Source organism: Hyperoodon ampullatus (genome assembly GCF_949752795.1).
Source record: "Hyperoodon ampullatus genome assembly, chromosome: 3".
NCBI lineage: Eukaryota > Metazoa > Chordata > Mammalia > Artiodactyla > Ziphiidae > Hyperoodon > Hyperoodon ampullatus.
The window spans coordinates 144,570,169-144,714,347 of record NC_136916.1 but is presented as its reverse complement, the minus strand read 5'-3'; positions in this window follow the sequence as shown (position 1 = coordinate 144,714,347).

Below are 144,179 nucleotides of genomic sequence, written 5' to 3'. Positions count from 1 at the left end.
GGAGATGATAAAAGTCTTTATAAGGTCTGGTCCTAGATTTTCAGGGAGACTGGCATGTAAAAGACTTCATAATTTATTTGCTTATATCCACCTTTTTTTTTTCCCCAGGAAGAATTTAAGACTAATCTAAGGCAGATAAGATCAGCAACTGTAAAGAACTAATTATGTGCAAACCTCTGTACTAGTTATGGGAAGGGGTAAGATGAGGCATGAGACATAGTGACTGCTATGTGGAAAGGTAGGAGCAGGGATAAAAAGTTAATGAATAATAAAAGATTAACTATTAGAACATAGTTTTGGAGTTTGACTGCCTGGGTCAAAATCCTGGCTCTGCAGTTGTTTAGCTGGGCAACCTTGGGCAGGTTGTGAGAGGTTTCAGTGTCTGATCTATAAAAGGGAGAAATAATAGTACCTGCCTCCTAGGTTTGTTGTGAGTTTTAAATAGGTTAATATATGTAAAGCACTATATAGAGACAGGCATTAGTAAGCACTATACGTGTTCACTACTATTATAATGGAAAGTGGTAAACGAGTGGCGAGTGGCTTAGTCAGCAATCTCTGCAGGAGTTAGCGGTAAATCCTTCTGGGAAACAGTGTTATAAATAAAGAAGTCGTGTTGAGAAGAAAAGAACATAGATGGGTGAACTGGGGAGGCTTACTGGTGGTGACTCTTGTAAGCTCAGTCTTTGAAAAGAAGTAGGATTTTTATGAGAGAAGAGGCAGGCAGAATGGCCTGAATAATAGGGGATGGAAATGATGGGATGGGGCCTGTTACAGGGGCAGGAAGAGAGGCTGGTCTGTCTGGGGCCGTGTGAGCTTAGAGAAGTAGTTGAAGCCCTATGTTGGGATGCTCATGGGGGCCTTGACTACCATGCTGAGGAGTCAGAACTTGACTGAAGACTTGGAAGCCACGGAGGGGGTTTGAATGGGGGAGTGTGGCACATTAGGAAACTTAATCTGTGAAGGATGCTTCAAGGCCAGGAGACTGATTATGCGTCGCAGGGGAGGAAAATAATTTTCCCTCTTACCTTCTGAGTTCTTAGCTGAGATCTCTTTAGTAAAAGACAGATTAACAAGAGAAAACAAATGGAAATTTATTAACATGTAGCCCTCATGTATACATGGGAGCTACCCAGGGAAGAATGAGTAACTCTCTGAGGTGGCTTAGAATTCAGGGTTAAATACCATCCTAACAGAGAAAGAGGAGGGGTACATAGGCCCCTTAAGGGGAGAGTAAATGGTTTTTAGGAAAGATGAATGGACTTTAGAAGAACAGAGGGGAGGTGTGATAGTTTGTGACAATGTATGTCTGAGTGTGGTGTCGACTTCTAGGCTTCTCTCCTGTGATAAGAGTCAATCTTGCCTGGTTGATGAAACTTCTGGGGAGGGGATTTATGACAAGTGAGATCCTTTTGGAGGATCTGACTTCGGGCAGATAAGGGAGTTCAGAGGAAGCCTCTCCCTGCATTTGCTGTTTTTCAAATGCCTACAGTTCAAAATAATTAATTTACCAAAGTAGCCTATTTTGGGGTGGCATGTTCTGCTACCTTCAGGGTCAAGTCAGTGTAGAATCAGAACTTCAATGATGAGAATCTGGACAAGGGGAAGGCAGATGGAAGGATGCTGAAATGGACCTGAGGAAGACTTGATGACATTGAGTGCTGGGGCCGAGGCAGAGGGTGGGGGAGAGCCCGCTGTTGAGGCTGGAGACATTGGGATAGTTGAGGTACCAAGTGAGCTTAGGAGGAGGCTGGGGATACTGCAGATAATATTCTAGACCTACTGAGTTTGCGGTGATAGGCATAAATGAACACTCCTAATGTCTGAGGCAGTTTCCATTAAGGGGCTCAGATAAGTGGCCCTGGCAGTTCTAGGGTAGAGGGTCTCCTTGAACACGAAGTACATCTCTAGACAGATATCCAAATGATTTCCTCAACTTTACATTTTTATATATGTAATGTCATTACAAGACTAGTGATTTCACTGCTTTTAGGATGAATCAGGGTAGCATTTGTCTGCGCTCCTCAAGAAGCACTTGAGCAATATAAAGTTTTCATCATTATCAGCATTAAGTATGGCCCATCCATCCTGGCTAATTCACATTCAGCCTTTTGTGCTGACTTTCTGCCTGAGGACCCCGATGCTTCTTCCAATTTAGCATTAACACTAATAATGGGTGCTAGAGCAAAAAGTCAGATCAGCGGGCAGAGTCAGATCTGCTCCTTACAGAGTTTCCAGTTTCCCCAAATGCAAATGTCTTCGGGGCAGGGGGCTGGGGGGGCGACTTTTGTCCTTCAGGTGAAATCGGGTAAGTGATGAGAACTCCTTTTCTCGAGTGAAAGGCTGATGCCATTAGAAATGGTTTGCTCTTTGCAACCTCATTTAGCAGCACACTAAGAAGTGGTTCATTAAGCTGTAAGCAGCTGTGTAGTGGCACCAGAGGCTTCTTAGGGCACTGGGCTGAGATGGTGGCTTCACTGTTTAACTTCTGCATCTGGGACCATTTAGAGCTCTGTAGAAAGAACAGTGAGTGCGGTGAAATTGAACACGGCCAGATTTGCCCTAACAGTGAATTAAGGCTATAGGCTCTGAGATCCAGAAATAGTAACAGCATCATACATAAAACAAGATGGGGTAAATTTTGCAAAGGAGCATTTGTTTTCCCATTTCAAGTGGTCAGGTGTCATAGGGATAGGAAGTAAAGTAGAAATAAAAATTGTAATCTATACCTCGGCCCAGATGCCAAATTGTGGTGAGGTGCATTTCAGTATGTCTTAGGCTTTTACCTAAACATTTTCTTTCTATGTGGCATTGTGGACGGGTTCAAAATTATCTTAAGGGTATGGGATTTCTCTGGTGTGTAATCTGTTCACTTGGTTCTCCTTCCACTTGTGAGTCAGCAATGCCCCCAGTGGTAGTGAGCACAGGTAGCCCAATATGCTTTGAGTCAGACTTTCCATTTTTATCACTTTTGCTTGTTTTATAGTTTAATTTTAGGCCTGACTTATTTTTTCCTCTCCTACTGCTATATTAATAAAATTCACAATGCCTTGAATGTAGCAAAGAGTCAACTGTTCATTGAATGACTTGTTTCATAATTGTAGTAGGCAGTGAAGTGCTCAGAATGTTGCCGGCTTTGGCAATTCTATTTTGCAAGCAGTGTAGGCATAAGAGTAAGGCACATTTGGGTTCTCTAAGTCACCAGAGGCAAGTTGCTTAAACTATCTGTATCCCAGTTTCCTCATCTGCTAAAGGGGAGTGTATGATCTTCACAGAATCATTGTGAAGAATGAACAGAAAACATATAAAAAGTACCTAGCAGGATACCTAGCATATTAATACGCCTTTAGAAAGTATTTGCCAAGGAAATGAATAACTCCAAGGCAAGATTTCAGAAGACATAGACAGTCTTCCAAATACAGCAAAGTTTCAGAAGTGTCATGCTGATGACATACCCAGTGTGGCGCTAGCTATGTATTATAATCCTTTCTTTCAGTATACATTTTTTTAACTGCCAGATTTAAGGTGAAAGGGAACTTGGATATCTAAAATGTTGTGAAATTTTTCTAAAGGTGAATTGAAAGGGATTTTCTCTCTGCTTTTAATAATGTAAAGCAAGAGCAAAAAAGGACTCTATAAGGTACATTCCAACTTGCCATGAGAACTTAAGATTGCTTAAAATGATGAATAAACAAAAAATAAACAGTGTGAAGTGAGCTCTATGAAAACTTCAGTGTCTCAAAAGAGTATTTGGAGAGAATATTATGATATCATGACCTGAAGATTGGACCGCTGCCCCGCTGGGAGCCACCAGGGGTATTCATGTTCTCATGGACTTCCTGTACCGTTTGTGGACACCTCTAACTATCATGAAGAAAGATAGTGTAATGAACCTATTTTCACTTTAGGGCTTAATTAATTTTTCTTCACAATGTAGTGAAGTAAAATTATTTCTGGGAAAGAAGTGGAACTTTGTTGAGAGTACTGTTAGATAATTTGGACTTTTATATCCATTAGCCATAACTCAAGAATTCAGAGAAGAGAGACAGGCTTAGAGTTAATGAACAAACCACTCAAGAAATGAAGTAAAAGTGGAAAGCCACAGATTCATTTTTTATCACATGTTCTCTAAACTTAATGTTGGCTGTGGAAATTGATCACATGGTCCTCCAGGAGACTGACTAGATTGCCTTCAGAGCCACTAGGTGCATCCAAATTGCTCTAACCTAACCCCCTTCCCATTTTTTTTAAAGCCTTGGCTTACTTCTCAGTCACATTGAGGATTTTTTTTTTTTGGACCCTAAGTCTTAATTTAATTAGTATTGCCTCTCAAAGGGAGAAATTTACCACTTCATAACATTAAACATATACACCAAAGCTGCCTTGCGAGGTAACTGTCTTAAGCTTTTAGGAGGAACGAGCCTTATTTTAGCAGTAACCTGGGGTGTCTGTTTTGTAGCTGCAATTCAGAACTCCTGGACAGGGTTATAAGGCTGTATCCAACTTACTTATAACCTTACTCAAATATGACAGTGGTGAACTCCTGAAGATGGCAGCAGCACTTTAAATTTCACCAGCCCAGGAAGGGCCTATGGTTAACACAACCAGAGATCAAATGACGCTGGCAATCTCCTTACTGTTTTCCCTGTGCCCCCAACATTTCCAGCCACTATTTCAGATTTCCACTTTACCTCTTTGAGCCCTACACAGAGTAGAGTATAGAAAGAAGGAAGTGAAGCCCCCAAAATGTCTGTCTAATCCTCTTTATCAAAGAAGAAAGGAATTTTTAAACCTTTCAACACCACCAGCCCCTCCATTTCCCTCCTAAATGTGGATTTTCTCTCTACTTGAGGGTGAAACTGAAGGAATAGAAAAGGAGATTGTAGATTATACACTGATTTTTAAAACATTACCCTTCACTAGCTAGTTATACTGCTAAGCAAAGAATGAGCAAATTATCCCTTCTCTATTGCCAGAAATGCCCTTTAAAGAAAATTAATGTTTCTTCTGTAATTGCTGAGAACTATAAATTACAATGCCTGTACATAAGAGATCTCCATAAATATAAATCTGAGTCTTTCACATTTGATCTGAAAAGCTATATTATTTATATAATTTTCTATGTGGAACTGAAGATCTAAAACAAATTTTCTATGCTGATTATTACATTTATGTTTATAATTATTTTAACTTAGATTTTTAAATTGAAGAGGCAATACAAGCTTATATAAAAAGTCGAACAATTCAGAAATATATATGGAGAAAGTTAATAATCTGCTCTGCCCATCCTACTTCCTGAGGTAACTGTCAAATATGCTCAGAAAAATAGCCCCCAAAGTGGGATTGTACTGTACACATTATTGAAACTTTCTCTGGATCAAAAGATTTAGATCGAAGTCTTTAAAAATAGCTTCATGGGCTTCCCTGGTGGCTCAGTGGTTGAGAGTCCGCCTGCCAATGCAGGGGACACGGGTTCGTGCCCCGGTCCGGGAAGATCCCACATGCCACGGAGCGGCTGGGCCCGTGAGCCATGGCCGCTGAGCCTGCGCGTCCAGAGCCTGTGCTCCGCAACGGGAGAGGCCACAACAGTGAGAGGCCTGCTTACCACAAAAAAAATAAATAAATAAAATAAAATAGCTGCATAATGTTTCATAGTATGGATGTAACGTAATTTATTCATCCATAGCTCCTGTGATAGACATTTGTACTATTTCCAGTTTTGTGATCACCACAGACACTGGTGCAATTTCATGTACAGCCTTATGGACTTATGCTTTTATTTCTGTAGGCCACAGTCCTCAAAGTAGAATGTTACTTAGAGGGTTTTGTGTACTACAGGTTTTAGTGAATACTGCCAGATTGCCTTCTAAACAGGGTGTAACAGTATTTGAGTGTTCCTTTGCTTGCATCCTTACCAGCACTTGATGTTACCAATATTTAAAAATTTTTTGCCAATCTGTTGGATAGAAAATGGTATCTTATTTGAATTTACATTTCCTTGGCAAGACTGCATAGTATAGTGTGTAAAAGCGTGGACCCACAGCCCACCTGGCTGGCTGTGCTGCTTACTAGCTGTGTGACCCTAGCAAGTTACATAGCTTCTCTGTGACTCAGTTTCATTTTTCCCATTGAAAATGGGAAAAATCATAGTATCTGCAAAATAATATTATTATTAGGATTAATTATGTTACTGTTTGTAAAGGTTTAGAATGGTGCCTAAACACTGCTTAGAGCAGTGCCTGATGTAATATGCACTATATGAGTTAAATAAATGCATTCCAGTGATACTGAACATCCTTTTATATATTTATTAACCATTTGCATTTCTTCTGCTAAATATGAATGCCCAAGCGTTTAATGCTTAGTGTAAAAAAGTGGATGGATTTTTTTTTTTCACTTTTGAAATCAGATCACTCCCAAGGAAAAGCACAGTAATCCCCGACCCCACTACTCCACTGGTTGAAAATGCCAGACGTGGAGAAGAATTTTGCTGAAATGTTTGAATGAGAAGAAAAATAGAAACGTTTAAAAAAAAGACAAAGACTTTTCCAAATAAAATAACATTCCAGGATTAATTCCTGCTAATACAGATGGGACCTCAGTTTACTTGGATAGAGATGTAAATCCATTAGGGAGGGAGGGAGGGGGGAGAGAGAGAGGGAGAGAGAGAGGGAGAGGGAGAGAGAGAGAGAAAGGCAGCTGAATAATTGCCAAGGGTATAATTTTACAAATGAGAAATCATCATTTGATATCTTGGATTTCAGAATAGCTCATCCTTTCTTGTTGAGATCACTAACCACATACCTCTCTTCTCAATTGGTTATTTTTCACTTGGATTTGTCCTCTACAGGGAATCTTGTATTATTTATCAGTCATATAAATCTAAAAACACCCAGCATCAGGCTTGCTTAGATGCCAGAGACAACCATTTCTTGTGTTTTTCCTCTCAGCTTCTATCAACAACATGCTCTTTTTATGTTTTCTCTACATCTTCAGAGCAACAGAAGGATGCTCTTTCATCAGGGGTTGGTTTTAGTCTGTTTCAGTTAAATTCAAATTTGAGCAGTTTTATTCCATTTCAGATTTATGAGGGGGGTGGGTAAAGGGAGGGAGGAAAGGGGATGGGAAGAAGCAGTAAGAAGGGGAGTGGGAAGGGGAGATTTTTCTGAACCACGTTCCTTGGCAGTTGTGCAGTCTTCTTAGGCAATATCAAACTGACTTTTTAAAAATTTTTATTTATTTATTTATTTTTGCTGTGTTGGGTCTTCGTTTCTGTGCGAGGGCTTTCTCTAGTTGTGGCGAGCGGGGGCCACTCTTCATCGCGGTGCGCGGGCCTCTCACTATCGCAGTCTCTCTTGTTGCGGAGCACAGGCTCCAGACGCGCAGGCTCAGTAGTTGTGGCTCACGGGCCCAGTTGCTCCGCGGCAATGTGGGATCTTCCCAGACCAGGGCTCGAACCCGTGTCCCCTGCATTGGCAGGCAGATTCTCAACCACTGCGCCACCAGGGAAGCCCTCAAACAGACTTTTATTGAACCTTAGAAATAACGGCAGGCAATGAGAATGTTGATGGAAATGCATTCCCTTCATAATCTCAATTTCAAATGTTTTGATATCCTACCACCATCTACTATCTGTCAGGCTCATTCCCTCCAGTAGTTGGACTCCAATAGCTCTTCTGCCTCACCTCCAGTCCTTCGACTCTGTCCCCTTTGCACTGATCATTATCTCCCCTCAAGTCTTTACTGCCCCCCTCCAAATTTCCTTGCATGTATCTTCAATTCCCTTGCCCCCTTATTTCTCCATTGCTCTACTCTGAATTAATTACCACAGCCTCACGTGGATCGTGTAGCCAACCAGTCTTGCAGCATTTCCCTAGTCAATTCCCTCCATCCCTGCTAGAACATCACCTCATACCTTCTCTCCTCCAGCCTCCAATGTCCCTCCCTACTCCTCGTTCTCAGCTCATGACCTAAGTTCTTATTTCAGTGAGAGGATACATGCACTCAGAAGAGAAATTCCACATGTTCTCACCACCCAAACTCATAACCTAGCTGCATCTGTACCCACAAACCTGCTCTTGCTGTTGCTGCAGTGGGTGAGCTATTCCTGCACCTATATAGGGCAGTCCTTCCACTTTCGGGCTAGATTCTGCACATCCCCCAACCCTGCTTACTCAAGGACATTTCTGCAATTTTACACTCCCTCCTGCATGATCCTCCTCCTTAGTCGATCATCTCCATGCATGCTGCAATAACTCACCTTTTAAAAAAATTTCTGTATTGGTGTTAACTATAAGCTAGATAAACAAATTTCTGTACAGTCATTTTAATACGGGAAAATATTATGTGAAAAAGTACAAAACATGAAGCTGCCTCCTCTCCCTGAGTGAAGCGTAAAACATTTTTTCAAAGCTCAAAATTAGTGACACAATAAGTAGACAATCTATAAAATATGCTAAAGCAAACCTTAATTGTTATATTTAAAGCTGGGTAGACTCCAGTATTAAACAGAAACAGGCATTATTACCAGGTTTCTGTGGAAGAATTAAATAAAATCCACAATGATGGGCCATAAACTTCTAGTAAGCTTAGGAAATCATATAACTTTGATACAGATAATGTTAGAATAAGTTTAGAAGTGGTATAGCTTAGACTCTCCCACTCCCAAGAAAGTACCAGAAAGATAATATGCACATTCTTAAATGTGAAGAAATGTGAACATATTTGTTTCTCTAAATTCGTTAATTGTATTGCTTAGCACTGTTAAGATTCATCACCTGTGAGGATACAGAGGGAAGGTGTATGGTGCCAGATTGCTGTCAGCCAAGTCACTGGACGCATTGGTGCCTCTCATCTGTGGTCCCATGAGCCATGGAGACACCTGGCTGCCTTGTAAATGGCTGCCAGCCCCCCAGATGACTGTCTCCTATTGGACCGCGAATCTCCCCCAGCTGCACCCTTCATCTGAGTCACATCCTCTGTTCCAGCACCTGAATGCTGCAAGGACATGCCTGAGATCTTGTGCTGCCTCTTCAAAGCCCTAAGCATCTGAGCAGTAGAAATATATGTATTTTCAGTTCCATAATGCCTGTTTCTATTCAGAAACAAGATCTCTGCTGAAAAGATGACAAACCATTGTTTCAGATCTCTCTGATTTTCCTGCAGTCAGAGGTAGTAGCACCCTAGATACTCAGCCACACAGCGTCCACCCAAACCTGAAACTCCTAGGGCTAGGGATTTATATGCAGAAGCACTTCTCACCCCAGTGACAGTGGTACATTCTGGGGATTAAGTTAAACTTGCTGTTACACTGTGCACATTTTAGACACTCCTGGTCTGGGACCCACTGTGGTTCTTCCACTCCAACCTGGCTGCCAAAGCTCTGAGTTTGTGTACAGGAGAGTACCAGCTTCTCTGTGTCAAGTGCATGGCCACTGTGGGGTCAGGATGCCAATTCAGTCCCCTGTTCTGGCTGCTGGCCACTATTTCATCTTATAAAAACACTTCCTTTGACCACAAATCACACTCCAGCTACTGCCCACTTATATATTCCCCATTATAGTAAAACTCAAAAGGTATTGCCTACGTTCTTGTTCTCTTTTCCCATTTTTTTTCTTCAATTCACTCCAGTCAGATTTTCTTCCCCCTGTACCATTAGTTGCAACTGACACAGTCGATCACTCCTTCCTTCGTAGAACTCTTTCTTTACTGGGTTTCCTTCTAGACTCTTCGCTGGCTCCCCTCCCCTTTCTCATCTGTTTACATTGCAATGCCTCAGGGCTCAGTCCTTGGGCCATTCTCTTTCCTCTGTCCACATTAACTCCCTATGTGATCTCAGCCAACCTTACCCACAGGGCTGACATAAAATACTGGATTCCCAGTTAAATTTGAATTTCAGATAGTCCACCAATAATTTTCTAGTCCTGTGCTTTTATTTTCTAAATCTGGCAACCTTGCCCATCCAGTCCTTTCCCTGATGACTCCTAAATTTCTACCTCCAGCCTAAATCGCTCTCCTGAATATTTTACAGATGGGAGAAAAACCTTGCATATTTTATAGCCTCAGCATCTCCACTTGGATTTCTAACAGGAGCTCAAACTTGTCATGTCCATAACAAATGTTGATTCTCTTTCCTCTCACCACTTTTATTCCTCCTGTAGGCTTCCCCCCTCTTGAGTAATGGCATCACCATTCTCCCAGTTGACCCCTCTTTCTCACCTGCTGCACACCTAGTCCATTAGCACCCCCCAGAGATGGAATCGTCACAATAAAATCAGAATTCTCACTTCCACCACCTCCACTGCTACCATGCTAATCTCAGCCATCATCATCTCTCATTTGGACTGTTGCAGCAGCCTCCAAATTGTTCTCTCTGCTTCTACCTGTGCTCCTCTCTCCCCCACTCCCTGCATATATTCCACAGAGGAATCTTTTAAAAATATAAATCAGACCACGTCACTCCTCTGCACTAAAACCTATAAATCTTCTCTTATCACTCTGAATAGAATGCAAAATCCTTACCATGAGTTTCAAGACTGCACACCCCCTGTCCCTCTGCCATCTCCCTGACCTCATGGGTCATCCCTGTCCCCTTGCTGTCACTGCTCCAGGCACAGTGACCTCTTGACTCTTTCTAGAACATGCCAAACACCCTCTAGCTTCCAGGATTTCATACCGTTCCTTCTCCCCACATATTTGTCCCCACATATTTGAGTGACTTGCTGCCTTGCTCTCTTTAAGCCTCAGCTGCAGTCTTGCCTAATGAGAAAGGCATAATAACCACCCTGCATAACACCCCCTCACTCCATCATACTCTGCTCCCTAAGCCTGCTTGATTTTCCTTCCTATTACTTAGCGTCCCCCCCCCTGCATGTTTATTTCTTGTCTATTTCCACCAGCTCCTACAACAAGAATGTGAACTTGATGAGAGCAGGGCCTTGGTTTTGTCAATCCTGGATATCTGGGGCCAAGAATAGTGCCTGTGGTCATAATTGCCATCAATATTTGTTGAACAAATGACTGAGCCAATTAATAAATGGAAGAGAAGAGATTTATTACGGAGGTTGTGATGAAAGAAATTACTATCTTTCCTTTTGTTCTGTATCTTAATTCAGTTTATAACCTAGCAGTCTCTCTTTTTGTTGGCCTACCTTTTCAGTTCTGTAAAATGTTTGTGTGGGGATAGCTGTTCTCCTCCCCTAATAATCAGTAAAAAACCTTCCATTATTTACAAGGATTCAAAAAGAAAGGAGGAATGCATCTTTCACTAAACTAATTTAGAGGATCAAGGAGGGGGAAACATCAAACCAAAGGTAAGTAAAACAGTTAGAGTATTTGCCCTTGTAGCCTTTTCAGAAAGTATACATGCCCCTTGGAATGATACATTGTCTTAGAATACAAGCATTACTTAGAGTTTACAAAGAGCTTCTGTTTCAAATCATCATCTCCATTTCACAAGTGGGAAACTGAATCTCAGAGAGTTTACAAGGTAAAGTAGAGGTGGAACTACTCCTGGAACCTGGTTATCAGCTTCTGCTCAGCCCAATCAGACAAGAGGTAAGGCTTGGAAACTGTTGTTAGAATCACCTGAGTTGACTGTGAGTCAGGAAAAATGTCTTTCCTATAAAAATTATGGACAGAGCATGCAAAAGTGACACTATCTGAAGTAAAATTGAGAATTTTCATAAAAAGATTGAAAGAACAAATTCAAAGATACTTTTATTTTGGCTGTCATTTTTCTTATCTGCATCTGTTAGATTAGAGTTTTATACATTTTTTCCACTGTTCAAGAGTGAACTGTTTTATGCATTTCTCAATCTTTGGTGGCTTTTGAGACTTTGGAAGCCTGAGATCCAGAATATGTTTGTCTTAGTCTGTTTGGGCTGCTATAACAAAAATAGACTAAATGGTTTAAAAACAACAGACATTTATTTCTGACACTTCTGGAAGCTGGGAAGTCCAAGATCAAGGCACCAATAGATTTGATGTCTGGTGAGGGGCTGGCTTCTTGGTGCTATATCCTCACATGGCAGAAGGGGCAGAGACTCTCTCTGGGGCCTCTTTTATAAGGGCACCAATCCCATTTGTGAGGGCTCCACACTCATGGCTTAATCATCTCCCAAAGGTCCCCCCTACAAACACCTTTACACTGGTGATTAGATTTCAACCCATGAATTTTGGTGGATACAGACATTCGGCCTATAGCAATGCTTACATTATTCTTTAAAGACATAATTGCCATAAAGTCACAAAATTAAAAGAAAATTATAATGAAGTACCTTGTGGATCCTGGAGGATCCTAAGATCTTATTTTCAAAAATACTTATTTACTATTTCCTTCTCATGGTAGAACATAATACATTCTTTATTATAGGATAGGTTGCTTTACAGCCTGTTATTCAATTTTTTATAAGTGGAAAATGACCAGCACTTTGCATGTTGGTATCCACACTCCAATCTTTGCTGTTAGAAAAAAAAATTCATTCCAAAGTCAGTTTTCAAACTGGACCTGCCATGTTTACCATTCCTGGTCACTATCTTCCTCTGGCTCCTTCTCAGGAAACAGCACAAGTAGCAAATGTGATATGAGCACCCTCAGAAACTGGCTGGTCAGAAATGAAAGGTGAAATGAGAATCTAGCTCGTCCCAGCTCATTTCTCCACTGGCCTCTGGTTCTCCTTCCTCTTGCATGGTTTTAAATTTCTACCTGCAGGAAATGTTGGGGAGAAGTGGGCCTATTTAGGGCTTTTCAGAGAGGGTAAAAAAGCCTTAATAGGGATAGTTGAGATCCAGCCTCTAAGTAAGCAACAGGGGTTTGGCTAGAGGAGAACTGAATGGATGTTTCTGCCAAGGAGAAGGAGAGGGGCAGAATGTTTATGCAGATCATATGATGAATGATGCTGAAAGGAAAGCGCTTCTTGGCAATGACCTGTTACAGTTCTAAGGTATTTACCCTCTGGAGTATTCAGACCGGAGACAGACAAGAAACCTTGCTTTAGTTCTCTTACTAATATTAGCAATCTTATTCCTTCATTGCCCCCCAAAATTTTACTTGAATCTGTACCCATTCTAGAGACATTTGTGAGTAGTGGTGGCCAGAAGAATAGGTTAGGAGGTATATGAGTGACAGCTGGATGAATAGAGTCCGGGGTTGCTTGCACCAGAGAGCTTGGTGGCTGTGGTCCCATCTGCAGCATGTAAGGAGGGCCAGGGAGTGTCAGGGGCCAAAAGTTGTTCAGAGAGCTGCCTGCCTGTCCAGAGAGAGGCAGTGTATTTTTCAGAAATAGGACATCAACAAGGTTGTTCAACATTTGCCCTTAATGATGAAAAATATCTTGGACTTGTAGAATGGTTACTATATTCTAGGTTCTACTCCACACACTTTACATGTATTCACTCATTCAATCCTTATGACAGCCTACGGGGGAAGCAATTTTCTCATGCCCAATTTACAGAGGAGGAAGCTGAGACACAGAGAGGTTCAGTAACTTGCCCAAGGTCAAGTAGCGAGAAACTGGCAAAGCTGAGATTTGGACCCAGGCAGTCTGACTCCAGTGTCTGTGGCCCTTTCACAACATGACACAGCCTTACTATCCATGTCTCAGCAGTGGCTGGATGATCAGACAGTTATCCAGTTATTCAGGGTCAATGACCTGAGATAGATAATTAGGATTGGTGGTAGAGTGGGGGTGGTGTGTAGGTGGGGAAGCAGCAGCATAAGTTAAGAAAATAAATACTTGGAGGTAATGATGGGAATGGATGTTGTACCAGAAAAGAGGGCATTTGAATGGGATGGTGGTGCTTTTTTGCATGATGTTTATAGGCTATCTGTACAGATATTCATGGGACTAGCACAAAGAAAGAAACCGGAGTTAGCTATTTGCAGCTTATTGTCTAATTTTCTTTAGGCCCAAAGTACACAAGTTAGTGCTTGTTTTCATGGTTGCTGCAGAATTTCAGATAGGAAAGCTTTAATGGGTTACAGTCTGAGTTCAAAATGTTCACATTTTGTACCTGGCTAAAATCACTGCAAGTTATTGGATGTTCTGATTCTGAAAAAGAGCCAGCTGTTTTCAGTGTCCTTTGCTTCCAAAAAAAACAAGTTAGTCCCAGGTTATTTCCAGCTACATTTTATGACATTCTGAGTCTTTCTGCCATTTGGGAAGTTCCAAGGTCAAAGACTAGATAAATGATTGAGATCCTGTCACTCCAGCAAAATATCTATGTTATATGGTCAACTTATCTGCAATCAGAAGCTTAGATTTCCAGGCCAGGCCACCAGCCCTGTTGTACCACCAGAACTTTTCAAAACCAGTTTAAGATTAGTCAAGGCTGATTGTCTACGTCATTGAAACTAAGGACCAGAAATGACACTTGGTACTTCTCTGTGGAAATGACAACTGTCTCCTCCTCATCATCATTCCATTCACCATCATCAACACCAACAAACATTTGTATTGTGTTTTACAGTTGACAAATCATGGTATGTGATGCTGAGTTTGCTTTTCTTTTTCTTTACTGTTTCTGCTTTCCATTGAAAGCTAATACTAAATCATTGAATGTTGAAATTGCTCTTTTGTCTTTTAAAATTGTGACAAGGACATACACAGTTACCAACTCTTACTTATCTAAACTAATTGAACAATGGTTAAAATATGTCAGCAATAATTAGGTCAATTGATTTGGACAATTAAGATACAAATATGGCTTTTGAATAGTAAAATAAAACCAGGCTTTGTGAGACTGATGGAAGGATAATTCCAAGTATGTAGGCTTTTTATATTAATGTTATTTCATAACAGAAATTCATCTTAGACGTGTCTAGAGCTGATTGTAATAGTGAATAAAGACAAAGATACTAGGAATTGAGTAATAAACTGCTACGGATTTGGTCTGAAAATTTTTCTAAAAGAAACAACCTAAACGATTAACAACCGGGTTTGGGAGTATGACGGTTATCTACCTTATTTTTAGTTCTTGTTTCAAAGATATGTACTCAAATATTGTTTCTTGATTTAAGATTCTGCTCAAAACTTGGCCTCCATGTGACTCTTGCAAACTGGCATTCTCTGACCTGACCTCTAAAAGAAGGTTACTGCTCAGGGCCAGCTGATAGGAATGCTTATAAAGAACAGCCAAAAGTGCAGTGCTGTGTAAATGCTAAACACCAACGAGAATGATACAGAATGGGAGGAAAGGTTTGCTGTTCCCTTTGCTGAACTAGGCTGTGTACAGTTTGACCTCCAGGAAAGTCACTTTGTTTGTGGGTGTGTGAGCAAGTGAGCCAGACATTTGAACTATCAGAGAATATAGATTTAATCATTTTCAGGTTGCATTTTAACTTTTATATCAACAACTTTAAGAGTTTTTAGGTATCAAGTCAGTAACATTTAAATTTGTCAAATGAAGGCATTTTTGTGCACCAACTTTTTTTAAGAAAGGAATTTATTCATTGGCTGCATCGGGTCTTAGTTGTGGCACACGGGATCTTTGTTGAGGCATGAGGGATCTTTTCGTTTCGGCCGTGGTCTGCGCAGGTTTCTCTCTAATTGTGGTGCATGGAGTTTTCTCCCTCTAGTTATGGTGCATGGGGCTCCAGGGCACGTGGGCTCTCTTGTTGAGGGGCACGGGCGTGGTGTGTGGGCTTAGTTGCCCCGTGGCATGTAGGATCTTAGTTTCCTGGCCAGGGATCGAACCCACGTCCCCTGCATTGGAAGGCGGATTCTTTACCACTGGACCACCAGAGAAGTCCCTCTGCACCAGCTTTTTTCTCCTTTATCTGAGCTTGGATATATACAAAGATGGGAGCACAGAGTTTTTCTCGTTGTTAACCAACTTTAAAGGCAACTTCAGTTAAATAGGCTGTAGCTGAGTGCTCCCAGCCCCGTCAGCCTCTCTCTGCTTGAGCGCAGGCAAGAGTAATTCACTCTCTGTGGGAAACAGAAAGGACATGTACTATTTTCCTAAGAAACATAAGTAAAAGCTGTGTGTCTGACAGGCAGTGACATCCTCCACCCCACTCTCAGTGGCTGCTCTGTAGCAAGTCTGTTGAGAGCATTTCCCACAGTTGTCACTGAAGTGTGGGGATTTATTTCCCGGAAGGACTACTCCCTGGAACAGTCTTCCTGTTGAGACTGCCCTCCCAGTAAGACTTCATCCTGATTTTGCATTTAGCTGTTACTTCCTGGAAGAGGGTCAGAGACCATAAGGAAGAGAAGTCTACTTGTAGCCATACGCCAAATATTGTAGGAAATGTGGATCCAGTTTCCTCTTGAAAAGACCTCATTTGAGAGAACTCAGTTCTCACTTGAAAACTTAATTGGACTGGATGATTTTTGTTCCCTTCAAATTCTGCAACATTTGGTTTTCTTCTATGAAAACTACAGGAAGCTATACTGTAGAGAAGCATCCCATTTCTCAAATGCTTTTAAAGTTAAGACAAGATTTGTCTGGCAAAGACATCACAGTGTTTGGCAATGTCCAAAACTGACTCCTATTTTTCTGTCCTTATTGGAAAATACATCTGGGCTCATAACCTTTAATCCATAACCTTGAATCATCAACCATTGTCTCACCAAGATCTTTTAGGGAGAAACATTTCATCCATTGTTGTTTTTCACTTGGTCTTGGGCTTAGAGATCATGTGGAGAAAGTCATGAACTTTAATTGCAGTATCAAGTCTATTATGAATCTGTACCCAACCCAATCCTTCATAGCATGCATTCTGCTTCTCAAGAAAATGTGGTGGGGGGAATCCCCTGGTGGTCCAGCTGTTAAGACTCCACCCTCCCAATGCAGGGGGCCCGGGTTCGATGCCTGGTCAGGGAACTAGATCCCACATGCTGCAACTAAGAGCCTGCATGCTGCGACTAAAAGATCCTGCATGCCGCAATGAAGATCCCACGTGCCGCAACTAAGACCCGGCGCAGCTGAATAAAAAAATAAATAAATATTTTTAAAAGTGTGGTGGGAAGTTTGTCTGCCAATCATGGCTTTGTCCTTCATCACAGATAGATGTAGACTCTGGCATTTCCTTTCTGCCTATCTGTCTACCATCTGTGACCATGGCAAACCCCCTCAGTTTTCATCTAGAATTCAAAAGTAGCTAAAACAAAGTGCAACTTCTCTTCTTCCAATTCTTGGAGTACCTTCTAGAGACAAGGGGCTGTTTTGGATGCAGAGCTCACCACTCTCCTGCAGCTTGGTGGAGAAAGCAAGAGAACGTGTAAATACTATGCATGTACTTGCTCCTGAGGGCCTTTGTTTCCTTTCTCTCATTTGTATCTCAGTGGGAATGTGAGCCCACAGGATAGAGATCGGATCTAACTGTACACTGTGTGATATCATTGCTGGCATTCAGTGTGTTACCTTTTACAAATAGTAAGAACTATAAACCTATTTTTGGTGCTAGCGAGAGCCTTCCTAGGAAAGGAAAGAAGGAGGTAGAGATTTTCTTAAGAATTTCAAAAGGCCATGAAGCTCTCAGAGACCTTGATTTTCCTGGTATTTATCTTTTTCCCCCCTCCGCGTTTTGAGTATCGTTGATTTACACCAATAAGCAGAAGTGAAGACTGTCTCTACCTGTGCAGATTCTCCTGGGTCTGGAGAGAGGACATGGTTTCTAATACAGACTGCATGGAATTCCAGCTTTGCTGAATAGTTCTTTGATGAGTCCTTTGATCTTGCTCAATTTTTAGGCATCTGTTTCCAGACACCTGACAATAAGCACACTCAGCAGAAACAGCCTTCAGACTTCATTTCCCTCCTACCCAGGGAAGCCATCCGCCATGCCCTTTCATCTCTTTCACGAAAGCCAAATTGTGTCTCTGACTTGAACTTGCTGAATTGATATTAGAGCTCTAAACTTCCTCATTCGTTGCCTTTTTTCTCAAATGCAACAGCTGTTGCTGGACTTTTGATGAAATTGATGAAAAGAGACTCAAATTCAATAACTCCTTAGAGGGCTGTGGTGCCTGGGGAGGTGTAAAAGGGGAGGAGTAGGCAAGGTTTCGAACAAAGCCTGGCTCTTATTTCCACCCACTTCTGCATTTTTCCTAGGTTAACAAATCCCAATGCTGAGCACAGCTGAAACACAGAGGGTGATGTGCACAACTAGGACACAGGACTGCCAGGCTGTGGATGGTGTGACTAGGATTAATAGCAGGAAAAGAGAAGCAACTAACTCTGGGTAGTCAGGAAATATATGCTTATCCCAAGGTTCAGAAATTGAGTATATGTACATGAAGAGCCTTTCTGGGTTAAATTTAAAAGGAAATGGAGCAGACTTAGGTATTTTAGCATATAGTTATAAACCTCTTACTCAAAATGGTCTTTTTTAAACATCTTACTCATGCTGCTAAGTCGTAGGACTTTATGCTGATGGGAGAGTTTAATTAAAAGGATATTTCCTGGAAAAAGAACATACCAGATCATTGTCAAATAGGTTTTTAAAACAAAACATTGGGGAAATTTTTGATGTTGGTGTTAGAAGAAAGGTAATATTTTAGCAGCCCAGAGCATTGGATGACTATCTAAATGATACAGAGAGTTCATCTAAAGGTATGATGAGAAAGGAGAGATCAGTGGAAAGGGTTGGTCAGGGAAGGCTTTGTGTGATAGGTAATGATAATAGCCATCAGGTGCTACGGTGGGCATTTCTTTCTTTATAAACTATTTCATGGACTTCTTGAAAGAGAGGATTTTACAGATTGTGAAACAGAGCCTTAGCGAGGTAATTTGTCTAAAGCTTTCCAGTTCATCAGTGGTAGACTTAGGGTTTGAACTGGGGCAATTGGATCCTTTCCTCTATGCCACACTGTCTTCACTTGGGCTGGACATGATTTAGTTACAAGGTAGAGCAGCTTAGAATGAAGGTTAGACCTCGAGGAGCGGAGTGGCCAAGGAGAGAGAAAGATGAGTGAACACAGTGCCTTGTCTTGCCCTTCACCCTGCAGTGATGGAGAACCAAGGGGAGGACAGCCTGACGATGAGTGTCCAGCCTAGATTCATCAACCCAAGTCCTCTGACACCAAATAAAACGCTCTTTCCACTACGTTTTAGCAATAAAATATTTTATTCCATAGTAGGAATAAAAGATAATGTTTTAAAGTGCAAAAGCATAACATGTTGTAAATGAGTTTGCAAATATAAAAAAAAACATGGGGGACAAGAGTTTGAAAGTCAAGGACACTAATCTAAGTTCTTGAAGAATGATAGGGAGAAACTGAAGACAATAGCATCTATTCCCTGGCTTTACCCCAGGGTGGTGGTGGTGGTGGTGTGTGTGTCTGTGTCTGTTAGTGTGTATTGGGGCACAACTGGGGGCTCCCAGAGATAATTCCTGCCCTGTTTGACTCGAGTCTACCTGCTCTCCAGGGGCAGAACTAATTGTTTCAGCTTTCTCTATCTTGTCATTGGCAAGACTTAGTATTATTTTCCGTTACCCAACTCCTAAACAGCTCACATCTCTCTCTCTCTCTCTCTCTCTGTCTCTCTCTCTGTCTCTCTCTCTGTCTCTGTCTCTCTCTGTCTCTCTGTCTCTGTCTCTCTCTGTCTCTCTCTCTCTGTCTGTCTCTCTCTCTCTCTCGGCTAACCCAGGTTCTATATGGACCCAACTGTAGCAAGACATATTTAAGATGATTCTGGCTGGGGTGAAATTTGGTCACACTGTCCAGGCTTTCTGTCCACCAGTTCTGCTCTGAATATCCGATTCCCGAGTTCCTCCTATGCCCCAGCACTTACTTGCATGCGTGGATTTTATTTCAACTTGGCATAGCCTCTGGTTCCCAGGAACTTTCCAGGTATAGTCCCTGGAAAGGCACACAATCCGCCCTCTTTGTTCTGTTGTAGAACTGCTGGTCTGGGACCCTGCAGTGGATGTCCACTGTTTCTGCCAGCCCTTCCTTCCCTCCTGGTGGTAAAACCACCCTTCCCACACTGCAAGCAACTCTTGATGAGATGTCCGCCTGAAGCATGTCCTTTCTTAGTGTGTGCACGTGCGCTTGTCAGAATCTGATGATTCTGCAGATGTTTGGATGAAAATAATTATGACAGGGAAAGGTGTTTCACTTTTCCAAGTACAAGAAATGTGAGAAATTCTGGAATTCTGTCATGGTCCAGAGAAGACAGAATGGAGTGAAGCTATCTATGCCTATAGCAACAGAAAGAGATGATATCTTGGGAGCAATGGGAAAGATGCCCTAAGGAATGTTTGCGTTAAAATTGTTTATATAACCTAGAAGCTGATGAATACTTTAAATACATTATTACTGTAATCTTTTAAGACCTAGCACACACACACACACACACACACACACACACACACCCCACATGAAAAGCCAGCCCAATCAGATACTCTCTTCTGGAATTTAAATCTTAAACAGATTGACCGAAGGATGGATTGTTTTTGGAAGAGTGACCTGAAGTGACTGTCCAATAGTCCTGCTATTGAGATTGTCTAAGCTGCCCTTATTTTGGACTGCTCTAAAATCTAAGGTTTAGCTTTCCTTTAATTTTTGTGAACTGCCCCATGTACTTCCCAAGGTTTCTTTTTAATTTGTTGTTCAAATTAGCTAGAGTCAGTTCCTGTTGTTTGCAACCAAAAAAACTTAATCAATACAGATCCTTACTTATTTGAAATCACAACTGCCAAGGGCAGCGTGACGGTCAGTAAGATGACAAAGCCCTTTCTGCGTGGGTCCTAAGATTGCTCACAGAGTGTAGGGATGAAACTGTTCTCTCTGTGCTCACTTAAACCTGACCGGGCAGCATTTCCTATGCTCTGCCATGCTGGTTACTTTGACCCGGCTTGGTCTTCTTTGGACATTTCCATTCCCAGGAAGCTGCTTCTGTTCTACCACCTGTTTTATTTTTATTTTTTTTTTGATTTTTTCTTATTTTTATTTATTTATTTTTTTATTAGTTTCTGCTTTATAACAAAGTGAATCAGTCATACATATACATCTGTTTCCACATCCCTTCCCTCTTGCGTCTCCCTCCCTCCCACCCTCCCTCTACCAACTGTTTTAGTAGTAAGCAGTTTATGCTTTCTGTCTCTGGTAGTTTCTCTAAAAGTCTTCTAGTTTCTCTATAAACTCCATGGCAGGGCTTCCCTGGAGGTACAGTGGTTAAGGATCCACCTGCCAATGCAGGGGACGCGGGTTCACGCCCTGGTCCGGGAAGATCCCACATGCTGTGGAGCAACTCAGCCCGTGAGCCACAGCTACTGAGCCCGTGCACCACAACTTCTGAAGCCTGTGCACCTAGAGCCCGTGCTCCGCAACAAAGAGAAGCCACCTCAATGAGACGCCTGTGCACTGCAATGAAGGGTAGCCCCTGCTCGCCGCAACTAGAGAAAGCCCGCACGCAGCAACAAAGACCCAAAGCAGCCAAAAATAAATAAATTAAAATAAATAAATTAAAAAAAAACAAAAAAACTCCGTGGCATGTCCAAGTGGGGTTTCCATTCTCCTTTCTTGGAGATTCGCTGTTTCAGGAACTCCTCCCTCCCGGGTCCATAGCCTACTGCCAGTAGAGTAGTAACAAAGGAGTGACTCTGGGATTGAGACAGACGTGGGTTAGCATCTCACTCTCACTACTTATGGGTGACTTTACCTAATCTCTCTGAGCCTGTTTTTACAGAAATAAATGCTGTTCATGGTTGCAGAACTTCAGACTGCTCTTAGTGACTCAGTAGTGGTGTGTATTGAAGACAACGGTTTCTGGGCAAAAGAGTGTGGATAACTCAGTGCAAAACCACTAGTCTCTTGGGAGAAATGACTCTGCATGGGCTCTAGAGATGATAAATTTACTGGTGTCATCTTTAATATGAAATGTTACAAATAAAAGACACACAGAAAAGTTCAGTCAATTGATCAAGGACATTCAGCTAATTAGTTACAAAACCATATCTGAGATCCACCCCTCCTAATCTCTTTGAAAAGCACTATTGATGCTAAAAGTTGCCCTGAATGCTTTGTCTGCATAGTTGTTTTTTTATTTTAGGGTACGCGGGCCTCTCACTGCTGTGGCTTCTCCTGTTGCGGAGCACAGGCTCTGGACATGCAGGCTCAGTGGCCATGGCTCATGGGCCCAGCCGCTCCGCGGCATGTGGGATCTTCCCGGACTGGGGCACGAACCCGTGTCCCCTGCATCGGTAGGCGGACTTTCAACCAATGCGCCACCAGGGAAGCCCTGCATAGTTTTTTTGATATATTAACTCTAATGCTGAGTTCTGTTACTGGAGAGATTCTTCTACCTGTGATGGGAGTGACGGTAGTGGTCTGCATCTAGAGAGGGAGTGAGCTTTTCCTAACATAAGACATAGGATGGGTCCCTTTTGGTTTAGTTTATTGAATCAGGAAAGCACAAACTCTCTGCAGCTCAGAATCTGAGCATTCTCCAGTGACTTTTCAAGGAAGCCCTGGTATTAGGCCTTCCATATCCAGCCAGCAGGGATAGCTCATAGGATTGGCCTGTGTCTAAGCAGGGAATGGACACCAGTAAGGGTGATCTGGTCACCATGGCCCTGAAAACCGGATTTAGCAGTGAGGTGGACATAGCCCCAGTGAGCCAGTCTTCTTATCACTTACCAGTCCAGGCAGGCTTCCCTGGGCAGGGGGAGGACTGCTGAGTTACATCAGACATAAATGAATCAATGCAAACCAATTCCTTCACAAAAGAAAACCTAATTAGTCACACTGCTACCCATATCAACTGTGTGTCTCTCTCTGAGCAGCTGACATATTCCAATTCCTGCAGACAACTGCATTCTAACGCTCTTTAATGGAAAATACATATCTCTTTTGTTATTACCAAGTTTAAATCTTGCCAAATTTGTTTTCTAAAACATAACCAATAATGGAAACTTAACTATGGTCTTAGAAGGCTTTTCGCAGTTTAGAGAAGAGTCAGGCTTTACGCTAGGAAGTAGAATGAGTTCATAGAGGATGATGATCTAATCAGAGCTTGGTCCATACTTGGCTACCTTTGCAAGAGGGAGATGGAGAGCTGGGGGATGAAAGCGAGGGGTGTGACCCCATGGCACCTGCTGGAAGGTGTTGCAACCCACTGTAGCCTCTGGGAAGAACATGCACTTCCCACAGCCCTTTCCTACTAATAGATGCTTTCTATCACTGCAGGAACCCCCAAGAAGTCAAAGGCCACCTGCTAAGGGAAACTCAATTTTTCATTCATTCATCAGTTATCACTCTTCTCAATGACCCTGGCAACCAGAGACAACTGTCTTCTAGAGCCAATGGAGAGCATTCTTTACTACACCGGCAACTTCAGATGCTGTGAGTGTGAATTAACTATCGAAGGTGGTACCATAGATGGTTGAGCATGTGGGCTTACAGTCAAATTCCTGGGTTCAAATCCTGACTCTGCCACTTACTAGCTGTTTGACTTTGGACAAGCTGACTTTATTTCTCCAAGGTCACATTTCTTCACCTGCAAAAATTGGGCTGATACTGTATTTTCTTAGAGCTAGGATGCTAATGTTACTTTTTATACAACTAATGAAGAAAAATGACTGCCAATCAAACTATGACACAACATTGATTGTAAAATTCACCTATTTTAGAGATGTTAAAATGTTTTTTAATAAAAGGATATTACAATTGAGGAGGTAGGCTAGCACCTACCTCATGGTATTCATGTGAGGACTAAGATAATTCATACAAATTCTTAGCACTCTGTCAGTCACAGAGTAAGCCCTAATAAGTGATTACTACTATTTTACTACCAGAAGGTGGTAGTTTGGGTAATTTCAGCAAATCATTTAACTCTCTGTGCTTTATTCTCTTCATCTTTAAAATGAATGGGCAGCCATATGGTCCTGCCACCCAGAATTGGGAAGAAAAACTAATTAAAAAAACATTTTTAGGTCCTTAGCAGTTCTAACTGTGAAACACTATCAACTCCTTCTGCTGCTCATCTTCTGTGCTTAAAAACTAATAAGGAAATATACTCTGTGTATTTTTATGTATGTATTAATTTAGCTGGAATTCCAAGGCCAATTTAAATTTTCAACTTGGAGTATTTATATTTCTATTGTAATTGTTGAAACTTATAATTTTTTATTTATCCTCCTCAATATAACTCTGATTTTTCATGAATGGTTTTGTTTTTTACTGAGAAGGGAAAGTTACCCTAATATAGTATCTCCATTGTTGGCCAAGCCTAAAGAAATAATATCTGATTGCAAAATTTTGCATATCTGTGAACTCCCACAAATTTTGGAGTACTGGTATTAATAAAAATTATCTCAGTTATAGTAGTTGGGTAAGAAAGGAAAATACATTCCCGAGTATTTCAAGTTATAACTAAGTACAAGGGAGATTCAAATACTAGTCCCATAGGGCCTTACTCTTAGATCCCACTTTGAGTAGCAAGGAGCTAGACCAATAAAGGCAGCTGTTGTGTAAGAGAAGTTCAATTTAACTGAACTCTCAGTTATTAAACCTTTAGTATGATGCAGGCATGGTGTTAGGTGATAGAGATGCAAAGGAATTTAAAACAAAATTCTTGCCCTACTAGAATTTACAGTCTGATAAGAAATGCTAACACAGTGTGATAAATACTACAAAAGTGACATGGGAGTATCAAGGAAGCAGAGACTGGATCTGCCTGGGTAAGCAAAAGAAGGCTTTAAGGATTGTATAGGAGTTTACAAAATGGAGAGTTTGGGAAAGAGTATTGCCTACAAAGAGAATAGTGTTTGCAAAAGCATGGGTATAAAGAAACATGGGTTTCATGTAGCTTAGCATGACTACTGTGCAATGTACAGTGTGTGTGTGTGTGTGTGTGTGTGTGTGTTTATGTTTATGTGTATGGGGTGGGGTCCCTTGTGGTAATGAGAGACTTGCAAACAAAGTTGAGATAAGATTGTGAAGGACCTTAAGTTGCTACATTAAGGAGTTTGGACATTATCCCAAAGGCAAAAGATTTAGATTCGAGAAGTGTATGGTGGTAGATTCAATGGAACATAATGACAAATTGGCTATAGGCTGCTGAGCATTACAGAGGAACTAGGAATGATTTCAGGTGTCTAACATGGGCTCCTAGGTGACTGGAGGGGGCAGCATTCACCGATAAGGAACATAGGGAGGGCAGCTACAATGAGAAAAGCACATAATTGAGACTCAGAAGACCTGGAATTTGGTCTGAGTTTTTGAAAAACTACCTTGAAAATAATTAGATCAGGTTATTGTTATATAAATACTAAACACCTTTGGGCCTCATTTTCCTCATGTTTACGGAAGTAAGATGGAGAAGAAATATACCAAGATGACTTAGGAGTCAGGGTGCATGAATTCACTTCCTAATTCTGACAATTACTAGCTGCGCGATTTTTGGCTGGCTACTTAACCTAAGTCTCTTCATTTGGAAAATGAGGATAATAATAACACCAGAAAGTTGTTATAAGTTATGTATCTGGCACATAGTAAGCCCTCAATATATGTTTGTTCTTACTATTTTTATTATTATCTCTATTATAAAAGGATATATTTGTCCTTTAATTTGAGACAGCACAGCATAGTGGTAAAGAGAATGAACTTGACACCAGAGTGTATGAAATTTAGGCTGCATTTGCCACTCGCTGCTATGTGATCTTGGGCAAGTTAGAAAACTTTCTGAGCCTCACTTCACTTATCTATAAAATAAGGATAATGAGGGAATCTACCTCATAGGGTTGTTGTGAGGATTAAATGAAATGATACATGTGAAGTGCTCTGATGAGTGCCTGGCACAAAGTGCTTATGTGTTTGTTGTTATTATTGTTGTAATTATTATTCTACTAATTTTAATTTTGAGATTGTAAATTGTTTGGGAGTAAGTGTATTCCGTAGAAAATTAGTTACTTTTCCACGTCAGTGACTTTGTTCAGCCAACAGAGCAGGCTCTGAAGAGATAGTCCTGTATTTAGTCAGGTGACACGTGGCGTGGCCTGCAGGCCGGTGAAGCTGAGGACGGTGGAGGCCCTCTGAAACAGCTCCTCTAAATTAAATGGGATGACTTTCTCCTCCAGATTCTGTGTGGGAGGCTTATATATTTGGTTTGGTAATGAGTTTGCTTTCTGAGCCAAAGAAGAGGAGAGAATAAAAGGAGAAAGAAGGCGTGAGAGGCAGTCATAGAAACCTGGAGGCTCAGATCCTCCAAAATGGAAAAGGAGCCTGCATTTCTGCAGAAACAAGAGAGAAACAAACAACAATCTCGAAGCTCATTATGATTTAACTTTGAGGTAGCACCAAATGACAGCGATGTGACTACTGAAGCCTGTTTGAACTATAAGCAGGACAAAGGGGGAAATGGAGTGTATTAGCAGGAGCGTAAAAGATCACCTCCTCGCTTACAGGCTGTGCACACATTAGTGCACGGATGTGATGTTAAGGGCTATTAAATCTCTCTAAGGTGGCCATTTCCCTTTCTATGGCAAATGACTGAAAAATCTTTGTTGTGTATTTACTTGAACAAAATTCTTAGAATCTTTTAAGACACTTGCCTTCTGTTGTGAGAAGAATGCAAACTCGTGACTGACGGGGTCAACAAGCAGGAAGCAGTGATGAACCCTGAGGGCACGTAGCCTTGCATTGCTCAAAAGAGTAAAGTATGAATTCATTTAATTTTTTTTCCTGTAAAGAAGTGTTTCTCTTTGTGTTCGAGTTTTGTAGAAGATTGAAAAAATAGAAGAATCTGAGTGCCCCATATCCCCACTGATGGACAGTGTCAGTTCCTCTGCTTCTCCACTTGTCTGTTATTACCACAATTATCACTAGGATCATCTTTCTTTGACTTTTCTCATCTGAGAAGAGCAAATTATCCTCAGCATCATACTGTGAGACAGAAGTCTGAATGGAGGTGCAGTGGTTGGGAGTCTACCTGCCAATGCAGGGGCCACGGGATTGAGCCTTGGTCTGGGAAGATCCCACATGCCGTGGAGTGGCTAAGCCCGGGCACCACAACTACTGAGCCTGCACTCTAGAGCCCGTGAGCCACATCTACTGAGCCCATGTGCTGCAACTACTGAAGCCTGTGTGCCTAGAGCCCGTGCTCCGCAACGAGAGAAGCCACCGCAATGAGAAGCCTGCGCACCGCAACAAGGAGTAGCCCCTGCTTGCCGCAGTTAGAGAAAGCCCGTGCGCAGCAAAGAAGACCCAATACAGCCAAAAAATGAATAAAATAAAATAAATAAGTTAAAAAAAAAGTCTGAATGGAATAGCTAGACATTAGTGTTTGTCTACATTAATGGCATAAATTGGGAACTTTGATCTTGGGTATTAGAAGAAGTCAGTGTCCATAACTGTCTAAGGTAAACTTTTTAATTTTTTGCCAGTGTTTTGGCCATTTAATTTCTATTTAATTTTACATAAAACAAGGACTTAAAAATAAGTATCACATCTAAGCGATATGGAATCAAAATTAAGCTTGACTTCTGTATTGTAGAGGTGCAGTTTACGTAGAAAGCAAATACCTTTCAAGCATTAACAGGACATTTGAAGGAATTATCTGTAAATACATAGTTTTTCAGCTGTAAACAGTAAAGTATAAAGGAGGGCCAAAGGAAATTTATGGGAAAATTCAGGTTCAGATATTGCTTGCTTTACCATTCTTCTTTTTTAAAAAATTTAGATACAATTGACATATAACATTATATTAGTTTCAGCTGTACAACCTAATGATTCAATTATTTGTATATACTGTGAAAGGGTCACTACAATGAGTCTAGTTAACATCCATCGCCACACATAGTTACAACACTTTTTTTCTTGTGATGAAAACTGTTAAGATTTACTCGCTTAGCAATTTCAAATATATAATACAGTATTATTTACTATAGCCCCCATGCTGTACATTACATCCCCATGACATTGATTTTATAGCTGGAAGTTTGTACTTTTTAACCCCCTTCACTCATTTTGCATCCCCAAGCCCCCACCTCTGGTAACCACCAATCTCTTCTCTGTATCCATGTGCTTGATTTCGTGTTTGCTTGTTTTGTTTTTAGATTCCACTTATAAGTGAGATCATGTGGTGTCTTTCTCTGTCTGACTTATTTCACTTAGCATAAGGCTCTGAAGGTCCATGCATGTTGTTGCAAATGGCAAGCTTTCCTTCTTTTTATGGCTGAGTAATATTCCATTGTATATATATACTACATCTTCTTTATCTGATCATCTATTGATGGACACTTAGGTTGTTTCCATAACTTGGCTATTTTAAATAATGTTGTAATGAACATGAGGGTGCATATATATTTTCCAGTTAGTGTTTTCATTTTTTTTTCAGATAAATACCCAGAAGTGGAATTGCTGAATCATATGGTAGTTATATTTTTAATTTTTTGAGTAACCTCTATATGTTTTCCACAGTAGCTGTACCAATTTACATTCCCAGCAACGGTCTACAAGGGTTCCCTCTTCTCCACATCCTCGCCAACACTTTAACTTAAATACTTTAATATACATCATCCGAAGAGGAGTTTTGCAGAATTTCAATATATCTGAAGAATTTTTTAAAAATGTAAGTCAGCTGAATTGACTCATTAAAATGCACTTCAAAATGATATCAAGGGGCAACTGCACAACTGCAAAGCAGAGATGCAGGTCTGTAAATGTCATTAATTCAGTCACATTTGTTGAATTCAAATGAGGGTATATAGCCCCCTGTATAGAAAAATGCAAAAGAAAGAAGATACTCATTTTTTTTGCTTGAGGTGCTTACTCTGGCTTTTGGTATCACAACTTTTTATGTACAATAAAGTAGAAGGTGTTATGAGTCAGGTGACCAGGGCCAATGCCCCTTGCTGCCTCTTTATGACCTTGGGCAAGTCTCTTAAAGCCCTGTAGGCTGAAGTTTCTTCATGTGAAAAATGAACAGTTTAGAAAATATATTTTCTAATATCTTTTTCAGCTTAAAAGTGTATGGTTTCAAGTGAATGAAAATTAACATGGTGTGAACAAACTGCTTCGTTCACTTATTCACTGAGAGCATCCTAGGAGCTAAGTACTCTAATGGGGCCGTGGATATAAAAGACAGGAACATTTGGTCCTGCTTTCAAGAGGCTCACAAAGCAAGAGCAAGACTGACCAGCTAGAACTTCAAATGAACTGTACTCAGTGTGCCCCAAATCACTGGGAGTTCAGAGGAGGGCAGGTTTATCTCTGGGGTTAGGTGGGGCAACCATCCAGGCTGTGGCGGTAAGATGTGTGATAGACCCCAAAACATAAGTGGAAGTTTGGCAGGTAGAAAAGAAGGGAGGATGCCTCTGGCAAACAGAGTAGCATTGACAAGACATACACCCTGGGACTTCCCTGGTGGCACAGTGGTTAAGAGCCCACCTGCCAATGCAGGGGACACAGGTTCAAGACCTGGTCCGGGAAGATCCCACATGCCGCGGAACAACTAAGCCCGTTAGCCACGACTACTGAGCTGATGTGCCACAACTACTGAAGCCCACGTGCCTAAAGTCCGTGCTCTGCAACAAGAGAAGCCACCGCGATGAGAAGCCCACGCACCACAACGATGCTCCCTGCAACTAGAGAAAAGCCTGCGCATAGCAGCAAAGACCCAACGCAGCCAAAAAAAAAAAAAAAAAAAAAAAAAAAAAAAAAAAAAAACAAACCAAAGACATACACTCTGTGCTTGAAGGGTTAGCGAAAAGTAATAGAGACAGAAGAATTGTTTGAGACTTGATTGTGAAGAGCTTTAAAAGTCATGCTAAGAACTTTTGACTTTATCCCAAAGGCATTGGGGAACCATGAAATTAGGAGACATGATCAAATTTCTTTCAGAAAGTTCACTCAGGTGGCACTTGTGGAGTCTGGATAGAGGGAAGATGGAAGGGAAGCTCTTTGGAGACTATTTGGATGGTCCATGGGAACAATGATGACAGGCTTACCTGGGGCTCTGACAGTGGGAACAGGCAGGAAGGGACACATTTGAGAGATGGCTCAGAAATAGAATCAACAGCATCTATTTATTCCTTCACTCAACAAATTTATTCAGTCTGTGCTATGTGTCAGCCAGTATGAACCATGAAGAGAATATAAGTACTTGATGCTGACAGGGGAGTGGTCAGATTAGGGCAGAGGGAGGTGGTACTAGTTTGGATGGGCTTCCTGGAGGAATGCAGTCTGACCTAACTTTCCAAAAAAGGAAAAGGGACATGAATTCATAGAAAGAGGCAGGGGAACATTTTATTGCCCAATTAAGGGCTTGTAAGAATGCAAGAATGAGGAGATGACCAGCAGGTATGCTTGACTAGCAAAGGGAGTCTTTTTTAACCTGGAAAAAATGGAGAGATGGGTGGCATTTGGGAGAGAAGACTGAGAGCAGAAACATCGAAATTTGATGTAGTGACCATGGGGTACCCCTGTAGGTTTTTAGAACCCACAGGGAACTACTGTGGGTTTTTAGGAGGAGAGGAGCTGTGTGGTAGAGTAGAAAAAAATGATGGAATTAATGCTTGTAGATCTGGATTATGCTACTAACTAGCTGGGTCATCATTCAAATCATTTAATGTCTCCAAAGCTCATGTTTGTATAGTTAGGATGGGAGCAAAAAGGCATTTAGATGGAAATCCAGCTAAGACACAACTACAGTAGTCAATTCAGAAATGCATGTGGGGCTTCCCTGGTGGCGCAGTGGTTGAGAGTCCGCCTGCTGATGCAGGGGACATGGGTTCGTGCCCTGGTCCGGGAAGATCCCACATGCCACAGAGCGGCTGGGCCTGTGAGCCATGGCCGCTGAGCCTGTGCGTCTGTAGCCTGTGCTCCGCAACGGGAGAGGCCACAACAGTGAGAGGCCTGCGTACTGCAAAAAAAATAAAAATAAAAAAAAATAATGCATGTGAAGTACAAACCATGGACCAGACACTATATAGACACTGGGGAACAGGAAGAATAAGAAATGGCAGGGAAATGGACTTTCCAGCCTGCTGGGCACCTGGAAGTAAGAATATTGTCCAGGAAAAGCCTGGATACTTGCCTTTATTTTCTTCCCTCCCATTTCACCCCATTTCTACCTCTGGATATGGCCTTGCTGATGCTGGGTTTGACTCAAGAAACAAAAGGATGATGGTATCTGGAAATATTTCCTATCGAAGGTATGAATTATTTGCATACATTCTTGAATAGTGATGCAAGTCCCAGGTATAAAAAGATTAGACTTGGGCTGCATCATGACCCCCAGCCCCTCAGGTGCTTTGGGCACCAAGGGAAGCTGCTAAAAACAGCTTCATCTGCTTCTGCTCTGGGTGGCTGCCCTACCACTTCTGGCGTTCTTGGCCAAAGAAATGAGGCACGTAACCTTACAGATTAAGCAAAAGTGGTTTCTCCCTGCCAGTTTAAACCTACCTGTATGCCTCATCAGTCTTTGGCTTTCAATGGGATTACAGTCTAATAGGAAGATAGACATATAAACAAATATATCACAGTGCAACAAGTGGTTCTTTTTCTATAGACTGGCAGTGTGGTGCTGGGGAACTGAAATGGAACAATTTGCTGAATTTGGCTTTGCCAACAGATGAACTTCTTTCTGTTTCCTCTTAAAACATCATGCTGAGTCCTGACAAGTGGAGGTGCCCTGGTTGCCTAGGAGGGAATATTCTCCCAGGGGCTGGGCAGGGACTTGAGACAAGGGAAATGTGGTTCTTCTTGTCCCCTGAAAAAGTAACACTGGATTTTCCGGCCTAGAGGTACATTGCCTAATCTGCCTGGGTGCTTCTCATCTTTCTGTGTCCTGGCCCTTCTTGGGCTGCTTGTCTGAGGGAAGCTGATTGATGAAAATAACCTTTCTTTGTCTTCTGTAGACACTCACCCAAAAATCAGGCACCAAACTGGAGAGGCTCTGCCATTATTTAGAAATGAAAATTAAGGCAAGTCATTTATCCTTTTGGGTGTAATTTGTTCATCAGTTAAAAAGAGACTCTGTCCTTCCTACTCAAAACGCTAATACGAGGATGAATACAATTTGGGAAGATATTTTTGCAACATAGAGGATCACTAAATACAATGCACCATTTAATTATCAATCCTCTCCATAGCTTTTTCTAGCCTCCAGCATCTACTAGCCATTTTTAGTTTCATCAGCTGCCTTAAAGCATTCTCCTTAAATTCTTTCAATTTCAGTCAAACTCCTGGTGGGCAAGCATAATTCACATTCTTGCTGAGGGACACCTGAAGTCAGCTTTCACCCCCTAACCAGGTATCCAAAGCCAGATTTATATTCCTTTTAAAACAAGGGAAATGAAATTCTCAATAGAAAGGTTGTCTGGCAACCGGATAAAAGAAGAAATTTCTTTCAGGCTTTCCAAGAAGACAGAATGGGAATCTTGAAATATAAATTACTTTTTATTGGTGTCTTGAAAAGGTATTATTCTCAACCATCTGCCTCTTACCCCTGTTACTGAATATGGCCTATGCAAGCAATTAAACCATTGTGTGTCTTTAAATTGAATGAAAGTAGAGATATTTTAGGAGATGGAAGAAACCTTAGAGATTTCCTGGTTTATCCATTTATTTCTTGAAGTAGGGAAGTGGAATTTAGAACAGGTCAAAGATTTCCCTTTGATCTCTAGCTTTTCAGTGCTGAGCCAGGATCAAACCCAGGATTTCTAACTCCCAGTTCAGGGTCGTCACCACTGGGCTAAAGATAAGATACGAACATGAATAACTACAGTGGAGGCAGAGAATGGTATTCTAAGTCTCACACTAGGCCTCAATGTCCAACGTGATGGTAAGTGTGGTAGAAGCAGTCAAAGGCCCTAGGCCAAGGGGACATCATTTCTGCCCACACTGCCAAAGGGCATTTGGGTTGGAGAGCATAAATGACCCTTCAGATGTCTACCTTGGAGGTAAAATATCTGCTGTATTAAATTCCAACTGCGCCTGTTTCACAGAGGAAGGACAATTGGTTGGTGTCATTTCTTCTAGCTCAGAATTGATCCTGTTATTCTGATCTTTCTTCTCCGGTTGAGGCCCTCCTTCATGGTCTCCCCAGTGGAAAGCTTGGTGGCTTTCCTGGAATGTCAGGTTATGGAGAATAAGAGTACCTAGGAGGGGGGAGAACATACTTCTGGTCAAATTCCATGACAGTGAACTCCCCATGCCTGGGCCAACTCCCTTGGTGTTAATACAAGTCAACCCCACTTGAGTTACGTAGGCCAATACCTGGGGCTTAGAAATATTTGTTTCACATGATCTCACTGTGATGGAACATTCCTCCCTCCCTGTATCTTTCTCATAGAAATGAATTTCTGATAGTCCAGAGGGAGTCGAGTCTACCTGGGGTCATGGCCTGCCCCTGCCTCTACCTCTGTCTCTCTGTTCCAGGCCTGGGTGACACAGCACAGGGCTCTTGGTCCTTTGCAGTACACGATGCACCATGTAGTAACTTATCTTGCTGCTTCCCAGGGCCTCTCTGGTAAACTTGGTGGCCAGTGGGGACTTCCCTGGAGCCTTGAGGGTTGTGCCTCTGCAGTGGATTTTCAGGGAGTTAGTTATAGTTATACAACTGCCAGGTGGAGGATGGGCAGTGACTCCCCGGCTGGGGGAATTGAAGTGTTAAGAAGTGCTATGTATGAGGGATTCTGGGCACACAGAACCATAGAGTCCTAAAGCTGGAAGGGGGCTAGGATTACCTGTGTCACAGGAGATGGCTTTGCTGTGAGACACTTCAGGGTCTGGCTGCAGCACAGGGTCAATGGAGAAGTTCGCAGAGGAAAACACATTTGTTCATGGAGACCTAGCAATTAGGAACTGGGCAAGAAGGCAGGGGAAGAGAGGGAGTTCCCTGCAGCCCTGAGATGAAGTGGCTTGGCTAAGGACACATGGGTAGTTCTCTTTCCTGTGTCACCCATCAGGTGGACCTGCTTTCTAGCGGAGCTGATTTGAGGAGGTGAGGAGAACCAATCTTCATTAAATGAGTCGGAGTGAAGCCAGATGTTGGCAGCTGGAGTTGGGCTATGTGACTGCTGCCACCTGGTGCTGCTAATTTGTTCCTGAGTTGACCATCTGATCTTCTGCCCACAAAATGAAGCAGTGAAACACTCTTCCTGCCAACATAGTAAGTGAAAGTGTTCTCCTCCCACTGTTCCATCGTGAAAGTAGCATATCTGGTGTCTGTAGGTGTTTGAAGGAGCCAACTATTCATGTCATCTGCTGCCTGGATCCTGGACCAGTTAAAGACTAGGCACAGGAGTCCAAAAGGGCTCAAAGCACCTGCCTTATTCCAATCCAAGGAGAACAGTCTTCCCCATCTGAATTGAACTTAGGACCCCTTCACCAGCAGGGTGGCTAGATTCCACAGGAGTAAAATGTAGACTTTTAAGGCATGGAAAAGTCTGGAGTGTGGAGACTACCTGAGGCCTGTGGCAGGCTGGATCCAAAAGAGAGCCAATGACAGCTACTCACATGCTTAGGACACCTCCCTCTATTGGAAGATGGGACTTAAAGGGAATGGAGAAGCTGGCGGGGAGAGGGCACAAATTCTTATTCTAAGATCTGGTTCAGGACTAGGAGGAGAAGATGGCTCCTCTACATCCATTTTGTTTCTTTCTCAGTGAAACCTACTTCTCTCTGTACCTTCAATCACTGTTCTCACCGACTGTCCTGGAGCTTATCTTCAGCTTAGCTTGTGTTTCCCCAGACCACACAGTACTGAACACAGAGTAGGTTTCTCAGCAAATCCATGTTAAGACCTGGGTTTACATCTTGGTGAAATAGGAACAATCCAATTCAGCAGGTGATTGTCCTAGGTTGGGTCTTCCCTGAGACAAGGATTTGGGTGCCTGGAGTTTATTTGGAAATTGATTCCAGGAAACACCAGTAGAGGAAGGGGAAAGTGAGACAGGGAGGGGAGGCAGCCAGTAAAGGGGTGTTATCAAGTGTCCACTTGGGCAACTAGAGTTTATGCCCCTGGGGAACTCTACAGCCAGTGTACAAAAGATGCCTGGAGTTCTCCCAGTTAGAGTGAGGGAGCTGGGCGTTTATTTACCACATTCCATTGGTCATCCTTTGAGGCTGTCTTTCTAGCACTACATGTAGCATGCACATGATACACAATTTGTGCTTTTTGGAGAAAACCCATCTAGCAGATAGGTGTGAGCCTCTCACCAACTGTCGGTGGTTTGTCTCTGTGTTTTTTGTTGCCTTTGTCACAAGAGGCTGTCTAAGCTCCACTCTTGGCTGGAATGTACTGCGGCAGCCTCCAACAGTTCAATCACTTGTTGTGCTGACAACGCTTCCTCCAAGAACTGTCAACCTCTGACACATACGAGGAAATGACAGTCTTGTACAAAGCTCCATAACCAACTCCCTAACTGGATGAGGTCTCATAGAAACTGTCAAGACAGAATGGAAGGTATTACAGTCCTTGAGAAGCTCCACAAAATGACTGCTGCTGCCGAATTGCTGCCTTCATTTCAGACATTGACTAGTTGAGAGTGAATTGGCTTCTGACAAGTTTCTTCCTCTCTGAGTTTGGGATGCATCCTGCCTGCTTTCTACTTGACCATTCAACGTGTTGGCGTGGGCACCTGGACTGCCCCTTGGAGCTGGTGCCTGGAACCCACCTGCTAGGATGAACAGGAAAGTGAATCATGAGAAGAGTCCTAGGAAGGCTGCATGTCAAATGGATGCTTCACACAAGCTTCCTGGTTTCTATCCTACTCCCTGCTCTTAGGCATCTCTGTTGTGCATAGACACCCTGGGCGGCCCCCTTTGCTGGTCTTAGGTATCTCCTCTGGCACCTCTTCAGTGCAAGACTCAGCACATGGTAACTTATTGTGCTGCCTCCTAGGACTGATTCTCTGGTGAACTCGGTGGCCAGTGGGGTCTTCCTTGGGAACCTTGAGGGTCATACCCCTGTAGAGGTGAGGCAGTGGGTTTTCAGAGGACTATTTGCAAATTCTGCTAAACTTAGAGACAATCTAGTGTGAGATGTATTCTAGGCTACAGGTCAAACATTTTCAAGAACAGAACCTTACATTAGTTTTCCTGTTTTTTAATGCAAGTGAAATAGTTTTGGAGATTCAAATTTCAGCCTACATAATTCAGGTGTGCAAAATTAGAAATTTTTTTCTCTTTAACTGAACTTAACACTTGTTGTGGGTTGAATTTTGTCCTTCCAAAAAGATATGTTGGAGTTCTAATCCCCCAGTACCTCAGAATATGACCTTATTTGAAGACAGGGTCTTTACAGAGGGAATCAAGTTGAAATGAGGTCATTAGGATGAGTCCTAATCCAATATGATCCATGTCCTTACCTCAAGGGGAAAATTGGACACTGACAAGCACTCAGGGAAAACACCACATGCCAAAGAAGGCAGAGATCAAAGTGGTGCTTCTAAAGCTAAGGAACGCTAAAGTTTACCAGGAAACCAGCAGAAGCTAGGGCAGAGGCATGGAACAGTTTCTCTCTTGGCATTCAGAAGGAAGCTACCATGTTGATACCTTGATCCTGGACTTCTTGTCTCCAGAATTAAGAGAATTGTGAGAGAATACATTTCTGCTGTTTAAGCCGCCCAGTTTGTTGTGCTTTGTTATGGCAGACCCAGCAAACCAATACGACACTCAAATCTTTTTCAATGATGGTGATAAACTTGATCTTGCCAATTCAAAGCAAATTTGGGAGTCTTCAGGTGAATTCAGTCTCTTTTGAATAAATACTCAAGCAATTCCTATTTTCCTCTTCTTCTCTTCCCTCCTTCCTTTCTCACCAGGCTGCGGCCCTACAGGGAGGTATCTGTCCTCTGGATTCTGCTGACATGTCTCTTTTTTTCTTTGTTACATTGGCTCTAAATGCTCCGTGTCTGTTACTGATGTATCCACTCTGCATGCTGCCCCTGTATCAGGTCACTGGATCCAACCAGTTTATTCAACTTCAACACCCTCATCTTAACTGTGAGGTTTAGACAGGGCCACCAGCTCATTCTCAGCCTCATCTGCACTGTCTTGAGCCAAGTAGGGACAGGATGGGCTCAGCCGGGGGCAGGGGAACCTTTCAGATGTTGTCCTGAACCTGTCTCTGGGGCCACAGGCTACCAGGACAGGAAATGGTGGTCCCAGGACATACCTCTGCCATCCCAGACCTATCCTACCACCACTTTGCCTCTCCTCTGTCCACCCATGTGTCAAGGGACCTTCTGTGAGGCTGAGATGTGTGATCTCAGTGGTATCATTGCTGTAATAACTGGAAACATTCTGAAATCCCATCAGTGGGAGAAGGATTAAATAAGTGAAGAGTATTCATATTGTGGAATACTGTGCAGCTGTTAAAAAGTGTGAGGGATCTCTCTTTATCCTGACATGGAAAGACCTCCAAGACATATTATGTTCTAGAACAATATGATGGTATGGCTCCATTTTTTTTTTTTTTTTTTTTTTTTTTTTTGCGGTACACGGGCCTCTCACTGTTGTGGCCTTTCCCATTGCGGAACACAGGCTCCGGACGCGCAGGCTCAGTGGCCATGGCTCACGGGCCCAGCCGCTCTGCGGCATGTGGGATCTTCCCGGACCGGGGCACGAACCCGTGTCCCCTGCATCGGCAGGCGGACCCTCAACCACTGCGCCACCAGGGAAGCCCATGGCTCCATTTTTGTGAAAACAAATCTATATACATGAATATGGATGCAAAGGCATAGAAAATCCTGGATGGACACATATCTAAGTGTTAAGAGCATTACCCAGAGGAGACATATGAATTAGGAGAGGGGAGCAGGTATGTGAAAGGGTATGTTCACTTTTTCCTCAGAGTCTGTTTGTATGATATGAAATATTAACAGAACAGTAGTAATGAATTATGAAATTTTGACAAGTAAAAAAAATTAGCCAAACCCCTCCAAAATACCATAAACCGTACTGAGAATGGTCTACCTGTCCTTTTCTTGATAATTAAACTGTTCACTCTTTCTTCAGTCTGAAAAGGCTCAGGCATACTTGTTGGCTTAACTGAACCTCTCTTTCACTCAGATGTTGTTAGCACAAAACTTCAATGAATAAATGAAGGACCAGAGAATACAGCTCCAAATTGCCCTCTAGACCACAGCCTGTGTTCTCACAGAGGCCTTTGGCAATCCAAAAGGAATAAAGTTGAATCAAGTAACAAGGGGAAATCAATATCTTATTCATGTTAGACCTGCCCTTATGCTCTCCATTATGTGACTTGCCACACTGAGAATCGATCTGTTTCTGTTCATGTGGAACACAGGAGCTCTAAAATTTTCATTTATATATATTAATTTTTAAGAAGAGAACTTCACTTCATGGTGCTATTTCCTTTCCTTGTAAAACTGGTGGGTTAATAGCAGAATTAAAAACAGAGCTCCTCATGTTTGACTCAGCTCCAGTCCTGCCTGCATACTAAGTAAACATTCTCAGAGGAGTGGTTCTTGGGTCAGGACAAGGATAATAATGATCATTAATAACCATCACTCATTACATGGTTCATCTTCCCTTGAGCTCTTCTAACCTACTGTTTATAAATGCTCTTTAATGTGCCAAGTGCCCTGGTCCCCCCGAGGCAGACACAGACTTGGAGGGAGGGTGATTGCTGCTGTCGTGATGAATCCTGGCCTGTGCACACGGCATTCCCAGATCACTTCTCCCGCCTTTGGGGCAGAGGGTTAATGGTCACTGTCCAAGACCGCTTGGGACAGGCAGTGGTGGAATCTAATTACTGGTTCTTGTGGGTGGACCCATGTGTGTGTCTTGATGAACAGGATGAGCTGAAGTAATCTCCAAATCTGCATGCTAACTACATTCTGGAAGTTATTGTTATTTTGAAGGCCCTAAGGAAATTATATCTTTATTGTGAGTCTAAACGGTCCTCTATTAACTCTCGCTGTTGCCTTACCTGATTCTTATTGCTCTGCAACCTTGATCCAGCAGCAACTAAATTACCTCCTCACTTTGTCCAAGAGAACCTAGATTATTTCTGTCTGTGGAACCACTGTCCCCAGTGTAGATCCCTGTCCTCATGTGTACCCTGCGTCCCCTCCTCATCAGCCCTCTCCCCAACTGGTAGATCCTATATGGGCACAAGTACATAATTCTCTCTTTCCAAACAAATTGGATGAGATTTTGTTTTCTGCTTTTTGAAGACGTGACTGGACACTTTAAATAAAGGTTCTTGCACCTTTATTTTCTCCTTTTTGAGTAGGTGACTGAGTCGTCAGAAGTCAGAAAGAATAAGGGTTCATGGTGAAACTTATATTTATGGTTGGAACTTGAAACAGTATTTGCAAGCTATTGTTAATATTTTTTTTTCTGGTTTGTATGTGTGTGTTACAGTAATATATATTTCCATTTATTTTGCCAGTGGGTAAATTCTATACTCCCTTGAACCCCTGGAAAACATTTCTCTGTTAACACACAGGTGACTATTCTGCACACATACACATCCCCTTGCCATGAATCTTTTTTTTTTTCACATCTTTATTGGAGTATAATTGCTTTACAGTGTTGTGTTAGTTGCTGCTGGATAACAAAGTGAATCAGCTATATGTATACATGTATCCCCATATCTCCTCCCTCTTGCGTCTCCCTCCCACCCTCCCTATCCCACCCCTTTAGGTGGACACAAAGCACCAAGCTGATCTCCCTGTGCTATGTGGCTGCTTCCCACTAGCTATCTATTTTACATTTGGTAGTGTATATATGTCCATGACACTCTCTCACTTTGTCCCAGCTTACCCTTCCCCCTCCCTGTGTCCTCAAGTCCATTCTCTACGTCTGCATCTTTATTCCTGTCCTGCCCTACGTTCTTCAGAACCATTTTTTTTTTTTAGATTCCATATATATGTGTTAACATACAGTATTTGTTTTTCTCTTCCTGACTTACTTCACTCTGTATGACAGTCTCTAGGTCCATTCATCTGTCGATGGACACTTAGGTTGCTTCCATGTCCTGGCTATTGTAAATAGAGTTGCAATGAACATTGTGGTACATGACTCTTTTTGAATTATGCTTTTCTCCGGGTATATGCCCAGTAGTAGGATTGCTGGGTCGTATAGTAGTTCTATTTTTAGTGTTTTTAAGGAACCTCATACTGTTCTCCATAGTGGCTGTATCAATTTACATTCCCACCAACAGTGCAAGAGGGTTCCCTTTTCTCCACACCCTCTCCAGCATTTATTGTTTGTAGATATTTTGATGGTGGCCATTCTGACAGGTGTGAGGTGATACCTCATTGTAGTTTTGATTTGCATTTCTCTAATGATTAGTGATGTTGAGCATCCTTTCATGTGTTTCTTGGCAATCTGTATATCTTCTTTAGAGAAATGTCTATTTAGGTCTTCTGCCCATTTTTGGATTGGGTTGTTTGTTTTTTTGATATTGAGCTGCATGAGCTGTTTCTATATTTTGGAGATTAATCCTTTGTCAGTTGCTTCGTTTGTAACTATTTTCTCCCATTCTGAGGATTGTCTTTTCGTCTTGCTTATTGTTCCCTTTGCTGTGCAAAAGCTTTTAAGTTTTATTAGGTCCCATTTGTTTATTTTTGTTTTTATTTCCATTTATCTAGGAGGTGAGTCAAAAAGGATCTTGTTGTGATTTATGTCATAGAGTGTTCTGCCTATGTTTTCCTCTAAGAGTTTTATAGTGTCTGGCCTTACATTTAGGTCTTTAATCCATTTTAAGCTTATTTTTGTGTATAGTGTTAGGGAGTACTCTAATTTAATTCTTTCACATGTACCTGTCCAGTTTTCCCAGCACCACTTACTGAAGAGACTGTCTTTTCTCCATCGTGTATTCTTGCCTCCTTTATCAAAGATAAGGTGACCATATGTATGTGGGTTTATCTCTGGGCTTTCTATCCTGTTCCATTGATGTATATTTCTGTTTTTGTGCCAGTACCATACTGTCTTGATTACTGTAGCTTTGTAGTATAGTCTGAAGTCAGTGAGCCTGATTCCTCCAGCTCCATTTTTCGTTCTCAAGATTGCTTTGGTTATTCGGGGTCTTTTGTGTTTCCATACAAATTGTGAAGTTTTTTGTTCTAGTTCTGTGAAAAATGCCATGGTAGTTTGATAGGGATTGCATTGAATCTGTAGATAGCTTTGGGTAGTATAGTCATTTTCACAATGTTGATTCTTCCAATCCAAGAACATGGTATATCTCTCCATCTGTTTGTATCATCTTTAATTTCTTTCATCAGCGTCTTATACTTTTCTGCATACAGGTCTTTTGTCTCCTTAGCTAGGTTTATTCCTAGGTATTTTATTCTTTTTGTTGCAATGATAAATGGGAGTGTTTCCTTAATTTCTCCTTCAGATTTTTCATCATTAATGTATAGGAATGAAAGAGATTTCTGTGCATTAATTTTGTATCCTGCTACTTTGCCAGATTCACTGATTAGCTCTAGTAGTTTTCTGGTAGCATCTTTAGGATTCTCTATGTATAATATCATGTCATCTGCAAACAGTGACAGTTTTACTTCTTCTTTTCTGATTTGGATTCCTTTTATTTCTTTTTCTTCTCTGATTGCTGTGGCTAAAATTTCCAAAACTATGTTGAATAAGAGTGGTGAGAGTGGGCAACCTTGTCTTTTTCCTGATCTTAGTGGAAATGGTTTCAATTTTTCACCATTGAGAATGATGTTGGCTGTGGGTTTGCCATATATGGCCTTTATTATGTTGAGGTAAGTTCCCTCTATGCCTGCTTTCTGGAGGGTTTTATCATAAATGGGTGTTGAATTTTGTTGAAAGTGTTTTCTGCATCTATTGAGATGATCATATGGTTTTTATCCTTCAGTTTGTTAATATGGTGTATCACATTGATTGCTTTGCATATATTGAAGAATCCTTGCATTCCTGGGATAAACCCCACTTGATCATGGTGTATGATCCTTTTAATGTGCTGTTGGATTCTGTTTGCTAGTATTTTGTTGAGGATTTTTGCATCTATGTTCATCAGTGATATTGGCCTGTAGTTTTCCTATTTTGTGACATCTTTGTCTGGTTTTGGTATCAGGGTGATGGTGGCCTTGTAGAATGAGTTTGGGAGTGTTCCTCCTTCTGCTATATTTTGGAAGAGTTTGAGAAGGATAGGTGTTAGCTCTTCTCTAAATGTTTGATAGAATTCGCCTGTGAAGCCATCTGGTCCTGGGCCTTTTGTTTGTTGGAAGATTTTTAGTCATAGTTTCAATTTCATTACTTGTAATTGGTCTGTTTATATTTTCTGTTTCTCCCTGGTTCAGTCTCGGAAGGTTGTGCTTTTCTAAGAGATTGTCAATCTCTTCCAGGTTGTCCATTTTATTGGCATAGAGTTGCTTATAGTAATCTCTCATGATCCTTTGTATTTCTGCAGTGTCAGTTGTTACTTCTTTTTCATGTCTAATTCTGTTGATTTGAGTGTTCTCCCTTTTTTTCTTGATGAATCTGGCTAATGGTTTATCAATTTTGTTTATCTTCTCAAAGAACCAGCTTTTAGTTTTATTTATCCTTGTTATCATTTCCTTCATTTCTTGTTAATTTATTTCTGACCTGATCTTTATTATTTCTTTCCTTCTGGTAACTTTGGGTTTTTTATGTTCTTCTTTCTCTAATTGCTTTAGGTGTAAGGTTAGGTTGTTTATTTGAGTTGTTTCTTGTTTCTTGAGGTAGGATTGTATTGCTATAAACTTCCCTCTTAGAACTGCTTTTGCTGCCTCCCATAGCTTTTGGGTCATTGTGTTTTCATTGTCGTTTGTTTCTAGGTATTTTTTGATTTCCTCTTTGATTTCTTCAGTGATCTCTTGGTTATTTAGTAGTGTATTTTTAGCCTCCATGTGTTTGTATTTTTTTTTTTTTTTTTTTTTTGCGGTACGTGGGCCTCTCACAGTTGTGGCCCCTTCCGCTGCGGAGCACAGGTTCCGGACGCGCAAGCTCAGCGGCCATGGCTCACGGGCCCAGCCACTCCGCGGCACGTGGGATCCTCCCGGACCGGGGCACGAACCCGTGTCCCCTGCATCGGCAGGCAGACTCTCAACCACTGCGCCACCAGGGAAGCCCGTGTTTGTATTTTTTACAGATTTCTTCCTGTAATTGATATCTAGTCTCATAGCATTATGGTCAGAAAAGATACTTGATACGATTTCAATTTTCTTAAATTTACCAAGGCTTGATTTGTGACCCAGGATATAATCTGTCCTGGAGATTGTTCCATGAACACCTGAGAAGAAAGTATATTCTGTTGGTTTTGGATGGAATGTCCTATAAATAGCAATTAAGTTCATCTTGTTTAATGTATCATTTAAAGCTTGTGTTTCCTTATTTATTTTCATTTTGGATGATCTGTCCACTGGTGAAAGTGGGGTGTTAAAGTCCCCTACTGTTATTGTGTTACTGTTGATTTCCCCTTTTATGGCTGTTAACATTTGCCTTATGTATTGAGGTGCTCCTATGTTGGGTGCATAAATATTTACAATTGTTATATCTTCTTCTTGGATCATTATGTAGTGTCCTTCTTTGTGTCTTGTAATAGTCTTTATTTTAAAGTCTATTTTGTCTGACATGTGAATTGCTACTCCAGCTTTCTTTGGATTTCCATTTGCATGGAACATCTTTTTCCATCCCCTCACTTTCAGTCTGTATGTGGCCCTAGGTCTGAAGTGGGTCTCTTGTAGACAGCATATGTACTGGTCTTGTTTTTGTATCCATTCAGCCAGTCTGTGTCTTTTGGTTGGAGCATTTAATCCATTTACATTAAGGTAGTTATCGATATGTGTGTTCCTATTACCATTTTCTTAATTGTTTTGGGTTTGTTATTGTAGGTCTTTTCCTTCTCTTGTGTTTCCTGCCTAGAGAAGTTCCTTTAGCATTTGTTGTAAAGCTGCTTTGGTGGTGCTGAATTCTTTTAGTTTTTGCTTGTCTGTAAAGGTTTTAATTTCTCCGTGGAATCTGAATGAGATCCTTGCTGGGTAGATTAATCTTGGTTGTAGGTTTTTCCCTTTCATCACTTTAAATATGTCCTGCCACTCCCTTCTGGCTTGTGGAGTTTCTGCAGAAATATCAACTGTTAACCGTATGGGATTCCCTTTTATGTTATTTGTTGATTTTCTGTTGCTGCTTTTAATATTTTTTCTTTGTATTTAATTTTTGATAGTTTCATTAATATGTGTCTTGGCATGTTTCTCCTTGGATTTATCCTGTATGGGACTCTCTGCGCTTCCTGGACTTGATTTACTATTTCCTTTCCCGTATTAAGGAAGTTTTCAACTATAATCTCTTCAAATATTTTCTCAGACCCTTTCTTTTTCTCCTCTTCTGGGACCCCTATAATTTGAATGTTGGTGTGTTTAATGTTGTCCCAGAGGTCTCTGAGAATGTACTCAGTTCTTTCATTCTTTATTCTTTATTCTGCTCTGTGGTAGTTACTTCCACTATTTTATCTTCCAGGTTACTTATCTGTTCTTCTGCCTTAGTTATCCTGCTATTGATTCCTTCTAGAGAATTTTTAATTTCATATATGGTGTTGTTCATCATTGTTTGTTTGCTCTTTAGTTCTTCTAGGTCCTTGTTAAACGTTTCTTGTATTTTCTCCATTCTATTTCCAAGATTTTGGGTCATCTTTGCTATCATTACTCTGAATTCTTTTTCAGGTAGACTGCCTACTTCCTCTTCATTTGTTTGGTCTCGTGGGTTTTTACCTTGCTCCTTCATCTGCTGTGTATTTCTCTGTCTTCTCATTTTGCTTAACTTACTGTGTTTGGGGTCTCTTTTTCACAGGCTGCAGGTTCGTAGTTCCCTTTGTTTTTGGTGTCTGCCCCCATTGGTAAGATTGGTTCAGTGGGTTGTGTAGGCTTCCTGGTGGAGGGGACTGGTGCCTGTGTTCTGGTGGATTAGGCTGGATCTTGTCTTTCTGGTGGGCAGGACTGCGTCCGGTGGTGTGTTTTGGCGTGTCTGTGACCTTATTATGATTTTAGGCAACGTCTGTGCTAATGGGTGGGGTTGTGTTCCTGTCTTGCTAGTTGTTTGGCATGGGGTGTCCAGCACTGTAGCTTGCTGGTTGTTGAGTGGAGCTGGGTCTTAACGTTGAGATGGAGATCTCTGGGAGAGCTTTTGACGTTTGATATTACGTGGGGCCAGCATGAATCTTTTGGGTAGACATTTTTGTTTTTCTATAAAGGCAGGAGCTAAAGCATAAAATTGTGTCACCTGAGAAGTGATTAGGGAATTTTTCTTCTTAAACCAAGTGAATGCCCAGCTAGATCAGCTTCCTAAAGTGAAGTGAGAGCTGCTCAAGCTGTACCTGGGAATATTAATAAAAGGAAGAGATGCCTCTGCCCACAGCTTGTCATTTCAGTGTCCCCCAGCCCTGCAGGCAGCAGACTGGAAGCGTCGGAGATCCTTAAACCTCCGATTTAGGAGGTTGAAGTCTGCCATCTAGTGGCTACTCAGTAGAATTAACCAACATTTTGTTAAGTTTAAACATGGCAACAGTTGGAATATACCAGAGGTGTTACTAGCATGTACTCACAAGTGCCATCTGAATTTGGGCTGTGGTTATTCTGTAATAATACCAAGAACTCTAAAGCTTGAAAAGGACTGCCAGCGCATCTTTGTCTTTAGGAAGCAGACGAGAAGGTGGATGCTGGAGAGGGAGGTATACTGTGCTGTCAGGTTCCTCCCCTAGAATCTGTAATGCTGAAGAGTGGGACCATCTGGAATGCCAGTGACTGCAGCCGCCTCCAGTTCTAGACAAATGGGTAATTTCTTAAAGCGCCCTTCTGATGAGCAGACAAACTTCAGGCTTGTTAGCTAAAGTGTCATTTGTGGGTGCACCTGGAAAGATCATAGCAGGTGATGCAGTAGAGCACCCAGTTCACGAGGTTGATCTGTGTATTGGCTCAACACATGAAAAGTCATGATGCCTGCTGGTGGCTGGCGGATTTCCCTTCAACCTGGACAATGGGGATGAAAAAAAAAGGAGAGCATCTTTAATCGTTCCCTGTGGCTTATGGTTTTAAGGGTTAAAGAACACCTGAAAGGGTTTGCTTAAAAAAAAAAAAAAACCTATTGGTTGGATTTCAGTGATTTTTATCACAATCTGCTCCTGCTTTCTGCAGGTTGTAGGAGTTGGAAAATGATAGGGGAAGATTGTTGCTATAATATATGCAATCTATCAGAAGGTCAGAGCATGGAAAAAAAACGGGGAAATTGGGCTTACTGAGATCCCAAGTTCACATAAGAAGTAAGAGCAAGGTTGAGGAGATGAGTAACTTGTACATGAGCTGCATAATTCTTTTCAGTTTTCTCATCTGTGAGTTGGAAATGAAGGAATGATCAAATTTGCCAACTGATTGTCTTCCCATGATGTTAAGGTGGTGGGACAACCTCTAAGGGTGTTAGAGTAGCACTTAAATATATACTCTATTTAAAGCGGTGCGCTGACAGATGACATATCAGGGCTTTTCCTTTTTTTTTTTTTTTTAAATAGTGCCACCTGATTCAAATTGGGAACAGAAAACCACCTTGAAGTAAATGTTCCTTGTTCTACAAAGGATGCTTGAGTAGGTTCCCTTGGTTATGTAAATGTCAGACAAGTAGGCCTCCGGTCCCAGGAGAAGGGAGTAACAAGACATCCAGTGCTTTGAATGGTTTAGAAAAGTTTGCCTCACATCTGGTGGGAGGAATCGTTGGCGCAGAACAGCAGCAGGAGGACTGTGTGCTACGTGCAGTTGTGTGGTCAAGTCAGATGAAAATTAATTAAATACTCTTTGGATTTAGTTGCCCACTCCCTGTTTTCAAAATGCTCGTCTTACCTTGACTTTTGTGCCCAGACTCTCCTGCTTCTTTCGCCTGCTTCACTGGCTGCTTTTTCCTTCCCTCCCTTGTAAGATCATGCTCCTCCACCATCTGCTGGTCTTCCTCAAGGGCTTGGTCCTGCTAAAGCATTTTCAAAAAGGTAAAATCAAGTCTCACATAAATGGGAAAGGAGCACATCAAAGATTTTATGTAACCCATTAATGAATGAAGAAACCAGGAAGGGCTTCCCTGGTGGCTCAGTGGTTGAGAGTCCGCCTGCCGATGCAGGGTACACGGGTTTGTGCCCCGGTCCGGGAAGATCCCAGGAGCGGCTGGGCCCGTGAGCCATGGCCGCTGAGGCTGCGTGTCCGGAGCCTGTGCTCCGCAAAGGGAGAGGCCACAACAGTGAGAGGTCCGCGTACCGCAGAAAAAAAAAAAAAAAAAGAAACCAGGAAGGTATTAAAATCAGGTTCACGGAGAATTTGAAAAACAGACATATATACTCAGGAATGCTGAAATGAATTTGCTAATAGATGCAAAATGGTTAATATAGAGCAGTAAAACGTAATTCTTGGGGGCATCTTTTCTACAGGGTAAAAATCAATTGTATCTCTATTGGGACAACATTTATTCACCATGCTATGGACAACAATCATTTGCATTACTATCAGTTTTCTACAAATTAACCTCTATCCCTAGGAAGTTGTAAAATAGCCTGGCCAATAGGAAGACAATCAAAAGTGCACAGCTCTACAGAATCAGATAATCCCCAGAGGGTCCACTGGACAATGCCCAGAGCTCAGTAGTCTCTGTGGCCCATTTTTGAGGTTTTGATGATTTTCCCCAACGCTCCTGAGCTCTCTAATCATTCTGTGTTCTTTCTGGGCAATCTTACCTAAGCCCTGGCTTCAGTCGCCTCCAACAACAGCTGACTTTCAAGTTTATATCTTTGGTCTAGTGCCCTCAGGTCCAAACCCGTGCATCCGTTTGCTTACCTGACACCTCCCCTTAGATGTTTTTGAGAAGGTAACTTCCCAAAGTTATTTAGCTTGTTAGAAGAGGAGCTGAGGTTTGAACTTGGGACTATTCGATTTCAGAACTGGAGCTAGAAGCCTGCAACATTAACAGGCGGTGGTTTTGAAGTGCCCAAAGGTAAGGGGCTGGAACCTAGGCAGTTGACCCCTTCTCCTTCTGTCCTATAGTGGTGGTGCTTCAGGGTGGGGGGGGCCTTCCCAGGGCCTGAGAGTGGGCTCTTGTCTAACACTCAGAAATGAATGGTCCAAGGAGACACGTACAGACAGAGCAAAAGACCTTATTGTAAAAGGGCGCTGGAGGGGAGAGCAGAGGCGTGAGGGAACCCCGGAGAATTGCTCTGCCTCCTGGCTCGCAGCCTCAGGTTTTATGGTGGTGGGGTTAGCCTTCCGGGTTGTCTCTGGTCCATCATCTTGCTCGTGCCCATGTTTGGTCTCGCCAGGGCCCTTCTTGGTGGCACGCGCAACTCTCAGTCAAGATGGTTTCCAGCGCGAGCGTTTCTGGGAGGTTGGCAGGACATATCAAGGGCTGGCGTCTCCTGCTTCCTTTTGGCCCCTCCCGAATTCTTCTGGTTGGTTTTGGCGGCAGCTGTCAGTCCCTTGTTCCTTATTGGGACCTCCTATTGTGAGGTAACTCAAGCAAGCGGCTCTTCTCTTGCCTGGCCAAGGCGGGCAGTTTCGGTCAACAGTTTCCTACCAGTGAGGGGTGTCCTCTGAGGAGGAGAAAGCTGGAGACATGGACCTCGCTGATTTCTCTGGCTGAGCTTCAGATAAGAGACCGTGCTGCTGGCTGTCCCTGGTGAGTGTTGCCACTCCCTGGTGAAGAGGCAGGAGTAGGCGATACCTTTTTTCTATGGTTCAGTTTTCAGAGGCTGGTGTTCTGGTGTGGCGCCCTTGATCTAGCTACCTGTTACTTTTTCTTGCGTGAGAAAGAGGCCTCCAGCCTGGGAGGAGGGTAGGAATAAAGGGTGTGCGCGTGCGCGTGTGTGGTGTTGGGGTTCCTGTGGATGTTTCCCAGGTGTTCTGAGGGTGTTCCGCATCTTCTACCCTCACCCCGCTGACCTTGGTTTCTGCTGCCCTCTCCCTTTAACTCTTCCCTCCTTCAGTGTCCACACTTCCCTTCAGGAAGAATGAAGTCTCAAGCCCCATCGAGCCCTAACTGGTCTCACAAGGTTAGTAGCAAATTTTGACCCAAGTAGGTGCTCATTTCTTCCTGTGTGGTCTTTTCCTTCTCTTTCTGCCTTCTCAGCCCCAAACCCAGAGACTGTTCAATCGGTGGCTGATCAGATGAAAACAACTGACACAGAGGTGAGGATAGCCAGTAGCCATGGCCCTCGTTCAGTACCTGTGGAAAAAGTGAATTTCTTCCTGGTAGAAAGTATGTGGGAGCTATTCTTAAGCCTGCTTTCAGACACATCTAACTACTTGCTGGCTCTTCATTCTTTTCTCTGCCAGGGAGTCATCATGTACACAGTCCCTCCCTTACTGGCAAAGACCATCTCAGTGGGGATTTTATTTACTTTATCAGGAGGGCGAGAGGAGGATGGGTCAGGTTGCCTGGCCTTGATGTTGACACAGAAACCAGGGAAAATGCATTGTGCTAAACTTGGTGTTCCCTAAATTGTAAACATTCTTAACACAGCATTCTGGAAAATAAGTTCTAGTGAAAAGAGAACTGTAAACTGGGGAACTGAGGGACTGAACTGGAAGGGACGCTCATTTTCCCCAGTTGCTCAAGTTACGGACGAACCATGTCACAGGTCACAGAAACGGACTCTGCCACAGTCTCATCGAGGTACCCGTGTGGTCGGCAGCACTGTGAACCGACCGCAAGTCCCAGCACAGGTCCATTGAGGGCAGTGGGGCGGGGGTGGGAGGGCCAGCTTTGTCCAGGTAACTCCTCTTCCCAGACCTTGGGCCTGCCCAGGGCTGTGCCCCCTCCCACTTTGCTGGGTGACTCCTAGCTGGGGCTGGCTCTCAGGCCCCAAGTACACTTTCAGCCTGCTCTTTCTGAGAACACTCCTAGTCTTATGAGATAAAGGCTTTTCTGCAGCCAGAGAATCCTACACACACCTCCTTTGAACTCCTGCCACTCTGAAAAGCCAAAAACATCTGCCCACAACACATCGTTTTGGAAGTCTCTTTTCCCTTTCTTTTCCATCAGAACTGTCTTAAACCACTTTCTACCTTAGATGAAATTGCTATCTGGTGCAGTACTTCAAGTGTGAATGCCTTAGAAGCCACCTTTAATTCTTTTGAGTTAAAAAAAAGAATACTCTTTTTTTAGGGCCTTTCTCTAGGAATGAGGTGATTTCCTCCCCTACCAACTGTTTCCATACCTTTTCAGCAGGTTCACCTTCTTTTGGTTATACTTGGTGAAAAGGAGCCTTTTAAAAAATATTATTAAATCGAGGTGTAATTCATATATAATTCATGCTTTTCAAGTTGTACCATTTAGTGGTTTTCAGTATATTTCAAAGTTGTGCAACCATCACTGCAGTCTAATTCCAGAACATTTTCATCATTCTAAAAAGAAACCTCATACCCATCAGAGGCCTCTCTTCATTATTCCCTCCCCCCAGCTCCTGGCAACCACATTCTACTTTCTGTTTCTGTGGGTTTGCCTATTCTGGACATTTCATATAAACGGAATCACACAATATGTGGCCTTTTGTGTCTGGCTTCTTTAATATTTTTAAGGTTCATCCATATTGTAACATGTATCAGTATTTTATTCTTTCTCATTGATGAATAATATTCCATTGTTTGGATATACCACATTTTGCTTATCCACTCATTAGCTGATGAGCATCTGAGTTGTTTCTGCTTTTTGGCCAAAAGCAATAATGCTGTGAACATTCGTGTACACATTTTTGTGTGGATGTATGTTTTCAGTTCTCTCGGATATCTATCCAGGAGTGAAATTCCAAGATCATATTGTACTTTGTGTTTAACTTTTTGAGGAACTGTCATACTGTTTTCCAAAGGGGCTGCATAATTTTATATTCCCACCAGCAATATGGGAGTTTCAACTTCTCTACATCCTCCCTAGCACTTGTTCATCTTTTGGATTATAGCTATCCTAGTAGATGAGAATTATATCATCATGGTTTTGATTTTCATTCCCCTAATGACTGATGATATTGGGCATCTTTTCATGTGCGTGTCGGTCATTTTTATATCTTCTTTGGAGAAATAGCAAAATGATTTGACCATTTTTCAATTGGGTTGGATTTTTGTTGCTGAGTTATGAGTTCTTTATTCTCTATACAAGTCCCTTGTCAGATACCTGATTTGCAAAATTCTTCTCCCATTCTGTGGGCTTGTCTTTCACTTTCTTGATACTGTCATTTGAAACATGAAAGTTTTAAATTTTCATGAAATCCAGTTTATCTATTTTTCCTTTTGTTGCTTGTTCTTTGGGTGTCATGTCTAAGAAACCATTGCCTTACCCCAAATCACGAATATTTATGTGTATGTTTTCTTCAAAGAGCTTTATAGTTTTGGCTATTAAATGTAGGTCTTTATACCATTTTGATTTAACTTTTGTGTATGGTGTGAGATAGGATCCAAATTCATTCTGTTGCATGTCCTAGTACCATTTGTTGAAAAGATTATTCTTCTCCACTGAATTCTCTCCCCTTATTGAAAATCAATTGACTGTAGGCATATGAGATTATTTCTGGCCTCTTAACTCTATTCTCTTGCTCTATATGTCTATCCTTATGTCAGTAGCACACTGTCTCTATTACTGAAGCTTTGTAGTAAGTTTTGAAATCAGGAATTACTAGTCCCCTCCAACTTCGTTCTTTTTTAAAATCGTTTTGGCTATTGTGGGTCCCTGTCATTTCTATGTGAATTTTAGGATCAGCTTGTCAATTTCTGTGAACAAGGCAGGAATTTCTATAGTGATTACATTGAATCTGTAGATCAGTTTGGGAGAAATTGTCATCTTAATAATAATGTCTTCCCATCCATGCACATAGGATGTCTTTCCATTTAAGTCTTCTTTAATTTTTTTCAGTGATGATGTGTTTATATACAATGTAATGTGTATATAGGTCTTGCACTTTTTTGTTAAATTTATTCCCAAGTATTTTATTTCTTTTGATGTTATCGTAAATGGAACTGTTTCCTTGATTTCATTTTTGGATTGTTCATTGCTACTGCATAGAAATGCAATTGATTTTTATATATTGATCTTATATTTTGCAACCTTGTAGAATTTTTTTTATTAGTTCTGATAGTTTTATTGTGGATTCCTTAGGATTTTCTATGTTTCGGAGCATGTTGTCTGTGAATAGAGAGAGATTTACTTCTTCCTTTCCGATCTTGATTATGCCTTTTATTAGGAGGCTGTTTTTATAAACAGTCTTGCTCCTACTATCCTCCCCTCCCCAGTCACTGCTCCTGTCTCCTCTGGAGCTGTAGACCTCTCTCAGGATCACATAACACAGCAAACAACTTTAAACTTGGTATCAGGCATCACTGTCCTAAAGACCATTGACCATCTCCCTATGGGGGATTTCTCCCTGGCCAGTTTTCTCTTCTGATGGCCCCAATGCCTGGGCCTCTTCTTGAGCCTCTTTCTGTCTTCTGGTTGCCTTCATACCTCTTCCATTTTCAGTCAAGTCCCTTATCTTCTCTCTCTTGGGTGCCCTCAAAATTTTCTTCATCTTACTACGCAGAGCAGTTCAACTCTCATTGTCTCACACACTCCTATCCATTTACACTCAGGTGCCTACAGTAACAGCAAAACATTTTTTAAATGAACCAAAACCAGGCCCCAAATAAAAACACCCCATTAAGATGCATCAGAGTATTTTTCTAAACTAAAGAATTGTGTCTCTGCAGAGGAATTTTGCTTCTCCCATAGAAATCAGAAGTAGCTACCATCAGTTTTGCTAATGGATAGTAGTCCTCCCCCTCCCACTACAGAGAAGTTAAAACCAGCTTTTTCTTTTTTGAGAGGCTCTAGTTTGATAAAAGAACCATTTTCTGGGAAATCAGAATATACTCAGATCGCCAGGTCTTACACTGGGAGTCTGAAGGTGTCAGTGCTCAAGCGAAGCAGGATGATGCTGGCAAGTGATGTGAATCTGCAGGGTGTAGAACAAAGAAAGTGCCTGCCACCCAGTTCTACAGGATCAAGTCATTAGCCACTGTAGTCGCTGACCTTCAGTACACCCTGAAAGGAATTCAGGACAAAAACAGGATGAAGCATTCCATGTTTTGGGTATATGAGCTCCTAGCTAGTTAAGATGCATATCTAAGGAAGAATTTCAATGACCCCAGATTCTTGCATCTTCCCATATATAGATAAGCACTAAAATCATGAACTTGAAATATCTGGGGTTTTTTTGTGATTAACAGTAATCTTTTACCAGGATGTATCCTTGAATACATGTAATTCCCAGCCAGAAAAACTCATATAATGAGTAGACAGTTTAAATTTATTTTATTTATTTGGCTGTGTTGGGTCTTTGTTTCTGTGCGAGGGCTTTCTCTAGTTGCGGTGAGCGGGGGCCACTCTTCATCGCACTGCGCGGGCCTCTCACTGTCACGGCCTCTCCTGTTGCGGAGCACGGGCTCCAGACGCGCAGGCTCAGTAGTTGTGGCTCACAGGCCCAGTCGCTCTGCGGCATGTGGGATCTTCCCAGACCAGGGCTCGAACCCGTGTCCCCTGCATTGGCAGGCAGATTCTCAACCACTGCGCCACCAGGGAAGCCCCAGAAAAACTCATATACATCCTGGCTTCTCCCCTAACCCTTTGGAGCAGGTCCTCAGAGCTATCTGAGAGGCTGTCTCCTGGGCTATAGTCCTCAGTAAGGTCCTCAAATAAAACTGAAAGTCACAGCTCTCACGTTGTGCATTTTTTCTTTCGGTCAACAACGGCATACCTCAGATCCTCTGCATGTTATGTGATGGGGAATTCAGGGGTGTCCCATGTGGGGTGTCTCCTCTCGGGAACAGGGCAGAGGAAACAAAAGTTAATACTGACGAAGTAGTTAGGAGTTTGGACTCTGGAGCCAAACTGCCTGGGTTCAAATCCCAGCTCTGCTACTTAATAAATGTGTGACCTTGGGCAAATTACTAAACCTTTGCTATAATTCTACCTCACATGAAGTTCTCTTATTCATACCTAAATTTTTTTATCTGTAAAATGAAGATAATAATAGCACCTTCCTCACAGGATTGTTATGAGGATTAAATGAGTTAATATATGTTAAGCTCTCAACACAGTTCTTGGCATGTAACTAAGAAAGTGTTAAAACAAACAACAGTTGCAAGAACAATAATACCCTGATGTGTATGAGGCCTTCTCTGCCAGATTGTGAGTTTCTAGGTAGGGAGAGACTGTGTCTTATGGAACTTTGCATCTAGCATCAGTGCCTGGCACATAACAAAGACCTTCATCAAATGTCTATTCTTGATGGAATGGATGAAATTTTTAGATCCACTCAGAGAGCGATTCCTTATTAGGCTACAGATCAAAAGTAGACATTATCAAGCGCCTTTGTGAGCATGCTTGGGGGAAGTGTTCTCAAAGCTGCCAGGGAGTGTGTGGATGAAATGTTACAGAGATTTAAATTTCAGAAGTTAAAGAAGATGCTGTAATTTAGAAAGAATTGTCCAGAGAGAAGAAAAGAAAAACATTAAGCAATGTAAGAATAAAGGTCTTTATTTCAGAGGAAGGAGAGTCTGTAATAGTAAGATGAAAAAATCCCACTAGAATAGGGATTGGCAAACTTTTTCTGTAAAGGGCCAGATAGCAAATATTTTAGGCTTTGTGGGCCATGCAGTCTCTGTTGTCACTACTCACCTCTGCTGTTGTAGAGTGAAGCAGGTAAAGACAACATGTAGACCAGTGGGCCTGGCTGTATTCCTATAAAGCTTTATTTACAAAAATAAGAGGTGGGCTGGATTGGTCTTTGGGCTGTAGTTTGTTGACCTCTGCGCTAGAACAATGTTGGGAATGAATAAAGGAGTATCAGTGGGACTGTGACAGCTGGAGAAGCAGCTTGCACAGAATCCTTTTTGAGAGAAGAAGATGGCCACTGCGGTATCCTGGGGAATCCTTCTGCCATATGTGTAGCTACAGGGAGCACTTAATACGACCGCTTCAGTCTTAAATGTGGTAAATATGGAGAAGAGTAGACAAAAAACATGCAATACCATAACTTTTTTTTTTGAAGTGAAAGGACACTTCAGTTGGATTGAAACCCATTTATATTAAAAATAGAGAGAACAGATAATCCAAAACAGAGACTCCATAACTTATTTCTATTTATCTCCAGAATGGATTTTATATCTATGTTAAGGAAGAGACTTATGACCTGGGAATTCACGGAATTTTAAGAACAATAATGAAGCCAAACTTGAAAATGTCTCCAGACTGCCACTTCACATGCCCCTCTGCCCCCCACATCCCCCCACCCCGGCTTCCTTCTCCATGCTGTAGGGATGCTTTAACCTCTCCTCAGGCAGGATGGGACTCACTCAAGATGAGAGTGGTTCATTGGACAGCCGAGAAGTACAGCCTCTCCTGGACCACATGTCCATTCAAGAACTCATAATCTATAAACCAATCTGGAAACCATTTTCTTATTCCTGAACAAGGTTTTCTTTCTATGTGACTCCCCCCCTGGCAAAGAATGGAGGAAGAGGGAATGGACTGTTTTACAGAGGCAAACTATTACTTCCTCACAATTCCATTCTATAGAATGTCCCTACGGCACCTTGAATAAAGAAGCTGAGGATATTTGGTTTTAGCTCTAATAATCAGTTCTGGAATACTAATTTCCTAACCATTGGAGTCTCCATGTGGTTGCTAAGTTTGCTGCATCACAGAAGAAATATACCTTCAGCCTGTTGTATAATTATCTCAGGAATTATAAAGGCAATAAATGCATGATTGCTTTTTTAAATTAATGCATTAGAGCAGAGATGCATAATTGGTACTTTAATGATCTAGTGGCAGCAAATTAGATAATAATGTGATTACAAAATGACAATTACTTTTGGCAATTAATTGGCATCACCTTTTAGTAACCCTTTTCACTACATTGCTTGGGACTCTCATTCCAATGAGAAATAGGATTGTTCTAAGCCTGAATGGGAGCTATGGGGAAGAGTTAAGTTAATTACTTAACAAAACAAGTGCTTGATCTTTATATTCTTGATCAATGGGTCTTTGGGGTTTAATAACAACAACAACACACTATACCTTTTCCCCTGAATAATACCCAAATGATGTATAAACTTTTCGTAATGTAATTACTGCCCATAAATCACTTCATTTCTGAAATATGGTGGCTTCTGATGGGATGAGATTGCCTTTTTCACAATCTCATTAGTTTAAGAAGGAAAGAAAAAAAATCTTGCCTCTAATAGGGAGGCAGGTAAAAATGGAAGGTGATTTCATTACATGTTACATGCAAACTGGCTGAGAAAGAAACAAAAATGTCTTATATCTTTCCGAGAAAAAAAAAAAAGACATAATGTTGCAAAACACTTCTCCATACACAATTAAATTTAATCCTCATAGCTGTGTTTTGGTAGTAGTGGATTTATAAGAATTGTTCTAGAAAAAGTCCCCAAATGTAAATGAAGTGGTTTATATCAACCAGGTGAAATTTCTGTAGCCTTTCTATACTTGATGGGGCATTTGACCTGTGTTTAATAGATTAAAAAATTTTAATATGCAATATACCAAAAAATATTTTTACAGTGTTTTGATTAAATAGTTACAATTATTGACAGTTAAACTTATTTTGAAATTGGTAATTTCAACATTACACTATCTGTTGATAACTCGAAGCTATATATTATGTCTCTATTGAATTTCACTACGTGCCTCCTGTTCTCTCCCAAAACTGAAAAATGAGATTAAGCATCTCTCAATAATGAGAGCAAGACACTGTATTGACGGATTTCTAACTGCTCAGCTCTATCTTTGATGTGTTTTTTTTTGTATACAACTCAGAGTCTCTAAAAAGTTCTTTCTGCATTTTAATATCTAGCACCAGACACTGTATTATAAGGCAACTGAGAACACTGGCAGAGCGAGAGCTGAAATTGAGGCCACCCCACAGGGCCTTCAGATCTTTATTTGAAAAGGCCATTTTACAGGGCTAGAGAGATGGTGCAAACCTGGGGACACTCATATCTGGAATTCCAGTCCCAAATACCCAGAGTCAATGCATAAAATCAGTCCTTTGTGTTTTCAAGTTCTTGGATGCAGGGTGAATATTTACGACTCCGGAGACATACACAGCACTCATTTATTCATGTTTTTGTATATCCGACAATTATTTATTAAATACCTATTATGTTCCAGGCAGTGTGTTAGCTACTGGGCATACAGAAGTGAACAAAGCAGCTATGGTCTTGACTTTCATAGGGAACACAGCAGAAAGGAGAAGACAATCCCATTATTGTTCTGATTATAAGTGAACTTTAAGCCAGATGGAACTGGTTGGTTTCTCTCTTTCTTCTCTTTCTTTTATGTCTTCCCTTCCCCTCCATTTTATTTCCATCTCAGCCTCCTCCTCCCTTCCTTTCTGTCTCTTACCCATGGGGTTCTGAAATTTATTCTCAATGTAATACAGATTTGATGTCATTTGGTTTCTTAGATAATGTTAATTTGGGGATGTGAGATAACAAAGTCATGGGGACCAGCTATATTTTATATCTAATTCACATTCCTTTTTTGAGGGGTTTTAGGTTTTCTGGCAGTATTGAACATCCCCAGGAGGAATGTTAGTATTTAAGAATACCTTTGCTAGTTCCCATTCTCCTTTCCTTCATTTATTTTTGACAAAGGAGGAATAGAAAGAACGGCCAATATCTATTCCACTGAATAACTACCATTTTTTGAACTCCTACTGTGTGCCATGTACTTTCTGTATGAGACAACATTGTTATCCTTTTTCTATAGATGAAGAAATTGAAGCTGAGGAAGGTTTGGTAACTTGCCTAGGGACATACAATTTGCATGTGAAGGAGCTGGAGTTTGAACTTATCACCATGAGAATATAAAGCCCTTGTTACCCTCACCAGTTGCTGTGGCTTCTAGAGCCCTTAAGTGACCTTAAATCTGCAGCTTGATGATTTGGACTCTTCTTGTTTCCTTCGAGTAAGGATACAAATGGTAGATGCCTTTCCTTTTCCCCTATGAGACTGAGTTAACTACCTTTGTGGAACATATGATCAACCTGATGATTTTGATTTTGGCTTAATCCTAGAAAGAACTGGTTCCAGTCATGGTACAAATTCTGGCCATGTCTTTCAACCTATGAAGAAAAATGAAAATTTTATTTCCTCTCTTTCTGGGATACTGAGGGAGTTGACCCCATCATTAAAGTGTGTTAGGAACACGGGGTCTCTATAGATTCTATTTTCACATAACATTAGCTGCCACCTTTTGCAGGTAGAAAAAAATGAGGTACTAAGGCATAACCAAATTAATTTTACATCACTCTGGAGTTAGTGATTAGTTACGCGATTATAAAGATTGTATTCCTGGGGTTATCACATAAAGATGAAAATATTTTTTAACAGAAAGATGGTGTTGGTTGCACTGATGTCTTTTGAAGTTTTACCATCATATAGCATTTCTTAGAAGGTAGTCATAGGGCATTTGTAAATAAATATCACTGGCTGCACATATTTTATTTTAGGAACATTATTCGCTTACCATGAAAATGAAGGCTTTGAAGTCTGCTCAGCTATAAAACTGTATTTGTGGCTGAATAAAAGCTTTTAACTCTTGATATGTTGCCTTTGGTTGCTTTTATGCCTGTTTGCAATAACTTCCCGTAAGATCCATGCAAAGCAAGCCCTAGTGCCAGTAGATAAGGTTTTTTAGAAGTTAGAATTAATTTCAGAGGTCTAAGTGAGACACAGTGTTCATTTGCTTCAAGGTTTGTCTGGAAGCTCAAGGTTATATGCCTGAAACTGCTTACAGTCAGTTATTAACAATGGTGGCTCAAACTCTGCATGCTGGAAGGAATTTCCTGAAAAAGCTACACACACTTTTAATATACTTGGAATATAAGAAGAATTCATTCATTCACTTATTCATTCATTCATTTTCAACAATGAGTCATCGAATGCTTATTATGCACTAGGCACTAGGATAGAGATGAAACAGAAGAGAACAAAACAGTCATGATTCTTGCCTTTGTGGTTTATAGTATAGTGAAGAAGATAGAAATTTAGGAAGTAAAAGAATAATATAGACTTGCGAATTATGATAAGAATTCTGAAGGGAAAGTATAGGGTTCTAAGACAGGAAACCATAGGGTGGTCAGGTTGCCCAGTGAGAAGTGAGGAAGCAAACACTGCAAGTAGGGGGAGCAATGCTGAAGCGGAGACTAGCTTGGCAAATGCAAAGAACTGAAAGAGGCCAGCGTGACACAGTGGGTGAGGGGGACAGTGATGCTAGGATGAGGCACGGAGGCATGCAGACCTTGGTAAGGATTTTGGATTTTTTTCCCAACAACCTTAGGGAGTTGTTAAACAGGCAGTGATGTAATCTGATTGGTGCTTTAAGAATATCACTCTGTTTGCTATGTGGATTTGGATAATGGTTTGGAGGGGGCAAGAATAAAAACAGGGAGACCAGTTGTAAGTCTATGGTGGTAATCCCAGTGAGAGATGGTAGTAGCCCAGAGTGGTAATGAAGGAGATGGAAAACAGTGGTAATGAAAGAGATGGAAAACTCTGGAAATATTTGGAAGTAGAATCAATAGACTGATAAGGGATTGGGTATGAGGCTGGTAGGAGACAGAGAGACTGAACCCTAAATAATAACTTTCAGATATTTGGCTTTAGCAACTGGTTGGATGGAGATGTCATTTTACTGAGATGGAGAAGATTTGAAGAAGAGTGGCTCTGGAGCAGATGATTAAGGACCTAAGTGTTATTTTAGGTTTTTGTAGATACTCTTTATCAGATGAAGGATGTTCATTTCTTTTACTAGTTTGCTACCAGTTTTTTAATCATGTGTATTGAATTTTATGAACTGCTTTTTTCTGCATCTACTGAGATGGTCACAGGATTCATCTCCTTTATTTTATTAATGGAGCAGATTGCATTGAATGATTTTTGAATGTTAAACCAACTTTGCAGTTCTTGCATTTCCAGCTTGGTTGTGATGTATTGATATAATATTTTTCACACATTGCCATATTTGATTTGCTAGACTTTGTCTAGATTTAAAAAAAAAAAAAAATCAATGTCATAAGTGAGCTGGGCCTCTAATGTTCCTTTCTTGAAATGGCTTTGGCCAGTTGTTGCATCATGATTATTCTGGCCTTAAAAAAATGAACTAAGGGCTTCCCTGGTGGCGCAGTGGTTGAGAGTCCGCCTGCCGATGCAGAGGACACGGGTTCGTGCCCCGGCCTGGGAGGATCCCACATGCCGCGGAGCTGCTGGGCCCGTGAGCCATGGCCGCTGAGCCTGCGCGTCCGCAACGGGAGAGGCCACAACAGTGAGAGGCCCACATACCGCAAAAAAAAAAAAAAAAAAAAAAAAAAAAATGAACTAAATTTATGGGTAAGTCTGGCTGAAGGTTGACTCTTAGAGGAAAACATAGGCAGAACACTCTGACATAAATTGCAGCAAGATCTTTTTCCACCCACCTCCCAGAGTAATGAGAATAAAAACAGAAATAAACAAATGGGATCTGATGAAACTTAAAAGCTTTTGCAAAGCAAAGGAAACCATAAACAAGAAGAAAAGACAACCCTCAGAATGGGAGAAAATGTTTGCAAACAAAGCAACTGACAAAGGATTAATCTCCAAAATATACAAACAGCTCATGCAGCTCAATATCAAAAAAACAAACAACCCCATCACAAAATGGGTAGAAGACCTAAATAGACATTTCTCCAAAGAAGACATACAGATGGCCAACCAGCACATGAAAAATGCTCAACATCACTAATCATTAGAGAAATGCAAATCAAAACTACAATGAGGTATCACCTCACATGGGTCAGAATGGCCATGATAAAAACAATCTACAGGGGCTTCCCTGGTGGCGCAGTGGTTGAGAGTCAGCCTGCCGATGCAGGGGACATGGGTTTGTGCCCCAGTCCGGGAGGATCTGACATGCCGCGGAGCGGCTGGGCCCATGGGCCGTGGCTGCTGAGCCTGCACGTCCGGAGCCTGTGCTCCGCAACGGGAGAGGCCACAACAGTGAGAGGTCTGCGTACAGCAAAAAAAAAAACAAAAAAAAAACTACAAACAATAAATGCTGGAGAGGGTGTAGAGAAAAGGGAACCCTCATGTATTGTTCGTGGGAGTGTAAATTGATACAACCACTATGGAGAACAGTATGGAGATTCCTTAAAAACTAAAAATAGAACTACCATATGACCCAGCAAACCCACTCCTAGGCATATACCCAGAGAAAATCATAATTCAAAAAGACACATGCACCCCAATGTTCATTGCAGCATTATATACAATAGCCAGGACACAGAAGCAACCTAAATGTCCATCAACAGAGGAATGGATAAAGAAGATGTGGTACATATATACAATGGAATATTACTCAGCCATAAAAAAGAATGAAATTGGGTCATTTGTGGAGACATGGATGGACCTAGAGACTGTCATACAGAGTGAAGTAAGTCAGAAAGAGAAAAACAAATATTGTATATTAATGCATATATGTGGAATATGAAAAAATTTGATATAGACAATCTTATTTACAAAGTAGAAATAGCGACGCAGATGTAGAGAACAAACGTGTGGATACCAAGGGGGAAAGGGGGAGGGTGGGAAGAATTGGGAGATATGGATTGACATATATACACTATTGATACTATGTATGAAATAGATAACTAACAAGAACCTACTGCATAGCCCAGGGAACTCTACTCAGTGCTCTGTGGTGACCTAAATGAGAAGGAAATCCAAAAAAGGGGATATATGTATATGTATAGCTGATTTACTTTGCTGTACAGTATAAACTAACACAATATTGTAAAGCAACTATACTCTAATAAAATTTTTAAAAAGTGAACTGAAGAGTGATCTTTTCTTTTCTCTTTTCTGGAAGAATATGTGGAAAAATTGGCATTGTTTCTTCTTGACATATATTGTAGAATTCACAGCAAAGCCATCTAGGCCTATAGGTTTCTCTGGGCAGGTTTTTAAGCAGTGAATTACTTTTTAAATTACTTTTGGTTTTGCTAAGTTGTGTGTGTGTTTTATGGAATATACCATCTAATTCATCTAAATTTTCAAATATTGGCATGTAGTTAAAAAAATATCTTATTATTATTCTTTCATTGTTTGTAGGATATGCAGTGGTATCCCCTTTTCATTCCTGACATGAATTATTTGTGCCTTTATTTATTTATTTATTTATTTATATTAGTTTCTGCTTTATAACAAAGTGAATCAGTCATACATATACATCTGTTCCCACATCCCTTCCCTCATGCATCTCCCTCTCTTCCACCCTCCCCATCCCACCCCTCCAGGCAGTCACAAAGCACCGAGCTGATCTCCCTGTGCTCTGCGGCTGCTTCCCACTATCTATCTACCTTACGTTTGGTAGTGTATATATGTCCATGCCTCTCTTTCGCTTTGTCACAGCTTACCCTTCCCCCTCCCCATATCCTCAAGTCCATTCTCAAGTAGGTCTGTATTTGTGCCTTTTTTTGAAGGAGTATTACCTTATTAGTTTTTTCAGCAAAACTACTGTTTTCTTGGATCATCTCCTCTACTATTCTATTTTCTTTTTCATTAATGTATGTTCTTATCTTTATCATTTTCTTCTTTCTCATTTCTTTGGGCTGAATTTTCTGCTCTTTTTCTAGCTTTTTGACGTGGATACTTAGTGCACTGATGTTCAGGCTTTCTTCTTTTCTGTTGTATGTCTGTAGGGCTATAAATTTTCATGTAAGTGTGATTTGAATATGTATTTTAAAAGAAATCTTTGGGTTAATATTTGTTATATAATTTCCTTTGTGATTTCTTCTTTTGCCCATAGGCATTTAGAAATTTACTTCTTAATTTCCAAATTGAGGGATTTCCTACTTAATTCCACTGAAACCAAAGAACATATTCTGATATGATTTTGATTTTGAAATATATTGAGACTTACTTTATGGCTCTGAATATGGCAATTTTGGCAAATGTTCTGTGTGTCCTTAAACAGAATGTATATTCTGTAGTCATTAGGTACACTGTTCTATAAGTATGTCCACCAGGAAAAGTTTGATTGTATTGTTTAGATCTTTGGTGTTCCTACTGAATTTTTTGACTGCTTGCTCTACCTATGAGATAGGTGTGTTAAACTCTTCCAGTGTAATTGTGGATTTGCAGACTTCTCTTTCTGTATTTTTTAATATGTTTTGAAGCTATGTTCCAAGGAACAAGCAAATGTAGGACTGTTGTATCTTCCTGGTGTATTGACCTCTTTATTATTATGCAATGTTCTTCTTTAGCTCTAATAATGTTTCTTGTTCTAAAGTCTTAGTTATCCAATAACAGTATAGCTATTGTAGTTTCTTTTGGTTAGTATTTTCATGGTATACCATTTTTATCCTCATGCTTTCGACCTGTCTATATTATATTTAAATGTGTATCCTTAAGCAGTGTGTGTGTGTATGTATGTACATATATATATTTAAATACATCCTGATAATCTTCCTCTTTTAATTGAAGTATTTAGTTCATTTACATTGAAAGTAATCACTGACATATTTGGGCCTAAATCTACCATCTTAGTATTTGCTTTTTATTTGTTTCACCTATTTTATATATTTTTTTATCTTTCCTTTGTATTTAGATTATTTTCTATTATCCCAAGCTAAACATTAATTTACTATTCTCTTGGTTATCCTAGAGATTATATTATATATCCTTGACTTATCAAAGCCTAATATAATGAATACTTTTTCCTAATACCAAATACAATTAACCCTTGAACAACACAGGAGTTAGCAGCAAACAATTCAAGTATAACTTATAGTCAGCCCTCCATATGTGTAGTTCCACATCTGTGGATTCAACCAACTGCTGATCATGTAGTATTGTTGTACGTATTTACTGAAAAAAGTCTGCATATTAGTGGGCCCTCCAGTTCAAACCCACATTGTGCAATGCTCAAAAGTAATGCAACGATCTTAGACTAGTTCTACTCAAAGTGTGGTTCTTAAATCAGCAGTGGTCTGTGATCTGCGATGGTTGATTTTGTATGTCAACCTGGAGAGGTCTCTGCACCTAGATATTTGGTCAAACACCAGTCTAGCTGTTACTGTAAAGGTATTTTAAAGATAAATTTACATTTCAATCAGTAGACTTTAAGTATAGCAGATTATCTTCCACAGTGTGGGTGGGCCTTGTCCAATCAGTTGAAGGCCTGAAGAGAAAAGACTGAGGTTCCCTGAGGAAGAGGGGATTCTGCCTCCAGACTGCCTTCTGACTCATGCTGCAGCATCAGCTCTTCCCTGTGTCTCCTGCCTGCTGGCCTGCCCTGCAGATTTCAGACTTGCCAGCCCCCATACTTGCATGTCCCAATTCCTTAAAATCTCTCTCTTTCTCTCTCTCTCTCCATCTTATTGGTTCTGTGTCTCTAGAGAACTCCTGAATAATGCAGGGTCCCACATCAAGCCCCAAAGCTTGGGAACTTTAAGAGGGTTCCCTTCCTTGGCAGGCCCCAAACTGTCATTTTTGTCCCCTTGCCTTATCAGTTTGTTGAATACTTTGCTCAGTTTCTCTGCCTCTCAGCCATCTCTATGTAATTGGAAGATCTCCCCAGGGAAAAAGTAGTCCCCAAAGCTAGGCTCATTTCTCTGGGTTTCTTTCTTTTGTTGGATCTTGGCCTCATGATTATTCACTGCTGTGTTATTGATAGTTCTCTGAGGCCCTCAAACATATATAGAACTGTTTTCCCTGGCTTTTGTAGCTGTTCTCAGTGAAAGAGTTGGTCTGATTTATCTAGTCCCCCATTACCAGAAGTGATTCTCCTGGAATAGGTGGCTGTCTGTCCTTCTTGATCAAAATCCGTGAGGGAAGTCTCAGATATTTTTGGGGGGTCAAGACTTCAGTTTTGCTTTTGTTAAATTTGAGGAGCTTTTGAGACATCTCAGGTGAGATAACGGAAAAGTGATTGGATAAACAAATCTAGACCTCAGGAAGAAGAATCTCCATGGAGAAATTTTTTTGGCACACCAGTATACAGATAACACTTAGAAAGATAAAATGAATGAGATCACCTAGGAGAAAGTCTAGATAGAGAAAAGAATAGGGTCTGGGAATGTGCTTTTAGGAACTCCAGCATTTGAAAGTTAGTTGGAGGAGGAGGTATGAGTGAAATACTGGGAAAAAGTTGTCAAAGGGGTAGAAAAATACCTGTGAGAGTATAATGTCATAGATGCAGAGAAAAAGGAGAATTTAAAGAAGTAGAGTATGATCAAATATGATTTATCTGATGAAACGTCTGACAAAATAAGACCTAAAAAGTTTCTGGGCATTTGAGCCTCACAAATATACCAGAGACATTTGATGGATGGCCGTACTTGGGAAGAAGAGTGGGCGGACAGCCTCAAAAAGAGTGATGCAGGGCTGTGGGAAGCCCGCCCGGCAGCCGTCACCCTGGTGGCTTTCAGTCTCTAATCTGATCATGAGCTCTGTGCTATCTTAGCTTGAAAGATTTATTTGAAACCTGTGCTCTGTCCTTTTGGCAAATAGCTTGGGTAAAACCTGTCAAGAGCAAAAAAGGATGGCAGTATTCATGCCTCCTCCTAATACTCGCCAGCTCTTTGGGGAGCAAACCTGAGGTTCTTGTTCTCAGCCAGAACACAGCTGCACCTCCTGAGGCGAGCTTGCCTTGCTCATCCTGCAGAACTCCCTCTGACGCTGGATGTCTCCCCAGAGCCAGGAGGCAAGAAAAGGCTTATTTCTCATCCTAGAGATGTGTGCTTTTTCACAGCAAGCTGGTACTATTTGAGCTCTCAGGGTAACTTTCTTTAGTTATTGGTCCAGAGGAAAATTTAGGCCAAAGGAAAACCTGTTATTTCTCTTTGCCGATATTTCAGAAAAATGAGAGTTATATACAGCATAAACCTCATTATGGCCTCCTTATAGTCCTAGGAAACATTAAAGATTGGTTGCTTCCCCTGGAAGCACGTGGCAATGTGTTTGTATACTTATGCTGAGTTTGATTACCAGATACACTGATGGTTTCTAGACCATAGTGTAAAGGACAACTGTTTAGCAAGGAAAATACTGACCCCAAAACCCATTACCCTTGTGGGATAAGTGTGGAGTAAAATACAAGCCCTGAGTGTATTGACTTGGAACCATGGGAAAAGTGAATTTAGTTATTTCTTTATCTGATTCACACCTGATGAGGCAAGCAGAGCCTATGAGTCCGGCATGAAATTACACCAAACTCCTTCACTAAAAGAGTGAGTACTTCAGAGAGAAGCCATCCTGCTGCTTTGGGGAAAAGCAGGACACAGTTGGACACAGTTTAAGGCTCCGTTAAATGTGGTCTTTAATCAATGCAATCCTGGTCAAACTGTCTACCGCTACTCATTTGTTGGGTCTTGATGGCTGTTAAAGAGGGTTTACTCATATGATAATATATCAGTGAATGAAATTAAATGATTTGCTGAGTGATTGGTAAGATGACACAACCTGAAATCTTTTAATTCTGCGTAACTGAGTCACTTAGTCTTTCTGATTATGATCCCTAAATGTAATGTGAGAATAACAAAATACTTGTCCTGCCTATATCACAAGGTTGTGAAGATCAAACAGGATAATGTATGGAAAGCTCTAGATAAAGATAGAACTTTGTTTGCTGTAATGTAATCACCTCCATTTCAGAAATTGTAAATGTGGCTTTACCTCCTTTCAATCACTGAGTGTTAGGAAGGCTCTTTGTGGTATCACAACACTGCCCCAGTGTATCAGCGTCCAGCACGCATAACCACCTAGGACTACCATGAACCCTTAGGAGACTTAACAAAAAAGACTACTATAAACACTGAAGAAAATTGCCAAGAGCTTAAGCCAAAAAAGTCATAGATAATGTCCTGTAATTGACCATTTTACCAGCCCAGAAGGAAAAGTGTATTTTCATTGGCTGGTGATAGCTATAATAGACAATTCTGGCAGCACCAAAGCCATAAAGCATAGAAGAGTGAGAGTAGGAAAAGGCTGGTGTAGAAGAGTTCTCCAGAGAAACAAAACCAATAGGATATATACATGTATTCTAATAGAAAATTAGACAGATTTATTTATTTATTATAGGAATTGGCTTACATGATTATGGAGGCCAAGAGGCCATCTGTAAGCTGGAGAACCAAGAAAGCTTGTGGTGTAATTCAATTTGAATCCAAAAAGCTGAGAACCAAGGAAGCCAATGGTGTAAGCCCTGAGTGGAATCCAAAGGCCCAAGAACCATGAACACCAACGTCCAAGGGAAGGGGAAATGGATGTCCCAGTTCAACCAGAGAGCAAATTTATTCCTCCTCTGTCTTTTGGTTCTGTTCAGGGACCCAGTGGGATGATGCCCACCTGCACTGGTGAGAGCAATCCACTTTACTCAGTTTACCTATTCAAATGCTAATCTCTTCTGGAAACACCCTCAGAGATACACCCAGAAACAATGGGCTATCCAGGCATCCCGTAGCCCAGTCAAGTTGACACATTAAATTAACCATCACAGTTGGAGAAGAGGTGACAGAAAAAAAAAAAAAAGAAAAAGAAAGAGCAGATAGTTTGGGAGAGAATAGCATAAAGCAGCAGCAATGGTTGAAAGTGATAATAAGGGCAATAATAAGAAGCTCTGGATCAGTGGAGAAAGAAATTGTAAGGTTTTTCAATTCAGTCCAGGGATGGCAAGTACATAGGTCATTTGGGGCAGACTTCCCATCTTGTGTCCACAGCAGACATTGTTGATCAATCATTGTATTCTTTCTATTCAGCCAAGGCACCTGAGTGGCAAGGCAGAGTGATCCCAAAGCTGAAGCACTTACTCTGTGGGAATATGAAGAGTGTCACCTAGAGCCTATTGGAACAGTGTGTGAAAGGGATGGATATAACTCATTAAATTATTTGGAAGTCATGTAATGAGATGAGCAGATCCAGAGGGTCAGGCTCAGAGATGTAGGAATACGGTCCTCATAGAGTGCTCAAGATTGTGCTCTAGGTAGCTGCCACAACTCAGCTAGAATAGGCACAAGAGACACAATCTATTTGCCAACCAGAATTTTATTCAACCTCCTCATTTAACAATCAGGAAATTGATGAAATAACTTGTTCAAGTTCACCCAAAGAGTCAACCAGGACTAAAATCCAATTTTATCTTTCCTTAGTTGGAAACTCAAGACCCATCTCAGTTTGGAGCTATTTAGCTGAAGACTGATTCCTGGAATGGTTGGGCAAAGTAGAGAAAGGAACAATTTTAGATTTTAGAGTTTAAGCCAATGGATCTTGAACCAGGGCTTTGAAGTTTAGTGTATTAATATGCTTGGCCTGCTGTAACAAAATACCAAGAACAGTTTGGCTTAATTGATTGTCTCACAGTTCTGGAGGTTAGAAGTTTGAACTCAAGGTGTCAGCAGGGTTGCTTTCTTCTGAGGGCTTTGAGAGAAACTGTTCCATACCTCTTCCCTAGCTTCTGGTGGTTTGCTGGCAATTTTTGTTGTTTCTTGGCTTGTAGACACATCATCCTGATCTCTGCCTTCATGTTCACATGGCATTCTTTCTGTGTGCATGTGTGTATCCCTGTGTCCAAATTTCCCCTTTTTATAAGGACACAGTTATATCGGATTAGGGACTACCCTAATGACTTCATTTTAACTTCATCATTTGCAAAAACTCTATTTCCAAATATGGTCACATTCTGAAGTACTAGGGGTTAGGACTTCAGCATATGAATTTGGGGGACACAATTTAACTCATAATGTGAGGTTCAGTTTTCCCTAAGTGTTAGGTCTCTGGCTATAGAAGCCAGCTTGATTTTAGTGTAAAAGCTTTCTTAATGAAGTCATGTTTAACATTAGGGTTGATTCTTCAAGAGGTTGCCAATAATAGACCATGCAGATGTATTCATAAACCATTATCAGTTCTAGGTTTATTGTATAATAAGGATGTTCAAGGTCATGTTACTGTGGTTAAGAAGGAGAGGGAGTGGCTAGGTGGAGGTGATACCCTGCAGCAGAGAATGAAACTTCAGAGTGAGGTGATGCTATTCTGCTGCTAGTTAGGGGGACGGACCAAGGACCGCTACAGCTTGGGGAGATGGAAGATACCTTTGGACAAGGTTCCTCTATACATAAAGATCTAAAGATATAGATATGAATCAGGAGATGTCAGGAAACCACCATGTTCTCTGCCACTGGACAGAATACAGAGGCACGTGAGGTGGACAAAGCTCTCTGCTGCCTGAGAGCCCTGTTCCCCAAGAAAAGTAGTGAAATTTGTGTTTGGTGCCCATTCTATGCTTCCCATCTTTTCTTCCCAGTTACTGCAGTCTATGGGGGCACCTCCTTTCCAACTCCCTCAAACATGCAGAACCATGTTCCGTCCCTCTTCCTCCTGTACAAAACTATTCTTAAGGGGAGATCTAAAACATATTAATTCACATTTAGATGTGATTGACTGATAAGTGTTTAAAGTGAGCTCTGTCTTGAGCGATTTGTAAGTGATTGTCAAGAACTTAAATTAGAGGAATGAAGCTCTAAGGCTAGAAATACAGGATCATTCAGCTCTAAATGGAACCTCTTTTACTAGCTAATCAGCTCCTAAATTAAAATGCCAGTGTTCATTTATCCTCTAGAATTGTCAGTGATCTAGGAATTTGCTGATTACATTAGCAATTTTTCTTTAATTCTAGGAAGATGCAAAATAGAAAGTTATGAAGATATGACCCTACACTTGTTGACCATATTTAAATCATCTATATTTTGCTGACAGTCTCACCTGACTTATCCAGAATTTGATAGCACAGGACTTTCTCTTCAGTTTTATCACAGCCCCCTCTCTTTTCAGCTGGCTTGAAAGTGTAAAATCCAATCGTGTTTGTTCCTTGGCAATCAGACAGGAACTGCTCTTTCCACCATGGTTTCCTTGATGGTGCCAAATAGTGCAGAATCACTTTAAAAGAAGGGCTTCCCCTACTTCTTTCAAGCGTGAATTTCACCAGCCTTCTCTTTCCCTTGTCTCTGCTCAATCTCCCTCAGTTTTTTGTCCACCTCAGGCAAGAGAAAGGGTATAGATATCTTCGTACATGTTAGGTGTGGGTGTAGGTATAGACATAGGTGAGGGGCCTGGCAGAATCTGTGGGAGATGAGGATGGCCTGGAATGAACATTTCTTGGATCCTGACTTAACTCCCTGCTGTCCCTCAGTGGCTTTGGAGCATGGCTTGGTCAGCCACTGAAGGTGGTCGTCGGCCACCATGGGGTCTCTCTGGCAGAGTCAACACCCTCACCCCTCGGGAGAGTTCACAATACCCTTCCAAGGGACAGGCAGGATTCCTCTCAGGGGGTTGACACAAACCCAGAAAATCCCTGCTCTTGCTCTCTCTCTTACTTCAGCAATTGACCTGACAACTTTAGAGGACATATTAGCAAGTGGAGTATACAGGCAACAGAACCAGCAGATAATCAATACTTTGGTAAGATGTACATTCCAGAAAAGCAAGCTGATGTGACTGGAGATTTCTTAGATAAATAGAACATTTCCAAACACTCATTACATTATATTGTTATCACAAAAGCTACGTTACTCTGATTTTAAGCATTATTTTCTATGAAAAGAATGGCTGGGGAAACTAAAAGTTCTGGGGAGACCAACCTCATAATTACATTTAAATAGCTTTTCTGGATGGAGCAAATGCATTAAGTTAATTGCCGGCTCACTGAGTTTGTTTGGCCTTGGGATCCAGTGGGTGCCATTGTGTGCTCTGAGGCTTCACTTTGGCAGAGAATAGAAGGGTGAAGATTCAAGTCTAATTTTTTTAGCAGACACTCCCAAGGCATGATATTCCTGTTTGGTTGGATGAAGCTTTGAGGGGAAGGTGGAATTGATCTATGGCTTGCTTGACTGCCTGTCACCCACACTTTCTATCCTTTAGTTTCTAATTATTTACATTTATTTGATGTATATAAAATATTCAAACACTCAAAAAACAAGAAACACCCCCCAAAAAGTAAAACTTCAAACATTACCAAAAACTCCCTAAAAAGTAGAGTCTCTTTCCACCCTTGACACACAGTTTCCTAGTTCTGTTCCCTATAGGCAGCTACCATTAGCAGTTTCTTATGTGTCTTTCCAAAGATCTACTAAGTAAATATTAATATACGTATATTGCTCTCTCTCTTTCACCTATATAATCATACTATATATGTGGAACTACACCTTGCTTTTTTCATTAAACAATATATCTTGGCTATTGTTCTTTCTTTCTATCTATCTATCTATTGAGTGGGCCAAAAGTTTCATTTGTTTTTTTCTGTAAGGTGGCTGTAGTAGCACTTAGTTGTCTAACTTCATTCGAAACAATTTTGTTAGATCGTATGTGACAGCTGTCATATCAGCTTGCATTTAAAAAAAGACTTATCAAAATTGGTGAATTTTTGTGTAGCCATTTTAATATTGAAGATGTAAGAAAAACAACATTTTTGGCATATTATGCTTTATTATTTCAAGAAAGGTAAAAATGCAACTGAAATGCACATAAAGATTTGTGCAGTGTATGGAGAAGGTGCTGTGACTGATCGAATGTGTCAAAAGTTGTTTGTGGCGGGTAGACCAGTTGAAGTTGATAGCGATCAAATTGAAACAATAATTGAGAACAATCAACGTTATACTACGGGGGAGATACCGGACATACTCAAAATATCCAAATCAAATGCTAAAAATCATTTGTACCAGCTTGGCTCCGTGAATTACTTCGATGTTTGGGTTCCACATAAGTTAAGCGGAAAAAACCTTCTTGACCATATTTCCGCATGTAATTCTCTACTGAAATGTAATGAAAACATTCGTTTTTAAAACAAATTGTGACTGGCAATGAAAAGTGGATACTGTACAACAGTGTGGAATGGAAGAGATCGTGGGGCAAGCGAAATCAACCACCACCAACCACACCAAAGGCCAGTCTTCATCCAAAGAAGGTGATGTTGTGTATATGATGGGATTGGAAGGGAGTCCTCTATTATGAGCTCCTTCCAGAAAACCAAACGATTAATTCCAGCAAGTACTGCTCCCAATTAGACCAACTGAAAGCTGCACTCGATGAAAAGTGTCCAGAATTAGTCAGCAGAAAACGCATAATCTTCCATCAGGATGACACAAGATCACATGTTTCTTTGATGACCAGGCAAAAACTGTTACAGCTTTGCTGGGAAGTTCTGATTCATCCACTATATTCACCAGACATTGCACCTTTGGATTTCCATTTATTTCAGTCTTTACAAAATTCTCTTAATGGGAAAAATTTCAATTCCCTGGAAGACTGTAAAAGGCACCTGGAACAGTTCTTTGCTCAAAAAGATAAAAAGTTTTGGGAAGATGGAATTAAGAAGTTACCTGAAAAATGGCAGCAGGTAGTGGAACAAAAGGGTGAATATGTTGTTCAAAATAAAATTCTTGGTGAAATGAAAAATGTGTCTTTTATTTTTACTTAAAAAACTGAAGGCACTTTTTGGTCCATCCAATATCTATCCATCTATCTATCTATCTGTCATTGGCCAAATTCTTTGTAATGGATGCATAATATTCCATTTTATGAGTGTACCATAATTTATCTAGTCAGTTCCCTATTGATGTTTGAGATGTTTTATCTTTGGTTGAAATGATTTCTAAGGTGGTTTTTGGGCTGGGGTACATGTGCAGAGACTCTAGGCTTTTGTTTTGATCTTTTATTTCCTAGATTTTTGGGACAGTTGAAGTGCATTTGTGGAGGTTGGGGGGGAAAAGGAGAGGAGTTACATCAGAGGAAGAGGTCCAGTGGGGGACTGGGTGAAGTCTTGCTACATGGAATGTGATTTCATTTTCTCCTCCACCTCCCCCAGGAAATCCTCAGTAAAACTGCCATTACTGGCCAATGTTTTTGGCAGTCATTCATTCATTCAGCAAATATTACTGCATTCCTTCCTTGTGTTAGGCACTGCTTTAGGTGCTTTCTCCCCAGCAGAGCAGTGAACAAAACAAAGTCCCTGCTGTCATGATATTTATATCCAGTGGAGAAAAATAAAATCAAATAAATATATAACTTCTCTAAAGACAAATAAAGCAGGGCAGGGGCTAGATAGCAACAGAGGATGTTGGAATTGACTTCCTCAGAGGTGATGCTGTGTGGGTTCAGAGTGGGTGCTGAGGTCTCTGGGCAGTACTACCACATCTAGGTTCCCTGGAGTGCCCAGTGACCTCCAGCTTCCCACAGGAGCCTGACTCCAGCTGGATGTTGCCAACAGATGCTCCCTCTGTAGCCAGGAATGTAGCACCATCTCCTTTCAATGTCTGTGATGGAATTTATGAGGGAGAGAGAGAGGAAAAGGGAGAGGGAGCTAAAATAAGGGGATGGAAGCCTAGGAAAAAATGTGGATATTCTACCATAGATTTAATTCAACATCACTGAATTACCAAAGGGCTTCTCATCATTCACTGTTTAGCAGGGGGCAGGGAAAATTATTCATTATTCAACATGAGATGAAGTAAAAATGCCATACTTTGTAAAACATGCAAGGTTACCTACTATGGTAACTGCTTGCAGAGTTTTATTGTGTCTGCAGCAAGGCTAATTAATTTGCTCTGAGCTTCATTGGAATTCCTGTTGGAGATGATTGTCTTGGTAACTGAAAGTACCATAGAGAGTGAGAACATCAGAAATACCATTTGGGTCTGCTGGCACAATCTGAGTCTTTCTTAGGGCTTTCTCAGACACCAGCAGGGACTGTCCTGTGTCCCTGTCTTGTCCCTCTCAGACTGGTAGTGGGGGCAGGGTTTTTCAGAAATTGTATAGCCCGTAGTGTTATATGTGTTTAGAATCCAGGCTCTGAAGTCAGACCAGTCTGGGATTTCACATTTACTGGCAGCCACTTACTGTGCAACCTCAGCATTCAATGACACTGTGTCCTTATTTGTAAAGTTAGAATAATTTTAGTATCTACCTCAGAGAGATGCTATCAAGATTATAATAGATGTGTTTGTAAAGCACCTGGTCTATTGTAAATTCTCACTAAATAGAGCTATTTTCTACTTCTTCTCATTCTCCTCTTCTCCTTCTTCATCACCGCCACCCCCATCATCATCACTATGACCATCATCATCTTTTTTTCTTTTCTGCCTGTGTGTCTAATTCATCTAATGGAATTTGAGGTATTGTGTCCAAACTGGACAAACTATAAAGGGCAGTATTAGCACAACTGAATCCATCTTCTAAAGGCCTCAAGGAAATAAGGAATTTAGTGACCTGAACCCTGGTTGGTCCAGGCTTTGCTGCTGCTACATGATTTGGACCAATCCTTTCATCTCTGTCTGGGATCCACCCTCCTCTTTGGTAGGACAGAGAGATAGAAATTAATGATCTCTTAGGTCCAGTCCCACTCCAAGGTGAGTGGTGTCTAATGGACCACACCTAAGTAAGTTAGGGTGTATTTGGCAGCAAGTAGCAAAGTAACCAATTAACAGTGACTTAGACAAATGGCGTAGACTTAAAAAAAAACTTCTAAACAAATTTTAGCAAACCATATTCAGCTACGTGGAAAAAAGATTTTATATATATATTTTTAAATTAATTAATTAATTATTTTATTTTTGGCTGCGTGGGACATCAGCTGCTGCACGGGCTCTCTCCCGCTGCAACAAGCAGGGGCCACCCCCCCTGCCCGCCGCAGCATGTGAGCTTCTCACTGGGGCGGCTTCTCTTGTTGTGGAGCACAGGCTCCAGGTGTGCGGGCTCAGTAGTTGTGGCTCACGGGGCCTAGTTGCTCCACGGCATGTGGGATCTTCCCAGACCAGGGATTGAACCTGTGTCCCCTGCATTGGCAGGCGGACTCCCAACCACTGCGCCACCAGGGAAGTCCAAAGATTTTATATTATAACCAAGCTGGAGTAGTTTTCTCTTTGCATCCTCTGAATACAGCTCATTCAATAATTCACTTAACACATGTATATTTTTCTCCTCAACAACGTTGGAGAGCGTTGGTGGTATATACCTTTGTACCTCCCAGAGTTCCTAACTTAGTGTTTTGCTAAATAAATATCTGTTAAATTAAATGAAAAAATCAGAATGAATGCAAAATCCTGGGTAATACCCAATATCTTACTGCTAGTATCTTACTGCCAGGTACAACTTGGGTCCATCAACAACTTGTAAATTAGTAGATTGTTGAGACTTCTGTTTTTAGTCTAATGGTTTGCATATATAATTTCTTGGAAGCTCTTAATACATCACAAGAATACTCTTAAGCAACAATTTACCTTGTGAACAAAAGAGAAGTCACAAACATTATTTATTACTTTGCCAGTCTTAATAAAGACCTAATGTGCTAACAGCTTCTCGTGGAGACAACTGCCATCAGTTAAGTAAAAACATCATTAAGTTGTAATCGCAAGTATCAATAGAGGCAGAAGCTACTAGTTTTCTGATTGCTGACAGGCATTAACTGGTTTATGGGTATCTGTTCCAATAGCTTTCTGCTGTATTGTGTTGTTTTACCACTGTCTATTAAACTCATTTACATCTACACACATTTATTGAAAGTTATAGCTGAGAGGCACTTGAAGGACGTCTCACCCAGCATTTTGCAAACTGTGGCCCAAAGATCTCTTAGGGGTTTCTGGAAATCTCTTAAGGGACTGTCTGGTTATTGGAAGGTCAGACAGTGTACAGTTCTATGTGTGAAGCAGGGCATTTTGACATGCTTATCATGATGCAAAATTCATCTTGGCTCAATCATTTTGATACAGATATTGTGGCATGGCATGGCTGCACAAAATGATCCTGTAAAATCATAAAACCCCGGGTCCTTATCATCAATAAAGTGTGCCTGGCTAGCCTTGATTCTTACTCTACCCCAAACCCAACCCCTGTTGTGGTGATTTTCATTTTCTATTTTACTCACTTATCCGTTGTTTGAATTTTTATTCATATTTATTACTTTTACTCAGAAAAAAATATTAAAGGTATTTCTTAAAAGTCTGATTAAACTGGGATATGTTCTTAGGAGCATCAGGCTTATCTCCCCAAACCAGAGTTACATAGGAATATTATGAAATGAAAACATATATTATCACAAGTTCTGAGAGGACTGCTAGAAATATAATTGGCAATTTCCTGTGCAGTCTGGAGCTGAGAATAAGGGGCTAAATATCAGTATGCACAGTGTCTTTAACTCTGATGGTTGAATGAGAGAATTTGAGACATGGACCAGCCAAGGTATAAGTAAATTTTTTTTTTTTTTTTTTTTTTTTTGCGGTACGCGGCCTCTCACTGTTGTGTCCTCTCCCGTTGCGGAGCACAGGCTCTGGACGCGCAGGCTCAGTGGCCATGGCTCACGGGCCCAGCTGCTCCGTGGCATGTGGGATCTTCCCGGACTGGGGCACGAACCCGTGCCCCCTGCATCAGCAGGCGGACTCTCAACCACTGTGCCACCAGGGAAGCCCAGTAATTTTTTTAAGTTGAAAGTTTAATTGATTGTATTTTCTCCTGAGTCAAAATGTTCCTTGGTCAAAACATCTGCCAATATCAAAATGTCACCTTTCTGACTCTGGAGTTCACCTCTACTTCAGCCAGAGCCACTTATGTCTAATACTTTCAGCTGTTCCAAGTGAGCTTTGACCAGAATAAAACTTACACAACTAAACGTTATTGGAAACTCGTACTTCTTGTCTAATAACTTCATTTTTCTGTGAGGAAATGGAGACCCAGAAGTTAAGAGAACTTTGAGTCCTAAGAGCTTCAGACTTCATCCCGTCTTCACCAATCACTGGGTCTGTGACTGTGGTTATATCACCTGATTTCATTACTCTTGTTTCTTCATTGAAAAAAAAAATGATAATACTACTTCTATGTCTAACTTGTTAGAATTGTTATGAGTATAACAATGCTTTGAAAATAGGTATAAAGTTCTCTTTGTGATATTATGATGGTTTTTCAACATATATTTGAAATGTGTTTATGCTTCTCCATTAAAAGAGAACAGGAAAAACAGATAATTATGAACTCTGAGCTAGAAGGGATCTACTTCTCCATTATAGCCTGCAGCTGCCTAGGGAGCTATTGAGAACACACACAAAAATTATAATTTAAACTTTCAGAAAGGGAAGTAAGGAGGCAGCTATGAATAATAGGACCAGTTTAAAGCAGAGTTGGCAGATTCACAAGCTTAAAGAGGCCAGGCAGGTAATATAAACAAAGAAAGCAGGGTAAGATTAAGAAAAATAGTAACAGACATGTAATGGAAAATTGTAAAGGATAAAATGGTTGGGGGCAGTGATAGGGAGCAGTGGGGATTGTAGTGAATTGGAGACCAGGGAGCAGTATTTAGTTCAGTCTAAGGAAATTGCTAGTCTTCATCTGCCAGCATGAGATGCAAGCCCAGCAAGCTAGATCTTCCGAGGAAGAAATCTGGATTTTTATATGAGATGGTCTTATATCAATAGTTGGTTATGCTAGCCTATGCTGTGATAACAAAGAGCCCCCAAGTCCTAGTAGCTTAACAAACATTTTTCCTCCTTCATGTGAAGTTCTCTGGGAGCCTGGGCAAGTCTCCAAGGCATCTTCCCTCCATTCATCAACCCATCAAGCCATCTGTACTGGCTCAACACTAGGTTTCCATATAACCAGTGGCCAAGTGTTATGGGTTGAATTGCATCTGCCCAGAAAGGTATGTTGGAGGCTTAATCCCCAGTACCTGAGAATGCGACCTTATTTAGAGATAGGGTCTTTACAGAGGTAATCACTTTAAAATGAGGTCATTAGGTGGGCCCTATATCAGTATGACTGGTATCTTTCTAAAAAGGGGAAATTTTGGACACTGGGACATGCACACAGGGAGAATGCCATGTGAAGATTTGCGGTTATGCTGCCACAAGCCGAGGAACTACCAGAAAGGAGGGGAGAGGCCTGGAACAGATCCTTCCCTGCACCTTCAGAGGGAGTGTGGCCCTGCCAACACCTTGATCTCAAGCTTCTAGTCTCCAGGACTATGAATAATTTCTGTTGTTTAAGCCACTCAGTTTGTCACAGCAGCCCCGGGAAAACAATATACTGAGAAGCAGAAAGAGTGGAGAACACACACAGGAACTTTTCCCTGACTTTGCCTCAAAGACACACATCATTTCTGCTCACAGGTCATTGGTCAGAAGCAGTCATGTGGCCCCACCTACTACTAAGGGACTAGGAAGTATGTTCAGAAAAGCCTAAGTGGAGGTTGGTGAGCATTAGTAATATCTACCCTCTACTCCTGATTTTTAGTGTTAGCAACTATACAGTTTGGAAGAAAATAAAAAGAAAAGGAAAGGAAACGAGACTGAACAAGGCTTCGTTCTTTTTTTTTTTTTCTTTTCTTTACTTGGCTGCGCCAGGCGGCTTATGGGATCTTAGTTCCCCAACCAGGATCGAACCCAGGCCCCCTGGCAGTAGAACTGTGGAATCCTAACCACTGGACTGCCAGGGAATTCCCTGAACAAGCCTATATTGAACGAGCCAAACAAACCCTCCCTTGGTGTGGGTCTCACCAGGCAGTTCCAGACTGGTACGTGTCCTGAGGACAAGCCCATGGGCAGTGCTGCTCTGTTCATAGGGTAAGATTTGTGCTTCCGGGGGAACGTGGTTTTTGGTCATGGGCAGGGATAAGCACAGTTGGTGCATGATGCCTTTGGTATCAAGTGGAGGTCTGAGCTTGGAGAAGGGATTCCAGAACCTGAGAATTAGGGCAACATGGTGGTCTTGGGAAGGGGAGGGTGCACAGACCACCACCCTCTAACAGTTTTTAGCTGGGAGCTGATTTTTTTTTTTTTTTTCAATTCTATGCTCTCCTATCCTCTTTTTCTTCCCTTCTGAACACAGAGTCCATGCTTCCCAGGAACCAGATCAGTCCCACCAATGCATCTGCGTTATATAGGTGAAAGGTTTTTGGAGATAACTCTGGGAATCTGCTCACCATTCATAACATTATTTCCGTAAACATACAGTCTAAATTTCAAACAACCAGCTTAGGAAATAATTTTTACAAAACAGCTCATTGGTAAATTTGGGACCGTGTGTGTGTGCAAGTACATATTTACAACCTTGATTTATATTCAACTTAGCAACAGCATTTTAAAATTATTTGTGTGCAGTATACTTTACTCATGTGCATATAATTTTAAAATAATATATCTAGATGCTTTCAACTGAATTTCTCTCAGAATATGTATCATATTAAATTGGCTTATGGATCGTGCTCAAAATTATTCTTAAAGAACATGCTTGGTTGGTTTCACTGAGCCAAAATTTTTTGAATATTCTAAAAAGCAAGAGAAAGAAGTGAGACAAATTGTACTGTTCATGTACTGTGGCACAAGCTAGAGAAATATAATTGGGCTTCAGGCCAAATTCTGAAGGCAATTGGAGCTGCCTGTGTCAATGGGGCATAATTTTTCCTCAGCTCCTGTTGACAGAAAGAAAAATTGGTAGTGATTCACTTCCCAGTGCTGGGGATTCAGAGAGAATATCTGGTCTCCAGATCACGGCAGATGGGTGTGTATAGAAGCCACCGATTTGTCATTTGCAGGGAGCAGGGAACCCTCCAGTTTGAAAGAGTCTTTGTGAATCTGTTGCCTTGGGCCATCTGTTCTATGGCTGAAGGCAGTGCCATACACCAAGTAGAGGTTTGTGGAATGAATAATGAATCTTTCCAAGAGACCTTCCTTGCAAGTGTGCCCACCTTTTCTTTTCATCTGACCACTATAGGATCCACTCTTTGGTGATCATGGGAAGGTACGAGGTCTGCACTGAAAAGGCTAAGGTTCCTCTCCTAGATTCATTTATTCAGCAAATATTTATGAAACCTAAGCAGTGTTAGGGACTGTGCTAAGTCCCAGATGTCTAGCTAACCATAGCGCAACCTGGAAAAATGGGTGTTTCCTGAGAAAGAGGGAGATGTCTGAGCAGACGGTGGGGAGGAGAGGTTAGAGCCTGGCATGCTGATTCTCTGTTCCGATTTCAGGGACATAATCTGTCCACGTGAAAGATTCTTATGCCTGATGCCATTCCTTCCACCTGGACCCTGGATTGCATCCCCTTGCTTCCCTGGGGTTTTATGCTATCGGTTTCTTTCACTGGGTTATATTTTCAGTCTACTTGTTTACTGGCACATCCCTTCAGCATATAAATGTGCTTAAGTCTTTTACCTAAACAAAACCAAATCCTTCATTTGCTCTTAAGTTTCCCTTTAGTTTCCATTCTTTCCTTGTCATTTCCTTCACACAAGCAAATTGAAAGGATTGGTTTACTGAGCATCCCCCCTTCCTCACCCGCCTTGGTCAAAACCTCCCAGGGTCGCTTCTGCCTCACATTCTGTGCTAGAACTGTTCCGATGGGGGTCATTTGTGATCTCTTCGAGCTCAGTCCATTTTAAGGTCCACACTGTTAATGTTTTGGTGGCATTTTTGACCCTGCTGACCAGGCCTTTCCCAAAACCCTTTCCTCCCCTGGCTTTCATGACCTCAAATGCTCTTGATTTCTCAATTACCTACCTGGTTCTTCTTCTCAGGCACCTTCACAAGCAAATCTTATTCCACCTACTCTTTAAATGTTTTTTTTTTCTTTTCTGTTTTCTGAGGTTTGGCTTTTGGCCATTGGCCATCTCTTCTTTTTACTCTGCTTACTTTCCTTGGGTGATTTCATCCACTCTTATGTCCTTAATCAGCCCCTATCTATGCTGACAATTCCCAAATCTGTATTTCCAGCCTAGATTTCTTTCTGGAGGCAGACCACATACTTACTACATGTTTAATTTCTCCACTCGTATGTCCCCCAGGAACCTCAAAACCAACAGTTAAAACATGAACTCTTCATCTGTCCCCTACCTACTGTTTTCCCTTGACAACCTTAAACAGAGCAAAGAGCAATTTTATTTAAGCAAAAAAAAAAAAAAAAAAAGATGAATTTATTTGGGAATAGCAGAGGAATTGCAATTTGGTACAAACTATGTGAACCATAGGCAAGCCTGGAGAACAAACAAGGAGAGCATTCTTTCACAGAGGAAAGGAGGAAGTTGGCAGGGTTGTTTTTAACAAAAGTTCATTGGAGGAAAATGAGAGTTCCAAGTGGTAGCAGCTTCTCGTTGCCTGCAGGAGATGACAGTTTACTGTTGCGGCTGAGAGAGGAAAGCTTCCTTCTTCCTACTGCACTAAGCAAGCTGCGCAGGGGCACGTGCATGAGAGCCTGCACTTCATGGCTTCTCGATTCCAATTTTGAGTTAGGTTTCCTTAATACATTTTCACACCCTCCATCTCAGTACCTGGTATGATTAATCCCTACTCAGTTGCCTAAGTCATACCACAATGTATGAGTATCATGTCTCATCAGTCCTACCAACTTTTTATTTTTCAGATCCTTCCCTTTTTCTTCATCCCTACTCCCATTCACTCAATGCAGGGTTTTGCTTGAGCTGCTGCTGCTGCTTTCATCTCTCTAGCTTGCCTGCAACCAAGCTTGCCCACTGCTATGGACTGAATTATATCCACCCCCCCGATACATATGTTGAGGCCCTAACACCCCCCAAACGTGCCTATATTTGGAGATAGGGCCTTTAAGGAGGTATTTAAGGTTAAACGAGGTCATAAGGGAGGGGTCCTAATCTAATATACCTTGTGTCCTCATAAGAAGAGGAAAGGACACTAGCGATATACAGACCACAGAGAAAACACCACGTGAGGACACAGCAGGTAAGTGGCCATCTGCACGACAAGGAGAGAGGCCTCAGGAGAAACCAAACCTGCCACCACCTTGATCTTGGGTTCCAGCCCACAGAACTGTGAGAAAATAAATTTCTGTCGTTTAAGCCACCCAGTCTGTGGTATTTTGTTATGGTAGCCTGAGCAGACTAATGTAACCACTTCAATAGATTCTTTCAGAAACAAACTTGATCACGTCACTGTCCTGTTTGAACTCTGCTTTGTGTAGAAGACCCCTCTGCGTCTGCCCCTTGCCCTCCTCAGTGCTCTGGACTTGCTAAGTGATGGAATATACCAAGCTTTCTCTGTACCTTTGCCATATTCTTTCCTTGGCTGGGTTGTTCTCCCTTGTCCAGTCCATCTCCTTCCCTGATAACTTCCATTTGCTTTTTGTGACCTGACTCTTGCCTCCCTGGTCTGTGGGATGCTATCACAGAACTTCCATAGACCTCAGCTGCCTCCCCTCCAGACTGTGAACCCTTGAAGACAGGACTGAGGTCTTATTCATTTTTCTATTGGCACTATCTGCATTATGCTTGGAATATAGTAGGTATTCAAAAATGATCTTGGATGAATGAACAAAGAGTAAATCTATTTATTCTTAGGAATACAAAAGAAAATTGGACAAATCACCATGTTATCCCAGTGAAAAAAGCCAGTCAGGGGCTTCCCTGGTGGTGCAGTGGTTGAGAGTCCACCTGCCGATGCAGGGGACACGGGTTGGGTTCGTGCCCTGGTCTAGGAAGATCCCACATGCCGCAGAGCGGCTGGGCCCGTGAGCCATGGCCGCTGAGTCCGTGCGTCTGGAGCCTGTGCTCCTCAACGGGAGAGGCCACAACAGTGAGGGGCCCACGTACCGCAAAAAAAAAAAAAGAAAAATGCCAGTCAGGGTGTAACCTCCTCTTGGGTCTGCTTTATATTATGATCTGTTGAACCTATACATGCCTGTGGTCCAAAGAACCAAAACAATATTATCATTATTGTCATCACTGTAATAACAATAGCAATTTTCATTTATTGAGCCACTATTGTATGCTGTGGGTCATATGTAAAGCATCTCATTTAATCCTCACAACCACTCTATGAAGTAAATATTTATTATAATTGCCACTTTACAAGAGAAGAAACTGAGGCTTAGAGAAGTTATATAACTTACCCCAGCTTACAGGTGATAAAGCTGGAATTCAAACTCAGCTAATATTCTATTAGTTCCCCTACATTTCCTAGTTCTCTTGCTGTTATTTCTAGTCTGGATAGGACTATATGACTATTTCTGAGTCATGAGCAGAAGTGACTTGTTTCAATTCTGGGCTCAAGTATGATTCTCTAGCATCTCTTTCCCTCCTGAAGTGAACCTTGAAGCCCCATCTTTGGCATGTGGGATCCTCCCGGACTGGGGCACAAACCCGTGTCCCCTGCATCGGCAGGCGGGCCCTCAACCACTGTGCCACCAGGGAAGCCCTGAAGCCCCATCTTGAGATAGCAGAGTGTCCATCAGCCTTGACCCCTGGATGACACAGGGAAGAAGAACCCCCAGCTGGCCTGTGTTGGATATGCAGTGTGAGTGAGCAATAAACTCTTGAAGTATTAAAGCAACCAAGATGTTGAGATTGTTGTCACTACAACATGCTCAATTCTGTCCTGACTATTAAACATCTTTGTCTCCCTCTGCACAGGGCAGCCCTGGGGTCCACTGCAGCAGTCCCATGTCCTGTATAAAGAGAATATGCAAAGCAGAAGGGAGACCTAGTACCTCTCAGAAATCTAATCATCTCTCTCAACATAGGGTAAAACTACTGGATGTCAACTGCTCAACCAGGTCTTACTGGGTTACTAAGTGTATATGAAGCATCATCTCCTTGAAGACCTTAAATATCCAAGTTAAAGAGATAAAAAGGGTGAAAGTGTAATCAATAAAAATACATAAAAATATAGGCAGTAATTATGTGAATGCATTGTGGAGGTGGTTAGCCATGGAGTGATATTAATTATGATAAATTACTGATATTAATCAGGGATGAGGGATATAAACCTTGAACTGTCACTTCAAAGTTGGAGGAGTTTATTGTAGGGTTTTCCAATCTCGTGATCATTAATATTTTGGGCCAAATAATTCTTTGTTGTGCGAGCTGTCTTGTGCATTGTGAGATGTTTAAGATGTTAGCAGCATTCCCGGTTTCTATTTACTAGATGCCAGTAGCATCACCACCCAACTCCAGCGTGACAAACAACAATGTCCCCAGACATTGTCATAAATTCCCTGGGGGCCAAAATCACCCCCCCCCCCCAGTTAAGAATCACTGGTTTATTAAATGCAGCTGGGGATAATCTTCTCTCATATATTTCTACTAGGATATAAACAAGTGTAGTTTGGGGAAAATGGCACTTGCTTACACAGCAGATTTAAGGAGCACCAGGAATGTGGTGCCCACAAATGTTTCTCCTCCCTGAAAGATAAACTCCCTGGAGTCTGGGGATTCCTTGTTGTGGGTTAAAGCAGAGAGGCCCTGCTTTCCCTTTTAATGTCCACTATCCTTGGGAAGGATTACACAGCAGGTGCTAGCCTGGAATTTATACATCAACAAAGGGAGGATCTGAGAATAAATCTGAGCTAAGAGGGAGAAAAAGAAAAAAACAAGACACTTGGCACTGAAAAAGCAGCAAGGCCAAAGAGGGAGAGGTAATAGCAGAAAGGGCCAGGGGCTCTAGCCCAGGATGCAAGCCTGTGTGTTTTCATGGGGGAGGAAGGAGGCTAAGAGAATTTTGAAATGCTTGAGGAAAGTGTGCAGTCAGTTGCAAGCTTGGGGGAACTCTGAGGACACTGGGCTCTGGGGTGAGGAGATAAAGAAAAACCAAAGGAGAGAAAATTCTCAGGGCTCTGGCATGTGTACAAGGGCCTGCTGATCTGGCTGTGGCCTCTTCTGTGGTCTTATCTCACCGCACTCCCTCTCATGCTTGGGGTCAGCTATCGTGGCCTTCTTCCAGTTCTTGAAATGCTCTGTGTTTAAACCTTCCTGCTTTCCACATGCTGATCTGCCTGCCTGGAGCCACGTTCCCTGCCCCACCTGTTCTTATCTACCTGGCTTCTCTGAGTTAACTGTTCCTCATGTTTCACAGCTTAGTTCAATCTACTACTTCCTCTGGGATGATACATAGCATCCTGCTCTTCATAGCACATTTCTTAATGTATAACTGGATATTGATTTGTGGGATTACTTTATTACTGATGATCTCCCTCCCAAACTTAAAGCTCTAATGATGGTAGAAAGTGTGTAAGTTTGGCTCATCATGGTCTCCACAGAACCTAACTTCAGGCCTGGAATGTAGTATGTGCTCAATAAATAATTTTTGAATGAATTTCTAAGGGTCAGGATTTTCCTACTTCATAAGTGTGCCTCGCTGAGTAGGGGCAGGATCCAGAGTGGTAGAAAAAATGGGAGGAAGGATAAAGAAAAAAAATCACAACAGAAGACACAAACTCATCACACCAATAGTCTTACCTTTGTCATTCAAAAATCTTCGTTCTCCTTTTTCAAGTTCTAGGCCACTAAAAAATGGCATTCCTGGCCTATATAATCCAATTTACCCTATAAAGATGCTAATAATTAGGTCATGGGACTGTCTTGGTCAGACCCTGGGTATGTGGGCTCAGTGAATCTGACTCTATGTTGGGCAGGAAGCAGTTTCTGCTTCCAGGTTTATCTTACAGAACTGAAACAATGGTATAGAAGCAATTCCTGCCCCTCTTAGACTGCTCAGAGGGTGCTGGGTATCCCTGAACATTTCACATTGTAATGATCTCCAAGAGTGGCTGAACAGGGGTTTGAGTCACTGCATTTGGACAGACTGTTTAGAGTTAGTTGGTAACACTGAAGTTCCATCTGGCAATCCCTTTCTCTGCTTTACATGATCTGGGCCATGAAAGTCAGCTCCGAATTTAGTTCCTTCTAGATGTGTTCTTGTTTAGGGGGTTAGCAAATAATAGAAGATAAATACAAAGAGAATCTTCTGTGAGTCGTTTTGAGTCAAGTCAGCTTTTGTAAGGATCAAGGTTGAGACTTAATTTTTTTTAAGTGCTGACTGTATGCCCAGCATAGTGCTAAGAACTGAGGTGACAGTGTTGCACTGGACTGGCATGGAGTTTGCAGACTAGATTTCTAAAATAGTGAGATAGACCTGTCTGTCTATCTGCCTATCTATACTTATCTATCTATCTATCTATCTATCTATCTATCTTCCTACTTAACTTATGCTAACAAGGAGTATACTCAGAAATAAAATAATCAAGGGAAACTCTGATTTAGTGACAGTTTAAGCAAAAGTACTGAACTTCTAACAATAAAAACTCATTAAAAGGAAAGAAAATTTTGCCTGAATACAAGCAGGAGAAAAAAACTTTAAAACATTTTCATTATTTTACCTATTCAAGAATGGAGATTATCTTTCTTGACAAGGATTAACAATATAAAATGTCCTCCTTTTAATAGTTGCTTCTATATAAACACACACACACAGATGTGTATATATATTTATACATGATATTCAGGGATTGGGATAAATTTTGTTCTTTTGTACCTGGTATGAGCTTGTTTTATAAGCTCAGAAAGGTACATGAAGTCTAGTGATAGACCGGAATATTTGAATTAGAACAATCTTGGAAACTCTCAGTCATAGAGTAGCCATGCATATCTCTTAGCTCTTACTGTTTGTTCTCTGACTTCCTCCTGTCCATGACTGAAAGCTGTTCTCTCATTAGATATATGTATATGTAAACCATGGTTCCATTGCCTATGTAAGAAGCTTACTCTGCATGGTCTCATAATGATCTCTTATCCCCACCTTCTCCATATCTCCCTCCCCATCCTATGGACATACTTGGGCTTGGGATATTAAAGATCAGCTGTAAGGCTTCTCCCAGCATGACTCATGTGATAGTCCTGGTCCTCCAGAAAGCAGTTGTCAAGACAGGATTTTATTAAGGGAAATGCCTGGGAAAATAGGAGGGAGCTGAGAGAGACTGGAAGAGCCATCAGAGCAAATCTGACCTTGAGTGAAGGACAGAGGAAAGAAATGTTGCATGGGAGCACCCTAGATGCTGAGCAGGCTATGGAAAGTTCTAAGGAAAGTTTGGCAAGGCTCTGGGGGAGTCCTTGAGCCAAAGTCACCCATTAAAGGAGTCCCATTTCTCCCAGGAAAGAGCCTGCCTTAGACTCCTTGCTGTGCTTAGTCATTGCCTGGGAGCAGCTTTTAGGAAGAGTGGCCTTGGTGCCACAGCAGTGATGAATTTCTATGGGTGTCAGAGCCAGCGGCAGCTTGGGGCCCTTGAGCAGTTACACTTCCTGCAGATGGAAGTTTGTGAGGCCCATTGTCATGACCATCACAGCTTGTGATTCATTCAGAAGTTGGTTTGGAAAACCAGCCTCCTCTATGCAACAGATGGGAAGGTTTTCAAGATTCCAAGGAAACATTTGGCAGGATAGACCCTAGTCTTAATTACTGTAATTTCTTTTTAGAATACTGGCTGTCTTCTATATGGATGGAGTCATAGAAGAAATGATATTTGGGGAATGGGGTGAATTTTTTTCTTCTGTATCTGATGTCATCAAGTTTTACAAACTCAAAAAGATGCATGAGGTCTGATGATAGACCCGAATAGTTGAACTGGAGCAAAGTAGAAAATCAAGGCCATAGAGTCATTAGGTGTATCTCTTAGCCCTTCCTGTTTCTTCTCTTGTTTCGTCCTCTCTCATGACTAAATCTTTTTTCTCATTAAATGGAAAGAACTTCCTGACAGGGATTGGCTCCTTCAAACTTCACTCCACCCTCTTTCTAGTTTGATATGCTAGGAAGCTATAAAAAAACTATATGTCGTATAGAGAACAGACTTATGGTTGCCAAGGGGGAGAAGGGGAAGGGGAGGGTTGGATTGGGAGTTTGGGACTATCAGATGCAAACTATTATATATAGAATGGATAAACAACAAGGTCCTACTGTATAGCACAGGGAACTATATTCAATATCCTGTAATAAACCATAATGGAAAAGAATAAGAATATATATATATATATATATATATATATTTGGTATATATGTGTATATCCCTGTGTAGTTACCAGATTTGTAGGTATGAAGGGTAGGTGTAGCCAGGGCCAAAGCAGCAGCTTCCTGATCTGTGGCTTGTCATGGTGAAGTGACCTTGAAATCTGTAGGTCTAGTGGCAGCTCTCTGACTGATTGATGCTCCTCCAGTTCTGCCAATGTCTGTGTAAGCCCCTATTACCCAATATGAAGCTCTCTGCTTGAATGATCTGGACTAGTTTTCTGTTATCTACACTCAACCCTGATTATATGATAACTAAACTGCCCCCAGAGAAGATTGTTATTCATTAACTCATTTGTTCATTTGTTTGTTCATTCATTAATTCAACAAATACTTGTCCATTTAGTTATTGACTATTGGACTTGTGCCAGGCACTGCAAGGCACAGAGGATTCTCTGGAGAAGACATGGGTTTTTGCTGACAGGCAACATGATCTGGTTGGGCCCCTTCAGGGAGGTGGAGTGGTGGTTTCAAGGGTAAAAGGGCAGTGTTTAAAAAGTTCATCTTTAGAAAAAGAAAGAAATCCATCTTACTTTCTTAATTTTTTTAAAGGCAATTTTATCTGTTGAAAAGACCTATGTTTTCTTTTGAACTGGAAGGGAGGAACAAGTAAAATTATGGAACTGTTTTTTTTCCTTTTTCTTAGCCTTTATTACTATAAGGAAGACCCAATTAAAACACACCATTTCTGATATATCAAAATGTATGCTATGCAGACACACAATAGAAATGGTTACAAAAATGAGAAAACTACTAACTGCCTGCCCTCATGGAACTTACAGTCTAAGTCCTCAAATTAATTAGCAGAACAGAGAACTGGTAAGTCTTTACATATTACAGAGTAATGACCACTGAATGCATAAGATTTACATTAAATTTTTTATGACAAACGTTAACAAGTATTATTGATTACAAATCTATTTTAAAGGTGTAAAAAACATCAATAATATGACAGAGGTGGATCATTGTTATAAAACAGAATTCTAAATGAAACAACTACTAACAATTAGAAATAAAACTGGCTCTAAAGGAATGATCATAATAAAAAACATACTAAGGATTTTCATGTATTTTTGCATTCTCTGTGGCATACTGACTCTCAAGAAGGTACCAGGAACCTATTCCTTCCTTCGATTTTTAAAGTAGTAAATAGAAAGCCTTGAAACAATGACACATCCTCTAAAATTTATGGAACTATTTTATTGTTTATCTTCATTTTCCTTGATTGTCAGATTCCATCTTAATACTGTTTGTCTCCTAAGACTCTAATGGATGGTTGCCTTCCAAAATTTCTAAATCTCCTTCCTGAAATTTAAGTGGTAAAGATTCAGATCACTGTTTTATATTTTGTAGCAAACACCTTAACTTTTTCGAAGATTCTAATAATCACAAATGAACTGTATCACTCAAGGTCTCGTTTTCTCTCTCTTTAATAAAAATTTAAATGGGTGGAATTTGGTGGTTTCTTCCAAATAAATTACCTTTTCTTGGCCCTTGGGATAGAAGGGCCCTTTCCCATCCTATATGGCATGGCTGCTGAAAAGTTAATGGGATCTGAGACTGAATTAGTCAACAAGTTGTCTAGTTCAAGGGAAATAAAAGTCCCACTGTACTTAGTGAAAGGGAGCTTGGGGTTAAACTTGGGAGTCACACTTTTTGAAAACTACCTACAAACTGGAATTTATAGAGGAAGACAATTGGGGTGGTGAGATGGCTGAAACCTATGTTGTATAAGAAGTGGTGAAGAAACTAGGTTGGGAAAAAAAGGGTGTGGAGTGGGAAACAGAAGAGAGGTGAATAAAGCCAGTAATATACTCACCACAGTGTGGAATTAATCTCTTATTTCAGATCTCAGGACATTGAGATGTAACAGTAATATGAAAAGTTCTTTTTCAAATATTTAGTACTTATGCTTAGTGCTTCATTTGTTTGTTTGAATCATAACAACCTCAGAGACAGGCATTATTATTCTCTTTTAACATATGAGAAAACGGGGGTTCAGAGAAGTTAAGAATCTAGCCCAAAGTCAGGCAGTTAATAAAAGCCAAAGCAGAATTAAAACTCAGGTCCCTCGGGCTTCCCTGGTGGCGCAGTGGTTGAGAGTCCGCCTGCCGATGCAGGGGACACGGGTTCGTGCCCCGGTCCGGGAAGATCCCACATGGCGCGGAGCGGCTGGGCCCGTGAGCCATGGCCGCTGAGCCTGCGCGTCCAGAGCCTGTGCTCCTCAATGGGAAAGGCCCGCGTACCGCAAAAAAACAAACAAACAGACAAAAAAACAACTCAGGTCCCTCTGACTGTAAGGACAATGCCCTAAAAGGCAGTGCATGTATGCCTCAAAAAGGAGAGGTGGTAAGCAAAACAACTGCTTGGATGGGGAGAAAAAAAACGTCCTTTGCTTTATGCGTGGCTGTGTCTCTGTACCTTCCCACCTAATAGGGTGAGAAACTGCATTACCTCTAATTTCCATGCATTAGCAAGGTGAATGCATCCCACTCATCTCAATTTAAAGAGCAAATGCCATGGCATGGGTTCAATGAACATTTTCTCCCTTGTGTTCCAATCTATGGCTGATGTGACAAGGACAGAATTGTCAGAGCAGCTACTAATTAAATAGTCCAGAGCTTCATTAGGAAGATATGCTGAACTCAGGACTCACCAGGCAAGTGTTGAATCATCGTTGACACTAATTTGTCCCTTGGCTGGCAGCCTCAGCACAACAGAGGGGCTGGACTCTGAGGGGAGGGCAGGGCTCCCAGGCTTGCTGAAACCGCTTTCGAGGAAGATTCAGAGATGGTCACTATTGGAGTAGAATTCCCACGGGCACCTGGGTTAAGCTTACCACTTTGGCTTCCTCTCCTTCAGAGAGTCAGTGGCCTTCTACACCCAGAGCACGTCTGTCATGGTTGACATGCACACGCACACACACACATGCACACACACACACTCATGTGTGCATGCCCTTAGAGATCGTGCAAGAACGTAATAGAGTCATGGGTGTCTCTGTTACAAAAACAGAACTAACCTATTAATCTACCTCCTTTGGGTATATGATCAGTATTCAGGAGACAAGGCCACCCTAAGAGGCTTTCTGTATGCAAATAAAAATGAATTCTTGCCCTTGTACCTTAATAGCCAGAACAGGTGAAAAGACGTGTGTACCCACTTGTTCAGTCCCAGCTTCCATGACGCAAGTTCTCATGGTATTGTGGGGCCTTCCTGACTCAGGGACTCAGGGATTCAGGGGCTGACATTTTATTTCATGTCCAGGAACATGTAGGCCACTCTGAGACTAGAAACTACTACCACAAACAACACATCTTCCAAACAGATAAAGAAATCTTTTAAATATCAGAATTCTGGGTCTATCACTGATTTGTCTTTATACTTTGCTCCCTGACATCCTGCATGAGAAAAGCAATACTTTGTTCTCACAAAGGACAGTTACTATTTTCTCCATTTTGTAATGATGAAGCTGAGGTTTAGAGAATATGAAGGACTTATGCAAGGTCCTAAAATTGGTAAGAGGCAGAACAATGACATGTTTCCATTCTTTGGGCCCTACCTTTAATACTTGCTCTGCTCTGTGACGTCCCCATAACAATTCTTCTCTTTCCCACTTGTTCTCCTGAGATTTCACCATGGTACTCTGTACACACTTGTTTTTTTTTTTAGAATGTTCTAATTTCATTAAAAAAAACCACATTTATTTATTTATTTGGTTGCACCGGGTCTTAGTTGCAGCCGGTGGGCTCCTTAGTTGTGGCATGCAAACTCTTAGTTGCGGCATGCATGTGGGATCTAGTTCCCCAACCAGGGATTGAACCCGGGCTCCATGCATTGAGAACATGGGGTCTTAACCACTGCGCCACCAGGGAAGTCCCCATTGTACACACTTTCACCATTTCTTTCCTTGTCACCAAGTAACTTTGGTCAAGTTCCCCTATGTGCTTTATATGTTTGATATCATACACATACCCTATATAAACACAAGGTAATTAAAAACAATTGAACAGTGGTTACCCTTATCCCCAGATATCATGCCATCCAACTTCCGCTTGAGAGACTTCAAAGAACCTTGTGTTTGCTCTACTTTCCAGTGACTGTGAGTCAATGAAGGAAGGCGTTGTTGCTGTCATTTCAACCATCAACCTACAAAGGGTCCAGAATGGATTAGACTTCAGGATTGATGTGTGTCCTATGGAAAGAGGGATGCATACGGAACATTTGTAAGATTATAGAGAGACTGTAGCCGTTCCTTTACAAATTGGTTTTGACCAATTGTTCATCTATAACCTAGTTACTGAGTAATACATTTTTGAAAATATTTATTTCTTTTTTAATCGTGCTGTATATTTTATACTCATACCTGCCTCCCAACCCCAGTGGAATTCCATCAAAGGATAGGAAGGGTTTGGTTATTTATTTATTTATTTATTTATTTTTGTTGGCACTTGAAGCAATACTTTAAAAGTTTGGAATTATAAGCACTAGTAAAGAATTTATTTTTATTGTACGAAGCTTTTTGTTCTGTGGACTTACTAAGTTGTTATATTTCTGAAGAGGGCCTTGCCACTCTCCCTAAATCTAGTCTGAGTTATTTGAATTCTGGAGTGCCATGTATTCTGGTTTCCTAATCTACTCCAGGCAGCTTAACTCCATTTCCATGAATACTATTTTCTGGAATGACTGTCTTGTCTTTTAGTCACAGGGGCAGCTGGCCTTGTCATGGTTCCTCCTGAAACTCCACAATCTGTTGAGCTGGGACTCTTCCTCCCAGCTGGTTGGCTCAGGGTGTGGTCTCATCCCTGGGGACCTGCCTCAGGACACATTTCCTCTGCTTTGGACTTGACTGAGTAAATGAGCACCAACTCGGTGAGATTCCTCTATCTTCTAACTGAGAGAAGCATCATCAAGTGGATCTGCTTTGAGAAGGAAAAGGACTCACCCTGTGAGTTCGCTGACGGTTAACACCTTGCCAGCCAGGGACCAGGGGCCTCTAACTGCAGCCTTTTCCTCATTTTATTCTCAAGGAAACACCATCTTCATGTCTCAGGTCAAAGCGACTGTGGCTTCTCTAAATAGAATGTTTGGTCTTCCTATTTGGGATGTGCGGCCGCTTTGACATTCAGGAGTGCCATCTGGGATGGGCACATCTTTCCCTAGCCTTCCTGGAGCCCACTGTCCAGCACATAGGCCTGCAGAAATAGCTCTGATCTTCTGCTTTCAATGTGGACACAGAAGGGCAGTTATAAATGGGAATTTCCAGGTCAGAGAAAGGAAAGGAAAATACATCCTGTTTTTAAAGAAAAGGTAACATACCTTATTGTTTAAATAGCAATTAAATTACTTCAGATTTTTTTGGCTCAAACATAGTTGTTTTTATTCATTTATTTGACAGATATTTAATATGCTTCTCTATTTCTTTAATAATAATAACAAAAATTTATAAAGCCCTTACTTTGGTCTAGGACTGTGCTGAGTATCTTACAAGCAGTATCTTAGTTGGGCCTCTCAAAAACTCTAATGAAAAAGGTATTATTATCAATCCTATTTAATAAGTTAGGAAAGAGAATCTTAAGAGGTTAAAAAAAATTAAGGGGAAAGAGCTAGTCAGTGTTACAGGGGGTATGAAGGAGAGACAATTTTTGTCTTAAAGTCTAGAATGTTTGAATGAGAAGGAAACTTAGAGGTCTCCCATACAACCATGTCATTTTATAGAAAAGCCTTGAGAGCTTCAATCACTTGCCCAAGAACCCACAGTAATTACAGGCAAAGGAGGGCTGGGCCAAGAGCTCCCAATTCTCATCCCAGTGTACTTTGCATTCTATACTGCCTTCCTCCAGGAGTTTAGAATATTATAGAGATAACACCCTTATCCACCAACCCCCAGCATTGTAACAGTGAATGTAGGCATTTACTTAATGTAGACATGAGGGATGCCGCTGAAAAGTTCCACAGGTGCTGAGAGAAGGAGGGGATTTTGGGGGGCTGCTGGTGTTCCAGGAAGGCCTGGTAAAGAAGGGGACACTTTAACTCAACCCAAAGTGGGTGGAAGATCTGAATATTCAAAGAGAGAAGAGAAAAGGCATCCTAGGGACTGGTTTGAATAAAAACTTTGAGTTTCAGGCAGGGATATAGAAGAGACCTTCCTTGTTGGCAGAGGGTTCATATAAGGGAGTAATGGAGACAAAGGAGACATTATGCTGAGGTTTGCATGCCAGGTACACCAGGGACAGGATGGAGGCAGAAGGAGCTGTTTCTGGAAATAATCTAGATATAAAATGATGAGGTTCTGGGTAAAAGTGGTGGCCACGAGAGGATGGAGAAAGCACATTTTCATGTGTCGACAAGATTTAGGGTATTTCAGGGAGAAAATGTGGTAAATAGGAAGATTCTAGGGGGAGGAGATTGAGGTGGGAGTGAGGCGCTGTCTTTGACAAGCAGGAATGATGCACTTCAACTTTGGGCTTGGAGCCAGGTGCAAGGCCACAGGGCTGAGTGCAGCCAATTTACACCCTATTGATTTTCCTGAGCAGACCATTTTCACCTCACTGATTTTCTTGGTTGATTGGCTTGTGTTTTCTTGTTGGTTAGAGGTCACTTTGCTCCCTTTAGATTCGTTTTTGGCTTCTTGCTACTTCCTCTTGTTAGTGTGTGCTGCTCCAATCATGACTGCCAGCTACTGACCAAATATGACATTTCCAGCTCTGATAGCTTTTCTGTTTGGAGAAAAATTGCAAACGAGAAGTTGAATTTACAGAGGAGTTTGGGCTTAGCTCAGCCATCCTGAGAGAGTTGTCGCCATGGGTAGCAGAGAAAGACTGGAATCGCAGGAAGGTGACACTGTCCATGTGTTAAATGCTCGAGTGAACCATTAGGGGTGGGTGGGAAAGTGACTAGAGTTGCTGGCTCACACTTCTTCTCACTCCCACAATGACAGCTGAGCCAAGTGTATTGAAGACAGCTATGAAATGACCCTGGACAAAGTTACTTCATTATACTGGGCTCAGTTTTCATCCTCTATGAAGGGAAAAGTTGGTATTGACATGGGATTCCCACATCTGTCTCATCCCACTTGTTAAAATCCTATACCCCACCCCAACTGGTTCAGATTCAGTAGGTCCAGGGTGGAGCCTAGGAGTCTGTATGTTTAACAGTCTCTTTAGAAGATTCTAACAAACTGGTCTGAGGGCTGGTGTTTGGAGAACTCTGATCTGCCTGCCCTCCAGGATCCTTCTAGTTTTACTCGTGTGCCTTTTTCTTTGGGTTCAGGTGGTCTTTAGGATGTATTGTCTCCCCTTTTAGTGAGGACCTCCCAGTTCCCCACCCTTCATGTAAGCAAAGCATCTCCCCACTTATATAAAATCTGCTTTTTTATCTTAATAGGAATGTATAATAATACACTGTACCACCCATCCCAGCACTCTATGTATTTTAAGTCATATTTCTGTTGTGGAATGACAGTGTTTGGTTCCAATGAAAGGAATTCAAGCACCAACAATCAGGTGGGGAAAACAGCTTTGGGGGAATATGGGATGGGACAGGGTCTTCCTGTGAGAGAGTCTGTTTAAGGGCAGCCCAATATTTTGGCTCCATTTTATTCTCCCTGATGTTCCCAGAGAGGAGATGGGAAGCCACAGCAGATTTAATTTCTTCCTACCTATAAATTTTATGCCTCTTGCCAGGTTCCAAATTTAAATAGCCTTTAAACAGCACAAGTGTTTTAGCCTTATAGAGAGCTTCCCAGGAGAATTTCTTCCCTAGGAATTTCTTCCCTAGGAATATGGATGGTAATGGTGATAACTATCTCTACTGAGCGCTTACTGTGGTCTATACACCCTGTACTAAGTGCTTTCATACATCATTTTCATTTAATTCTCACAAAACCAATCTGAGATAGATCCAGTTGCTATCTCCACTTGACAGACAAGCAAATGAAGTTTAGAGAGGTTAAATAATATACCCATAACCACATAGCTGGTGAGCAGGGGAGCACAGATTGAGCTTTGCTCTCTAGGTCTTTAAGGCCTGAGGGCTGAATCATCATACTGTATTGCTTGCAATGTGTGGTCTGACAAACAAAGGAAAAAGCAGGGCATGATCAGCAGGATACCCTGGATTTGGATCCCCAGATATCAATCTATTTTTCACTGCCTTTCTCTGCCCAGTTATCCCTTGGTATCTGTGGGGGATTGGTACCAGGACCCCCGTGGATATGGAAATCCTCAGATGCTCAAACATAAAATGGCATAGATTTACATATAACCTACATACATCCTCCTTTATACTTTAAGTCATCTCTGGATTACTTATAATACCTAATACAATGTAAATGCTATGTAAATAGTTGTAAATACAATGTAAATGCTATGTAAATAGTTGCCAGCGTGCAACAAATTCAAGTTTTGCTTTTTGGAACTCTGGAAGTTTTTAAAAAAATACTTTTGATCTGCAGTTTGTTGAATGTGTGGCTACAAAGGGCTGACTCTATATACATCTCAAGTCAAAGCAAATCACAGGCATTTCCTGCTAGATGGGGAGGAATGTGATAACTAAAAATAGTTTTCCTACTATGTGTGTTAATTTCACAGTAAATTATAAAGCTTTTGCCTGTCTTTATCTGCATGTGCAACACATGCTTTGAGACCAGCATAGTCCTAGAAGACCATTTAGCTCCCTTCCCAACCTGGTGACATTAAAGTTTCTAGTTAAACCGTCTGTCCCTCTTTTATAAAATTTAGTTTAATTTTGTTCTGGTTAGAGAACATACTTTTTGTGACTTCTATTTCTTTAAATTTGTTAAGGTTTGTTTCCTAGTCCAGAACATGGTCTGTCATACTGACTGGTCTATGTTCATTTGAAAGCAATGTGTTTTCTGCTTTTGTTGGGTGAAGAATCCTGTAAATGCCAATTAGCCTAAGTTGGTGGATAGTGCTGTTCCTTACTGATCTTCTGTCTTTCTGTTCTATCATTGCTGATGGAGGAGTGTTGAAGCCTTCAATTATAATTGTGGATTGGTCTATTTCTCCTTTCAGTTCGACTATTTTTTGTGTTATCATTGGTCTTGCTTTATTTATACAACTGAACAATCTCTACATTTTAATTGATGAGTTTAGACCATTTATAATTAGTATGGCTATTGATACAGTTCCTTAAAATCGACCATCTAGATAGTTGTTTTCTATTTTTCCACCTATTTTAAAATTTTTTCCACTTTCTTTCCCTTGTTGAATTAGTTAAACATATGATTCCATTTTATTACTGCCATTTGCTTATTATTTTTACCCTTTCTTTTTAATTTTTTAGTGATTGCCAATTGGTTTGCAATGTACAACTCTATACATCTGTAATTAATTAGAGTCTATCTTCAAATAATATTATACTTCCTTGTGTGTAATGTCAGGACCTTACAACAGTATATTGCCAATTTTTTCCTTTCATCCTTTGTGCTATTGTTGTTATATAGTTTACTTTTACATATGATATAAGTACACAATACGTTGCTACTATTTTTATTTAAACAATCACCTATTTTTGGAGCCATTAAAAATAAGAAAAAAAATTTAATTTTTACTTTCATTTATTCCATTTTAAGGGCTTGTCATTTCTTTGTGTGAAAATTTGATACCAAGTTTTCTGCTTGGTATCATATTGCTTTTGCCTGATATATTTCCTTTAATATTTCTCATAGTGCAGGTCTGCCGGCAATGGATTCTCTCTGTTTTTTGTTTGTTTGTTTGTTTTTGAGAAAGTATTTCTTCATTTTTGAAAATTATTTTTGCTGGTTATAGAACTGGTTAATAATCTTTTTCTTTTAGCACTTTAAACCCATCACTCCATTGTCTTCTAGCTTGCTTGGTTTCTGACAAGAAGTCTTCTGTAATTCTCATCTTTGTTCCTATGTATATAATGTATCTTTTCCCCAGCTCTATTAAATATTTTTTAAATACTTGTCTTCTGTTTTCAGCATTTTTGATAGGATATGCCTAGTTTTTTTGGCTTTATCTCTTGACAGTATTGTTTTCTTCTTCTTCTTAATATGCCTTATAATTTAAAAAAAATCTAGACATCTTATATAGCATAGTAGAGACTGTAAATAGTTTTTGTACGTAGAAATGAGTACACCTTTCCTTTTGCTAGGCTTTTGATGACCCGAGCTTGGGGTTTGTTGTTGCCATGATTAGCCACAGCCCATTGCAGACTTAAAATTCCTCTGGCATTACCTTGTGTTGAGGGTAGGGGCTGGCTTGCAGAGGGTTTTTCTTAATGTCTTCTCCATCCTCAGGTTTCCATCTTCTTGTTGAGATTTCCTCAGGGAGAGTTTCTCTCCACACTTTTGTAAGTCTCTCAGCAATATTCGATTATTATTTGTTACTTGCTGCTTGTTAGCCTCGTCATAGGAAGTGTTGGGCAGTGGAAAGGCATTCTCTGTCATTCTCATTAGAAGGTGTCAGACAGGGGCTATGTCCCTGGGTCTCAGTGCTTCTGCCCCCTCCAAGAGGTAGTTCTGGTCCAGCAGGTATTACTGCCCCATCCCCAGGAGTCGAGGGCTCTTTTTTGTTTTCTTCCCTTGGCTGCAGTAGGTTACCTTCTGTGCCCTAAGAGTGATAGTGTGTGTTGTTCTTCTTCCGACAGTTGAAAGCTTTTGTTCTGTTGGGGATATAGTGCAACAGGATCTGGGTGCGGTTTCTCGTGTTTCCTGCAGCAGCAGCTGTTTCCTTTCCACAAGCCTGTGGGACAAGGGACATTTTCTCAGAAGTCTTGCCAGATTTTTCTGTGAGTGCCCAGTGAGATCCATGAAGAAGAAATTACAAGTGGCTATTGATTCCCCCTCAGGGAAATCCCCCGGGGGTTCCAAACATTCTACTTGTCCTTTACCAATTTGCTGACAATTTTAGCTAAATTCTTCAATGCCTAACAGCATCCATTCCAAGTAATCAAGAGCACATGTTTCATTTCTCCTTGCAGGTACCTGTCTTTCCTCAGATTTTGTGTTAATTAGTTGTCCTGCCACCTCAACTCTTTGGTGGTTTCAAGAAAAGTTTTGAATGTACTGTTTTCTTTGTAAAATCGTTTTTTTGTAAGTGTAGGACTGATGCTCTTTCTGACTTTCTCCATCTCACGTGCACTTGTAAGCCTCCTGCTGTTGCACATGTTGTTTGCTCTACCTGAGATTCCCTCCCCTTTCCTCCACTTGGCAACTTCCTACTTGTCTCAGCGACCTCATGTTCTCATCTGCTCAGAAGACAGGGGCATATTTACACAGATATTAAACCATTAAATTACTTTGTGGGTTCATAGACAAATATCAGGGTTTACAGTCTGAAGATGTAGCATTTGAGCCTCATCTTGATCCTCAGTAAATCCCTTATTGAATTTGAGCCTCATTTCTCTTATTGTAAAGTAAGAATGCTAGTATCTGCCCAGCCTCCTTTGCCAGGTGAGATAATGTGTGTGACAGTATCTGACACACTTTTAAAGCTCAGTTCCAGCCCATCAGCCCAGCAACAGGCCTGTCCCAAAGAAGATCCCACTCTTCCCAAAACTCAAGAGGTTTGCCGCCCAAGGGGTGCCAGCTTGGTCTTGTGTCAGAGTGGAATTTCTAGGGGGACAAGCCCTGTCCTCAGTCAGCAGCCATGAAGTAGAAAAAGTTGAAGCAAAAGGCTGGCTTGGACCCGGAAACCCTATATTTTCTTTTTATTTACAAAACTTACTAAGGAAAAGAAATTGATTTCTATCTTTACCGATGTGTTAAAATCGCCACAACACCTCATATTACCAAATAGATTTACTGTATAAATTGGAACATAATTGGTACTTCAGGCAGGTCACAAATCTACCTTCGCAGGAGCATATCACTCACAGTACATTGATTATAAAAATTAGTTAATTCAAGACAAATGTTGCATTCTCTAATTCCTGGCGCAAATCCCTCTGGATCCTCCATGCATTACTGCTATTGAACTAAGAGATAGATATCCATCAGGTCACTTGATTCTCTGCAGACCTGATTTAGATGGTACTTATGCTACTGCATCCACCAAGAAGAGATAGATCTCATTTATTAAATCTGCCAGGCGGGAACCTAAATGATGGGATTTAGTAATATTGCACTAATCTGTTGCTTTTATTTACTGCTCCCTGTCTTACTGGTGTAAATCTTCTCACAGAGAATGTCTCCTAATTCATTTCATTTGACTCTCCTGGTGAGGAGCAGGGGTGGCTCATTGTCAGGTTCATCATGAGAACTAGCATTTTTGAGAGCTTCTATGCAGTGGACAATGTCGGTGCTCCACCAAGATCCCCTTGAATAACTTTGCAGTGGTGGTGGTTGTGGTGGTGGTGGTGGTGATGGTGATTGTGTGTGTGTGTGTGTGTGTGTGTGTGTTGGAGGGGGTGCAGCACACTGAACCAGACACAAAGTATGTTATATGTATAGTTCATTTAATCTTCACAACTCCATGAGGTAGGTACTATTATTTTTTCTGTTTATAGATGAGGAAGCTGAGGAGACTTGCCCAAGGAACTTGCCAAAGATCATTGTTCTAGGATGTGGTGTTGCCTGGGTGTGGCTCCAGGGCCACTGCTCTTCTGCTCATTTCCTTCTATGCATTGCAGTGGCTGGGAAGATAATGACCATGTAAGATGGCAGGTGACTAGTAGGTGGCCAGCCCTGGTGTATGTGGTCTTCTCACTCTCCTTTGCAATTGTTTCTGAGTCCTGTCTGACTTGCAGAGTTACCTTCTCTGCACCCCTCTCTAAAATATCGTGACAGTCCTTTGGTGCTACTTATCTGAGGATCCTGTTCAAGTTATAGTTTAGATCCTCCAAGATGTGATTGCTACTATTTTATACATTAACACAGGCTTCCTTTTATTTTGCACAGAGTTACTTTGCTCGAGCTTTTGCTGTCGGTCAGGATATACCAATATCTTCCAGCAAAGAGGAAAATTGAAAGACAACTGAGAGCTACAAGTCCAAGCTTTTCCTCTGAGTTCCATGTTCAGGGAAAATATCATGAAGCATCTCTTTAGCAAGCTGAGAGCGTGACTTCCTGAATAGGTAAAAAGAGATGCTGCTGGGTATAAAAAAAGAAGGGAAAAGTGAATTTGATAATGGCAGGAAAAGATGGCAGTTGGGCACAAAAAAAATGAAAGCCAGATACTCAATTTCCCAGGAGAGCCTATACCTGGAGCTAATCATGTGAACTACTTCTGACTTACAGTGTGATTTTAGGAGAGATGGCAAGACCTGATCCCAGCTCAAAACCTCTCTCACCTCTTGGCTGATACCTGAAATTCCACCTTCATTGCTCATTTCCTTGGTTTGATTTTGTTATGAAGGCCATGTCAGCCAGAAAGAAAAGAAGGAGGAGTTGAGGGATGAAAAGATAAGGCTAAGAGCAACGAGAAGAGCATATGCTGAGACAGTTTTGCCTAGAGTTGGCCCAACTTCTGGTCTGTCTGAAGGTCTCATTTAGTAGCGCTTCTCACTTGAGCGATCACCTCTCCTTCCCTCCCTCCCTTCTTTTCTTTTTACTGTTCTATGTCTTTAAAGACAAGTATAGATTTGTGTAACCACCACTAGCACCACCATCCCCCCAAATCCCTTTGTGCTGTCCTGTTATAGTCACACTCTCTTCCCACACCTGCCCCTGGGAACCATTGATCTGTTCTCCATCACTATTATGTGTTTTTTCAAGAATGACATATAAATGGAGTCATACAGTATGTAACCTCTTAAGACTGGCTTCTTTCACTCAACATAATGCCTTTGAGATCCATCCATGTTGTTGTGTGTCATACCATCTGCTTTTGATCTCTCATTCATTGGATCTGCCCTCACTCAACAACACGATGCTTGCAATGTAGAGACTGGGGCATAATACTGTCTGTTTTCAACTCTTATTAAAAGCCTGCATTTTGGTCAGGCTCTTTATTTGCAAGGAATAAAGACCTACTCAACCTTACTGGAGAAACTGAGAGTTTATTATAAGAATCTAGGGCTCCCCCAGGGATCACCATAGCTAGGTCTAGAAATGGGAGGTGGTTTGGATCCAAGGCAGCTTTGGGGGAGAGTATATGATCACAGTCTCAAGAGCTGCACGGTCTCTGATTTGCCCTGTTTCTGTCTCTGTGTGTAGATGTGCTCTGTTCTCACTCTTTACCAGCTGTCTTTCCTAATATCATATGGCATCTTCTTCCCTCTTCCTCAACCTCAGTACTTGGCCATTGCAGCTTTTCCCACCTCTGATCTCAGAACAATTCCTGATGCCAACTGGGGCTTTGGATTCAAATTCCTGGGGAATAATCTGCTTAGCCCTGTTCATCTTTCAAGTCAGGCCTCAGGAATCTGGCCATCTGATGAAATGCCTACCCTTCTCTAACCACCTGTGTCCAGTGCAGGTGAGGTCATGGTGGCTTTAACATGGAGTAGATTCCTTAGGGGAGGGAGACTTGGAGAGCGGGGCAGGCCATGATTGACCACTCTAGTATTTTCCACAAAGAAAGTACTCTTTATAGAGGACTGTTGAAAGGCCCATTCATTTTTTCAGGTACTCTATTCTTCATTCTTTGATCAAGCCAGACCATAGGAAAGATGTGCTCAGGCCATCCTGCTTGGCCTCCAGCAGACTGCTTTCACTGAGCTGTGTTTTGTTACCCTGCTGGTTCACCAAGAGAAATGACAAGTGCCCTATTGAAATTGTGACTGCACTTCATGTTGTTGAGGGCATCGTCCATGCAGTGTCTCTAATATGAAGCTTCATGGGAGAAATTTATCTTAGGGAAAAATTTAAGGACATGCTTTACTTCCTCTGAGGAGATGGCACAGTTCCTTCCTCTTGAATGAAGAAAGCTGGGAAACTCATTAAACTCCCTCTGTGTTGATACCCAGGAAACTCAATTCTCAGTAAACCCAGGTTCATATTGCAGCTACCCAGCTCCTTTGGTGAACTTCTTGTCTTACACAGGAAGTTGATTGTCAACATTGATTTTATCTAATCCGAGTACTCAAAGTACTCTTTAGTACTTTGGTTCTCTCATCTGCAAGTGCTTAACTTATTTGACTATGGCCAGGGCAGGAATGATGCTAAACATCCCCACCCAGTAGAAAGCACAGAAGGATAAATCCTGGTAACTCACTTTTAATGCTACAGATAAGATTTTACCTGTAGAAACTTGTTGCAGCCACTTTGGGATGTGGGAATAAATGAAGGAAAGGTTTGTGTTCTGAAAAAATGTGGGGCTGACCCTGATGGACCATTGGCTTTCCTTGGAGGGATAGAAGCTAAGAGGGGGTTGTTACTGAGCAGCTCTGGAGTCACTGCTATTGACCTAATGTCCCTGGAGGGGCTCACCCATGCTCCTCTAACAGGAAACTGCTCCTTGTACTATGGGGCAGTTGGGAGACATTAGGTTTAAGAGTGCCTTTGTAATCTTCATTATAATCTATCATGGGGCCCATGATAGATTAGCCAGAGAGACTGCTCCTGAGCTGCAAGGACGCAGAACAGGTCAATAGCAGGTCAACTGTTTTATAAAGCCACAGGGGCCGCTTAACACAGTAGCACTAGACAAGGCATCGTTGCCAGGCAGATCCGAAGTGGACACTATGACTCTATGCACAGACCTCAGCGCAGGGAGCCAGTTAGAACCAGGGGACTGCCCTGTCTCACCTCCACCTGCAGCCCCTTGAAGGAAACACTGGTATTTTTGCCATTGAGAGGCCAAAAGAGAGTTTTTATGCAGAACCCATGAGATCACACATTTCACCTCCCTATTAATAGACTGGGCCTGCTGGGAATGAAAGTTTCTCATTATTAATAATTTCCTGGACATTATTCCAAGCCAAGCTGTCCTGAGACCAGGCTGAAAGGAAGAATTAGGATGCCACATCTTGAGTTTCCAGCCAGATGATTTAGAATAAAAGGTCTCAGTCAAATGTTTTTACCGACCTTCATCTCAGACTCTGTTTTCTAGCCACTGACTGGGACTTCAAATCACACAGGAAGTCAGAGGTTTTGTACCCAAGAGGATCCAGGAAAGGGTAACAATTGGAAATCTCTTGTGGGAGGCTCCAGGGTCATGGAAGTATCCAGTCCCATGGAACTACTTGCCTCACCTGCTTAAACTTGAGCTAGAGGGGTCAATCGTTTTGGGGAAGAGAGTGGTTTTGAGCAACAGACTAGAAGACGTAGTCTTCAATTTCCTCCCCAAACTTCCATTCCCTATATGAATTTAAACAATTTTCTCTTAGGCTGCCGGCCTTGGGAAAGCAGAAACAATCCCCACTTCCCTCAACATAGGCCCCTTATGAGAGACCCTTATTTGAAGAGTTGGAACACATTTATGTTAATCACCCTCCTACAAGGAGAAGATGGAAGAGACAAAGATATATAAATTATAGCCCCCCTCCCTCCTAGACCACAACACTATTGTTCAGAATCTCTAGGGCCTTCAGTCTCCTTCCAACTAGACTTTCTTTGTCATTTGTGCTTCCCCCTTTCAGGAAATCAGATGTCATGAGCTTTGCAGAACATGCAATGCCATTTAACACCCCATTGCCTTCTCTTCGTTCAGAACTCCCCTTTCTGGCAGCAGCCAGAAACCTCCCCAAAGCAAATGAGAAAGTGAAGGAGGGGATGAGAACTCCTGGTTGGGGGAAAAGATAACAAAAAAGGAAGAGAAAGTTAAACCAGAGCCAGATGAATCACAAAAACAAACAAAATAACAACACCCCTCCCCACCCCAAGCAAGTGTATACGTATTTTTGGAATACAGTAAAACTCTGCTGTAATGTGTCATATGACTCTATAATTTAAACCTGAGTTTCAATCATTTTTGACTGTGTCTTATAGTAAGAAATAAATTTTATATTATGACTCAGTGCATACACCCAGTTTTACAAAACAGTGTTCACCCTGACTTCATGGGATGCATGCTGACATTTTTTCCTATCTTACCCTTCCTTATTCTATTCAAACCTTTTCTGTTCTGTCACTTAAAAAAAAAAGGTAATGGTGGCTACCCACTAAATTAATGTCATGATCCACTAATTATAACTGGCAATTTAAAAAATACTGTTTTGTTAAACTTGATGGAGGACAGACGTCTGGATTCATGGACTTTCAGAACTGTAGATCATCCATTTCTAGTGTAACCTCATTTTCCAAGTGAAGACACTGAGGCCCTAAAGAAGTTGTAATTCATCCTTGATCATATAGCTGATGGTGGAAACAGTGTTTTTTTCCCACACATTCACTTGGTGATGCAAGAGAGAGTGTGGTGTGGGACAAAGAGCCTGGGGTTGGAATCTGTAGACACATTCTGTTTAGAACTCTGTGACTTAGAGCAAATCACTTAAATAATTTGACCCCAGTTTTCTATAAAATGGGTTGTTGGGGGAACCAATTAGGTAAGATATAGGAGAGGCTTTGTAAGTGGTGTAGTCCAAAGGTAAAGAACAGTTCTCCCTTCCTTTCTGCAATAGCCTGTGATGCAGGGGCAGGTGTTATCTGTATCTCTAGACCCCTGGCATTGGGAAAGGAGGAAAAAGTCTGTGCAGTAATTGGTCTCTTTCTCTTCATCATAGATTCCCAATGTCCCTACTTAACTCTCTTCTGAATGATTTTTTTCTCCTTGATTTTATCTTATCATTTCACATTTCATAATAGAGATCTTTGTCAATGTGTTTTGATTTTTGAGTCTTCTTGAATTAATCAAGGCCAACGAATGGTCAGAGATAAACAGTCCATATAAAGATGACAAACATACTCAAAAGTGTCTGCGCAGGTCTGTTGCAATCAATAGACCTGCGTCTCTCTCAGTGTGGGAAATAGAAAGGGGCAGACTAGCCATCTGGAAATTCATCTAAGATGTTCCACCTGTGTTGTAAGAGAATGATGACATTCCACAAACAGGGTCAGTAAGAATGAGAAAACCATGTGGATGCTATTGGTTCCAGGGGAGAACCATGTTGGCCCTGGGGCTTACAGATACATGAGATATTCTCTGACCTGAATGTAAGCAAGTGTGAAGGGTCTCACATGAGGAGAGGCCACTCTTTCATGTGGTGGCTTCAGATGGCATCTGGAGGACAGAGTCTTGTTTACAGGTGGCTTTGTCCAGAGAGAGTTTCAGTTGGCATCACTCACCTGTCAGGGGCTCTGCTTGGACATTCAGGTTCCTCAGGGATGAGCATCTCAGGAAATCAAGAAGGAGGAGGCATGTTGTATGCTCTCCTAGCAGCTCCTTATACTTGGTTTACCGTGGCTAAAAGCTTTCAGAAGTAGAGTTGAGCTTGATCTGGCCTCTTGGTCACCCTGGGGCCATTTTTCTGCTCCAGATTGGAAAGGGTTCAAGGGACTGGAGTTCACTTCCCTCAGGACCTTGATCTGTCTTAGAACCACAGGAAAAGTTTGCCTGGAAAAAATTTAAATAAATCCATCTGCTTATCCCTCCTGTTTTATATTTGAAAGATATGGCAAGGGTAAAGCTCATTTTGCTTTTTCTCCTATCAACATAAATTCTGCTCAAATATCTGGTTAGGTTTCTTTAGTAATTTATGCATTCTCAGCTCAGTGATTTTCTGCAGAACCAGCCTTTTATGAGAAACTAGAATTTTCCCAGGGAGAAAATTGCCTTCTCTGTCACTGTAGTCTATATTTAGTGCATAACCACCTGTGTTACATGACCTACGTTTCTACATCTAAAATGAAGAAGCTGTACCTAGAGACGATATCTTCTCGTGGTGGTAAAGAGCACAGATTTGGAAAGCAGACTGCCTGGGTTTGATCCCTACTTTCCACTTATTAGTGGTGTGACCTTGAGAAAATTACTTAACCCATCTGTGTTTCAATTTTTTCACCTATAAATTAGTGATGATAATAATAATAATATCTATGTCATGAAGATGATATGAGTTAACACAGTGCCCACTTATAGTAACTGCTATGTGAGATTTAGCATTTTTCTCACTCAGATGATCTGTAAGTTCCCCTGTCATTTTAAAAGGGGGTGATTAGATTAAAATAATACCATTTTACATTGGAATAGCTATTTATTGTTTATAAGACTTGCCTTCATATATTACACTCTGGATGAGGAAATTGAGGCTGAAAAGTTAAGGAATTTGTTTAAGGACATATTTTTTAAGCAGAGCAACTTAGTCTTGGGCTGAGCCTTCTGACTTCCAGTTTCTGGCATCTTCCTCACATCATTATATCATTCAGCTGTGTATTGAAATTCCCCTCTTTAATGGTCCTCCTCTTGTTACCCCTCATTATATTAAGACAGTGCCACCATTCTCCAAAGTACTGGACGCCACGAGGGACCCAAAGCATCCACGGCTTTTCCTGCCCCTTTCTATTTTAATTAAGAAAACACTAGCTGCTGTAACAGATAAACTAAACACAATAGCAATTCACATCTCACTCATGTAAAGTACAATATCAGTGTTCTCAGTTAGTAGGCAGCCTTCCGTGTGGTCACTCAAGGACACAGGCGTCTTCCAAATTGTCTCCAGGCTCCTCCAGGACCTTGGAATTCTCTCCTTCTGGGTGACAGATGAGACAAAAAATCATAGGGATTTTTCACCCACTTTTTTTTTTAACATCTTTATTGGAGTATAACTGCTTTACAATTGTGTGTTAGTTTCTGCTTTATAACAAAGTGAATCAGTTATACATATACATATATCCCCATATCTCTTCCCTCTTGCGTCTCCCTCCCTCCCACCCTCCCTATCCCACCTCTCTAGGTGGTCACAAAGCACCGAGCTGATCTCCCTGTGCTATGCGGCTGCTTCCCACTAGCTATCTATTTTACATTTGGTAGTGTATATATGTCCAGGCCACTCTCTCACTTTGTCCCAGCTTACCCTTCCCCCTCCCCGTGTCCTCAAGTCCATTCTCTAGTAGGTCTGCGTCTTTATTCCTGTCTTGCCCCTAGGTTCTTCATGACCATTTTTCTTTTGTTTCTTAAATTCCATATACATGTGTTAGCATACAATATTTGTTTTTCTCTTTCTGGCTTACTTCACTCTGTATGACAGACTCTAGGTCCATCCACCTCATTACAAATAACTCAATTTAATTTCTTTTTATGGCTGAGTAATATTCCACTGTATATATGTGCCACATCTTCTTTATCCATTTATCTGTTGATGGACACTTAGGTTGCTTCCATGTCCTGGCTATTGTAAATAGAGCTGCAATAAACATTGTGGTACATGACTCTTTTTGAATTATGGTTTTCTCAGGGTATATGCCCAGTAGTGGGATTGCTGGGTTGTATGGTAGTTCTATTTTTAGTTTTTTAAGGAACCTCCATACTGTTCTCCATAGTGGCTGTATCAATTTACATTCCCACCAAGAGTGCAGGAGGATTCCTTTTTCTCCACACCCTCTCCAGCATTTATTGTTTGTAGATTTTTTGATGATGACCATTCTGACTGGTGTGAGGTGATACCTCGTTGTAGTTTTGATTTTCATTTCTCTAATGATTAGTGATGTTGAGCATGCTTTCATGTGTTTGTTGGCAATCTGTGTATCTTCTTTGGAAAAATGTCTATTTGGGTCTTCTGCCCATTTTTAGATTGGGTTGCTTGTTTTTTGATATTGAGCTGCAAGAGCTGCTTGTAAATGTTGGAGATTAATCCTTTGTTAGTTGCTTCATTTGCAAATATTTTCTCCCATTCTGAGGGTTGTCTTTTCATCTTGTTTATGTTCTCCTTTGCTGTGCAAAAGTCTTTAAGTGTAATTAAGTCCCATTTGTTTATTTTTGTTTTTATTTACATTTCTATAGGAGGTCAGTCAAAAAGGATCTTGCTGTGATTTATGTCATAGAGTGTTCTGCCTATGTTTTCCTCTAAGAGTTTTGTAGTGTCTGGCCGTACATTTAGGTCTTTAACCCACTTTGAGTTTATTTTTGTATATGGTGTTAGGGAGTGTTCTAATTTCATTCTTTTACATGTAGCTGTCCAGTTTTCCCAGCACCATTTATTGAAGAGGCTGTCTTTTCTCCATCGTACATTCTTCCCTCCTTTATCAAAAATAAGGTAACCATAGGTGCGTGGGTTTATATCTGGGCTTTCTATCCTGTTCCATTGAACTATATTTCTGCTTTTGTGCCAATACCATACTGTCTTGATTACTGTAGCTTTGTAGTATAGTCTGAAGTCAGGGAGCCTGATTCCTCCAGCTCCATTTTACTTTCTCAAGACTGCTTTGGCTATTCGGGGCCTTTTGTGTTTCCACACAAATTGTGAAACTTTTTGTTCTAGTTCTGTGAAAAATGCCATGGTAGTTTGATAGGGATTACATTGAATCTGTAGATGGCTTTGGGTAGTATAGTCATTTTCACAATGTTGATTCTTCCAATCCAAGAACATGGTATATCTCTCCATCTGTTTGTATCATCTTTAATTTCTTTCATCAGTGTCTTATAGTTTTCTGCATACAGTTCTTTTGTCTCCTTAGGTAGGTTTATTCCTAGGTATTTTATTCTTTTAGTTGCAGTGGTAAATGGGAGTGTTTCCTTAATTTCTTTTCCAGATTTTTCATCATTAGAGTATAGGAATGCAAGAGATTTCTGTGCATCAAGTTTGTATCCTGCTACTTTACCAAATTCATTGATTAGCTCTAGTAGTTTTCTGGTAGCATCTTTAGGACTCTCTATGTATAGTATCATGTCATCTGCAAACAGTGACAGTTTTACTTCTTCTTTTCTGATTTGGATTCCTTTTATTTCTTTTTCTTCTCTGATTGCCATGGCTAGGACTTCCAAAACTATGTTGAATAGTGGTGGTGTGAGTGGACAACCTTGTCTTGTTCCTGATCTTAGTGGAAATGGTTTCAGTTTTTCACCATTGTCTCAACGATGTTGGCTGTGGGTTTGTCATATATAGCCTTTATTATGTTGAGTTATGTTCCCTCTATGCCTGCTTTCTGGAGGGTTTTTATCATAAATTGGAATTGAATTTTGTTGAAATCTTTTTCTGCATCTATTGAGATGATCATACGGTTTTTCTCCTTCAACTTGTTAATATGGTGTATCACATTGATTGATTTGCATATATTGAAGAATCCTTGCATTCCTGGGATAAACCCCACTTGATCATGGTGTATGATCCTTTTAACGTGCTGTTGGATTGTGTTTGCTAGTATTTTTTTTGAGGATTTTTGCATCTATGTTCATCAGTGATATTGGCCTGTAGTTTTCCTTTTTTGTAACATCTTTGTCTGGTTTTGGTATCAGGGTGATGGTGGCCTTGTAGAATGAGTTTAGGAGTGTTCCTCCCTCTGCTATATTTTGGAAGAGTTTGAGAAGGATAGGTGTTAGCTCTTCTCTAAACGTTTGATATAATTTGCCTGTGAAGCCATCTGGTCCTGGGCTTTTGTTTGTTGGAAGGTTTTTAATCACAGTCTCAATTTCAGTGCTTGTGATTGGTCTGTTTATATTTTCTATTTCTTCCTGATTCAGTCTCAGAAGGTTGTGCTTTTCTAAGAATTTTTCCATTTCTTCCAGGTTGTCCATTTTATTGGCATATAGTTGCTTGTAGTAATCCCTTATGATTCTTTGTGTTTCTGCAGAGTCAGTTATTACTTCTTCTTTTTCATTTCTAATTCTATTGACTTGAGTCTTCTCCGGTTTTTTCTTGATGAATCTGGCTAATGGTTTATCAATTTTGTTTATCTTCTCAAAGAACCAGCTTTCAGTTTTATTGATCTATGCTCTCGTTTCCTTCATTTCTTTTTCATTTATTTCTGATCTGATCTTTTTTATTTCTTTCCTTTTGCTAACTTGTGGAGTTTTTTTATTCGTCTTTCTCTGATTGCTTTAGGTGTAAGTTTAGGTTGTTTATTTGAGGTGTTTCTTGTTTCTTGAGGTAGGATTGTATTGCTATAAACTTCCCTCTTAGAACTGCTTTTGCTGCATCCATAGGTTTTGGGTCATCGTGTTTTCACTGTCGTTTGTTTCTAGGTATTTTTTGATTTCCTCTTTGATTTCTTCAGTGATCTCTTTGTTATTAAGTAGAGTATTGTTTAGCCTCCATGTGTTTGTATTTTTTACAGATTTCTTCCTGTAATTGATATCTAGTCTCATAGCATTGTAGCTGGAAAAGATACTTGATATGATTTCAATTTTCTTAAATTTACCAAGGCTTGATTTGTGACCCAGGATATGATCTATCCTGGAGAGTGTTCCATGAGCACTTGAGAAGAAAGTGTATTCTGTTGTTTTTGGATGGAATGTCCTATAAATATCAATTAAGTCCATCTTGTTTAATGTATCATTTAAAGCTTGTGTTTCCTTATTTATTTTCATTTTGGATGATCTGTCCATTGGTGAAAGTGGGGTGTTAAAGTCCCCTACTATGATTGTGTTACTGTTGATTTCCCTTTTAATGGCTGTTAACATTTGCCTTATGTATTGAGGTGCTCCTATGTTGGGTGCATAAATATTTACAATTGTTATAGCTTCTTCTTGGATTGATCCCTTGATCATTATGTAGTGTCCTTTGTCTCTTGTAATCGTCTTTATTTTAAAGTCTATTTTGTCTGATATGAGAACTGCTACCCCAGCTTTCTTTTGATTTCCATTTTCATGGAATATCTTTTTCCATCCCCTCACTTTCAGTCTGTATATATCCCTCGGTCTGAAGTCGGTCTGTTGTAGACAGCATATATATGGCTCTTGTTTTTGTATCCATTCAGCCAGCTTATGTCTTTTGGTTGGAGCATTTAATCCATTTACATTTAAGGTAGTTATTGATATGTATGTTCCTATTAACATTGTCTTAATTGTTTTGGGTTTGTTATTGTAGGTCTTTTCCTTATCTTGTGTTTCCTGCCTAGAGAAGTTCCTTTAGCGTTTGTTATAAAGCTGGTTTGGTGGTGCTGAATTCTCTTAGCTTTTCCTTGTCTGTAAAGTTTGTTGGTTTTTTTTTTTGCGGTACGTGGGCCTGTCACTGCTGTGGCCTCTCCCATTGCGGAGCACAGGCTCTGGATGCGCAGGCCCAGTGGCCGTGGCTCACGGGCCCAGCCACTCCGCGGCATGTGGGATCCTCCCGGACCGGGGCACGAACCCACATCCCCCGCATCGGCAGGCGGACCCTCAACCACTGCGCCACTAGGTAAGCCCATCTGTAAAGTTTTTAATTTCTCCATTCAATCTGAATGAGATCCTTGCTGGGTAGATTAATCTTGGTTGTAGGTTTTTCCCTTTCATCACTTTAAGTATGTCCTGCTACTCCCTTCTGGCTTGCAGAGTTTCTGCAGAAAGATCAACTGTTAACCTTTTGGGGATTCCCTTGTATGTTATTTGTTGTTTTTCTCTTGCTGCTTTTAATATTTTTTCTTTGTATTTAATTTTTGATAGTTTCATTAATATGTGTCTTGACATGTTTCTTCTTGGATTTATCCTGTATGGGATTCTCTGTGCTTCCTGAACTTGATTGGCTATTTCCTTTCCCATATTAGGGAAGTTTTAAACTATAATCTCTTCAGATATTTTCTCCGTCCCTTTCTTTTTCTCTTCTTCTTCTGGCACCGCTATAATTGGAATGTTGGTGTTTTTTGTTTTTTTTTTTTGTTTTTTTTTTTTGCGGTATGCGGGCCTCCCACTGTTGTGGCCTCTCCCGCTGCGGAGCACAGGCTCCGGACGCGCAGGCTCAGCGGCCATGGCTCACGGGCCCAGCCGCTCCGCGGCATATGGGATCCTCCCAGACCGGGGCACGAACCCGTATCCCCTGCATCGGCAGGCGGACTCTCAACCACTGCGCCACCAGGGAGGCCCTGTTGGTGTGTTTAATATTGTCCCAGAGGTCTCTGAGAGTGCCCTCAATTCTTTTCATTCTTTTTTATTTATTCTGCTTTCTGGTAGTTATTTCCACTATTTTATCTTCCAGGTCACTTATCCGTTCTTTTGCCTCAGTTATTCTCCTATTGATTCCTCCTAGAGAATTTTTAATTTCATTTATTGTGTTGTTCATCATTGTTTGTTTGCTCTTTAGTTCTTCTAGGTCCTTGTTAAATGTTTCTTGTATTTTCTCCATTCTATTTCCAAGATTTTGGATCATCTTTACTATCATTACTCTGAATTCTTTTTCAGGTAGACTGCCTATTTCCTCTTCATTTGTTCGGTCTGGTGGGTTTTTACCTTGCTTCTTCATCTGCTGTGTATTTCTCTGTCTTCTCATTTTACTTAACTTACTGTGCTTGGGGTCTCCTTTTTGCAGGCTGCAGTTTCGTAGTTCCCCTTGTTTTTGGTGCGTGCCCCCAGTGGGTAAGGTTGGTTCAGTGGGTTGTGTAGGCTTCCTGGTGGAGGGGACTGGTGCCTGTGTGGTGTGGTGGATGAGGCTAGATCTTGTCTTTCTGGTGGGCAGGACTGCGTCCGGTGGTATTTTTTTTATTTATGTATTTATTTATTTATTTAGCGGTACATGGGCCTCTCACTGTTGTGGCCTCTCCCGTTGCGGAGCACAGGCTCCGGACGAGCAGGCTCAGCGGCCATGGCTCACGGGCCCAGCTGCTCCGCAGCACGTGCGATCTTCCTGGACCAGGACACAAACCCACGTCCCCTGCATCGGCAGGCAGACTCCCAACCACTGTGCCACCAGGGAAGCCCCGGTGGTGTGTTTTGAGGTGTCTGTGACCTTATTATGATTTTAGGCAGCTTCTCTGCTAATGGGTGGGCTTGTGTTCCTGTCTTGTTAGTTGTTTGGCATAGGGTGTCCAGCACTGTAGCTTGCTGGTCATTGAGTGGAGCTGTGTCTTAGCATTGAGATGGAGATCTCTGGGAGAACTTTCGCCATTTGATATTATGTGAAGCTGGGACGTCTCTGGTGGACCAGTGTCCTGAAGTTGGCTCTCCCTCCTCAGAGGCACAGGCCTGTCACGCAGCCAGAGCCCCAAGACCCTGTCAGCCACATGGCTGCTGCTGTAAGGGCATTTCTGAAACCAGCCTGGCTCCTGGGAGATGTGGGGCGGCGGCTGGAGAGGGGGCCCAGGGGGCTGAACAGACCTGTGGCGCCAGGCAAGGGCGGGCGCCCATGGAGGGGGCTGGGGAGAGGAGAGGGAGGGTGGCCGCTCCAGGGGCAGGTGCGAGGGTGCCAGGACCACCGCAGGCCAGGGAGCCCCCTCTCCCCCTCCAGCGCCCCCTCTCACCCACTTTTTAACCACTTTGATCTGGAAGTGACACACATTACTTCCTTTCACATTTCAATGGGAAAAGCTAGTTGTGTGGCCCCACCTAGGTGCAAGGGGAATGGGGAAATGTAGTCCCTGCAGGGGCAGTCACGTCTTGATGATATTCTAAGGAAGCATGAATTTTTGGTCATCAGCTAGTTATCTTGGGCATGCTCATTCACCCCATGGATTCAATCACTTGTCAACCATGCCTTTTCTTTCCCCAGTTTTCTCTCATATTGGTCCTTTACTTCCATTCCCGTTGCCACCCGCCTATTTCAGGCCCTTCTAATCTCACACTAAGATATCATCATCACTCTTTAAGTGATGCTCTTACTTCTATTCTGCACACTTTCCCAAGTCTCCCTCGTGCCACAGCCAGATTAATCATCCTGAACTACTCTTTCAAAATGTCTTTTTCATTAGCTCCACTCAGCAACTCAACAAACAGTGTTGGGGCTCCTATCCACACAGTGATAGGTACTGAAAGGGCACAAAAAATGGTCCCTGCATTTAAGCTGCTTATAATGAACTATGGCCCAGGACAGGAGTAAGTGCTAGGAGAGAAGTACGAATAAATTGCTATATGTGTATGGAGGAGGGAGATATCAATTTCTCAGAAAGGAAAAGCAATTCTAGTTAAGAATTATTAAGGAAACTGAAGCACAAGACTCGGGAGGAGGTAATAAGAGTGTAGTTTCTGAAACTGAGCTCAACTCACTGAGCCTGGGTGAATTTCATTGCAGGGAGCTGAGCGAGATGTGTTCCAGGAAACTGTCATTGCTCTCACCCTCTTTTAAAAAAATTAATGATTTTGGTGGAAGACTTGATGCTCAAGTTTATGGTTGATGTGAATTTCAGAGCTAAATTAGTATCTTTGTAGTGATACAAAGTATCACTTTAGTAGTGAATTCTTCTTGAAATTCTATGGGTAATTTTCTAAACTTGAGGTCAGAATGAAAAAAGACAAATGAGATATTGTCTTATGTATGATCATTTTCTTCTGTGTATGTATATCCCTTTGGAAAAGATAGAAGCCAAGGAATTTCTAATTATATTTTGTCTCAGAAGTGATCACAAAGTTAACTTTGTACCAGTGAGCACGACTCAGCCAGAAGGATGTTCTTGTTCATTAAATAAAAAAACAGAAGTAATCAAATAGAAATTAGACCCTGCATCCTCTGCCTGAGTTTCAGGAGGAAATAACTCAGTTATTACTGAGTTATAACTCAGTGAGTTGTCTCCTGCATGCCTCCTTAGCTGGTGCTCCCTACTTCTGAAGTAACAGCTTTGGGGAAAAGGATCACTGAGAAGCTGGCTGTACTCTACTGAACAGTAGTCTGGAAATTCAGCATAAACATCTGAGACCTGGGAACTAACTGGAAGTGCTGTGGTTGGTAGCATCAAGGGATGTCTGAAGGCCCAACTCTGTTTCCCTGGATATCCCAGGATGAAAATCAAGGGGCCTGCTAAGCTGAACCATGGTTTAGATGGTTTAAAATCATGACACCACAAGCCAACACCATTCCAAGGAGAAAGACCCTGGATCATCTTTTACTCTTGGGCCAGGGGTGAGGGAATATGGGGTGGGTCCATGCTCCTAATAAGTGGACTTCTTTTCTTTTGTAAAAGCCTAGAGCTAAAGAATGATTAGTTCAGTTGAATCATGCAAGGGGCTGTCTTCTGAGTCAGCAAGGACCCGTATCTAGAAATGTTGAAACAGAAACCCCCTGGCCCCTTGCTAGTGATGTTGTAGAGGGAGTTCCTCAGGAAGTTCCTCCTGTTGTAGAAGGCAGGAGTCAAGAAGGCTTTGGGAGGAGGGGCCTTTGAACATCCCTTTGAGTACCCAAAATATTCAGACTCCCCAACTTGCCACTGTCTGGTTAAGAGCTTGGACTTAAGGATCAGAAAATCTGGGTTTCAATCCGAACCCTGCCACTGACTGTTGAAACACTGAACAAGTTAGTTCACCTTTCTGTGCTTCAGTTTCCTCATCTGTAAAATGGGGATATAATATTATTAGTATGTCCTCAATATCAGTGGTAATATTAGTAGTTGTCTTCAAAATACAACTAAAAAAATCTGTTGCTCAAGCACAGCTAAGTTTATTAGACTTACTGCAGTTAAGGAAAGATCATCACTTGGCAAAGAATAGTGTCTCAGAAGGGGGAAGTCAAGAGTGGGTTTTTATAGGGCTTTAGGTCCTGGGCTGCATGACTTTAAGGCAGGTCTTAAAAGGCAGGAGATGTTGGGATTGGGCAGTTTATGACAGTAGCTTTGGATTGGTGGGTGCCAGGAGGCAAGAGTCTTGACGGGAGCTATTTTATGTGCTTCACAGTCTTATCTTCCAGGAGTATTTCAGGAACAAATAGCTAAACTATTTTTGCCTGTTCCTATTATTGTTTCCAGGGATGGGAAAGTGTGTTGGTTTCAGTTAATAGTTACTCCATAAGGTTGTTATGAAGATCAGATAAAATAATGGACGAGTACATAAAGTACATAAAGCACACGGCAGGCGTTCAGCAAATGTGAGTCAATGTTAACTATTGTCCATTCCTTTACATTTCCTATGTTACTTGTGGCCAAAAGAAATCCCACCTTTATATGTCAATATCTTTGTAAATATCATTGCCTCATCCTGCAGTTTCCTCTTTCAGTTTATGCTGTTTTAGAGAAATACAAAACTTTAAAACTGCTCATTGTCCTACCTTCCTAGACCTCTCCTGGTAGGAAAAGATTTTGTCTTCTGAACTGCATGTCGTAGTTTGGAGCGATCCTTTGTGATACTCATTACATTCTACTCTCTACCTGCGATAGTTACGTGCATCTAGATACTATTTCTCCTGTTAGAGTCTAAGATTATGTTTTTCCCCAAACATAGCCCTCCTGAGTGCTCAGCCCAGAGCTTTGTCCATGAGCGGTTCTCCAAATGCTTGACAATTTAATAAACATAATTAATTATAGACCAAATGTAAAACTGAAGACCTTAGGCAAAAACTTCAGCTCAAGGCAAAGCCTGGATCTTTATGCATAGTTTGCTCACAGTAGGTGAATCCAAAGCATTGAGGTATCTGTTAATGTGACTGGATGATGGCAGGCACTTATGTCCAGGTGATAATATGGAAGAGGCTGTGTGTGGAAATAGCAAATAGGCAGTGGAAAGTGGTGGTGAGAGACTCCAAAGTAGTTAAGTTCAGAGACATTGGCCAAAAAGACTATTTCAAACATGAATCATTGTCTCTCAGTCATGGCTAAAGATCTAACAGGAAAGACCAACTAGCAAATTCATAAAATGATACTGTTTCCCTTAGGTCATGGTCATTGCTTGTTAGGTTACCACATTTATCAACATTTCCCCTCCTGGGAGCCATCTGACAGGCCCTACATTATTTTTGAAATTAACCTTGGAAATAGAGACCTAATTTTTTAAGTTAGAGACTGATTATGTTAATTTAACATGTATTAAAGCTCCATACGTAATTTATTTAACATTTTAATGAAAAGAGTAAGAAGCACACTGTTTTATAATAATAGCTACCATTTTATAAATGTGGTGCTTTATTATACATTAACTCATATAATTCTCACATTGACCCTATGAGGTAAGTATTTTTTGCCCCCATTTTCCCTGCAGGGAAACTGAGGTTCAGAGGGGTTGAGTAACTTGCCCAACATCTCTTAGTTACCAAACGTGGAGCCAAAATGCAAACTTAGGGCAGCTTCACCCTAAAGTCATTTTTTTAACTGTACGAGTAATTAAATATACATATATATTAGATAAGTTTCTCATCTAAAAGCAAGAGTTTTTACTACATGAAACTGATTGTGAGGGATCAGGGGAGACATCATAGAAGAGTTAGCATATGAGTATTACATGTAAAGTTATGTAAGTTTTTCTGAGAAATATATATAGGTTTAATTATACATACATGTATGCATATAAATAAACTCAACTAATTATAAATATGAATAAAAATACATATTTCTATCAAGTTTGCTCAATTAGTCCTTAGCTATGTCAGTTTTACATACTTTTACATACACATTCTGGTTATAAGAGATACATATTTATTAATAAATTAATATAAATATATATTAATAAATATAATGGGAAAGACTGATGAGCCACAGCACTGCTGCTGCCACACAGGATGTGTTGCTTAGGGTTCTGTCCTGCTGTTGGGTCTTCAGTAGATCAACTGAATCAGAGTACATTCCTCTTGATAGCTCCCTGAAAGTTCAGGCAGCAAGCAGAGCTGTTCCTACTATTGTAGGGTAAATCTTTTGCTACTGTTCTTGCTTTCCCAGGTTGTTCATCTCATAGAATTTTAGAACAGGAGGAGAGTTTAGAGATCACCTGGTTTCCACTGTCATTTTATTGATATGGAAATTGATAGGCCTCACGGATCCAAAGGTGTGGTCCTAGGACCAGAAGCATCAGCCTCCCCTGGGAACCTGTTAGAAATGCAAATTTGCAGGCTCCGTATACCCAGGGAACCTGAAACTCTGGGCATGGGGCCCAGCAATCTGCATGTTAACTCTGGGGTGGGGTCCAGCATTTTAACCAGCCCTCCAGAGGATTCTGAATAATTATGCTATAGTTTAAGAAACACTGGCTTGAGCCATTTGTCCAAAGTCAGGCAGCTGCCAGCAGGACACAGACCCAGGTTTCCTGCACCCAGTTTAGAGTTCCTTCTGCTCCAGTGTTTTGCCCCTGCCCCTTCCTGAGCTTACACTCACTGCATTTTTTTCTCTTTGGCATTTTTTTCTCGTTGGCATTCTTCTGGAAGCTGGTATTTATTCATTTAGTTTTAATGAGGTCCAGGGTAGCTACCTTTTCCCCACTCTCAGTTTGATGAGAGATTTAAGTTCAGGAGCTATTACCTAATTATAATAATTTCATGTCTAGGGACTTTAACAACAATTTCTTCAAAATGAAGTTTTAATTTGACCACGAATCCTTACCCTGCATGGAGGTACTGCTAGTTCTCCTGGTTCATAGATTTTTCTTTGCTCTTCAAGCAAAGTTCAGCAGCTGAGCAGATGCATTTTTTTTCACTCTTCTGAGTAAACAGGAAAGGCTCATGCCCTTTCATGAGCAATTTTCTTTTTCTAGTGACAGTTTTTATTCTATTCTGACAAAACCACACTTCAGGATTATCTCTTTCAATTTCACCCTCAAAGCATCAGCTTCAGTGTCGCACATTGACTTTCCCACGTTGAAAGAATGAGGCTGTCTGAAGCTTCTGAGGCCCTCCTTTTGCCTCAGCGGATCCCAGGCAGGACAGACACCCTGTCTGACCCTCCTCGCTCTTCTTCAGGGATATCCTCCATGTGGCTGGGCTTCCAAGGGGTGTCCACTTTGTTTAATCTCTATTCCCTCTGCCTGCATTTCCTCTGGGCTTCCATCCTCAGGCTAAAAGCCCTGAATGTTGTGGTCACAGGCCCTGGCTGGAAGCTGTGTGTCTTATGGCTTTTTCCTTCCCTGAAAGAAGTTTGCATGAAGGCTGAAAGCCACTTTTGAGCTTGACTAGCCTCCTTGGTGCAAGGCTTAACCTGGGGCCAGGAAACTCTGAGGGTCTTGGAATGATGCTTTGTTTCTTCTCTCCTTCCCAGCAGAGCTCTTTCAAATCTAGATCTTCTCAAGGTGGTTAACCCAGGCCACACCCAATCTGAAGAGCTCTTGGGAGGCTAGGGGAGGATTCCAGGCTGAGCTCTGTGGTATGTGTGGAATGAAGTATACTCTGGGGAGACTTTGAACCAACACTCAAACCCATCTTGAATGGGCCCAGAGGGCCTGGACTTGACCTGCCTGCCCAAGCCCGGCCACCCCTTCCCCATCAGGTGAGGCTGGCCCTGGGAACCGACCAGAACCTGGTGAGCTACAGGACGAGAGAGGTGAAGATTTTAGGCAACTTCTCCTAGGTGTTTGGATCCATAATGTTTGTCTACTTGAGGTTAGGTTTTCAATGCTGAAGCTGTAAATATTAATATTTATTTAGTGCCTCTGGTCTTGGGTTTAAATGATTACATCTTGGTGATTCTGTTTACAGAAGTTGCTGTGGAGTCCCTCTTGATATATAAAGAATGACAAAGATTAATAACTACTATGGAGTCCATGCTGTGGGTTCCAGTAATAGGTACTTTATAGACTGCCACTAATTCTTCTACCCAACGTGCCAAGTGGATACTATTAGCCTCATCCAGGTGAGGAGACAGATACTGAGGTTAACCAGTTTGCTTAAAGTAAAACATTTACTAAGTAAGGAAATTTAGTGACAGTTGTCTTTTTTCCTGTGAGAGTTTGGCGTAGTGGTTAAGTGAATTGACTCTGAAATCAAACTGCCAAGTTCAAATTCTAGCGCTGCCCCTTAACATTGTAAGACCTGACTATACTCAGTCTCCCAGTACCTCAGTTTTCCCATCTGTAAAATGGGCATAATAATGGCATCTACTTCATAAGGTTGATACAAAGATTTAAAGAATTAGTGTACATTAAGAACTTAACAAGTGCCTGGCATAAAATGCTCACCATATGTATGTTGGTTATTAAGAAAAGGCCAGCTTGAAAAAAAAGCACTGTTTCAAATTATTTGCCAGAAGAACTATTTCTTTAAAGTATGTTTTCCACATGTCTAATACTCATTTTCTGGCTCTCTCAGGACTTGGTAATAAAACAATTCAGTGCTTAGTGAGAAAGTCCAGAAGGGGATATGTAATCTTTACTTGGAACAAATAAACAATTTATCACTCCTCTCACCCCCCTCCTCCTCTCCCACCCCTTCCAGAGTGCTCTCTGGGCGCCCTGCTCTTTCTAACTCCTGTGGCTGCAAATCACACAGCAGCCAGTGCTGAATCTCATTTGCAGTACCGAGACTGCCAGGAAGGAATGGGATTAATTAGTAAGAGATGTTCAAGGTAAAGTCTTCACAAAAGAGCTAACTGTGCTGTGTTAAAGGGAAGAAATATGATGAAAGCCACTATTACAGGAGCTAGGATGATATATATTTTCTTAGCCTTTGCCTGCCAAGTCACATCTGCTTAGATGTTCCAGCTCCAATTTCAGGGGTAGTTCAAAGCTGAGGTTTCTGACTAGGAAACCATAGAACAGTGCAAAACCCTTCGGGCTTATGCCATCAGATTTGTAACAACTCTGGCCAGTTAACATGCCTACTGGGGGTAAATGTAAGTGAAGAAAACAGGGACCCATCTCCCAGAGCTTAGTGTGAGAAAAAGACATGGAAGTAGCCAATCTCAAATACAATGAGAGATTTCTAAGCTTAAGCCTGAAGATAGAGCACTATGGGGGCATATTAATGAATCTGGATGCTGAGATAGCAACAGCTAAACAGAGGCAGTGACAGCTCAAGAGAGCTGGAACTTGACCAGGTTACCAGGTATAAGGGAAGGATATCACGAACAATTTGCCAGTTTCGTGACATTGGTGTGTCTCTACAGCTGTGGGCTGCAGGTTTTTAAGGTCTTATTTATGATTCTCAGTAACCTTCACATAAGCGTTAAGTTGCAACCAAGGATTTTAAGGAAGAGATAGAGAATCTTCTCTAACAAATTGTTAAAGGCTCCAGAGAGACTGGTTGGAGATATTTATAGGACTTAAATGGAATCTTTGCTTCCTCTTAATTCACATATCTTACCCAGCAGTCGGTGGGCATCTTAGAATTTGTGGCTATTCCAGAAACAATTTTCAAACCATAATTAGGTAGTTATTAACTATTTCCTGGCTTTACTTATGGTCATTAGTATGGTTTACATCTTGTTTCTAGAACTGATTGTCTCTTTGGGAATTTAGGGAAACTTCTTTGACCAAACTAAATGTGTAGACTCTGTTCTGAGTCTTCTAATGTTGTTAGGGTTCTTGAGCTGAATGATACTTAAAATAATACGTAAACTGAGCAAACTTGCTCATTCATTCATTCGACAAATATTTAATGAGGCTTGACTATGTTCTAGGCATTACAGTAGGTGCTAGGGAGATGGCAGTGACTAAAGAAACCCTGCTATGACACAGTCAAAAATCTGCATGTGTGACAACTAGTTTCATAAGTATTTACAATAGAAAATTATAGATTTCAAGATACAGGAAATGTAGGAAGAATGGCAGAGGCTGTTAGACTCACTCATCTGTCTGCTTTTCTACATTTCTCAGCCCCTTGCATTTGGTAGGGTTGTGATTAATTTTGACCAAAGGCATGTGAGTGGAAGCCATGTGTCACCTTCATCTAGGACATCCTTTCTCCATACTCACTCTTACCTAGACTTGATGACTTTGGAGACACATGCCAGTGAGCATAGTTACAAATGGAGGAGGGCAGCCCAGGCTGCTTCAGACTATGATGTGAATGAGAAAAAAACTTTTTTTTTTTTTTTTTTTGCGGTACGCAGGCCTCTCACCGTCGTGGTCTCTCCCGTTGTGGAGCACAGGCTCCGGACGCACAGGCTCAGCGGCCATGGCTCACGGGCCTAGCCGCTCCGCGGCATGTGGGATCTTCCCGGACCGGGGCATGAACCCGTGTCCCCTGCATCGGCAGGCGGACTCTCAACCACTGTGCCACCAGGGAAGCCCGAGAAAAAAAATTTTAATGTCAATGTCATAAAAGGCAAAGAAAGACAGTGATAATGTTCCAGATTAAAGAAGACAACTAAATGCTATATCTACCCCTAGAATGGATTATGTACAGAAAGGGGAAAAGTGCTTCAAAGGACATAATTGGATCAGCTGACAAAATTGGAATGCGAATATTAGGTTAGATTTTTTTAAGTATTGTATTTGATTTTTTATTTTTATTTTATTTTATTTTTTTTTAAATTATTTATTTATTTTTATTTTTGGCTGTGTTGGGTCTTTGTTTCTGTGTGAGGGCTTTCTCTAGTTGTGGCAAGTGGGGGCCACTCTTCATCACGGTGCGCGGGCCTCTCACTATCGTGGCCTCTCTTGTCGCAGAGCACAGGCTCCAGACGCACAGGCTCAGTAGTTGTGGCTCACGGGCCTAGTTGCTCTGTGGCATGTGGGATCTTCCCAGACCAGGGCTCGAACCTGTGTCCCCTGCATTGGCAGGCAGATTCTCAACCACTGCGCCACTAGGGAAGGCCTGTATTTGATTTTTTAAAGTATTGTATTGTCAACCTGTGAAGATGCCAGTTGTGCTACGGTTATGTAAGAGACCTCTCTATTCTTAAGAAATACACACTGAAGAATTCAGGGGCAAAGGGCCATAATCTATATAACTTACCCTCAAATACAAAAGCAAATGGGGGTAAAATATTAACAATAGGCAAATCTGGGTAAAGGGTGTATGGATGTTCCTTGTACTGTTTTTAGGTTTGCAACTTTTTGTAAATTTGAAATTATTTCCTAATTAAATTTAAAAAATTAAAATGTTATTAAGTCACTAAGGCATTGGGGTTTATTGTTGCCACAGCACAGCCCATACTTTCTTGACTAGTACAGATGCAATTGGGAATACATTACATGGCTACAAGCTAGCTCAGTGGATGAGGGAAGAGTTCTAGAGGAAGATGATCTGAAAAATAAGTAGGAATTAGCCAAGTGAAGAGGGAGGAGTATTCCAAGCAGAGGAACTATGTCTGTGAAAGCCCAGTAGTGAGAGTACAGTGCATTCATGGAGTAGAAAGAATTCAGTATGGCTAGGACATAGAGTTTGAGGAGGGAAGAGGTGAGAGATGACTCTGGACATGTAGAGAGACCAGGTCCTAAAGGGCCATATGAGTACTGTTAAGGCATTTGGACTTTGTACTAAGGGCAGTAGAAAACCTTGAAGGGTTTTAAGCAAGAGAACGCCATGATACCATTTACAGTTTAAAATGGATTGGAAAGGAAGAAGGCTATTTCAGCAAAGGCCAATGGGACAGTAGTAGTGGCCACAGGTATAGAGATGTGTGGGAGATTTGAGAGCTAGTTAGAAGAGGAAGTCCATTGTCCTGGGTGATTGATGGGTGAGAAATGGAAGAAGTGAATAATAACTCCTCAGTTCTGGCTGGGGGAATCTAGCAGATGGGGCTACCATTTCCCCAAGTAAGAAACCAGGAAGAGGGTCAGGTTTGTTGAGGGAAAATGATGATATCAGTTTGGATGTTTCATTTGGGACATCCATTAGAGCAGTGGTCAGAAGGCAGTTGGATAAAGGGGCAGGGAGATCATAAAAGAGGTCCAGGCTACAGGTAGAGATGTGGGAGCTCTCAGCAGATTTATGAGAGTGGTGAGGGCACCAGGAAGAGGGTAGAGTAGAGAAGAGGGCCCAAGGCAGAAACCACAGGGACTGTAGGAGTATGGATGGTAGAGAACTTGACAATAAGCCTGGACTCCAGCAGTGCCAGTGTAGATAGGCTATTGCTACTCTTGTGATTCAGTTTTCCTCTTTGAAAATTAGTCCTATCTCATTGGCATCATAAAGCTCTGCTAATTGATACTTAGACAAGGTCTTAGATTAGATTTAGAAGCTTCAAAATACATTTACAAGAGATTTCTGTTATGTTTAGTGATTAAAGTATTTTCTATGGTTAGTGAGTGATTTGTTGACATCTCATTTTATAGATGGGGTCATGGAGTTCCAGAGGTTTTAAATGCATTTACTTCCTGTTTCTCAGGGATTTGGCTAACAGGCTAGGAATGGTATGCCAAGATTTTGGCTCTTAGACTTAATATAATTCCAAATTAATTATTCAGAGGTCAAGACATGTTACATATGCCTTCTTATATTCTTTTCTGTGTTTTAATCCTCAATTTATTCTATGATTGAATTAGCCGGCACTCTCCTCTTCACTGTTGTGTTTTTTGGAAGGCTATATGGAAACACAACTTTTCAGTCAACCAGCAGATCACCATCCTTCAACTCCTGACTCCTTCTCATGCTCCACCACCAGGTTCAGGTGTGCTCCTGGAAGCATTGCTCACTCTTCCTTCCTAGGCTGGGCTAGGTGCCCGTGGGCAAACTTCCAACATTCTGCTGACAAGGTCTGTTTCCTGTGGCTCTCTCCCACTAGCTTGTGAGCACCTTGAGGGCCAGGACTGAGTCTGATTTGTTTGTCTTTGACCCTTCGGCACTATTAGCGGGTCTCATAGAAGATGCTTATATTTAGGATTTGCTCGATTTAGCAGAACTGATTGAAAACAGACTTTCATTACTGAAGAGGCTGAAGGCTCAGGTGGCTAAAATAACCATTTTCAGAGTGGAGTGCATACATCTCAGAAGCTGCACAAGATGATTCCATGGAGAAAAAAAGAAATATTAGAATTGCTATTTAAGGATATAACTGTTCTTTATCCCTTCACTTAAATTACTGTGTTTGAGTATGTTTTATAATAGATACAATTATTAGCACACTTACATGTATAAACATGTATTTACATGTGTGTGTAATTGTATTTGCATTTATATATGTTGAAGCGTCATGCTCAAAATTTTTCTTTGGAATGTAGATTTAGGTTGTGGGTGTGATTCCTTTGTGGGTCTGTCACTGGCTATTTCAAGGCTTCAGAATGATCTGGCAATCCCACTTCTGGGCATATATCCTAAGGAAATGAAATCGCTATCTTGAAGTGATACCTGCACCCCCATGTTGATTTTAGCATTATTTGCAATAGTCAAGACATGGAAACAACTTGTGTCCGTCGATTGAAGAATGAATAAAGAAAATGTGGCATATTTAATTTTTTCAATGAAATATTATTCAGCCATAAAAAAGAAGAAAATTCTGCCATTGTTAACAATATAGATGAAACTCAAGAGCATTAAGCAAAGTAAAATAAGTCAGACAAAGAAAGACAAATACTGTATGATCTCACTTATATATGGAATCTAAAGCAATTTATAGGTTATAGGAGGGTCAGGGATGAGTGAAGATGGTTAAAATGTACAACCTTCCAGTTATAAAGTGAATATGTCCTAGGGATCTAAGGTGAAACATGGTGATAATGGTTAACAGTACTATATTGCATACTTGAAAATTTTTAAGAGAGTAGATCTTAGTTCTCTCCACATCCAGAAAACAGAAAGTGGGGTGATGAGGTTGACTAACCTTACTGTGGTAATCATTTCACAGTATATACATGTATCAAATCATCATGTTGGACCCCTTAAATTTATACAATGTTATATGTCAATTATATTTCAATAAAGCTGGGGGAAAAAAATCTGTGGAGTTATCCCCTTATTACTGCTTAGCCTCCTTTCATGCAATTGTCAGCTTTCAGAGTTACTCACTGAGCCCAAACCCCTCTTCTCTGTTGGTTTCTTTTTTCTGCACCCTCACCACCCTGTACAGTATTTGGCTTTTGTCACAGAGTAATCTGGCCTTGCTAGGAATTTATTGGCCTTATCTTATAGGACATCTTTTATAAAACTAGCACACAGCAGACACCTAATTAATGATGATGATGATAATAATATATTGATGATTGAACTAGACACTTTCTGTTAGTATTGTATCCTGTAGGGGTTGCTGTCTTCCTTTGTTTGGATCAATGTCTTTGGATTAGTACTTGAAAGATGATTGTGGATGTCATGGAAATGAATATCCAGGTAAGCTAGCAGACCTGATGGGCTTGTATTGGTAGGATGGCTGGAAATTAATACTGCATGAGAAGGTAGGAGGGAGGGAAAGAGAGAGAGAGGAAGCAAAGGAGGTAGAAATGAGAGATTTGAAGGAATGAGTCTCTTGGAATAATGGCTACTGTTTTTCATTTTATAGGTCATTTAATCCTTAAAATAACCCAAGTGTTGTCTATTTTTACAGATGAGATAACTGGTGCCCAAAGAGGTTAAGTGACTTGCCCAAGATCACATACTTAGTAAGTGATAGAGCTAGGATTCAAACCTAGGTTTGAGTGAATGAAAGCCCCCAGGACATAGCAATTCTGAGTAGCTGGCTTGAACACATAGCCAGGAAGCCCTGGAGAGATACCTGTTGGCCCTTCTGCCCACCTGAAATGGGAAAAACTAGAACATGGTGTCCCATGTGACCACCTTGTGACCACTGAAGAGTTAAAGGCAGAGTTGGACCTTTAAGGATTTGCCTGGAGCAGGCAGTCTTCTGTAATCACTTCACGGCTGTTCCTGGGGTGGCAGCAGCCTTGGCACCCCTCTTTTCTGTCTCCTTTCAGAATGTTCTTTCTTGCTTGGAAGTATTTAGTGTGGCTCTATTTGAATTGTTGAAGTAACGGCATCTGGTATTTTGTGTGCATTTTCTCTGAAAGTTAAGAAAATTGTTGTTGTTCTCCCTGCAGCAAAATCTCTGTCTCTCTCCCTGCCCACCCTCCCCCCTTTTTAATTTTAAAGCATTTCTTTGGCATATTCTGCTCTCTTCAGACTGTGTCTGCCTTGATGAAATGCAGGCTTCGAGACTGTCTGCTCTGGTTCCAGTAGGATTTTGAGGACTTTTAAATTTGTGAGCCAGTCCCTTCAAGCAATGGGCTACCCTTTCAATAATTAAAGGAAAAACCCCAAAGCTACTAACAACCTGCCCTTCCTCTCCTTTTTTTCCACACTGGTTCCAGCATTTTTGGTTAATACTACTACTGGATAAATTAGAAAACAAAATCTCTGTGGGTGACCAGGCAAAACTTATTAATCATATAACCCTAGCAGACGGCATAGCCCTAATACAAATACTTGTGCTTCTGTCACTGGCACTCATCTTGATGACTGCCAAATAGTGACAGATTTTAAAGACAATCACATTAAGTATTAATCAAGCTTGAAAGATGCAGCCACTCAGAGGCATACTAAACAAGTAGGCATTTCCTGCCTGCTTTCTGCATGAACAGCATCCTGTGCCAGTGTATTATTGAAAATGTCCTTTTCCTTCAAAAAGCATTCCTTTCAGCATGCCTAAAAATCTACAATGGCCATTGGCTGGCTGGGTGACCTTAAGCCAGTGGCACAGCTCCTACTAGTACAAGCCTACTATAACTCCTATTTAAGCCTGGGTTCCAGGCTTCCCTGACAAGCTCACCCTCCTTATTCTAGCTTCTCTCTTGCTGCTGGGGTGTGGGCAAGTGCTAGATGTTTGGTTCGGCAATTAGTGAGAACTCTTGGAGGTTAGAAAGGGAACCAGTTCAGGGAGAAGGCTGCCTGGAGTCAGGGGTGCTCAGGCTGGGCCTGGAAGGAAGAGAGAGAATACTGCAGGGAAAGGACTGGGGTAATGGTGGGAACATGGCATTGGCCATGTTTGCCTGACTTGGAGAACAGCAGGAAATAACATTTGCTAAGTCGGGTGGGGTTAGCAAAGACAAGAAATTAAGAAAGAAATTCACACTGTTTCACTGAAAACTTCTATTTGCCTGAGGAGGCTCCTTAAAGTCAGAAAACATCAGGGAGGGCAAGAACTGCCAGTCTACGCACTCTGGGAAGCTGGTCCCAGAGAGAAAGGAATTAGGTGGAGACTTAAGACGACTCAGGTGGGCACTCCAGAAAGATGGGTCCAGCGATGCTTGGAGGATGTAGAGAGGAGGAATCAGAGCTCCAGTCCTACCACAGATCCTCCTTGTGTTGCTCAGTCTTTACCCACAGCAAGGGGACCCCAGAGGCTCCAGAGCTGCTCAGAGTTCCTGGGTATTAATGCTGAATGAATAGACAGAGTTACCAAAGAGAAGTGGGCTGGCATCTCAGTCAGGGCCTCGTGGGACCCTGCCCAACTCGGGGTCGGCTTTTAAGCTTTGTGGTTTTAGAAATATGAGATTGTCTCTTCTGAGAAGGTTAGACTCAGGGAACTGACTCACATTCAGCAAACTCATGTGAACTTGATGTATAAGTGGAAAATCTCAGATATTTATAATGAGAACATAAAATTTGGGGGATGGAGCAGGGGTGAGTGTGTATTTGTGTGTGTGTGTGTAAATATTGAATTGGCTGGTTTGTGCCTTCTCTCTTTGTAGGCAAATCCATAAGTTATAATTTTAAAAGTTGTTTGTTAAGTAAAAGCCCATAAATAGGCCATGTCATCCTCTAGGCAGTGCTGAAAATGTGACAGCAAATTCTTGTTGTTTGGCCTCTGTTTGTGTAGACTCTTTAAAAACCACTTCCTCTCATTCTGTTTACACCCAACTTTCTGTACAATTAATTAGGTTCCCAGTTGTTTCTTGGAGATTAAAACTCCTCCAGTTAGGGTTCTCTTAGGGGGGAGGTGGGGAGTTAGGCCCTGCAGGTGGGATACTAGGTAGATAGAATCAGAAGATAATTATCTCTTGGTAACTGTTTGCCAAGCTACCAACCCATTTAAGCTCGCAGCATTACTTTCTTACCTTATTATTGGGAAAAACCATGCGAACATAGAGTTTTAGGAGCTGGAAGAGGCCCTAGAAAATAACCTATCCCAGCTTTTTGGCTTGGCATAACAATCTACTCTTTTGGCCACTTGAATTGACTTCTCACTCATAAATCTTCATCTTTCCCTTATTCTTTCATCTGAGGAGTAGATGTTCTCCTACCAAGACTAGCTACTCTCCCTCCTATATGCTTGATCACATTTCCTTTATTATGACCATATAATTTATTATCCAAACTGGGACACTATTGTGAGTAAAAGGGGGCATTATTAATAATGAAGCCAGGGCTTCCCTGGTGGCACAGTAGTTGAGAGTCCGCGGGCCGATGCAGGGGACGTGGGTTCGTGCCCCGATCCGGGAAGATCACACATGTCGCGGAGCGGCTGGGCCCGTGAGCCACGGCCGCTGAGCCTGCGCGTCTAGCGTCTGTGCTCCGCAACGGGAGAGGCCACAACAGTGAGAGGCCCGCGTACCGCAAAATAAATAAATAAATAAAAATGAAGCCAGGACAATAGGAAAAGTTGGACATATGGTCGTCACCATTTCTTCTGCCTTCAGACCTTGATTCTTCGATAGCCCTTGTTTGTCTCTTTTTCAATCTCTCCTTTTCATCTGTTTAGAAATAAAATCCCTCATCAACATTCATTGTGAACCTTCTTTGTGATAACCTTTAGGGGCTTGGGTTGTGCTTTTGCCCCTTAGGAAGACTTACCTCCTGCCTTGGGAAAGAGGGAGTGAAGGGCAGGAGCTCGTTTCCCTGGTGCTCCCCCAGAGGCAGGTACTTCTCCGGTAGGAATTCTGAGTAAGAGGGTCAAGGTAAGAATGCTGAGAGAGAAATCATTTTGCTATAAGCAAGCTTTGCTGCTGCTTCTGCTGCTTCGCCAGCCACCCACTCTTGCTTCTTGGCTTCTCCACCTGCTCAAGATCCCTCTGACTCTCTTCATCTCCCCTCTTCTCCTTCACTCGGGGACTTTCCCCTCACGGCCGCCCCTCCTTCTTGAAATGCTTGTCTTTGCCTCCAGTGTCAGTCCGCTGCCCCGAAGGGTACCTATGTGGTGCACCGCTCACCGTTCCCTCTGCACATAGCAGAGCCTAGCATACAGTAACGGCAAGATAAATACCTGTTCATTGGAATGAAAATGTGCGGCTGTAGTGGAGCTTCAGGGTTCTGTTTCTTCAGCTCTGTTTCTTCTTTATTCTTCTCCAGAAAGACTGAGTATTTTTGGCATTGTCACATCTCCACCCGGAAGAAGGAAAACTGATGTGCTTGGAGAGTCATTCGTTCACACAGTAGGAGACAAATTTTCATTGACCCACTAAATCCTTCAGCTTAGTGTCTCATGAGAGATAGAGGGCAGAGATCCTGGGGTATTGGGGCATCCTGATTTCAGAGGCTGATGAAATCCAAAGTTACGTCTCAGCTTCTCTCGTCTTGCAGTCTTGGCTCCTCCTGTACCTTAAAGGTTAAATGCCCCACACAAAGCTGCTGACAGTATAGTGAGATGTCCTCTGGGGGCTGCCTGATGACCCCTTTGTACCTGATGGTTAAAGCTGGTTCAGCTTCAGAGGTGTGGTTAGAGACATCTTTACTGAGGATTTGTGAAATTTGTCCCAGGAGTCAACTCTGGGGATTTGTCTATTAACAAGGCTGGAACCATTTCCTGACCCCTTTTCATCTTCTTGCCAGAAATCTCCAAATGTTCAAGAAGAATTGAATTCATTTCCCTTGAATTGCTTCCTGTTCATTATTTTAACATCAACCTCATCTTGATTTCTCACTCACAGTCTAACTAGCAATGAGGAAGAAAATATTGATCATTTCCCAAGAAGCTGCTTTAAGAATCTCTCCAGGGCATTGAACATGCAGCTTTTGGGCAGGGTTAATAGTTTAGAAAATCCTTCAGGCTTCTAGATATTTAGTTACATAGAATTTTCCATTTGTGACCTAAAATAGATGATGCACCTTTTGCCCACTGGCAGATTCAGGTCCAGCCCTTACTGTGTGCCAGGCTCTGTCTACTCTTGACACCTTTTTACCCTCTTGACACCTTTTTACCCTAACTCTTCACTTCTCTCCTGGGTTTGGTGCACTTTTGCTCCCATCAGCTTGCTCCTGCTTTTCTTCTCTTAAGACTGCTCCCAGCCACTAGAGTCCTCTGTCTCCACACAGAGTTGTCAGGTCCTGGAGTTCAGGTCCCTGGGGCAGCCCTTAGCCAATGATTGACAGGTGTGGAGTATGAAAGACCAGCTCCCTTGCTTGGGTTGAAACAAACTCAGGCCTAATTTATGCTTCCAAGTTGCTCTGTGGGATCAGGCAGAAGTACCTCTCCATAAGGCTCTGCCTGAAATTGCACCCTGGCTTAGTTTCTTTCTCTTCCCGTCCTGCTTTCCCACTGCCTTACCTGCTTCTCCTGGGAGCATTTCATACTGAATCACTTGCCCACGAATCTTCATCTCAGGCTCTTCTTCTGGGAAATCTGATCTAGGACAATATAATCTCATTGAATTCTCACAGCCATTCTGTGAGAATTAAAGTTTTAAAAATTTACTTTCAATATTCTCATTTATAGATGAAGAAACTGAGACCCCTAGAATTTAAGTCCAGACCCATACAACTAATAAGTAAGGTGCAGAGTTGGGATTTAAATCCAGAGCTTCTGACTTCAAATCTTGGCTCTGCTTAATTTATTGAGAAGAATTTTGGTTTGAGGGAGGACAGGTTTACATGAAAAAACAAACTCTTTTCTGTCTAAAATGCAGTGGCATTCAGCTGAATGAAATTAAGTTTTAATTTTGTATTTTCTAGCCAGATAAGTTTAATTTTGCAAGCTTCATGTGGCCAGGAGCTGTGTCTGTATAGCTTGCTCTCACTGGCTGTCCACAACATGTAAAAATTCTATCTGTACACAGCTTACTGCTCCTTCCACATGCCCCAAGACCTTAGCAAGCCTCCTTGGTGCCAGTCAGCAGCCCCTAGTAGTGTAAAAAGCAATGGCGGCTATTGCTTCCCATTGCAGAGTCTCTCATTAAAATCTGTGCTTGGCGGAGCAGCTGGTCCCAGATCACAGATTCCAGCTCGCGGTGGGGAGCATCTAGGATGGAGACAATGAATGCACACAGCTTGTTAATGACACTGTCAGAAGATGAGGTTCCTTTCCAGGTATTTCTAGAGAAATCTGGGCCATTTATTACACACACAGACATTTATTCATTCACACCTAAGCTCTCATATTCTTTCTCTGTGGAAGTGTTATTAATAAGCAAAACTTTTCAAAGTTTTTTCTACTTGGTCACTATAAAGAGAGAGGTGCTAGAGTCTGAGCTATCTTTGAATAAACCCAGTTTGGGTGATAGGAGTGATTCCAAAAGTAAAGACCATCCCCTGTCCTTAAGAGAATCCTTGTGATTTAATTATCATCAGGGGGAATAATGGTGATGACGATGGAAATACTCATTCATAGACTGATCTTTTATACTTGACGAAGTATTTTCACCTGTATTAACTATTCGTCCCTTGGTCCTTTCCTTGGAGTGGAAACTCAGCAGTTTTGCTCCATATTGATTTATCATCAATAAACGGAGACGCTGGCTCTGCTACCACTGATGCAATCAAAGGTTCCAGGGCTGTCACCTGTGAATGACCCAAGCCTCAGATTACATGGAAAAAAATCTATCTGTATCTATATCTACCTTTAGACATGTGAGGTTGGAGTCAGTAAAGCCTAAAACAGCTTGTATGGCTATCAATTCTCTTAAGGTCTATTTGAATGAAGTTATAGTAGAATAGTATTTTCAGCTTCGGAAATGTACACTCATACCCAGAACCTCAAAAATCAGGGATAAAAGATTTTTGCTTAATAGACCCTTGGTATTGTAAGATAATTATTTTTTTTAAATTTGTTGTGGCCTAACTAAATTGTAATATAATAATGATAATGGTCAAGACTTACTGAGTTCCTACTATGTGCTGGGAAGTTTGCTAAGTACTGTGGAGTCCAAGAGGTGTAGGCCCTCAAGCAGTTTATACTCAATTTGGGAAAACCCACTTAGGCTGAGTGGAAGATGCCTGGTGTGGAGAAAAAGCTTAGTAGATGGTCTGGTACAGTCAGAGATGACTTAGGAGACAGGATGATTTAAAAACCTTAAGTGAAGGATAAAATTTAGATAAGTGGAGGGGCTTGGGAAGAGTGCTGCAGGCAGGGGTAGTAGAAGAAACTAGTCTTGGGCTTCCCTGGTGGCACAGTGGTTGAGGGTCTGCCTGCCAATGCAGGGGACACGGGTTTGGGCCCTGGTCTGGGAGGATCCCACATGCCGTGGAGCAGCTAAGCCCGTGCGCCACAGCTACTGAGCCTGCGCGTCTGGAGCCTGTGCTCCGCAACAAGAGAGGGCCGCGACAGTGAGAGGCCCGCACACCGCGATGAAGAGTGGCCCCCACTCGCCGCAACTAGAGAAGGCCCTAGCACAGAAGCGAAGACCCAACGCAGCCAAAAATAAATAAATAAATAAATAAATAAATAAATTTATTAAAAAAAAAAAAAGAAGAAACTAGTCTTTTGACCTGGGGATGTATGAGTCATATTTAGAAGACAATGAACAGAAGAGTATGACTGGAGTGATATGCTAATGTAAGAGAGGGCAGCAGAAGCATAAGCCTAGGAATCCAGGTAAAGCTTAACTGCCAAACCAAGAAGTTAGATCACTGGAGACAGCCACCATATACTATATGATAACAAAATATGGTAAATACAATAGTAATGATGATTGGTGCCAGAATTAAATGTCTAATATTTACCTGGTCCTGTAGTAGATACTTGATGTGATTTCTCATTTAATCACTCTTTAAATCGCTAAGTATTTATTGTCCACTATAATTCTTACAACAGTCCAGTAAGGTACTTGTTATTACTTCCATTTTAAAGATGAGAAAACTGAGGCCTAATAGGACAAAGGAACTTATGCAAAATCACATGGCTAATGAGTAGCGGAACAAAGATTTGGCTCCAGGTCTCCTGACAAAGCCCGTTTTTTGTTGTATGATGCTACACTGCAGTTTTCTGAGTCTTTTTAGAGGGGGAACAACGGAAGTTGTTTGGGGAGGTGAGGATGTCGGAGGAGAAAGTGTCTGTAAGTATTATAATAGGTAACTATTATAATAGGCCAAACAGTGAAGTGGTGACTGCAGTGTGAGGAGAAAAATGAGAAAGGCATTTGTTGTGAAAGTTGAGGTGAATGGAAGGGAAAAGATGAATTCCAAAGACACAATGAAGGAATGAGTATGTTCAGGACTTTGTGTTTGAGGGAGGGCTCAGAGACATGTCCAGAGTTTCTAGTCTGGGATTGGAATGCGGGATAGAACGACGATAATCAAGACTCCATGACTTCTTAAATGTACTAGAATATGTGCATCTGAAAAATAGGGTCCTTTAAAGTACTTACCTTGGGAGACTTTGGTCTTGTTCTGACAATGCTGTCATTGCTAAAAACTGTTGAGAACTCTTCCTTCAGGACCGCCTTCAGCCACAAGGGAAGGTCTCCTAAGTTTAGCCAAGATGTCGTTTCTCTGCCTGACCACCCACCTGATTTTCCAAACTTGGTTCCAAATCACTTACTTGATTAAAAAAAGTAACTGTAAGGGATTATATTAGTCAGGGCTCTCCAGAGAAACAGAACCAATGGAATACATATATTCTAGGAATATATCCCAGGAAAGCCAGTAGTGTAATTTAGCCTGAGTCTGAAGGCCTGTGAACCAGAGGAGCTGATGGTGTAAATCCCAGTTCAAGGGCAGGAGATGATGGATGTCAGGCAGAAAGAGATGGGTTCTCCACTCCTCTGCCTTTTGTTCTAGTTAGTCCCCAGGGTGGATTGGGTGATGTCCATCCACACTGGGGAGGGCAATCTGCTTTACAGAGTCCACCAGTTCAAATGCTGGTCTCATCTGGAAACATCTTCATAAACACACCATGAAATTTATACAAATATCTGGCACTCCATGACCCAGTCAAGTTGACACATAAAATCAGTCATCACAAGAATGAAGTTCTGCCACTTTTTAGGGTATTCTCAGACTCTTCTTACTCCTCGGGAGACAGTTTGTACAACCCAGACACCAGGCAATCCTGGGTCTGAACCTGGTCTCAGCCAGTTCCCCAGCCAAGTAATTTAACTCCACTGCATTTCTGGTCCTTCAGCTAGAAATAGGATATTACAATTCCTTCCCCAGAGTGCTATAGTTTTAATTAGGATGCTTTCAGCAGCAAATAACAGAAAGGTCAACCCAAATGGACTTAAACAATGTGGAAATGTATTTGCTCACATAGGGAGAAGTCCAGAGGTAAAGAGAGCTCCAGGCAGAATGCAACTGTTATGTTTCCTTAAGTTACGTTTCCTCCAGTTCTGTTGTCTGTGTCCTCTTCTGATTTTCAGCTTTGTAGTCAGGCTTGGCTCCCCTTGCATTTGCAAGAGGGTCAGCAGCCGCAATTGGGGTAACATGCTTTCTCCCTCACATTTAGTGAAGGAGGGAGCAAAACCTCTGCCCCAAGAGTTGAATGCATGCACTTTCCCTCCGTCTATTTGGACCCTCTTAGAACACATGCCCACCCATGGACCAATAGCCAGCAGTGAAATGCCATGGATGGATCGGCTGAGCATGGGGTGGACTGGGTGTCAGGAAGGATTTAATTGTATAACCCCTGGGCATTTTCCAGCCCAATTTGCCCTCAGTAAAAGTTAGTTATTTTTCTGAATAATGAAGAGAGTATTATTTGGGTCAATTACACATATACACCTGACTGTATATGGAATGTCCTCTCTCTTCAATGTTTATCTTCAGTCCTTCCTTTGGTCCCAGGGCACAATCTTACTTCCCATCAGAATGGATGACAAGGCAGTGTACAAGCTGGGATGGTAGCCCTTGTTTAGTGCATGAAAGGCAGCTCCACTTTTATGTACAAAGGCAGAAATTAGGATATTTGACCAGGAAAGGAATGCTGAGTGGGGGCTGGGAAAGAGGAGGAACTGGGAATCGGGAGCAGACACTTCAAAGTGCTATCGACTTTACTTTTGCCCTATTCTGTCCCTGGTGCTGTCTCTGCCTTCACAAGGACTCTTTGAGGCAAGAAATGCAGGGAGGGGCTGTCACAGCAATTAGAGGGACGTTTTAAACAATTCATCCATCCAGGCATACTTAGAACCCCATTTCATCTTTATGTATTTGGCAACTAGCTGGGTAAGACCAGAACTGAGGCCTTCACACCTATTTAGCATCTGGTTAAGCATCACTTGGCACCTGCCAAATGGGTCTCTAGTATTTAGGGGGAATTTGCACTGATTACTGTACTAGTTAAGCAGAAGTCATTGCTACTCACAATCATTAGCTAAATAGGCTTCTGGGGAAAAGTCTTGATAAGCAGCTGCCCAACTGAAATGGATTCGAAAGCTCCCCCTGCACACAAGTTTGTGCACTGACAGTTGCTCACATGTCATCAGCCAGTACAAGCTGGATTATTTTGAGCAGGTTTTTGATGATGACTGAACCCAGGGATAGTTGGTGGTCTCAAAGTTAGGTGACATAGGTTGTAGAGTCTTAAAAGGTGAGATGCTCATACTTAATTGAGGTAAATTATACGAAGTACCAAGCTTGAGGGGCAGGTCTTGCATTGAGTAGACATTTCACATGTGCTTTGGCCTGTAACGCTCTTTTCTTTTATTTCCTTTGCATAAATGCTTTTGGGGTAAGCAGTTCCCTGCCCCAGTGACTTCCTGTATTGTCCTGCAGGTCACTTAGAGCATTTTATAGACTCATTTTGTGACTAGGATATAGTAGGTTGTCTGAATTATAATTCTTAGGATTTATATGAACTTGGTGTTTGCTGGACAATTTTTTTTTGAGAGGAGGGTGTGTGTGTGTATGTGTGTGTGTGTGTGTGTGTGTGTGTGTGTGTTGGGAGGGCATATAGCAATGGCCTTGATATGCAACACACTGGAAATGCTTATGAGTGTCTGAGGACCTTTCCTGTGGGCAACAGATTCTCATAAGAGACCAATAACTCCTCAGATAGCATTAGACACTACGGCTGAAGACAAGCACTTTTGAATCAAGGCACAAACTGCGTCTGAAGACTTGTCCTTCCATCTTTTTTTTTCTTTCTTTATTTTTTAAATAACAAAGCTACTGCTTTTTATAGAATGTTGTTTTGAAAGTCAGGGAATATTGAACTGAGTGGGCATGGTGAAAAATATAATATGGAGAAGAACCTAACATATATATATTTGGGGAGAAAATTTACTACTTTGAGATAGGCTTGGAGACATTGTATTATCTACATCTGAGATGCTAATGTGCATATGAGGTCAGTGAATTTTCCTAATATTGTGTATGACTATTTGTCTTCATCAGATTTTCCTGGAACTCTAAGGGAAGTTGTTTCTTTTAGGGGGAGGAGTTAGATAGCTCCATATCGTTAAACATTGTAATGATGTTTGGGGGCAATTGCATCTCACTTTCTAGAAGGTCAGAGAAAGGAATTCAATTTGATGCCAGTGGAAAATTTCAAACATGGGTGGAATCTCATATAGCAAACACCACTGTAATGAAAGTCTCTACATCCCAGTGATTCCCAATGGCCTATTTATATTGGTAGTATTCAGTGAGGTGAGACTTTGTCCTAAATAAAAATGTGGACAATCTTTTGGAGTTTGTTCTAATGGGAAACTATTGCCAAAAACCTTGAGGGAGTGGAGCAGTGAAGGAACACTAACTTAGAGAGGGGCTTCTGGAGGAAACTCTCAAAGATTATTTGAGACTTTGGTGGGGAGGGGAAACCAGGTGGAGAGATGACCATGAGGACATGAGTCCTTTCAAAAACACATAGAAATCTTGGAGTTTAATGGAATGAGGGAGTGATGCTCAATCCATTTTATTTTTCAAATTGAAGAAACGGGTGACCCAGGAAAGCTGGATAATTTGGAATACACAGGTAACAGGCGTTTGTGTGACATTTAAATGATATTATGCTGGGATCTCCCATCCACTGAGTGCAGATCCCATCCATTTGGTACCTGCTAGGTGTGTATTAAATAACTGTTGTGCGTGTAAAATGAGAATGGACACAAAGGTCCAGGGATGGGCCCCTTTGATGGGAACCTTGCCACAAAGCATGCAGACTGTCTACACTTGGCCTGAATTGTGGGATGGTGAGAGGCCCAGGGGTTACATGTGCTCAGCCGCTTTGCTATTTATGTTTCCCCCCTATAAATCCTATTTTATATCTGAACCACATGATCCCTTTGCTCCGTGGGAATTAGGGTCTTTTTCAAAATGAGGTTCAGGCTTCCAGGCTCCTGGAATGACAGAGGGACAATCTCCCTGCCATAAGGGATTAGCAAAAAAGAAATCTTTTTCCTGGAGCAGGTGGACCATGGCCTGTCAGCAGGAGAAAAGGAAAGAAACCAGAAAATCTTTCTTGATGCTGAAGAGAAGCCGATTTCCAGCCCTTTCCTTTGAAAGGGATGCTGTCGATTGATGCTTTTCTCCCCACTTCCAGAAGCTTCCTAAGGCTGCTGTGGTGTTTGGGACTGGCTGGGTTTCTGCTTGTTGTCAGGGAAAACAAAGATGGTGTTACTGGGGAAAGAAAGGTTCTTTCTGGCTCCCGAGTGAGGACAGAATGAGAGACACCCCTGATGGGGAAGCATGAACCAGTGGAGTGGTTTATTGGTCAGTATGGGAAGACTTGCCCAAGCTGTGGGCATAGAGGCTGGAGTGGGCACAGCTCATTACTGGAGGTGTTGTCCATCCTTCAGCAGCCTCCAGTTTCACTATTTCTTCCAGAAAGTGCCCCAGAGAGCTGGCATGAGGCCCCTGGTCAGATGCCCTTGCTGTGCCCTGCTGGGTGAAGCACCCGAGTCTGGGCAGGGGATGCTGCCTTAGCTATTGTCCCTGAAGACTGGCTAAAGTAACTACAGGAAAGATTGATTTCTTTTACTGTTGAAAGCCAGCCTTCCTGCAGATGGAAGGTGGCAGCTCTTGATCCAAGACATTGATTTGCTGCAGTCAATCTGCTCAAGTTGTAGAAAAACTCTGCACCGTTGGCTAGCTAAGGAAGCAGAGAGGAGGCTCAGCCAGGCAGACTCAAGTTGGGATGGGGTCAGATGTGGGTGGGGCCTGCAGGTCTTCAGTAGCTCAGGTAAAGGGCTCTTTCATACTGGACCTTGTTCCAGTCCACACAGCTCTGGGGTTCCAACCTCAGCACGGGAGTCAGACAGCCCTGGCTTCCAATTCCCCTTCCCTCAGGTACTAGCTGTGTGGACTTTGTTGGGTCCTTAACCTCGCCTCATTCATTTTTATATTCACAAAGTTTTTTATTGAGCTCTTACTGCACGTGCCAGACACTGTGCTGGGCCCCAGGGGTGAGCGGTGAGCATGACAGTTCACCCCCAGCTATAAAATCCAGCCAACACTAGTACCACTGTGTGGGGTTGCTGCCCAGGGAATGTCAGGCTCAACTCCTGGGGAATCTTTGCATCTTCACACACCTGTGAGGCAGGTTTGGTTCCTGTTCTGGATATGTGAGAACAGCCAAAGGTACAGATGGGAGGGAGGCGGCCTGGCTTTCCTCACTAGAAGTTTAATTGGGAAAGAAACTTGGACCCAATGCGGTCCTTCATGTTCTGTGAAAAACACTATTTTGTCTTTCCTCAAAAGGAGTCTGGAAGCAGCCAGAAACTCTGCTAGGAGAACAGAGGGGCAGCTGTCACCTGAGAGGCCCTAGCGCAAATCACATGGATGCCAGGAAAGGAGAGCAGGTTTAACTAGAACATTAGGACACTCCTGGTTTTTAGCCATTGACAACCTGCCAGGGAACTGGGTTATGTTTCCTTTTCCTTTGCCTCCAAATGAGACACTTTCAAGCTGAAAACCCCAGGCCCTGATACTACCTACCCTCTTCAAACAGAAATAAAGGACAGGGCTTCCCTGGTGGCGCAGTAGTTGAGAATCTGCCTGCCGATGCAGGGGATACGGGTTCGTGCCCCCGTCCGGGAAGATCCCACATGCCATGGAGCAGCTAGGCCCGTGAGCCATGGCCGCTGAGCCTGCACGTCTGGAGCCTGTGCTCCGCAATGGGAGAGGCCACAACAGTGAGAGGCCCGCGTACCGCAAAAAAAAAAAAAAAAGAAAAAAGAAATAAAGGACAACTATGAACCTCTGAAGGTGGTCTTTAAATCTCTCTGTCTGTACCTGCCTTTCCAGGGCAGCCGCTAGCTGAGCTTGTCAGCACTCCAGGCACATCCTCTCCTGGGCTGCCCGATGCCATGACCGTTTGCTGCTAACTGTCAGGCATATTCCCAAATCATAGTTCCTTTCAGTTAAACATGGCAGTTTAACCCATGCAATCAGCTCTTCTTCCTCCTGAAACCTCACTAAAGTGACTGCCAAAGGAAAAATAAAATGTGATAAAGCCACAGGATAGAGGAAATGAGGGACACTAGGGAAGATGTCAACACATTCTCGGAGGATGGAAAGTAAATGAAAGAGTGGCAACTGATTTACCAGAGAGGGGGAAGCTACAGCCTCAGAGCCCACAGAGAAGGGCACCGAGGAGAAGCAAGCTGATGGCCCCAGAAGTGCAGCAGGGGGCCTGGGACATGGGCTGAGCCAGGCCATGGGTTGAAAATCTCTCTGGGTTCAGTTAGAGCCCCAAGTCCCTCCCGACACCTGCAGAGAGGGGACAACCACACTTCTCCCCTCTAACACTCCCAACTTCTCTCTTTAGAAATTGAATCTGGAGAGGCTCGGGCTATGAGGACATCATGAACCACAGATGGTGGAGGTAACACACAGGTAAAATATGGGGATCAACTACATGTCTCTCCTCCAGCTACCCTGCCCTGCCCTGCCCTGCAGATGCTGGCAGCCAGGGCCTAAACCCCTGCAGGAGAGGTGGCTTCTTCTCTGGGGAAACGGAACAGGAAATGTTTAGAGATCCTGAGGTTTGAGGACCCCCCCTTAAACCTTGCAAGTTGGTAAGCCTGTCCTGGGCGTTCAGAATGTCTCATCACTTCTATTTTTATTTAGTTTAAATTAATTATTTATTTTAAAAAATTGCCAGGAAGTTAACTTGTCTGAACTTGAACTGCAAACGGCCCTGTGGTGGGCAGCAGCTGATATTTTTGTTCCAGACTTTAGCCTTAGCTGAGCTGCTTGAAGTCTGCTTGATACACTGTGGTTCAGGGGGCAACCAGAGATGGGGTGGGAGTTTCTACACAGAATTTGGGGTTTCCTTTTTCTGACTCTCTCCTTTTTCGATTGCCCCTCACTCTGTTGTTACCCAGGGGTTTGATTATTCAAGCCAGCAAGTCTGTGGGTTTCTCGTAGTATTTTGACCTTCATGTAGTACAGACTGGGACTTGTTCTCAGGCTAGAAGCTGTACAGAATGAGAAATGACCCAGTGCTTCCTAATGTCAACTCTTCTCCAGTATCTGGCTACTTTTGGTCACTCGGTAGTGCCTTCAGGTGATTGTTTGTTGTATTTTGTTCAGGGTTTACAGTGGTTTTCTGGAGGAGGGTTGGTCTGATAAGAGCTGATAGGAAGTACATTTTGGTAGTTATTACTATTTGGTAATTTTTATTCTGCCATCACTTTTCTCCACCTTACTTTTAAATATGAGTTAACAGCTAAGGATCAGCAGAAGTTTGAAGAAAGCATCCAGCATAAAAGATGGAGAAACAAAATGAAACCAAAAAAATGGAGGAAAGGTTGGGAAGGGGTTGCTCAGAGGAAACAGAGATACCACCCAGAGCAGAACAAAATGTAAAAATAAATCCTCCACAGTAATATCCGTAGAAAGACAAAAATATTTCACCTGCAAAACAGAAGTGGGCTACTGTTTAAAAAAAGAATCCAAAAACAAGAAAGATGTAAGAAATTAAAAAATAGAATTACAAAAATATTCAATAGTGGGAAAAATCTCCCATAAAGTAAAACAAAAAGACAGACAATAAGAAAAGACAAGGATATTAGAGAATTAATCTAAGAAAGCCTACGTCTGACTAATAGAAGATCTAGAAAGGGAGAAAAGAGAAGATGGAGGGAAGGATTTTATCAAAGAAATAACACAAGAAAATCTCCCTGAACTGAGGGTCCTGAGTATCTAGAGTCTAGATCGGGGGCTGGCAAACAGCCTGTGGGTCAAATTCAGGCTGTTACCTTTTTGTAAATAGAGTTTTACTGGAACACAGCCATGCTCATTTATTTACATATTTGTCCACAGCTGCTTGCTACAATGACACAGTTGAGAAGTTGTGACAAAAACTCTATGGCTCACAAAGCCTAAAATATTTGCCATCTCATATTTTATAGAAAAAGTTCGCTGATTCCTGGTCTGGATGAAAAGATCCTTGCATTGGCCAACACAATGAATATAAAAAGACCTAGATCAAGGACATTACTGTGAATTTTCAGAACACCAGGGATAAAGAGAAAATCCTAAGAGACTCCAGAGAGAAAAGAAGGTCACGTACAAAGGATCAGAAATCAGAATGGGATTGAATTTCTCAAAAGCAACAGTGAAGGTTACAAGAAGGTGGAGTGATGCCTTCAAGATACTGCAAGAGAAACAACTTTCAATCTGGAATTCAATCCAGTGTAAGGATAGGATAAGGTGTTTTCAGACAGCCATGACTCAAAAATTGTACTTTTTGTCTTCTGTGGAGCTTGTGCTTCAGCACAGTAAGGGAGTAAACCAAGGAAGAGAAAGCTATGGAGGCCTCCCTTATGGGACATACTGGCATGACAGCTATATTCCAGCCCCCTGCTCCCCGCTCCACAGCAGCCAGCCTAGGCAGGAGCAGGGAGGCTGGGGGCTAGGGGGGCAGCGGTGGCGGGAGAATCTCCAGGGAAAGTACAGGGAACCAATGGCTTATCTATGTAGGGGGAGAAAACTTCCTTCTGCCCTCTAGGTTCTGTGGCTGGCCTAAGAATGAAACGGACATAAGGCAGTTTAACAGGAGAAAAACATACAAATTTATTTAATATTTTTATTTGTACATGGTAGTCTTCAAAAGGAAAATGAAGACCCAAAGAAGCCAATAGGCCATAAACCTTATATACTTCTTTATACAAAGAAGGATAAATTGTGGGGATGTGACAAGACAGAGGGGCTTGGGCTTGGGACGGTCTGTTGTGGGACAGTGACTGGGGTATATGGGTGAGGGGGAGGAACTAATGAAAGATACGGATTATTTTACTAGTTTTGTTTGCATGGGTCCATTCTGGTGGTGAGCTTGTTCTTTTCTTCCTGCTATAGGAAGAGCACCTTTCTCATGGGAACTTTTACGACCTGCTTTTATGTAGAAAGGGGGAGCTGAGAGAACCCTTTCCTGCCTCTGTTATTTCTCAAGTACCTTCAGCTCAAAATAATCAATATACCAAAGCAGCAGATCCTGGGGTGGCACGTTCTGAATCACTCCATCTGTGTGTTGGACCAAATGGAGGAGAGCATTGAGAGATTTTTCACAGACTGTTTGGGAACACTTGGCACTAGTTATTCAATAAACTAAGCATATCACCAAAAAATGAAATTATTTCAGGAAAAACAAAAAAAAATTGTATGAGAAACAAAATGTAATTACAGTACTGACTCAGCAGTTAATAATATTAGCATAATCTGCCAGGTGGCCCCAGTAGTTCCCCCTCCTGTCAAGCAGCCCAGAACACCTCCTTCTCCTGGTCCCTCCAGCCCTGGGGGAGGCAGGAGCTGGAGTTACTGATCTCTGTTTGCTCTTTCAGCAATTCTAACACTTTCTAACTAATATCCTATATTAAATTTCCCTCTATTAAATTATCTGGCATAGGTTTATGGAGTCTGACTGGTACAGAAGTCAATTAATAATGTCTAAA